The following is a 142,084-nucleotide window of genomic DNA, read 5'->3' as shown; positions in this document are numbered from 1 at the left end:
TATTCAAGGTCTGTTACCCTGACAAGGAGGGTCGCCCCAAAGGAACAGGAACTGATCTAGAAAATGAAGTATATGGATTAGGTAACTTTACACCTAATCTCATGATTCTAAATGTCGAATCCGAAGTTGAATTAGTTTTACCAACCATGACAGTATTCCCAGCGAAGGGTGAATTGTGTGTAAGAAAGGTTGGTTCCATACATATGGGCCATAGTAAATGCACTACTACAGTAGAATTCAGTGATCAAGGCAAATCTTCATTTAGAGCTTATCGCCACTCCTACTTTATATGTGGTCAGACTGCATATATGCGTCTACCTCTAGATTGGGATGGTACCTGCTACATTGCATTTCTTTTGCCACCTGTTTTCCTAGCACCTCCTGATTATTATAGAAATATTCATTTAGTACGCAACAGAGAGCGGAGAGATCTCCCAATTGTCGATTATACTGAGACGGCATGGGACAAGTACGTAGATTTTAATAAAGGCATCTTTCCCTATATAGGTACTGTTACTAATAGTAAGCTGATACGTAGACTAACTAGAACCCTTGAAGCAGTGGTGAATGAAACTATTTCCGCTTTAGGCAATTTAACAGAAGAGCAGTCTGCTATGCGGATTGTTGTGCTTCAAAATCGTCTTGTCCTTGACGTCATCCTGGCTGATAGGGGCGGAGCTTGTAGGGTCATCGGATCAAGCTGCTGCATTTTCATACCAGAAAATTCGCCATCTGTATATAAGGCCATAACTCGCCTTCATAAGATTGTAAGCCAGATACACCAGAACCCAGGCACTTGGACTTGGCCCGGTTGGTTTTGGAGTGTGATATCAGCCTGGGGATGGAGAGTTCTATCCTTCCAAGGTATTGGCCTTCTCATACTATTCAGTTGCTGTCTATGTCTACAATGTGGACCAGCGATCTGTGGCCTGTGTGCCACATCGTGTATTCCACCACCAAGATCTCATTCGTCACGGAAGAAGAAAGAAGAACAAATGATGTTATACGAACAGATCAATGGATTGATGAAGATTGATATCTCTTAACGGGCAAGTAGGGGACAAGGAGGGAATGTGGAAATATGGATTTTTCTGGTCAGTTATGTCCCCTATCTTGGACCCCAACGGTTCTATGTGCATGTTACAAGTACATGTATGTTCCCTCCAGTTCCAGTTATGAAGACGCAAACACATGTGCGTCCACCGTCAACATGTCCTCTGTCAGATCCGCCATGAATAGGCCGGATATTCCATTCCTAAGTATGAAAGGCCACCGGTTTTATATGGTTCACTTATGCCATTTTACAGTCCAGGCAAGTAGGCCCTGATTCTGTCATCAAACTCTTCTTGCCTTCTGCCTCTGAAAACTCCAGTCTGAGCCTGCATCTGTGACCATGAACTTTGTCTCATTCTCTGCGCGGCTCACGAAGCCTGACATCAGCCTATTCTCTGCCAAGAACTGTATTTCACCTTCGAGTTATCTGCTTCGCCCCTCAGCCAATGCATTCCTGTCTAGTAGTTTAAGTAAACATTCTTCCAGCTACCGAGCAAAAGGCCCGGCTTCTCTGTCCTCATGCAAGTAATTCATAGCCCTGTTACCATGGAATATTCCTACCCCCTCGCATTTAGTATAGACACTTAGACGCTTGTACACGCACGCACAGTCAGTATAGAATAGATTCTGTCCGAGAGTCCTTCTTTTGTGGATAACATAGTTCTTTAAACATAGGATGTTAGATATGATTTGGGATTAGGTTGACTTGACCCCCCAGACTTTTCGTCTCCACATGTAGAGCTAAATGTCAAGTCCCCTTCACCCCCTAGTTGCACGTCAATCACACGTCATGCTGCTGCGCGCGCATCTATGCCAAGTATTATCTTATAGATCCACCTATATATGACATCATAACCAATTATGTTCCTTTTTACTCCTTGTTACACCCATTTTCGGTTACGCATATGAATCGTCATTTTCCTTATCAATTGTTACGCCTACTGCATTCGCTTCATTGTAATGTATGTTCTATAAAAATCATTTCTTGTCAATAAAGTATGTACTTCACTTCCTGAACCTCCGTGGTGATGGAACTTGGAGCAACCGATTATAATCGATCATTGGAATAAAGCCCATTCCGAACCTCTAATACCACGGATTCTGCCTCTCATTTTACTGAGCTATTTTATTATGTTTCTGTATCAAATTAAGTCCCGGTAATGAATTTTATTTACCACAACTATTGCCTCTCCACATATTTATTATCGCTACCTCTTTCATGTCTTTGCTACATCTCTTTTCCTACTTTAGCACTAGTGTAAACGCTTCAAATTATTATACCATTGCTCTCTCAATCATACCTGGGCATGCACTTGAAACTTACTTTACCAATAAAAGATGCAAAGAGAGAAATAGAACAAAAGTGCTGGCTGGATTTGGCAAACACACTTCATAAAACTGCATTTTCTTTTTTATTCTCCCCCGTGTTACATGCTTAACCTCTCCCTATGTAATTTCTCTTAATCTGCTGTCCCAGGAAGAGAATTTCATCTACAGGCTCTTTCTGTGTTTTTTTCCTTAGTCTTTCTTTCCCTTTTCTTAGCTGTGTAACTGTTCCTTTACGCTCTCTATTTACGCGCCATTAATCTCATTTGAGCTCCTTGCTCCCGCTCTTGTTTTCTCCAACTCTCATACTGCCAGTTCTCTCTTTCTCTGTGGTTGGTGGCTAAAATCCAGAGCTTTCGAAGCCACGTGGTTTCTGCCTCTTGTTGTCAGACTTGAATTGGAAAAGGAACCATATTAACAGGCCTTTACCACTCACACATGGCGGAAGTTTATACTTTAATTCAGTGAGCTAAGAAAAGCGTGTTGTGGGTCCCCTACGAGCCATGGTGCTTGCTTCATCATGATTTGGAACCAGTCATTAGCCGCAGCTCTGCTAATGAGCCACTATGGTCAGTTTCAATAATTACTCAAAAACATGACCTTGCAGCCCGCCCTCAACTGTGTATTTATATTACTTTACTGCTGTTCGTGTGATTAGCTGGGAGGAGCTCACGGCGGCATCCTCCCTATAAAAGTGTAGATGGATCACTCCTTAACTCTTTCTTGCTTCACATACAAATGGCTTGAAAGGTGCAGGGAAGATGCAGTTCTAATAGACAGAATAGAAGGTCTGTGCCAAGTGGGTTTCTCTGCATTGGTGTCCCATCACAGGCCCGCAAGTGTAATGTGTTATCTTTGACTCCTGGCAGTTCACAAGCAGGCGGCCAGGAAACGGTTTCAGCCTATCAACCACTGAGGAGACGCAGCCTCTGTATGAGGAATGAGGAAGGAATGAATACATCCAGCCTATCACAGGAGCAGCCCTGAGTGTTCCAAATTATAAATTCTCCATGTTAGTGTATGGCATTGACCCCATGTAGCTCGCCGTGATCGTATAGTGGTTACTACTCTGCGTTGTGGCCGCAGCAACCTTGGTTCGAATCCAAGTTACGGCATTGTGGTTGGCAATGTTACGGCAGTTGGGTTCTGCTTTTACAGAATTACCAAATGTACCAGAGGTTTAAATATTTAAACCATCTAACAACAAATTATTTAATTTAACATGATTATAAGCTGTAGCTATAATGTATTTACTTACATAAATTATCGTTCTTGAACCTATTGTGGGTGGAGGGGGAGCGGAGCTCACCCCCCAGGTGCAGTTGAGTAACCTGTGTTGTGGCTCTCTACAGGGAAGGCACAAATGTTGCTGTCACCCAGCCCAATCCAGACGTGTATTGGGGCCTGGTTTCAGGTAAATAGAGCAGTAAGTGCAGAGAAATGTTCACTCTCTAAAAGTGGCATTTCTAAAATAGTAAAGTTAAATCCAACCTCACCAGTAAGTAGGATTTTCAATAAATAAATAAAGCTACTCCTCTCCGATATGGAATTACCAAATAAAAAGTATAGGGGAATACCCAATGCTAACCTATGAGAGAGGTAGACCTCACAGTAGTGAAAAATGAAATAGACTGTTTGGTACTTACAGGACATGCGAACCACCAAAGTACATATCTTATCTTTTACTTGCATAGCATCATGCACCTAGGACTGCCTAGGGCCTACCTTAGGGGTAAATTATATGTAATAAAAGGGGAGTTTAGGGCTTGGCAATTAGACTGGGACTCCCCTGGGAGACCCTTGAGTCTATGCCCAGAACCATAACTATGCCAGTCGAGTACTTACCTAAAAGCCGATAACTCACTTCTCTTCCATAGGCTAACATTGACTGGTTCCACTTGGAAATTCTTCTAAGTGTGGAGTTTTGGAACTTTAAAATATTCATCTAAAATCAGCCGAACAACGAATTCTGATTTACTCACCTGTTATCAGGAGAGACCTCAGTGCTGCATCTTGTAGCTCAGTACTGACCCTGAAAAGTAATTTTAACCGTACTTACCAGTAACTCGAATTTTCTTCCATAGGATATCATTGCTTGCTTTTTGCTGACAAAGTTTCTAAGTGTCGATTTTTGAAACTTACAAATATTCTTTAAAAATCGTACCAATTGTGAAAACGTAATTGCTTACCTGTTTTAGATAGATGTCCCAGTACTGAGCCTAGGAGCCCAGCACTGAATTACCAAAGTAACGAGAATGTACTTTACCCGTAACTTGAATTTTCTTCCATAGGAAACCATTGACTGTTTTTCTGTAAAATTTCTTCTAAGTGTCGATTTTGCAAACTTATAAATATTCCTTAAAAATCTCTTGTATAACTTAAACGCAGTTTCTCAACTGCTTACAGGTGGTACAGTAGTGCTGGATCTAGGATCCAACACTGACATAGAAAAAGTAACCATAACCCCACCTACCTGCTAAGTGAATTTCCTTCCATAGGATAACATTGGTAATTTGATCAGAAAACATTTCTAAGTGTCAACTTTTAAAATAGCAAAATATTGCTTGAAAATCACAACAGTTACTAAAACGAATTTACTCACTTGTTTCCAAGAACTGTCCCAGGACTGAATCTAGGATCCAGTCCTGGATTTAGAAAAGTAATCCTGAAAGTAATTAATTGCATATAACTTAAAATTCCCATTGAGCTCAATGTATTATTGTATTTGAAATTGTGTTTCCTATTGCAATAAACTGTAACTATTACCTGCAAAAGTCAATTGCCTATTGCAAAGTTTTTAACTAAAGCATCTTATTCTGAGAAAGTATATTTTGATACCTATTGTTGGTTCTAAAATAAAACAACGATATATTTTTTATACAAACCATTGGCCTAGAGTTCAGTTCTTGAGTGTGTGAGACCATTTGCTGACTGAGTGTGTACAACAAATGCTTTACACTGTCCTCGGATACTGCCTTACTGCTCGAGCAAGCTACCACTTTAGAGAGTAAGGTTATATTAAACTTTAGCCTCTGTCAAACCTCTGGGCACTGAGGACTCTGTGCACACTGTACCTTTTTGGGAACAGTATATGCAGAGCCACTTTCTCACAGTAGTGATAAAGTGATTAGAGTCCTAAGGCCAACATAAAGATAGAGCAAAACGTGAGGTGAAAAGCAAAAAGGTTGCTGGTAGGCCACCTTAAAGATGCCATGTCTAACAAAAATTAACTGAGGATTACGTGAGTGAAACATCAGGTTTCTCTACGGCATTTGGTGAGACAAGTGGGCCTTCTTTTATCTTCCATTCAAGCAATCTTTGACGGACCCATTTATTATAGAGCTCTTCAAGGATTAAAGATAAGGTACTTACAAAGGAGTCACAAATACTCAGAGATGGTAGACTTCTGTAATATGGGTCGTAGACTAAAAGCAGCGCAAAAACAGAGTGCAACAGGGTCCAAAAAATTGAGTGCCACATGAGAGTTTGCATGCAAGCGTATCCTTTTACAGATCCAGAGATATACTCATGCAATTTTTGTTTTTAGGACAGAACTTGCATGATGAAAAAAACATTGTTTTTAAAAAGCGCATTGCAGAATATCAGTACTTTGATGTGGGACAACTTGAATACTTTCAAACAAAATATTTGCATGCAGCTTACAGTAAGTTGTTGTGGCCGAGTTGTTAAGGCGATGGACTTGAAATCCATTGGGGTCTCCCCGCGCAGGTTCGAATCCTGCCAACAACGAGAATCTTGTTATTATCGGCTACAATTTCAGAAGTTAACCTTTAGTATTTCTTCAATTTCAGTTTTATAAATAGGTGGCTTATTTTTGTGTCACTATTGCCTCTCCACATATTTATTATCGCTACCTCTTTCATGTCTTTGCTACACCTCTCTTCCTACTTTAGCACTGGTGTAAACGCTTCAAATTATTATACCATTTCTCTCTCAATCATACCTGCGCATGCACTTGAAACTTACTTTACCAATAAAAGATGCAAAGAGAGAAATAGAACAAAAGTGCTGGCTGGATTTGGCAAACACACTTCATAAAACTGCATTTTCTTTTTTATTCTCCCCCATGTTACATGCTTAACCTCTCCCTATGTAATTTCACTTAATCTGCTGTCCCAGGAAGAGAATTTCCTCTACAGGCTCTTTCTGTGTTTTTTTCCTTAGTCTTTCTTTCCCTTTTCTTAGCTGTGTAACTGTTCCTTTACGCTCTCTATTTACGCGCCATTAATCTCATTTGAGCTCCTTGCTCCCGCTTCTGTTTTCTCCAACTCTCATACTGCCAGTTCTCTCTTTCTCTGTGGTTGGTGGCTAAAATCCAGAGCTTTTGAAGCCACGTGGTTTCTGCCTCTTGTTGTCAGACTTGAATTGGAAAAGGAACCATATTAACAAGCCTTTACCACTCACACACAGGGGAAGTTTATACTTTAATTCAGTGAGCTAAGAAAAGCGTGTTGTGGGTCCCCTACGAGCCATGGTGCTTGCTTCATCATGATTTGGAACCAGTCATTAGCCGCAGCTCTGCTAATGAGCCACTGAGGTCAGTTTCAATAATTACTCAAAAACATGACCTTGCAGCCCGCCCTCAACTGTGTATTTATATTACTTTACTGCGGTTCGTGTGATTAGCTGGGAGGAGCTCACGGCGGCATCCGCCCTATAAAAGTGTAGATGGATCACTCCTTAACTCTTTCTTGCTTCACATACAAATGGCTTGAAAGGTGCAGGGAAGATGCAGGTCTAATCGACAGAATCGAAGGTCTGTGCCAAGTGGGTTTCTCTGCATTGGTGTCCCATCACAGGCCCGCAAGTGTAATGTGTTATCTTTGACTCCTGGCAGTTCACAAGCAGGCGGCCAGGAAACGGTTTCAGCCTATCAACCACTGAGGCGACGCAGCCTCTGTATGAGGAATGAGGAAGGAATGAATACATCCAGCCTATCACAGGAGCAGCCCTGAGTATTCCAAATTATAAATTCTCCATGTTAGTGTATGGCATTGACCCCATGTAGCTCGCCGTGATCGTATAGTGGTTAGTACTCTGCGTTGTGGCTGCAGCAACCTTGGTTCGAATCCAAGTTACGGCATTGTGGTTGGCAATGTTACGGCAGTTGGGTTCTGCTTTTACAAAATTACCAAATGTACCAGAGGTTTAAATATTTAAACCATCTAACAACAAATTATTTAATTTAACATGATTATAAGCTGTAGCTATAATGTATTTACTTACATAAATTATCGTTCTTGAACCTATTGTGGGTGGAGGGGGAGCGGAGCTCACCCCCCAGGTGCAGTTGAGTAACCTGTGTTATGGCTCTCTACAGGGAAGGCACAAATGTTGCTGTCACCCAGCCCAATCCAGACGTGTATTGGGGCCTGGTTTCAGGTAAATAGAGCAGTAAGTGCAGAGAAATGTTCACTCTCTAAAAGTGGCATTTCTAAAATAGTAAAGTTAAATCCAACCTCACCAGTAAGTAGGATTTTCAATAAATAAATAAAGCTACTCCTCTCCGATATGGAATTACCAAATAAAAAGTATAGGGGAATACCCTATGCTAACCTATGAGAGAGGTAGACCTCACAGTAGTGAAAAATGAAATAGACTGTTTGGTACTTACAGGACATGCAAACCACCAAAGTACATATCTTATCTTTTACTTGCATAGCATCATGCACCTAGGACTACCTAGGGCCTACCTTGGGGGTAAATTATATGTAATAAAAGGGGAGTTTAGGGCTTGGCAAGTAGACTGGGACTCCCCTGGGAGACCCTTGAGTCTATGCCCAGAACCATAACTCTGCCAGTCGAGTACTTACCTAAAAGCCGATAACTCACTTCTCTTCCATAGGCTAACATTGACTGGTTCCACTTGGAATTTCTTCTAAGTGTGGAGTTTTGGAACTTTAAAATATTCATCTAAAATCAGCCGAACAACGAATTCTGATTTACTCACCTGTTATCAGGAGAGACCTCAGTGCTGCATCTTGTAGCTCAGTACTGACCCTGAAAAGTAATTTTAACCGTACTTACCAGTAACTCGAATTTTCTTCCATAGGATATCATTGCTTGCTTTTTGCTGACAAAGTTTCTAAGTGTCGATTTTTGAAACTTACAAATATTCTTTAAAAATCGTACCAATTGTGAAAACGTAATTGCTTACCTGTTTTAGATAGATGTCCCAGTACTGAGCCTAGGAGCCCAGCACTGAATTACCAAAGTAACGAGAATGTACTTTACCCGTAACTTGAATTTTCTTCCATAGGAAACCATTGACTGTGTTTCTGTAAAATTTCTTCTAAGTGTCGATTTTGCAAACTTATAAATATTCCTTAAAAATCGCTTGTATAACTTAAACGCAGTTTCTCAACTGCTTACAGGTGGTACAGTAGTGCTGGATCTAGGATCCAACACTGACATAGAAAAAGTAACCATAACCCCACCTACCTGCTAAGTGAATTTCCTTCCATAGGATAACATTGGTAATTTGATCAGAAAAAATTTCTAAGTGTCAACTTTTAAAATAGCAAAATATTGCTTGAAAATCACAACAGTTACTAAAACGAATTTACACACTTGTTTCCAAGAACTGTCCCAGGACTGAATCTAGGATCCAGTCCTGGATTTAGAAAAGTAATCCTGAAAGTAATTAATTGCATATAACTTAAAATTCCCATTGAGCTCAATGTATTATTGTATTTGAAATTGTGTTTCCTATTGCAATAAACTGTAACTATTACCTGCAAAAGTCAATTGCCTATTGCAAAGTTTTTAACTAAAGCATCTTATTCTGAGAAAGTATATTTTGATACCTATTGTTGGTTCTAAAATAAAACAACGATATATTTTGTATACAAACCATTGGCCTAGAGTTCAGTTCTTGAGTGTGTGAGACCATTTGCTGACTGAGTGTGTACAACAAATGCTTTACACTGTCCTCGGATACTGCCTTACTGCTCGAGCAAGCTACCACTTTAGAGAGTAAGGTTATATCAAACTTTAGCCTCTGTCAAACCTCTGGGCACTGAGGACTCTGTGCACACTGTACCTTTTTGGGAACAGTATATGCAGAGCCACTTTCTCACAGTAGTGATAAAGTGATTAGAGTCCTAAGGCCAACATAAAGATAGAGCAAAACGTGAGGTGAAAAGCAAAAAGGTTGCTGGTAGGCCACCTTAAAGATGCCATGTCTAACAAAAATTAACTGAGGATTACGTGAGTAAAACATCAGGTTTCTCTACGGCATTTGGTGAGACAAGTGGGCCTTCTTTTATCTTCCATTCAAGCAATCTTTGACGGACCCATTTATTATAGAGCTCTTCAAGGATTAAAGATAAGGTACTTACAAAGGAGTCACAAATACTCAGAGATGGTAGACTTCTGTAATATGGGTCGTAGACTAAAAGCAGCGCAAAAACAGAGTGCAACAGGGTCCAAAAAATTGAGTGCCACATGAGAGTTTGCATGCAAGCGTATCCTTTTACAGATCCAGAGATATACTCATGCAATTTTTGTTTTTAGGACAGAACTTGCATGATGAAAAAAACATTGTTTTTAAAAAGCGCATTGCAGAATATCAGTACTTTGATGTGGGACAACTTGAATACTTTCAAACAAAATATTTGCATGCAGCTTACAGTAAGTTGTTGTGGCCGAGTGGTTAAGGCGATGGACTTGAAATCCATTGGGGTCTCCCCGCGCAGGTTCGAATCCTGCCAACAACGAGAATCTTGTTATTATCGGCTACAATTTCAGAAGTTAACCTTTAGTATTTCTTCAATTTCAGTTTTATAAATAGGTGGCTTATTTTTGTGTCACTATTGCCTCTCCACATATTTATTATCGCTACCTCTTTCATGTCTTTGCTACACCTCTCTTCCTACTTTAGCACTGGTGTAAACGCTTCAAATTATTATACCATTGCTCTCTCAATCATACCTGCGCATGCACTTGAAACTTACTTTACCAATAAAAGATGCAAAGACAGAAATAGAACAAAAGTGCTGGCTGGATTTGGCAAACACACTTCATAAAACTGCATTTTCTTTTTTATTCTCCCCCATGTTACATGCTTAACCTCTCCCTATGTAATTTCACTTAATCTGCTGTCCCAGGAAGAGAATTTCCTCTACAGGCTCTTTCTGTGTTTTTTTCCTTAGTCTTTCTTTCCCTTTTCTTAGCTGTGTAACTGTTCCTTTACGCTCTCTATTTACGCGCCATTAATCTCATTTGAGCTCCTTGCTCCCGCTCCTGTTTTCTCCAACTCTCATACTGCCAGTTCTCTCTTTCTCTGTGGTTGGTGGCTAAAATCCAGAGCTTTTGAAGCCACGTGGTTTCTGCCTCTTGTTGTCAGACTTGAATTGGAAAAGGAACCATATTAACAAGCCTTTACCACTCACACACAGGGGAAGTTTATACTTTAATTCAGTGAGCTAAGAAAAGCGTGTTGTGGGTCCCCTACGAGCCATGGTGCTTGCTTCATCATGATTTGGAACCAGTCATTAGCCGCAGCTCTGCTAATGAGCCACTGAGGTCAGTTTCAATAATTACTCAAAAACATGACCTTGCAGCCCGCCCTCAACTGTGTATTTATATTACTTTACTGCGGTTCGTGTGATTAGCTGGGAGGAGCTCACGGCGGCATCCGCCCTATAAAAGTGTAGATGGATCACTCCTTAACTCTTTCTTGCTTCACATACAAATGGCTTGAAAGGTGCAGGGAAGATGCAGGTCTAATAGACAGAATCGAAGGTCTGTGCCAAGTGGGTTTCTCTGCATTGGTGTCCCATCACAGGCCCGCAAGTGTAATGTGTTATCTTTGACTCCTGGCAGTTCACAAGCAGGCGGCCAGGAAACGGTTTCAGCCTATCAACCAGTGAGGAGACGCAGCCTCTGTATGAGGAATGAGGAAGGAATGAATACATCCAGCCTATCACAGGAGCAGCCCTGAGTATTCCAAATTATAAATTCTCCATGTTAGTGTATGGCATTGACCCCATGTAGCTCGCCGTGATCGTATAGTGGTTAGTACTCTGCGTTGTGGCCGCAGCAACCTTGGTTCGAATCCAAGTTACAGCATTGTTGTTGGCAATGTTACGGCAGTTGGGTTCTGCTTTTACAGAATTACCAAATGTACCAGAGGTTTAAATATTTAAACCATCTAACAACAAATTATTTAATTTAACATGATTATAAGCTGTAGCTATAATGTATTTACTTACATAAATTATCGTTCTTGAACCTATTGTGGGTGGAGGGGGAGCGGAGCTCACCCCCCAGGTGCAGTTGAGTAACCTGTGTTATGGCTCTCTACAGAGAAGGCACAAATGTTGCTGTCACCCAGCCCAATCCAGACGTGTATTGGGGCCTGGTTTCAGGTAAATAGAGCAGTAAGTGCAGAGAAATGTTCACTCTCTAAAAGTGGCATTTCTAAAATAGTAAAGTTAAATCCAACCTCACCAGTAAGTAGGATTTTCAATAAATAAATAAAGCTACTCCTCTCCGATATGGAATTACCAAATAAAAAGTATAGGGGAATACCCAATGCTAACCTATGAGAGAGGTAGACCTCACAGTAGTGAAAAATGAAATAGACTGTTTGGTACTTACAGGACATGCAAACCACCAAAGTACATATCTTATCTTTTACTTGCATAGCATCATGCACCTAGGACTACCTAGGGCCTACCTTGGTGGTAAATTATATGTAATAAAAGGGGAGTTTAGGGCTTGGCAAGTAGACTGGGACTCCCCTGGGAGACCCTTGAGTCTATGCCCAGAACCATAACTCTGCCAGTCGAGTACTTACCTAAAAGCCGATAACTCACTTCTCTTCCATAGGCTAACATTGACTGGTTCCACTTGGAATTTCTTCTAAGTGTGGAGTTTTGGAACTTTAAAATATTCATCTAAAATCAGCCGAACAACGAATTCTGATTTACTCACCTGTTATCAGGAGAGACCTCAGTGCTGCATCTTGTAGCTCAGTACTGACCCTGAAAAGTGATTTTAACCGTACTTACCAGTAACTCGAATTTTCTTCCATAGGATATCATTGCTTGCTTTTTGCTGACAAAGTTTCTAAGTGTCGATTTTTGAAACTTACAAATATTCTTTAAAAATCGTACCAATTGTGAAAACGTAATTGCTTACCTGTTTTAGATAGATGTCCCAGTACTGAGCCTAGGAGCCCAGCACTGAATTACCAAAGTAACGAGAATGTACTTTACCCGTAACTTGAATTTTCTTCCATAGGAAACCATTGACTGTGTTTCTGTAAAATTTCTTCTAAGTGTCGATTTTGCAAACTTATAAATATTCCTTAAAAATTGCTTGTATAACTTAAACGCAGTTTCTCAACTGCTTACAGGTGGTACAGTAGTGCTGGATCTAGGATCCAACACTGACATAGAAAAAGTAACCATAACCCCACCTACCTGCTAAGTGAATTTCCTTCCATAGGATAACATTGGTAATTTGATCAGAAAAAATTTCTAAGTGTCAACTTTTAAAATAGCAAAATATGCTTGAAAATCACAACAGTTACTAAAACGAATTTACACACTTGTTTCCAAGAACTGTCCCAGGACTGAATCTAGGATCCAGTCCTGGATTTAGAAAAGTAATCCTGAAAGTAATTAATTGCATATAACTTAAAATTCCCATTGAGCTCAATGTATTATTGTATTTGAAATTGTGTTTCCTATTGCAATAAACTGTAACTATTACCTGCAAAAGTCAATTGCCTATTGCAAAGTTTTTAACTAAAGCATCTTATTCTGAGAAAGTATATTTTGATACCTATTGTTGGTTCTAAAATAAAACAACGATATATTTTTTATACAAACCATTGGCCTAGAGTTCAGTTCTTGAGTGTGTGAGACCATTTGCTGACTGAGTGTGTACAACAAATGCTTTACACTGTCCTCGGATACTGCCTTACTGCTCGAGCAAGCTACCACTTTAGAGAGTAAGGTTATATCAAACTTTAGCCTCTGTCAAACCTCTAGGCACTGAGGACTCTGTGCACACTGTACCTTTTTGGGAACAGTATATACAGAGCCACTTTCTCACAGTAGTGATAAAGTGATTAGAGTCCTAAGGCCAACATAAAGATAGAGCAAAACGTGAGGTGAAAAGCAAAAAGGTTGCTGGTAGGCCACCTTAAGGATGCCATGTCTAACAAAAATTAACTGAGGATTACGTGAGTAAAACATCAGGTTTCTCTACGGCATTTGGTTAAACAAGTGGGCCTTCTTTTATCTTCCATTCAAGCAATCTTTGACGGACCCATTTATTATAGAGCTCTTCAAGGATTAAAGATAAGGTACTTACAAAGGAGTCACAAATACTCAGAGATGGTAGACTTCTGTAATATGGGTCGTAGACTAAAAGCAGCGCAAAAACAGAGTGCAACAGGGTCCAAAAAATTGAGTGCCACATGAGAGTTTGCATGCAAGCGTATCCTTTTACAGATCCAGAGATATACTCATGCAATTTTTGTTTTTAGGACAGAACGTGCATGATGAAAAAAACATTGTTTTTAAAAAGCGCATTGCAGAATATCAGTACTTTGATGTGGGACAACTTGAATACTTTCAAACAAAATATTTGCATGCAGCTTACAGTAAGTTGTTGTGGCCGAGTGGTTAAGGCGATGGACTTGAAATCCATTGGGGTCTCCCCGCGCAGGTTCGAATCCTGCCAACAACGAGAATCTTGTTATTATCGGCTACAATTTCAGAAGTTAACCTTTAGTATTTCTTCAATTTCAGTTTTATAAATAGGTGGCTTATTTTTGTGTCACTATTGCCTCTCCACATATTTATTATCGCTACCTCTTTCATGTCTTTGCTACATCTCTCTTCCTACTTTAGCACTGGTGTAAACGCTTCAAATTATTATACCATTGCTCTCTCAATCATACCTGGGCATGCACTTGAAACTTACTTTACCAATAAAAGATGCAAAGAGAGAAATAGAACAAAAGTGCTGGCTGGATTTGGCAAACACACTTCATAAAACTGCATTTTCTCTTTTATTCTCCCCCGTGTTACATGCTTAACCTCTCCCTATGTAATTTCTCTTAATCTGCTGTCCCAGGAAGAGAATTTCATCTACAGGCTCTTTCTGTGTTTTTTTCCTTAGTCTTTCTTTCCCTTTTCTTAGCTGTGTAACTGTTCCTTTACGCTCTCTATTTACGCGCCATTAATCTCATTTGAGCTCCTTGCTCCCGCTCCTGTTTTCTCCAACTCTCATACTGCCAGTTCTCTCTTTCTCTGTGGTTGGTGGCTAAAATCCAGAGCTTTCGAAGCCACATGGTTTCTGCCTCTTGTTGTCAGACTTGAATTGGAAAAGGAACCATATTAACAAGCCTTTACCACTCACACACGGCGGAAGTTTATACTTTAATTCAGTGAGCTAAGAAAAGCGTGTTGTGGGTCCCCTACGAGCCATTGTGCTTGCTTCATCATGATTTGGAACCAGTCATTAGCCGCAGCTCTGCTAATGAGCCACTGAGGTCAGTTTCAATAATTACTCAAAAACATGACCTTGCAGCCCGCCCTGAACTGTGTATTTATATTACTTTACTGCTGTTCGTGTGATTAGCTGGGAGGAGCTCACGGCGGCATCCTCCCTATAAAAGTGTAGATGGATCACTCCTTAACTCTTTCTTGCTTCACATACAAATGGCTTGAAAGGTGCAGGGAAGATGCAGGTCTAATAGACAGACTAGAAGGTCTGTGCCAAGTGGGTTTCTCTGCATTGGTGTCCCATCACAGGCCCGCAAGTGTAATAAGTTATCTTTGACTCCTGGCAGTTCACAAGCAGGCGGCCAGGAAACGGTTTCAGCCTATCAACCACTGAGGAGACGCAGCCTCTGTATGAGGAATGAGGAAGGAATGAATACATCCAGCCTATCACAGGAGCAGCCCTGAGTGTTCCAAATTATAAATTCTCCATGTTAGTGCATGGCATTGACCCCATGTAGCTCGCCGTGATCGTATAGTAGTACTCTGCGTTGTGGCCGCAGCAACCTTGGTTCGAATCCAAGTCACGGCATTGTGGTTGGCAATGTTACGGCAGTTGGGTTCTGCTTTTACAGAATTACCAAATGTACCAGAGGTTTAAATATTTAAACCATCTAACAACAAATTATTTAATTTAACATGATTATAAGCTGTAGCTATAATGTATTTACTTACATAAATTATCGTTCTTGAACCTATTGTGGGTGGAGGGGGAGCGGAGCTCAACCCCCAGGTGCAGTTGAGTAACCTGTGTTGTGGCTCTCTACAGGGAAGGCACAAATGTTGCTGTCACCCAGCCCAATCCAGACGTGTATTAGGGCCTGGTTTCAGGTAAATAGAGCAGTAAGTGCAGAGAAATGTTCACTCTCTAAAAGTGGCATTCCTAAAATAGTAAAGTTAAATCCAACCTCACCAGTAAGTAGGATTTTCAATAAATAAATAAAGCTACTCCTCTCCGATATGGAATTACCAAATAAAAAGTATAGGGGAATACCCAATGCTAACCTATGAGAGAGGTAGACCTCACAGTAGTGAAAAATGAAATAGACTGTTTGGTACTTACAGGACATGCAAACCACCAAAGTACATATCTTATCTTTTACTTGCATAGCATCATGCACCTAGGACTACCTAGGGCCTACCTTAGGGGTAAATTATATGTAATAAAAGGGGAGTTTAGGGCTTGGCAAGTAGACTGGGACTCCCCTGGGAGACCCTTGAGTCTATGCCCAGAACCATAACTCTGCCAGTCGAGTACTTACCTAAAAGCCGATAACTCACTTCTCTTCCATAGGCTAACATTGACTGGTTCCACTTGGAAATTCTTCTAAGTGTGGAGTTTTGGAACTTTAAAATATTCATCTAAAATCAGCCGAACAACGAATTCTGATTTACTCACCTGTTATCAGGAGAGACCTCAGTGCTGCATCTTGTAGCTCAGTACTGACCCTGAAAAGTAATTTTAACCGTACTTACCAGTAACTTGAATTTTCTTCCATAGGATATCATTGCTTGCTTTTTGCTGACAAAGTTTCTAAGTGTCGATTTTTGAAACTTACAAATATTCTTTAAAAATCGTACCAATTGTGAAAACGTAATTGCTTACCTGTTTTAGATAGATGTCCCAGTACTGAGCCTAGGAGCCCAGCACTGAATTACCAAAGTAACGAGAATGTACTTTACCCGTAACTTGAATTTTCTTCCATAGGAAACCATTGACTGTTTTTCTGTAAAATTTCTTCTAAGTGTCGATTTTGCAAACTTATAAATATTCCTTAAAAATCGCTTGTATAACTTAAACGCAGTTTCTCAACTGCTTACAGGTGGTACAGTAGTGCTGGATCTAGGATCCAACACTGACATAGAAAAAGTAACCATAACCCCACCTACCTGCTAAGTGAATTTCCTTCCATAGGATAACATTGGTAATTTGATCAGAAAAAATTTCTAAGTGTCAACTTTTAAAATAGCAAAATATTGCTTGAAAATCACAACAGTTACTAAAACGAATTTACTCACTTGTTTCCAAGAACTGTCCCAGGACTGAATCTAGGATCCAGTCCTGGATTTAGAAAAGTAATCCTGAAAGTAATTAATTGCATATAACTTAAAATTCCCATTGAGCTCAATGTATTATTGTATTTGAAATTGTGTTTCCTATTGCAATAAACTGTAACTATTACCTGCAAAAGTCAATTGCCTATTGCAAAGTTTTTAACTAAAGCATCTTATTCTGAGAAAGTATATTTTGATACCTATTGTTGGTTCTAAAATAAAACAACGATATATTTTTTATACAAACCATTGGCCTAGAGTTCAGTTCTTGAGTGTGTGAGACCATTTGCTGACTGAGTGTGTACAACAAATGCTTTACACTGTCCTCGGATACTGCCTTACTGCTCGAGCAAGCTACCACTTTAGAGAGTAAGGTTATATCAAACTTTAGCCTCTGTCAAACCTCTGGGCACTGAGGACTCTGTGCACACTGTACCTTTTTGGGAACAGTATATACAGAGCCACTTTCTCACAGTAGTGATAAAGTTATTAGAGTCCTAAGGCCAACATAAAGATAGAGCAAAACGTGAGGTGAAAAGCAAAAAGGTTGCTGGTAGGCCACCTTAAGGATGCCATGTCTAACAAAAATTAACTGAGGATTACGTGAGTAAAACATCAGGTTTCTCTACGGCATTTGGTGAGACAAGTGGGCCTTCTTTTATCTTCCATTCAAGCAATCTTTGACGGACCCATTTATTATAGAACTCTTCAAGGATTAAAGATAAGGTACTTACAAAGGAGTCACAAATACTCAGAGATGGTAGACTTCTGTAATATGGGTCGTAGACTAAAAGCAGCGTAAAAACAGAGTGCAACAGGGTCCAAAAAATTGAGTGCCACATGAGAGTTTGCATGCAAGCGTATCCTTTTACAGATCCAGAGATATACTCATGCAATTTTTGTTTTTAGGACAGAACGTGCATGATGAAAAAAACATTGTTTTTAAAAAGCGCATTGCAGAATATCAGTACTTTGATGTGGGACAACTTGAATACTTTCAAACAAAATATTTGCATGCAGCTTACAGTAAGTTGTTGTGGCCGAGTGGTTAAGGCCATGGACTTGAAATCCATTGGGGTCTCCCTGCGCAGGTTCGAATCCTGCCAACAACGAGAATCTTGTTATTATCGGCTACAATTTCAGAAGTTAACCTTTAGTATTTCTTCAATTTCAGTTTTATAAATAGGTGGCTTATTTTTGAGTCACTATTGCCTCTCCACATATTTATTATCGCTACCTCTTTCATGTCTTTGCTACATCTCTCTTCCTACTTTAGCACTGGTGTAAACGCTTCAAATTATTATACCATTGCTCTCTCAATCATACCTGGGCATGCACTTGAAACTTACTTTACCAATAAAAGATGCAAAGAGAGAAATAGAACAAAAGTGCTGGCTGGATTTGGCAAACACACTTCATAAAACTGCATTTTCTTTTTTATTCTCCCCCGTGTTACATGCTTAACCTCTCCCTATGTAATTTCTCTTAATCTGCTGTCCCAGGAAGAGAATTTCATCTACAGGCTCTTTCTGTGTTTTTTTCCTTAGTCTTTCTTTCCCTTTTCTTAGCTGTGTAACTGTTCCTTTACGCTCTCTATTTACGCGCCATTAATCTCATTTGAGCTCCTTGCTCCCGCTCCTGTTTTCTCCAACTCTCATACTGCCAGTTCTCTCTTTCTCTGTGGTTGGTGGCTAAAATCCAGAGCTTTCGAAGCCACGTGGTTTCTGCCTCTTGTTGTCAGACTTGAATTGGAAAAGGAACCATATTAACAAGCCTTTACCACTCACACACGGCGGAAGTTTATACTTTAATTCAGTGAGCTAAGAAAAGCGTGTTGTGGGTCCCCTACGAGCAATGGTGCTTGCTTCATCATGATTTGGAACCAGTCATTAGCCGCAGCTCTGCTAATGAGCCACTGAGGTCAGTTTCAATAATTACTCAAAAACATGACCTTGCAGCCCGCCCTCAACTGTGTATTTATATTACTTTACTGCTGTTCGTGTGATTAGCTGGGAGGAGCTCACGGCGGCATCCTCCCTATAAAAGTGTAGATGGATCACTCCTTAACTCTTTCTTGCTTCACATACAAATGGCTTGAAAGGTGCAGGGAAGATGCAGGTCTAATAGACAGAATCGAAGGTCTGTGCCAAGTGGGTTTCTCTGCATTGGTGTCCCATCACAGGCCCGCAAGTGTAATGTGTTATCTTTGACTCCTGGCAGTTCACAAGCAGGCGGCCAGGAAACGGTTTCAGCCTATCAACCACTGAGGAGACGCAGCCTCTGTATGAGGAATGAGGAAGGAATGAATACATCCAGCCTATCACAGGAGCAGCCCTGAGTGTTCCAAATTATAAATTCTCCATGTTAGTGTATGGCATTAACCCCATGTAGCTCGCCGTGATCGTATAGTGGTTAGTACTCTGCGTTGTGGCCGCAGCAACCTTGGTTCGAATCCAAGTTACGGCATTGTGGTTGGCAATGTTAAGGCAGTTGGGTTCTGCTTTTACAGAATTACCAAATGTACCAGAGGTTTAAATATTTAAACCATCTAACAACAAATTATTTAATTTAACATGATTATAAGCTGTAGCTATAATGTATTTACTTACATAAATTATCGTTCTTGAACCTATTGTGGGTGGAGGGGGAGCGGAGCTCACCCCCCAGGTGCAGTTGAGTAACCTGTGTTGTGGCTCTCTACAGGGAAGGCACAAATGTTGCTGTCACCCAGCCCAATCCAGACGTGTATTGGGGCCTGGTTTCAGGTAAATAGAGCAGTAAGTGCAGAGAAATGTTCACTCTCTAAAAGTGGCATTTCTAAAATAGTAAAGTTAAATCCAACCTCACCAGTAAGTAGGATTTTCAATAAATAAATAAAGCTACTCCTCTCCGATATGGAATTACCAAATAAAAAGTATAGGGGAATACCCAATGCTAACCTATGAGAGAGGTAGACCTCACAGTAGTGAAAAATGAAATAGACTGTTTGGTTCTTACAGGACATCTGAACCACCAAAGTACATATCTTATCTTTTACTTGCATAGCATCATGCACCTAGGACTACCTAGGGCCTACCTTGGGGGTAAATTATATGTAATAAAAGGGGAGTTTAGGGCTTGGCAAGTAGACTGGGACTCCCCTGGGAGACCCTTGAGTCTATGCCCAGAACCATAACTCTGCCAGTCGAGTACTTACCTAAAAGCCGATAACTCACTTCTCTTCCATAGGCTAACATTGACTGGTTCCACTTGGAATTTCTTCTAAGTGTGGAGTTTTGGAACTTTAAAATATTCATCTAAAATCAGCCGAACAACGAATTCTGATTTACTCACCTGTTATCAGGAGAGACCTCAGTGCTGCATCTTGTAGCTCAGTACTGACCCTGAAAAGTAATTTTAACCGTACTTACCAGTAACTCAAATTTTCTTCCATAGGATATCATTGCTTGCTTTTTGCTGAAAAAGTTTCTAAGTGTCGATTTTTGAAACTTACAAATATTCTTTAAAAATCGTACCAATTGTGAAAACGTAATTGCTTACCTGTTTTAGATAGATGTCCCATTACTGAGCCTAGGAGCCCAGCACTGAATTACCAAAGTAACGAGAACGTACTTTACCCGTAACTTGAATTTTATTCCATAGGAAACCATTGACTGTTTTTCTGTAAAATTTCTTCTAAGTGTCGATTTTGCAAACTTATAAATATTCCTTAAAAATCGCTTGTATAACTTAAACGCAGTTTCTCAACTGCTTACAGGTGGTACAGTAGTGCTGGATCTAGGATCCAACACTGACATAGAAAAAGTAACCATAACCCCACCTACCTGCTAAGTGAATTTCCTTCCATAGGATAACATTGGTAATTTGATCAGAAAAAATTTCTAAGTGTCAACTTTTAAAATAGCAAAATATTGCTTGAAAATCACAACAGTTACTAAAACGAATTTACTCACTTGTTTCCAAGAACTGTCCCAGGACTGAATCAAGGATCCAGTCCTGGATTTAGAAAAGTAATCCTGAAAGTAATTAATTGCATATAACTTAAAATTCCCATTGAGCTCAATGTATTATTGTATTTGAAATTGTGTTTCCTATTGCAATAAACTGTAACTATTACCTGCAAAAGTCAATTGCCTATTGCAAAGTTTTTAACTAATGCATCTTATTCTGAGAAAGTATATTTTGATACCTATTGTTGGTTCTAAAATAAAACAACAATATATTTTTTATACAAACCATTGGCCTAGAGTTCAGTTCTTGAGTGTGTGAGACCATTTGCTGACTGAGTGTGTATAACAAATGCTTTACACTGTCCTCGGATACTGCCTTACTGCTCGAGCAAGCTACCACTTTAGAGAGTAAGGTTATATCAAACTTTAGCCTCTGTCAAACCTCTGGGCACTGAGGACTCTGTGCACACTGTACCTTTTTGGGAACAGTATATACAGAGCCACTTTCTCACAGTAGTGATAAAGTGATTAGAGTCCTAAGGCCAACATAAAGATAGAGCAAAACGTGAGGTGAAAAGCAAAAAGGTTGCTGGTAGGCCACCTTAAGGATGCCATGTCTAACAAAAATTAACTGAGGATTACGTGAGTAAAACATCAGGTTTCTCTACGGCATTTGGTGAGACAAGTGGGCCTTCTTTTATCTTCCATTCAAGCAATCTTTGACGGACCCATTTATTATAGAGCTCTTCAAGGATTAAAGATAAGGTACTTACAAAGGAGTCACAAATACTCAGAGATGGTAGACTTCTGTAATATGGGTCGTAGACTAAAAGCAGCGCAAAAGCAGAGTGCAACAGGGTCCAAAAAATTGAGTGCCACATGAGAGTTTGCATGCAAGCGTATCCTTTTACAGATCCAGAGATATACTCATGCAATTTTTGTTTTTAGGACAGAACGTGCATGATGAAAAAAACATTGTTTTTAAAAAGCGCATTGCAGAATATCAGTACTTTGATGTGGGACAACTTGAATACTTTCAAACAAAATATTTGCATGCAGTTTTCAGTAAGTTGTTGTGGCTGAGTGGTTAAGGCGATGGACTTGAAATCCATTGGGGTCTCCCCGCGCAGGTTTGAATCCTGCCAACAACGAGAATCTTGTTATTATCGGCTACAATTTCAGAAGTTAACCTTTAGTATTTCTTCAATTTCAGTTTTATAAATAGGTGGCTTATTTTTGTGTCACTATTGCCTCTCCACATATTTATTATCGCTACCTCTTTCATGTCTTTGCTACACCTCTCTTCCTACTTTAGCACTGGTGTAAACGCTTCAAATTATTATACCATTGCTCTCTCAATCATACCTGCGCATGCACTTGAAACTTACTTTACCAATAAAAGATGCAAAGAGAGAAATAGAACAAAAGTGCTGGCTGGATTTGGCAAACACACTTCATAAAACTGCATTTTCTTTTTTATTCTGCCCCATGTTACATGCTTAACCTCTCTCTATGTAATTTCTCTTAATCTGCTGTCCCAGGAAGAGAATTTCCTCTACAGGCTCTTTCTGTGTTTTTTTCCTTAGTCTTTCTTTCCCTTTTCTTAGCTGTGTAACTGTTCCTTTACGCTCTCTATTTACGCGCCATTAATCTCATTTGAGCTCCTTGCTCCCGCTCCTGTTTTCTCCAACTCTCATACTGCCAGTTCTCTCTTTCTCTGTGGTTGGTGGCTAAAATCCAGAGCTTTTGAAGCCACGTGGTTTCTGCCTCTTGTTGTCAGACTTGAATTGGAAAAGGAACCATATTAACAAGCCTTTACCACTCACACACGGCGGAAGTTTATACTTTAATTCAGTGAGCTAAGAAAAGCGTGTTGTGGGTCCCCTACGAGCCATGGTGCTTGCTTCATCATGATTTGGAACCAGTCATTAGCCGCAGCTCTGCTAATGAGCCACTGAGGTCAGTTTCAATAATTACTCAAAAACATGACCTTGCAGCCCGCCCTCAACTGTGTATTTATATTACTTTACTGCTGTTCGTGTGATTAGCTGGGAGGAGCTCACGGCCGCATCCTCCCTATAAAAGTGTAGATGGATCACTCCTTAACTCTTTCTTGCTTCACATACAAATGGCTTGAAAGGTGCAGGGAAGATGCAGGTCTAATAGACATAATAGAAGGTCTGTGCCAAGTTGGTTTCTCTGCATTGGTGTCCCATCACAGGCCCGCAAGTGTAATGTGTTATCTTTGACTCCTGGCAGTTCACAAGCAGGCGGCCAGGAAACGGTTTCAGCCTATCAACCACTGAGGAGACGCAGCCTCTGTATGAGGAATGAGGAAGGAATGAATACATCCAGCCTATCACAGGAGCAGCCCTGAGTGTTCCAAATTATAAATTCTCCATGTTAGTGTATGGCATTGACCCCATGTAGCTCGCCGTGATCGTATAGTAGTACTCTGCGTTGTGGCCGCAGCAACCTTGGTTCGAATCCAAGTCACGGCATTGTGGTTGGCAATGTTACGGCAGTTGGGTTCTGCTTTTACCAAATGTACCAGAGGTTTAAATATTTAAACCATCTAACAACAAAATATTTAATTTAACATGATTATAAGCTGTAGCTATAATGTATTTACTTACATAAATTATCGTTCTTGAACCTATTGTGGGTGGAGGGGGAGCGGAGCTCACCCCCCAGGTGCAGTTGAGTAACCTGTGTTGTGGCTCTCTACAGGGAAGGCACAAATGTTGCTGTCACCCAGCCCAATCCAGACGTGTATTGGGGCCTGGTTTCAGGTAAATAGAGCAGTAAGTGCAGAGAAATGTTCACTCTCTAAAAGTGGCATTTCTAAAATAGTAAAGTTAAATCCAACCTCACCAGTAAGTAGGATTTTCAATAAATAAATAAAGCTACTCCTCTCCGATATGGAATTACCAAATAAAAAGTATAGGGGAATACCCAATGCTAACCTATGAGAGAGGTAGACCTCACAGTAGTGAAAAATGAAATAGACTGTTTGGTACTTACAGGACATGCAAACCACCAAAGTACATATCTTATCTTTTACTTGCATAGCATCATGCACCTAGGACTACCTAGGGCCTACCTTAGGGGTAAATTATATGGAATAAAAGGGGAGTTTAGGGCTTGGCAAGTAGACTGGGACTCATCTGGGAGACCCTTGAGTCTATGCCCAGAACCATAACTCTGCCAGTCGAGTACTTACCTAAAAGCCGATAACTCACTTCTCTTCCATAGGCTAACATTGACTGGTTCCACTTGGAAATTCTTCTAAGTGTGGAGTTTTGGAACTTTAAAATATTCATCTAAAATCAGCCGAACAACGAATTCTGATTTACTCACCTGTTATCAGGAGAGACCTCAGTGCTGCATCTTGTAGCTCAGTACTGACCCGGAAAAGTAATTTTAACCGTACTTACCAGTAACTCGAATTTTCTTCCATAGGATATCATTGCTTGCTTTTTGCTGACAAAGTTTCTAAGTGTCGATTTTTGAAACTTACAAATATTCTTTAAAAATCGTACCAATTGTGAAAACGTAATTGCTTACCTGTTTTAGATAGATGTCCCAGTACTGAGCCTAGGAGCCCAGCACTGAATTACCAAAGTAACGAGAATGTACTTTACCCGTAACTTGAATTTTCTTCCATAGGAAACCATTGACTGTTTTTCTGTAAAATTTCTTCTAAGTGTCGATTTTGCAAACTTATAAATATTCCTTAAAAATCGCTTGTATAACTTAAACGCAGTTTCTCAACTGCTTACAGGTGGTACAGTAGTGCTGGATCTAGGATCCAACACTGACATAGAAAAAGTAACCATAACCCCACCTACCTGCTAAGTGAATTTCCTTCCATAGGATAACATTGGTAATTTGATCAGAAAAAATTTCTAAGTGTCAACTTTTAAAATAGCAAAATATTGCTTGAAAATCACAACAGTTACTAAAACGAATTTACTCACTTGTTTCCAAGAACTGTCCCAGGACTGAATCTAGGATCCAGTCCTGGATTTAGAAAAGTAATCCTGAAAGTAATTAATTGCATATAACTTAAAATTCCCATTGAGCTCAATGTATTATTGTATTTGAAATTGTGTTTCCTATTGCAATAAACTGTAAATATTACCTGCAAAAGTCAATTGCCTATTGCAAAGTTTTTAACTAAAGCATCTTATTCTGAGAAAGTATATTTTGATACCTATTGTTGGTTCTAAAATAAAACAACGATATATTTTTTATACAAACCATTGGCCTAGAGTTCATTTCTTGAGTGTGTGAGACCATTTGCTGACTGAGTGTGTACAACAAAGGCTTTACACTGTCCTCGGATACTGCCTTACTGCTCGAGCAAGCTACCACTTTAGCGAGTAAGGTTATATCAAACTTTAGCCTCTGTCAAACCTCTGGGCACTGAGGACTCTGTGCACACTGTACCTTTTTGGGAACAGTATATACAGAGCCACTTTCTCACAGTAGTGATAAAGTGATTAGAGTCCTAAGGCCAACATAAAGATAGAGCAAAACGTGAGGTGAAAAGCAAAAAGGTTGCTGGTAGGCCACCTTAAGGATGCCATGTCTAACAAAAATTAACTGAGGATTACGTGAGTAAAACATCAGGTTTCTCTACGGCATTTGGTGAGACAAGTGGGCCTTCTTTTATCTTCCATTCAAGCAATCTTTGACGGACCCATTTATTATAGAGCTCTTCAAGGATTAAAGATAAGGTACTTACAAAGGAGTCACAAATACTCAGAAAAGGTAGACTTCTGTAAAATGGGTCGTAGACTAAAAGCAGCGCAAAAACAGAGTGCAACAGGGTCCAAAAAATTGAGTGCCACATGAGAGTTTGCATGCAAGCGTATCCTTTTACAGATCCAGAGATATACTCATGCAATTTTTGTTTTTAGGACAGAACGTGCATGATGAAAAAAACATTGTTTTTAAAAAGCGCATTGCAGAATATCAGTACTTTGATGTGGGACAACTTGAATACTTTCAAACAATATATTTGCATGCAGCTTACAGTAAGTTGTTGTGGCCGAGTGGTTAAGGCGATGGACTTGAAATCCATTGGGGTCTCCCCGCGCAAGTTCGAATCCTGCCAACAACGAGAATCTTGTTATTATCGGCTACAATTTCAGAAGTTAACCTTAAGTATTTCTTCAATTTCAGTTTTATAAATAGGTGGCTTATTTTTGTGTCACAATTGCCTCTCCACATATTTATTATCGCTACCTCTTTCATGTCTTTGCTACACCTCTCTTCCTACTTTAGCACTGGTGTAAACGCTTCAAATTATTATACCATTGCTCTCTCAATCATACCTGCGCATGTACTTGAAACTTACTTTACCAATAAAAGATGCAAAGAGAGAAATAGAACAAAAGTGCTGGCTGGATTTGGCAAACACACTTCATAAAACTGCATTTTCTTTGTTATTCTCCCCCATGTTACATGCTTAACCTCTCCCTATGTAATTTCTCTTAATCTGCTGTCCCAGGAAGAGAATTTCCTCTACAGGCTCTTTCTGTGTTTTTTTCCTTAGTCTTTCTTTCCCTTTTCTTAGCTGTGTAACTGTTCCTTTACGCTCTCTATTTACGCGCCATTAATCTCATTTGAGCTCCTTGCTCCCGCTCCTGTTTTCTCCAACTCTCATACTGCCAGTTCTCTCTTTCTCTGTGGTTGGTGGCTAAAATCCAGAGCTTTCAAAGCCACGTGGTTTCTGCCTCTTGTTGTCAGACTTGAATTGGAAAAGGAACCATATTAACAAGCCTTTACCACTCACACACAGGGGAAGTTTATACTTTAATTCAGTGAGCTAAGAAAAGCGTGTTGTGGGTCCCCTATGAGCCATGGTGCTTGCTTCATCATGATTTGGAACCAGTCATTAGCCGCAGCTCTGCTAATGAGCCACTGAGGTCAGTTTCAATAATTACTCAAAAACATGACCTTGCAGCCCGCCCTCAACTGTGTATTTATATTACTTTACTGCTGTTCGTGTGATTAGCTGGGAGGAGCTCACGGCCGCATCCTCCCTATAAAAGTGTAGATGGATCACTCCTTAACTCTTTCTTGCTTCACATACAAATGGCTTGAAAGGTGCAGGGAAGATGCAGGTCTAATAGACATAATAGAAGGTCTGTGCCAAGTTGGTTTCTCTGCATTGGTGTCCCATCACAGGCCCGCAAGTGTAATGTGTTATCTTTGACTCCTGGCAGTTCACAAGCAGGCGGCCAGGAAACGGTTTCAGCCTATCAACCACTGAGGAGACGCAGCCTCTGTATGAGGAATGAGGAAGGAATGAATACATCCAGCCTATCACAGGAGCAGCCCTGAGTGTTCCAAATTATAAATTCTCCATGTTAGTGTATGGCATTGAGCCCGTGTAGCTCGCTGTGATCGTATAGTGGTTAGTACTCTGCGTTGTGGCCGCAGCAACCTTGGTTCGAATCCAAGTCACGGCATTGTGGTTGGCAATGTTACGGCAGTTGGGTTCTGCTTTTACAGAATTACCAAATGTACCAGAGGTTTAAATATTTAAACCATCTAACAACAAATTATTTAATTTAACATGATTATAAGCTGTAGCTATAATGTATTTACTTACATAAATTATCGTTCTTGAACCTATTGGGGGTGGAGGGGGAGCGGAGCTCACCCCCCAGGTGCAGTTGAGTAACCTGTGTTGTGGCTCTCTACAGGGAAGGCACAAATGTTGCTGTCACCCAGCCCAATCCAGACGTGTATTGGGGCCAGGTTTCAGGTAAATAGAGCAGTAAGTGCAGAGAAATGTTCACTGTCTAAAAGTGGCATTTCTAAAATAGTAAAGTTAAATCCAACCTCACCAGTAAGTAGGATTTTCAATAAATAAATAAAGCTACTCCTCTCCGATATTGAATTCTCAAATAAAAAGTATAGGGGAATACCCAATGCTAACCTATGAGAGAGGTAGACCTCACAGTAGTGAAAAATGAAATAGACTGTTTGGTACTTACAGGACATGCGAACCACCAAAGTACATATCTTATCTTTTACTTGCATGGCATCATGCACCCAGGACTACCTAGGGCCTACCTTAGGGGTAAATTATATGTAATAAAAAGGGAGTTTAGGGCTTGGCAAGTAGACTGGGACTCCCCTGGGAGACCCCTGAGTCTATGCCCAGAACCATAACTCTGCCAGTCGAGTACTTACCTAAAAGTCGATAACTCACTTCTCTTCCATAGGCTAACATTGACTGGTTTCACTTGGAAATTCTTCTAAGTGTGGAGTTTTGGAACTTTAAAATATTCATCTAAAATCAGCCGAACAACGAATTCTGATTTACTCCCCTGTTATCAGGAGAGACCTCAGTGCTGCATCTTGTAGCTCAGTACTGACCCTGAAAAGTAATTTTAACCGTACTTACCAGTAACTCAAATTTTCTTCCATAGGATATCATTGCTTGCTTTTTGCTGACAAAGTTTCTAAGTGTCGATTTTTGAAACTTACAAATATTCTTTAAAAATCGTACCAATTGTGAAAACGAAATTGCTCACCTGTTTTAGATAGATGTCCCAGCACTGAGCCTAGGAGCCCAGCACTGAATTATCAAAGTAACGAGAACGTACTTTACCCGTAACTTGAATTTACTTCCATAGGAAACCATTGACTGTTTTTCTGTAAAATTTCTTCTACGTGTCGATTTTGCAAACTTATAAATATTCCTTAAAAATCGCTTGTATAACTTAAACGCAGTTTCTCAACTGCTTACAGGTGGTACAGTAGTGCTGGATCTAGGATCCAACACTGACATAGAAAAAGTAACCATAACCCCACCTACCTGCTAAGTGAATTTCCTTCCATAGGATAACATTGGTAATTTGATCAGAAAAAATTTCTAAGTGTCAATTTTAAAATAGCAAAATATTGCTTGAAAATCACAACAGTTACTAAAACGAATTTACTCACTTGTTTCCAAGAACTGTCCCAGGACTGAATCTAGGATCCAGTCCTGGATTTAGAAAAGTAATCCTGAAAGTAATTAATTGCATATAACTTAAAATTCCCATTGAGCTCAATGTATTATTGTATTTGAAATTGTGTTTCCTATTGCAATAAACTGTAACTATTACCTGCAAAAGTCAATTGCCTATTGCAAAGTTTTTAACTAAAGCATCTTATTCTGAGAAAGTATATTTTGATACCTATTGTTGGTTCTAAAATAAAACAACAATATATTTTTTATACAAACCATTGGCCTAGAGTTCAGTTCTTGAGTGTGTGAGACCATTTGCTGACTGAGTGTGTACAACAAATGCTTTACACTGTCCTCGGATACTGCCTTACTGCTCGAGCAAGCTACCACTTTAGAGAGTAAGGTTATATCAAACTTTAGCCTCTGTCAAACCTCTGGGCACTGAGGACTCTGTGCACACTGTACCTATTTGGGAACAGTATATACAGAGCCACTTTCTCACAGTAGTGATAAAGTGATTAGAGTCCTAAGGCCAACATAAAGATAGAGCAAAACGTGAGGTGAAAAGCAAAAAGGTTGCTGGTAGGCCACCTTAAGGATGCCATGTCTAACAAAAATTAACTGAGGATTACGTGAGTAAAACATCAGGTTTCTCTACGGCATTTGGTGAGACAAGTGGGCCTTCTTTTATCTTCCATTCAAGCAATCTTTGACGGACCCATTTATTATAGAGCTCTTCAAGGATTAAAGATAAGGTACTTACAAAGGAGTCACAAATACTCAGAGATGGTAGACTTCTGTAATATGGGTCGTAGACTAAAAGCAGCGCAAAAACAGAGTGCAACAGGGTCCAAAAAATTGAGTGCCACATGAGAGTTTGCATGCAAGCGTATCCTTTTACAGATCAGAGATATACTCATGCAATTTTTGTTTTTAGGACAGAACGTGCATGATGAAAAAAACATTGTTTTTAAAAAGCGCATTGCAGAATATCAGTACTTTGATGTGGGACAACTTGAATACTTTCAAACAAAATATTTGCATGCAGCTTACAGTAAGTTGTTGTGGCCGAGTGGTTAAGGCGATGGACTTGAAATCCATTGGGGTCTCCCCGCGCAGGTTCGAATCCTGCCAACAACGAGAATCTTGTTATTATCGGCTACAATTTCAGAAGTTAACCTTTAGTATTTCTTCAATTTCAGTTTTATAAATAGGTGGCTTATTTTTGTGTCACTATTGCCTCTCCACATATTTATTATCGCTACCTCTTTCATGTCTTTGCTACATCTCTCTTCCTACTTTAGCACTGGTGTAAACGCTTCAAATTATTATACCATTGCTCTCTCAATCATACCTGGGCATGCACTTGAAACTTACTTTACCAATAAAAGATGCAAAGAGAGAAATAGAACAAAAGTGCTGGCTGGATTTGGCAAACACACTTCATAAAACTGCATTTTCTTTTTTATTCTACCCGTGTTACATGCTTAACCTCTCCCTATGTAATTTCTCTTAATCTGCTGTCCCAGGAAGAGAATTTCATCTACAGGCTCTTTCTGTGTTTTTTTCCTTAGTCTTTCTTTCCCTTTTCTTAGCTGTGTAACTGTTCCTTTACGCTCTCTATTTACGCGCCATTAATCTCATTTGAGCTCCTTGCTCCTGCTCCTGTTTTCTCCAACTCTCATACTGCCAGTTCTCTCTTTCTCTGTGGTTGGTGGCTAAAATCCAGAGCTTTCGAAGCCACGTGGTTTCTGCCTCTTGTTGTCAGACTTGAATTGGAAAAGGAACCATATTAACAAGCCTTTACCACTCACACACGGCGGAAGTTTATACTTTAATTCAGTGAGCTAAGAAAAGCGTGTTGTGGGTCCCCTACGAGCCATGGTGCTTGCTTCATCATGATTTGGAACCAGTCATTAGCCGCAGCTCTGCTAATGAGCCACTGAGGTCAGTTTCAATAATTACTCAAAAACATGACCTTGCAGCCCGCCCTCAACTGTGTATTTATATTACTTTACTGCTGTTCGTGTGATTAGCTGGGAGGAGCTCACGGCGGCATCCTCCCTATAAAAGTGTAGATGGATCACTCCTTAACTCTTTCTTGCTTCACATACAAATGGCTTGAAAGGTGCAGGGAAGATGCAGGTCTAATAGACAGAATCGAAGGTCTGTGCCAAGTGGGTTTCTCTGCATTGGTGTCCCATCACAGGCCCGCAAGTGTAATGTGTTATCTTTGACTCCTGGCAGTTCACAAGAAGGGGGCCAGGAAACGGTTTCAGCCTATCAACCACTGAGGAGACGCAGCCTCTGTATGAGGAATGAGGAAGGAATGAATACATCCAGCCTATCACAGGAGCAGACCTGAGTGTTCCAAATTATAAATTCTCCATGTTAGTTTATGGCATTGACCCCATGTAGCTCGCCGTGATCGTATAGTGGTTAGTACTCTGCGTTGTGGCCGCAGCAACCTTGGTTCGAATCCAAGTTACGGCATTGTGGTTGGCAATGTTACGGCAGTTGGGTTCTGCTTTTACAGAATTACCAAATGTACCAGAGGTTTAAATATTTAAACCATCTAACAACAAATTATTTAATTTAACATGATTATAAGCTGTAGCTATAATGTATTTACTTACATAAATTATCGTTCTTGAACCTATTGTGGGTGGAGGGGGAGCGGAGCTCACCCCCCAGGTGCAGTTGAGTAACCTGTGTTGTGGCTCTCTACAGGGAAGGCACAAATGTTGTTGTCACCCAGCCCAATCCAGACGTGTATTGGGGCCTGGTTTCAGGTAAATAGAGCAGTAAGTGCAGAGAAATGTTCACTCTCTAAAAGTGGCATTTCTAAAATAGTAAAGTTAAATCCAACCTCACCAGTAAGTAGGATTTTCAATAAATAAATAAAGCTAGTCCTCTCCGATATGGAATTACCAAATAAAAAGTATAGGGGAATACCCAATGCTAACCTATGAGAGAGGTAGACCTCACAGTAGTGAAAAATGAAATAGACTGTTTGGTACTTACAGGACATGCAAACCACCAAAGTACATATCTTATCTTTTACTTGCATAGCATCATGCACCTAGGACTACCTAGGGCCTACCTTAGGGGTAAATTATATGTAATAAAAGGGGAGTTTAGGGCTTGGCAAGTAGACTGGGACTCCCCTGGGAGACCCTTGAGTCTATGCCCAGAACCATAACTCTGCCAGTCGAGTACTTACCTAAAAGCCGATAACTCACTTCTCTTCCATAGGCTAACATTGACTGGTTCCACTTGGAAATTCTTCTAAGTGTGGAGTTTTGGAACTTTAAAATATTCATCTAAAATCAGCCGAACAACGAATTCTGATTTACTCACCTGTTATCAGGAGAGACCTCAGTGCTGCATCTTGTAGCTCAGTACTGACCCTGAAAAGTAATTTTAACCGTACTTACCAGTAACTCGAATTTTCTTCTATAGGATATCATTGCTTGCTTTTTGCTGACAAAGTTTCTAAGTGTCGATTTTTGAAACTTACAAATATTCTTTAAAAATCGTACCAATTGTGAAAACGTAATTGCTTACCTGTTTTAGATAGATGTCCCAGTACTGAGCCTAGGAGCCCAGCACTGAATTACCAAAGTAACGAGAATGTACTTTACCCGTAACTTGAATTTCCTTCCATAGGAAACCATTGACTGTTTTTCTGTCAAATTTCTTCTAAGTGTCGATTTTGCAAACTTATAAATATTCCTTAAAAATCGCTTGTATAACTTAAACGCAGTTTCTCAACTGCTTACAGGTGGTACAGTAGTGCTGGATCTAGGATCCAACACTGACATAGAAAAAGTAACCATAACCCCACCTACCTGCTAAGTGAATTTCCTTCCATAGGATAACATTGGTAATTTGATCAGAAAAAATTTCTAAGTGTCAACTTTTAAAATAGCAAAATATTGCTTGAAAATCACAACAGTTACTAAAACGAATTTACTCACTTGTTTCCAAGAACTGTCCCAGGACTGAATCTAGGATCCAGTCCTGGATTTAGAAAAGTAATCCTGAAAGTAATTAATTGCATATAACTTAAAATTCCCATTGAGCTCAATGTATTATTGTATTTGAAATTGTGTTTCCTATTGCAATAAACTGTAACTATTACCTGCAAAAGTCAATTGCCTATTGCAAAGTTTTTAACTAAAGCATCTTATTCTGAGAAAGTATATTTTGATACCTATTGTTGGTTCTAAAATAAAACAACAATATATTTTTTATACAAACCATTGGCCTAGAGTTCAGTTCTTGAGTGTGTGAGACCATTTGCTGACTGAGTGTGTACAACAAATGCTTTACACTGTCCTCGGATACTGCCTTACTGCTCGAGCAAGCTACCACTTTAGAGAGTAAGGTTATATCAAACTTTAGCCTCTGTCAAACCTCTGGGCACTGAGGACTCTGTGCACACTGTACCTTTTTGGGAACAGTATATACAGAGCCACTTTCTCACAGTAGTGATAAAGTGATTAGAGTCCTAAGGCCAACATAAAGATAGAGCAAAACGTGAGGTGAAAAGCACAAAGGTTGCTGGTAGGCCACCTTAAGGATGCCATGTCTAACAAAAATTAACTGAGGATTACGTGAGTAAAACATCAGGTTTCTCTACGGCATTTGGTGAGACAAGTGGGCCTTCTTTTATCTTCCATTCAAGCAATCTTTGACGGACCCATTTATTATAGAGCTCTTCAAGGATTAAAGATAAGGTACTTACAAAGGAGTCACAAATACTCAGAGATGGTAGACTTCTGTAATATGGGTCGTAGACTAAAAGCAGCGCAAAAACAGAGTGCAACAGGGTCCAAAAAATTGAGTGCCACATGAGAGTTTGCATGCAAGCGTATCCTTTTACAGATCCAGAGATATACTCATGCAATTTTTGTTTTTAGGACAGAACGTGCATGATGAAAAAAACATTGTTTTTAAAAAGCGCATTGCAGAATATCAGTACTTTGATGTGGGACAACTTGAATACTTTCAAACAAAATATTTGCATGCAGCTTACAGTAAGTTGTTGTGGCCGAGTGGTTAAGGCGATGGACTTGAAATCCATTGGGGTCTCCCCGCGCAGGTTCGAATCCTGCCAACAACGAGAATCTTGTTATTATCGGCTACAATTTCAGAAGTTAACCTTTAGTATTTCTTCAATTTCAGTTTTATAAATAGGTGGCTTATTTTTGTGTCACTACTGCCTCTCCACATATTTATTATCGCTACCTCATTCATGTCTTTGCTACACCTCTCTTCCTACTTTAGCACTGGTGTAAACGCTTCAAATTATTATACCATTGCTCTCTCAATCATACCTGCGCATGCACTTGAAACTTACTTTACCAATAAAAGATGCAAAGAGAGAAATAGAACAAAAGTGCTGGCTGGATTTGGCAAACACACTTCATAAAACTGCATTTTCTTTTTTATTCTACCCCATGTTACATGCTTAACCTCTCCCTATGTAATTTCTCTTAATCTGCTGTCCCAGGAAGAGAATTTCCTCTACAGGCTCTTTCTGTGTTTTTTTCCTTAGTCTTTCTTTCCCTTTTCTTAGCTGTGTAACTGTTCCTTTACGCTCTCTATTTACGCGCCATTAATCTCATTTGAGCTCCTTGCTCCCGCTCCTGTTTTCTCCAACTCTCATACTGCCAGTTCTCTCTTTCTCTGTGGTTGGTGGCTAAAATCCAGAGCTTTCGAAGCCACGTGGTTTCTGCCTCTTGTTGTCAGACTTGAATTGGAAAAGGAACCATATTAACAAGCCTTTACCACTCACACACGGCGGAAGTTTATACTTTAATTCAGTGAGCTAAGAAAAGCGTGTTGTGGGTCCCCTACGAGCCATGGTGCTTGCTTCATCATGATTTGGAACCAGTCATTAGCCGCAGCTCTGCTAATGAGCCACTGAGGTCAGTTTCAATAATTACTCAAAAACATGACCTTGCAGCCCGCCCTCAACTGTGTATTTATATTACTTTACTGCCGTTCATGTGATTAGCTGGGAGGAGCTCACGGCGGCATCCTCCCTATAAAAGTGTAGATGGATCACTCCTTAACTCTTTCTTGCTTCACATACAAATGGCTTGAAAGGTGCAGGGAAGATGCAGGTCTAATAGACAGAATCGAAGGTCTGTGCCAAGTGGGTTTCTCTGCATTGGTGTCCCATCACAGGCCCGCAAGTGTAATGTGTTATCTTTGACTCCTGGCAGTTCACAAGCAGGCGGCCAGGAAACGGTTTCAGCCTATCAACCACTGAGGAGACGCAGCCTCTGTATGAGGAATGAGGGAGGAATGAATACATCCAGCCTATCACAGGAGCAGCCCTGAGTGTTCCAAATTATAAATTCTCCATGTTAGTTTATGGCATTGACCCCATGTAGCTCGCCGTGATCGTATAGTGGTTAGTAATCTGCGTTGTGGCCGCAGCAACCTTGGTTCGAATCCAAGTTACGGCATTGTGGTTGGCAATGTTACGGCAGTTGGGTTCTGCTTTTACAGAATTACCAAATGTACCAGAGGTTTAAATATTTAAACCATCTAACAACAAATTATTTAATTTAACATGATTATAAGCTGTAGCTATAATGTATTTACTTACATAAATTATCGTTCTTGAACCTATTGTGGGTGGAGGGGGAGCGGAGCTCACCCCCCAGGTGCAGTTGAGTAACCTGTGTTGTGGCTCTCTACAGGGAAGGCACAAATGTTGCTGTCACCCAGCCCAATCCAGACGTGTATTGGGGCCTGGTTTCAGGTAAATAGAGCAGTAAGTGCAGAGAAATGTTCACTCTCTAAAAGTGGCATTTCTAAAATAGTAAAGTTAAATCCAACCTCACCAGTAAGTAGGATTTTCAATAAATAAATAAAGCTAGTCCTCTCCGATATGGAATTACCAAATAAAAAGTATAGGGGAATACCCAATGCTAACCTATGAGAGAGGTAGACCTCACAGTAGTGAAAAATGAAATAGACTGTTTGGTACTTACAGGACATGCAAACCACCAAAGTACATATCTTATCTTTTACTTGCATAGCATCATGCACCTAGGACTACCTAGGGCCTACCTTAGGGGTAAATTATATGTAATAAAAGGGGAGTTTAGGGCTTGGCAAGTAGACTGGGACTCCCCTGGGAGACCCTTGAGTCTATGCCCAGAACCATAACTCTGCCAGTCGAGTACTTACCTAAAAGCCGATAACTCACTTCTCTTCCATAGGCTAACATTGACTGGTTCCACTTGGAAATTCTTCTAAGTGTGGAGTTTTGGAACTTTAAAATATTCATCTAAAATCAGCCGAACAACGAATTCTGATTTACTCACCTGTTATCAGGAGAGACCTCAGTGCTGCATCTTGTAGCTCAGTACTGACCCTGAAAAGTAATTTTAAACATACTTACCAGTAACTCGAATTTTCTTCCATAGGATATCATTGCTTGCTTTTTGCTGACAAAGTTTCTAAGTGTCGATTTTTGAAACTTACAAATATTCTTTAAAAATCGTACCAATTGTGAAAACGTAATTGCTTACCTGTTTTAGATAGATGTCCCAGTACTGAGCCTAGGAGCCCAGCACTGAATTACCAAAGTAACGAGAATGTACTTTACCCATAACTTGAATTTTCTTCCATAGGAAACCATTGACTGTTTTTCTGTAAAATTTCTTCTAAGTGTCGATTTTGCAAACTTATAAATATTCCTTAAAAATCGCTTGTATAACTTAAACGCAGTTTCTCAACTGCTTACAGGTGGTACAGTAGTGCTGGATCTAGGATCCAACACTGACATAGAAAAAGTAACCATAACCCCACCTACCTGCTAAGTGAATTTCCTTCCATAGGATAACATTGGTAATTTGATCAGAAAAAATTTCTAAGTGTCAACTTTTAAAATAGCAAAATATTGCTTGAAAATCACAACAGTTACTAAAACGAATTTACTCACTTGTTTCCAAGAACTGTCCCAGTACTGAATCTAGGATCCAGTCCTGGATTTAGAAAAGTAATCCTGAAAGTAATTAATTGCATATAACTTAAAATTCCCATTGAGCTCAATGTATTATTGTATTTGAAATTGTGTTTCCTATGGCAATAAACTGTAACTATTACCTGCAAAAGTCAATTGCCTATTGCAAAGTTTTTAACTAAAGCATCTTATTCTGAGAAAGTATATTTTGATACCTATTGTTGGTTCTAAAATAAAACAACGATATATTTTTTATACAAACCATTGGCCTAGAGTTCAGTTCTTGAGTGTGTGAGACCATTTGCTGACTGAGTGTGTACAACAAATGCTTTACACTGTCCTCGGATACTGCCTTACTGCTCGAGCAAGCTACCACTTTAGAGAGTAAGGTTATATCAAACTTTAGCCTCTGTCAAACCTCTGGGCACTGAGGACTCTGTGCACACTGTACCTTTTTGGGAACAGTATATACAGAGCCACTTTCTCACAGTAGTGATAAAGTGATTAGAGTCCTAAGGCCAACATAAAGATAGAGCAAAACGTGAGGTGAAAAGCAAAAAGGTTGCTGGTAGGCCACCTTAAGGATGCCATGTCTAACAAAAATTAACTGAGGATTACGTGAGTAAAACATCAGGTTTCTCTACGGCATTTGGTGAGACAAGTGGGCCTTCTTTTATCTTCCATTCAAGCAATCTTTGAAGGACCCATTTATTATAGAGCTCTTCAAGGATTAAAGATAAGGTACTTACAAAGGAGTCACAAATACTCAGAGATGCTAGACTTCTGTAATATGGGTCGTAGACTAAAAGCAGCGCAAAAACAGAGTGCAACAGGGTCCAAAAAATTGAGTGCCACATGAGAGTTTGCATGCAAGCGTATCCTTTTACAGATCCAGAGATATACTCATGCAATTTTTGTTTTTAGGACAGAACGTGCATGATGAAAAAAACATTGTTTTTAAAAAGCGCATTGCAGAATATCAGTACTTTGATGTGGGACAACTTGAATACTTTCAAACAAAATATTTGCATGCAGCTTACAGTAAGTTGTTGTGGCCGAGTGGTTAAGGCGATGGACTTGAAATCCATTGGGGTCTCCCCGCGCAGGTTCGAATCCTGCCAACAACGAGAATCTTGTTATTATCGGCTACAATTTCAGAAGTTAACCTTTAGTATTTCTTCAATTTCAGTTTTATAAATAGGTGGCTTATTTTTGTGTCACTATTGCCTCTCCACATATTTATTATCGCTACCTCTTTCATGTCTTTGCTACACCTCTCTTCCTACTTTAGCACTGGTGTAAAATCTTCAAATTATTATACCATTGCTCTCTCAATCATACCTGCACATGCACTTGAAACTTACTTTACCAATAAAAGATGCAAAGAGAGAAATAGAACAAAAGTGCTGGCTGGATTTGGCAAACACACTTCATAAAACTGCATTTTCTTTTTTATTCTCCCCCATGTTACATGCTTAACCTCTCCCTATGTAATTTCTCTTAATCTGCTGTCCCAGGAAGAGAATTTCCTCTACAGGCTCTTTCTGTGTTTTTTTCCTTAGTCTTTCTTTCCCTTTTCTTAGCTGTGTAACTGTTCCTTTACGCTCTCTATTTACGCGCCATTAATCTCATTTGAGCTCCTTGCTCCCGCTCCTGTTTTCTCCAACTCTCATACTGCCAGTTCTCTCTTTCTCTGTGGTTGGTTGCTAAAATCCAGAGCTTTCGAAGCCACGTGGTTTCTGCCTCTTGTTGTCAGACTTGAATTGGAAAAGGAACCATATTAACAAGCCTTTACCACTCACACACGGCAGAAGTTTATACTTTAATTCAGTGAGCTAAGAAAAGCGTGTTGTGGGTCCCCTACGAGCCATGGTGCTTGCTTCATCATGATTTGGAACCAGTCATTAGCCGCAGCTCTGCTAATGAGCCACTGAGGTCAGTTTCAATAATTACTCAAAAACATGACCTTGCAGCCCGCCCTCAACTGTGTATTTATATTACTTTACTGCTGTTCGTGTGATTAGCTGGGAGGAGCTCACGGCGGCATCCTCCCTATAAAAGTGTAGATGGATCACTCCTTAACTCTTTCTTGCTTCACATACAAATGGCTTGAAAGGTGCAGGGAAGATGCAGGTCTAATAGACAGAATAGAAGGTCTGTGCCAAGTGGGTTTCTCTGCATTGGTGTCCCATCACAGGCCCGCAAGTGTAATGTGTTATCTTTGACTCCTGGCAGTTCACAAGCAGGCGGCCAGAAAACGGTTTCAGCCTATCAACCACTGAGGAGACGCAGCCTCTGTATGAGGAATGAGGAAGGAATGAATACATCCAGCCTATCACAGGAGCAGCCCTGAGTGTTCCAAATTATAAATTCTCCATGTTAGTGTATGGCATTGACCCCATGTAGCTCGCCATGATCGTATAGTGGTTAGTACTCTGCGTTGTGGCCGCAGCAACCTTGGTTCGAATCCAAGTTACGGCTTTGTGGTTGGCAATGTTACGGCAGTTGGGTTCTGCTTTTACAGAATTACCAAATGTACCAGAGGTTTAAATATTTAAACCATCTAACAACAAATTATTTAATTTAACATGATTATAAGCTGTAGCTATAATGTATTTACTTACATAAATTATCGTTCTTGAACCTATTGTGGGTGGAGGGGGAGCGGAGCTCACCCCCCAGGTGCAGTTGAGTAACCTGTGTTGTGGCTCTCTACAGGGAAGGCACAAATGTTGCTGTCACCCAGCCCAATCCAGACGTGTATTGGGGCCTGGTTTCAGGTAAATAGAGCAGTAAGTGCAGAGAAATGTTCACTCTCTAAAAGTGGCATTTCTAAAATAGTAAAGTTAAATCCAACCTCACCAGTAAGTAGGATTTTCAATAAATAAATAAAGCTACTCCTCTCCGATATGGAATTACCAAATAAAAAGTATAGGGGAATACCCAATGCTAACCTATGAGAGAGGTAGACCTCACAGTAGTGAAAAATGAAATAGACTGTTTGGTACTTACAGGACATGCGAACCACCAAAGTACATATCTTATCTTTTACTTGCATAGCATCATGCACCTAGGACTACCTAGGGCCTACCTTAGGGGTAAATTATATGTAATAAAAGGGGAGTTTAGGGCTTGGCAAGTAGACTGGGACTCCCCTGGGAGACCCTTGAGTCTATGCCCAGAACCATAACTCTGCCAGTCGAGTACTTACCTAAAAGCCGATAACTCACTTCTCTTCCATAGGCTAACATTGACTGGTTCCACTTGGAAATTCTTCTAAGTGTGGAGTTTTGGAACTTTAAAATATTCATCTAAAATCAGCCGAACAACGAATTCTGATTTACTCACCTGTTATCAGGAGAGACCTCAGTGCTGCATCTTGTAGCTCAGTACTGACCCTGAAAAGTAATTTTAACCGTACTTACCAGTAACTCGAATTTTCTTCCATAGGATATCATTGCTTGCTTTTTGCTGACAAAGTTTCTAAGTGTCGATTTTTGAAACTTACAAATATTCTTTAAAAATCGTACCAATTGTGAAAACGTAATTGCTTACCTGTTTTAGATAGATGTCCCAGTACTGAGCCTAGGAGCCCAGCACTGAATTACCAAAGTAACGAGAATGTACTTTACCCATAACTTGAATTTTCTTCCATAGGAAACCATTGACTGTTTTTCTGTAAAATTTCTTCTAAGTGTCGATTTTGCAAACTTATAAATATTCCTTAAAAATCGCTTGTATAACTTAAACGCAGTTTCTCAACTGCTTACAGGTGGTACAGTAGTGCTGGATCTAGGATCCAACACTGACATAGAAAAAGTAACCATAACCCCACCTACCTGCTAAGTGAATTTCCTTCCATAGGATAACATTGGTAATTTGATCAGAAAAAATTTCTAAGTGTCAACTTTTAAAATAGCAAAATATTGCTTGAAAATCACAACAGTTACTAAAACGAATTTACTCACTTGTTTCCAAGAACTGTCCCAGGACTGAATCTAGGATCCAGTCCTGGATTTAGAAAAGTCATCCTGAAAGTAATTAATTGCATATAACTTAAAATTCCCATTGAGCTCAATGTATTATTGTATTTGAAATTGTGTTTCCTATTGCAATAAACTGTAACTATTACCTGCAAAAGTCAATTGCCTATTGCAAAGTTTTTAACTAAAGCATCTTATTCTGAGAAAGTATATTTTGATACCTATTGTTGGTTCTAAAATAAAACAACGATATATTTTTTATACAAACCATTGGCCTAGAGTTCAGTTCTTGAGTGTGTGAGACCATTTGCTGACTGAGTGTGTACAACAAATGCTTTACACTGTCCTCGGATACTGCCTTACTGCTCGAGCAAGCTACCACTTTAGAGAGTAAGGTTATATCAAACTTTAGCCTCTGTCAAACCTCTGGGCACTGAGGACTCTGTGCACACTGTACCTTTTTGGGAACAGTATATACAGAGCCACTTTCTCACAGTAGTGATAAAGTGATTAGAGTCCTAAGGCCAACATAAAGATAGAGCAAAACGTGAGGTGAAAAGCAAAAAGGTTGCTGGTAGGCCACCTTAAGGATGCCATGTCTAACAAAAATGAACTGAGGATTACGTGAGTAAAACATCAGGTTTCTCTACGGCATTTGGTGAGACAAGTGGGCCTTCTTTTATCTTCCATTCAAGCAATCTTTGAAGGACCCATTTATTATAGAGCTCTTCAAGGATTAAAGATAAGGTACTTACAAAGGAGTCACAAATACTCAGAGATGCTAGACTTCTGTAATATGGGTCGTAGACTAAAAGCAGCGCAAAAACAGAGTGCAACAGGGTCCAAAAAATTGAGTGCCACATGAGAGTTTGCATGCAAGCGTATCCTTTTACAGATCCAGAGATATACTCATGCAATTTTTGTTTTTAGGACAGAACGTGCATGATGAAAAAAACATTGTTTTTAAAAAGCGCATTGCAGAATATCAGTACTTTGATGTGGGACAACTTGAATACTTTCAAACAAAATATTTGCATGCAGCTTACAGTAAGTTGTTGTGGCCGAGTGGTTAAGGCGATGGACTTGAAATCCATTGGGGTCTCCCCGCGCAGGTTCGAATCCTGCCAACAACGAGAGTCTTGTTATTATCGGCTACAATTTCAGAAGTTAACCTTTAGTATTTCTTCAATTTCAGTTTTATAAATAGGTGGCTTATTTTTGTGTCACTATTGCCTCTCCACATATTTATTATCGCTACCTCTTTCATGTCTTTGCTACACCTCTCTTCCTACTTTAGCACTGGTGTAAAATCTTCAAATTATTATACCATTGCTCTCTCAATCATACCTGCACATGCACTTGAAACTTACTTTACCAATAAAAGATGCAAAGAGAGAAATAGAACAAAAGTGCTGGCTGGATTTGGCAAACACACTTCATAAAACTGCATTTTCTTTTTTATTCTCCCCCATGTTACATCCTTAACCTCTCCCTATGTAATTTCTCTTAATCTGCTGTCCCAGGAAGAGAATTTCCTCTACAGGCTCTTTCTGTGTTTTTTTCCTTAGTCTTTCTTTCCCTTTTCTTAGCTGTGTAACTGTTCCTTTACGCTCTCTATTTACGCGCCATTAATCTCATTTGAGCTCCTTGCTCCCGCTCCTGTTTTCTCCAACTCTCATACTGCCAGTTCTCTCTTTCTCTGTGGTTGGTTGCTAAAATCCAGAGCTTTCGAAGCCACGTGGTCTCTGCCTCTTGTTGTCAGACTTGAATTGGAAAAGGAACCATATTAACAAGCCTTTACCACTCACACACGGCAGAAGTTTATACTTTAATTCAGTGAGCTAAGAAAAGCGTGTTGTGGGTCCCCTACGAGCCATGGTGCTTGCTTCATCATGATTTGGAACCAGTCATTAGCCGCAGCTCTGCTAATGAGCCACTGAGGTCAGTTTCAATAATTACTCAAAAACATGACCTTGCAGCCCGCCCTCAACTGTGTATTTATATTACTTTACTGCTGTTCGTGTGATTAGCTGGGAGGAGCTCACGGCGGCATCCTCCCTATAAAAGTGTAGATGGATCACTCCTTAACTCTTTCTTGCTTCACAAACAAATGGCTTGAAAGGTGCAGGGAAGATGCAGGTCTAATAGACAGAATAGAAGGTCTGTGCCAAGTGGGTTTCTCTGCATTGGTGTCCCATCACAGGCCCGCAAGTGTAATGTGTTATCTTTGACTCCTGGCAGTTCACAAGCAGGCGGCCAGAAAACGGTTTCAGCCTATCAACCACTGAGGAGACGCAGCCTCTGTATGAGGAATGAGGAAGGAATGAATACATCCAGCCTATCACAGGAGCAGCCCTGAGTGTTCCAAATTATAAATTCTCCATGTTAGTGTATGGCATTGACCCCATGTAGCTCGCCATGATCGTATAGTGGTTAGTACTCTGCGTTGTGGCCGCAGCAACCTTGGTTCGAATCTAAGTTACGGCATTGTGGTTGGCAATGTTACGGCAGTTGGGTTCTGCTTTTACAGAATTACCAAATGTACCAGAGGTTTAAATATTTAAACCATCTAACAACAAATTATTTAATTTAACATGATTATAAGCTGTAGCTATAATGTATTTACTTACATAAATTATCGTTCTTGAACCTATTGTGGGTGGAGGGGGAGCGGAGCTCACCCCCCAGGTGCAGTTGAGTAACCTGTGTTGTGGCTCTCTACAGGGAAGGCACAAATGTTGCTGTCACCCAGCCCAATCCAGACGTGTATTGGGGCCTGGTTTCAGGTAAATAGAGCAGTAAGTGCAGAGAAATGTTCACTCTCTAAAAGTGGCATTTCTAAAATAGTAAAGTTAAATCCAACCTCACCAGTAAGTAGGATTTTCAATAAATAAATAAAGCTACTCCTCTCCGATATGGAATTACCAAATAAAAAGTATAGGGGAATACCCAATGCTAACCTATGAGAGAGGTAGACCTCACAGTAGTGAAAAATGAAATAGACTGTTTGGTACTTACAGGACATGCGAACCACCAAAGTACATATCTTATCTTTTACTTGCATAGCATCATGCACCTAGGACTACCTAGGGCCTACCTTAGGGGTAAATTATATGTAATAAAAGGGGAGTTTAGGGCTTGGCAAGTAGACTGGGACTCCCCTGGGAGACCCTTGAGTCTATGCCCAGAACCATAACTCTGCCAGTCGAGTACTTACCTAAAAGCCGATAACTCACTTCTCTTCCATAGGCTAACATTGACTGGTTCCACTTGGAAATTCTTCTAAGTGTGGAGTTTTGGAACTTTAAAATATTCATCTAAAATCAGCCGAACAACGAATTCTGATTTACTCACCTGTTATCAGGAGAGACCTCAGTGCTGCATCTTGTAGCTCAGTACTGACCCTGAAAAGTAATTTTAACCGTACTTACCAGTAACTCGAATTTTCTTCCATAGGATATCATTGCTTGCTTTTTGCTGACAAAGTTTCTAAGTGTCGATTTTTGAAACTTACAAATATTCTTTAAAAATCGTACCAATTGTGAAAACGTAATTGCTTACCTGTTTTAGATAGATGTCCCAGTACTGAGCCTAGGAGCCCAGCACTGAATTACCAAAGTAACGAGAATGTACTTTACCCATAACTTGAATTTTCTTCCATAGGAAACCATTGACTGTTTTTCTGTAAAATTTCTTCTAAGTGTCGATTTTGCAAACTTATAAATATTCCTTAAAAATCGCTTGTATAACTTAAACGCAGTTTCTCAACTGCTTACAGGTGGTACAGTAGTGCTGGATCTAGGATCCAACACTGACATAGAAAAAGTAACCATAACCCCACCTACCTGCTAAGTGAATTTCCTTCCATAGGATAACATTGGTAATTTGATCAGAAAAAATTTCTAAGTGTCAACTTTTAAAATAGCAAAATATTGCTTGAAAATCACAACAGTTACTAAAACGAATTTACTCACTTGTTTCCAAGAACTGTCCCAGGACTGAATCTAGGATCCAGTCCTGGATTTAGAAAAGTAATCCTGAAAGTAATTAATTGCATATAACTTAAAATTCCCATTGAGCTCAATGTATTATTGTATTTGAAATTGTGTTTCCTATTGCAATAAACTGTAACTATTACCTGCAAAAGTCAATTGCCTATTGCAAAGTTTTTAACTAAAGCATCTTATTCTGAGAAAGTATATTTTGATACCTATTGTTGGTTCTAAAATAAAACAACGATATATTTTTTATACAAACCATTGGCCTAGAGTTCAGTTCTTGAGTGTGTGAGACCATTTGCTGACTGAGTGTGTACAACAAATGCTTTACACTGTCCTCGGATACTGCCTTACTGCTCGAGCAAGCTACCACTTTAGAGAGTAAGGTTATATCAAACTTTAGCCTCTGTCAAACCTCTGGGCACTGAGGACTCTGTGCACACTGTACCTTTTTGGGAACAGTATATACAGAGCCACTTTCTCACAGTAGTGATAAAGTGATTAGAGTCCTAAGGCCAACATAAAGATAGAGCAAAACGTGAGGTGAAAAGCAAAAAGGTTGCTGGTAGGCCACCTTAAGGATGCCATGTCTAACAAAAATGAACTGAGGATTACGTGAGTAAAACATCAGGTTTCTCTACGGCATTTGGTGAGACAAGTGGGCCTTCTTTTATCTTCCATTCAAGCAATCTTTGAAGGACCCATTTATTACAGAGCTCTTCAAGGATTAAAGATAAGGTACTTACAAAGGAGTCACAAATACTCAGAGATGCTAGACTTCTGTAATATGGGTCGTAGACTAAAAGCAGCGCAAAAACAGAGTGCAACAGGGTCCAAAAAATTGAGTGCCACATGAGAGTTTGCATGCAAGCGTATCCTTTTACAGATCCAGAGATATACTCATGCAGTTTTTGTTTTTAGGACAGAACGTGCATGATGAAAAAAACATTGTTTTTAAAAAGCGCATTGCAGAATATCAGTACTTTGATGTGGGACAACTTGAATACTTTCAAACAAAATATTTGCATGCAGCTTACAGTAAGTTGTTGTGGCCGAGTGGTTAAGGCGATGGACTTGAAATCCATTGGGGTCTCCTCGCGCAGGTTCGAATCCGGCCAACAACGAGAGTCTTGTTATTATCGGCTACAATTTCAGAAGTTAACCTTTAGTATTTCTTCAATTTCAGTTTTATAAATAGGTGGCTTATTTTTGTGTCACTATTGCCTCTCCACATATTTATTATCGCTACCTCTTTCATGTCTTTGCTACACCTCTCTTCCTACTTTAGCACTGGTGTAAAATCTTCAAATTATTATACCATTGCTCTCTCAATCATACCTGCACATGCACTTGAAACTTACTTTACCAATAAAAGATGCAAAGAGAGAAATAGAACAAAAGTGCTGGCTGGATTTGGCAAACACACTTCATAAAACTGCATTTTCTTTTTTATTCTCCCCCATGTTACATCCTTAACCTCTCCCTATGTAATTTCTCTTAATCTGCTGTCCCAGGAAGAGAATTTCCTCTACAGGCTCTTTCTGTGTTTTTTTCCTTAGTCTTTCTTTCCCTTTTCTTAGCTGTGTAACTGTTCCTTTACGCTCTCTATTTACGCGCCATTAATCTCATTTGAGCTCCTTGCTCCCGCTCCTGTTTTCTCCAACTCTCATACTGCCAGTTCTCTCTTTCTCTGTGGTTGGTTGCTAAAATCCAGAGCTTTCGAAGCCACGTGGTTTCTGCCTCTTGTTGTCAGACTTGAATTGGAAAAGGAACCATATTAACAAGCCTTTACCACTCACACACGGCAGAAGTTTATACTTTAATTCAGTGAGCTAAGAAAAGCGTGTTGTGGGTCCCCTACGAGCAATGGTGCTTGCTTCATCATGATTTGGAACCAGTCATTAGACGCAGCTCTGCTAATGAGCCACTGAGGTCAGTTTCAATAATTACTCAAAAACATGACCTTGCAGCCCGCCCTCAACTGTGTATTTATATTACTTTACTGCTGTTCGTGTGATTAGCTGGGAGGAGCTCACGGCGGCATCCTCCCTATAAAAGTGTAGATGGATCACTCCTTAACTCTTTCTTGCTTCACAAACAAATGGCTTGAAAGGTGCAGGGAAGATGCAGGTCTAATAGACAGAATAGAAGGTCTGTGCCAAGTGGGTTTCTCTGCATTGGTGTCCCATCACAGGCCCGCAAGTGTAATGTGTTATCTTTGACTCCTGGCAGTTCACAAGCAGGCGGCCAGAAAACGGTTTCAGCCTATCAACCACTGAGGAGACGCAGCCTCTGTATGAGGAATGAGGAAGGAATGAATACATCCAGCCTATCACAGGAGCAGCCCTGAGTGTTCCAAATTATAAATTCTCCATGTTAGTGTATGGCATTGACCCCATGTAGCTCGCCATGATCGTATAGTGGTTAGTACTCTGCGTTGTGGCCGCAGCAACCTTGGTTCGAATCCAAGTTACGGCATTGTGGTTGGCAATGTTACGGCAGTTGGGTTCTGCTTTTACAGAATTACCAAATGTACCAGAGGTTTAAATATTTAAACCATCTAACAACAAATTATTTAATTTAACATGATTATAAGCTGTAGCTATAATGTATTTATTTACATAAATTATCGTTCTTGAACCTATTGTGGGTGGAGGGGGAGCGGAGCTCACCCCCCCCAGGTGCAGTTGAGTAACCTGTGTTGTGGCTCTCTACAGGGAAGGCACAAATGTTGCTGTCACCCAGCCCAATCCAGACGTGTATTGGGGCCTGGTTTCAGGTAAATAGAGCAGTAAGTGCAGAGAAATGTTCACTCTCTAAAAGTGGCATTTCTAAAATAGTAAAGTTTAATCCAACCTCACCAGTAAGTAGGATTTTCAATAAATAAATAAAGCTACTCCTCTCCGATATGGAATTACCAAATAAAAAGTATAGGGGAATACCCAATGCTAACCTATGAGAGAGGTAGACCTCACAGTAGTGAAAAATGAAATAGACTGTTTGGTACTTACAGGACATGCGAACCACCAAAGTACATATCTTATCTTTTACTTGCATAGCATCATGCACCTAGGACTACCTAGGGCCTACCTTAGGGGTAAATTATATGTAATAAAAGGGGAGTTTAGGGCTTGGCAAGTAGACTGGGACTCCCCTGGGAGACCCTTGAGTCTATGCCCAGAACCATAACTCTGCCAGTCGAGTACTTACCTAAAAGCCGATAACTCACTTCTCTTCCATAGGCTAACATTGACTGGTTCCACTTGGAAATTCTTCTAAGTGTGGAGTTTTGGAACTTTAAAATATTCATCTAAAATCAGCCGAACAACGAATTCTGATTTACTCACCTGTTATCAGGAGAGACCTCAGTGCTGCATCTTGTAGCTCAGTACTGACCCTGAAAAGTAATTTTAACCGTACTTACCAGTAACTCGAATTTTCTTCCATAGGATATCATTGCTTGCTTTTTGCTGACAAAGTTTCTAAGTGTCGATTTTTGAAACTTACAAATATTCTTTAAAAATCGTACCAATTGTGAAAACGTAATTGCTTACCTGTTTTAGATAGATGTCCCAGTACTGAGCCTAGGAGCCCAGCACTGAATTACCAAAGTAACGAGAATGTACTTTACCCGTAACTTGAATTTTCTTCCATAGGAAACCATTGACTGTTTTTCTGTAAAATTTCTTCTAAGTGTCGATTTTGCAAACTTATAAATATTCCTTAAAAATCGCTTGTATAACTTAAACGCAGTTTCTCAACTGCTTACAGGTGGTACAGTAGTGCTGGATCTAGGATCCAACACTGACATAGAAAAAGTAACCATAACCCCACCTACCTGCTAAGTGAATTTCCTTCCATAGGATAACATTGGTAATTTGATCAGAAAAAATTTCTAAGTGTCAACTTTTAAAATAGCAAAATATTGCTTGAAAATCACAACAGTTACTAAAACGAATTTACTCACTTGTTTCCAAGAACTGTCCCAGGACTGAATCTAGGATCCAGTCCTGGATTTAGAAAAGTAATCCTGAAAGTAATGAATTGCATATAACTTAAAATTCCCATTGAGCTCAATGTATTATTGTATTTGAAATTGTGTTTCCTATTGCAATAAACTGTAACTATTACCTGCAAAAGTCAATTGCCTATTGCAAAGTATTTAACTAAAGCATCTTATTCTGAGAAAGTATATTTTGATACCTATTGTTGGTTCTAAAATAAAACAACAATATATTTTTTATACAAACCATTGGCCTAGAGTTCAGTTCTTGAGTGTGTGAGACCATTTGCTGACTGAGTGTGTACAACAAATGCTTTACACTGTCCTCGGATACTGCCTTACTGCTCGAGCAAGCTACCACTTTAGAGAGTAAGGTTATATCAAACTTTAGCCTCTGTTAAACCTCTGGGCACTGAGGACTCTGTGCACACTGTACCTATTTGGGAACAGTATATACAGAGCCACTTTCTCACAGTAGTGATAAAGTGATTAGAGTCCTAAGGCCAACATAAAGATAGAGCAAAACGTGAGGTGAAAAGCAAAAAGGCTGCTGGTAGGCCACCTTAAGGATGCCATGTCTAACAAAAATGAACTGAGGATTACGCGAGTAAAACATCAGGTTTCTCTACGGCATTTGGTGAGACAAGTGGGCCTTCTTTTATCTTCCATTCAAGCAATCTTTGACGGACCCATTTATTATAGAGCTCTTCAAGGATTAAAGATAAGGTACTTACAAAGGAGTCACAAATACTCAGAGATGGTAGACTTCTGTAATATGGGTCGTAGACTAAAAGCAGCGCAAAAACAGAGTGCAACAGGGTCCAAAAAATTTAGTGCCACATGAGAGTTTGCATGCAAGCGTATCCTTTTACAGATCCAGAGATATACTCATGCAATTTTTGTTTTTAGGACAGAACGTGCATGATGAAAAAAACATTGTTTTTAAAAAGCGCATTGCAGAATATCAGTACTTTGATGTGGGACACCTTGAATACTTTCAAACAAAATATTTGCATGCAGCTTACAGTAAGTTGTTGTGGCCGAGTGGTTAAGGCGATGGACTTCAAATCCATTGGGGTCTCCCCGCGCAGGTTCGAATCCTGCCAACAACGATAATCTTGTTATTATCGGCTACAGTTTCAGAAGTTAACCTTTAGTATTTCTTCAATTTCAGTTTTATAAATAGGTGGCTTATTTTTGTGTCACTATTGCCTCTCCACATATTTATTATCGCTACCTCTTTCATGTCTTTGCTACACCTCTCTTCCTACTTTAGCACTGGTGTAAACGCTTCAAATTATTATACCATTGCTCTCTCAATCATACCTGAGCATGCACTTGAAACTTACTTTACCAATAAAAGATGCAAAGAGAGAAATAGAACAAAAGTGCTGGCTGGATTTGGCAAACACACTTCATAAAACTGCATTTTCTTTTTTATTCTCCCCGTGTTACATGCTGAACCTCTCCCTATGTAATTTCTCTTAATCTGCTGTCCCAGGAAGAGAATTTCCTCTACAGGCTCTTTCTGTGTTTTTTTCCTTAGTCTTTCTTTCCCTTTTCTTAGCTGTGTAACTGTTCCTTTACGCTCTCTATTTACGTGCCATTAATCTCATTTGAGCTCCTTGCTCCCGCTCCTGTTTTCTCCAACTCTCATACTGCCAGTTCTCTCTTTCTCTGTGGTTGGTGGCTAAAATCCAGAGCTTTCGAAGCCACGTGGTTTCTGCCTCTTGTTGTCAGACTTGAATTGGAAAAGGAACCATATTAACAAGCCTTTACCACTCACACACGGTGGAAGTTTATACTTTAATTCAGTGAGCTAAGAAAAGCGTGTTGTGGGTCCCCTACGAGCCATGGTGCTTGCTTCATCATGATTTGGAACCAGTCATTAGCCGCAGCTCTGCTAATGAGCCACTGAGGTCAGTTTCAATAATTACTCAAAAACATGACCTTGCAGCCCGCCCTCAACTGTATATTTATATTACTTTACTGCTGTTCGTGTGATTAGCTGGGAGGAGCTCACGGTGGCATCCTCCCTATAAAAGTGTAGATGGATCACTCCTTAACTCTTTCTTGCTTCACATACAAATGGCTTGAAAGGTGCAGGGAAGATGCAGGTCTAATAGACAGAATAGAAGGTCTGTGCCAAGTTGGTTTCTCTGCATTGGTGTCCCATCACAGGCCCGCAAGTGTAATGTGTTATCTTTGACTCCTGGCAGTTCACAAGCAGGCGGCCAGGAAACGGTTTCAGCCTATCAACCACTGAGGAGACGCAGCCTCTGTATGAGGAATGAGGAAGGAATGAATACATCCAGCCTATCACAGGAGCAGCCCTGAGTGTTCCAAATTATAAATTCTCCATGTTAGTGTATGGCATTGACCCCATGTAGCTCGCCGTGATCGTATGGTGGTTAGTACTCTGCGTTGTGGCCGCAGCAACCTTGGTTCAAATCCAAGTTACGGCATTGTGGTTGGCAATGTTACGGCAGTTGGGTTCTGCTTTTACAGAATTACCAAATGTACCAGAGGTTTAAATATTTAAACCATCTAACAACAAATTATTTATTTTAACATGATTATAAGCTGTAGCTATAATGTATTTACTTACATAAGTTATCGTTCTTGAACCTATTGTTGGTGGAGGGGGAGCGGAGCTCACCCCCCAGGTGCAGTTGAGTAACCTGTGTTGTGGCTCTCTACAGGGAAGGCACAAATGTTGCTGTCACCCAGCCCAATCCAGACGTGTATTGGGGCCTGGTTTCAGGTAAATAGAGCAGTAAGTGCAGAGAAATGTTCATTCTCTAAAAGTGGCATTTCTAAAATAGTAAAGTTAAATCCAACCTCACCAGTAAGTAGGATTTTCAATAAATAAATAAAGCTACTCCTCTCCGATATGGAATTACCAAATAAAAAGTATAGGGGAATACCCAATGCTAACCTATGAGAGAGGTAGACCTCACAGTAGTGAAAAATGAAATAGACTGTTTGGTACTTACAGGACATGCGAACCACCAAAGTACATATCTTATCTTTTACTTGCATAGCATCATGCACCTAGGACTACCTAGGGCCTACCTTAGGGGTAAATTATATGTAATAAAAGGGGAGTTTAGGGCTTGGCAAGTAGACTGGGACTCCCCTGGGAGACCCTTGAGTCTATGCCCAGAACCATAACTCTGCCAGTCGAGTACTTACCTAAAAGCCGATAACTCACTTCTCTTCCATAGGCTAACATTGACTGGTTCCACTTGGAAATTCTTCTAAGTGTGGAGTTTTGGAACTTTAAAATATTCATCTAAAATCAGCCGAACAACGAATTCTGATTTACTCACCTGTTATCAGGAGAGACCTCAGTGCTGCATCTTGTAGCTCAGTACTGACCCTGAAAAGTAATTTTAACCGTACTTACCAGTAACTCGAATTTTCTTCCATAGGATATCATTGCTTGCTTTTTGCTGACAAAGTTTCTAAGTGTCGATTTTTGAAACTTACAAATATTCTTTAAAAATCGTACCAATTGTGAAAATGTAATTGCTTACCTGTTTTAGATAGATGTCCCAGTACTGAGCCTAGGAGCCCAGCCCTGAATTACCAAAGTAACGAGAATGTACTTTACCCGTAACTTGAATTTTCTTCCATAGGAAACCATTGACTGTTTTTCTGTAAAATTTCTTCTAAGTGTCGATTTTGCAAACTTATAAATATTCCTTAAAAATTGCTTGTATAACTTAAACGCAGTTTCTCAACTGCTTACAGGTGGTACAGTAGTGCTGGATCTAGGATCCAACACTGACATAGAAAAAGTAACCATAACCCCACCTACCTGCTAAGTGAATTTCCTTCCATAGGATAACATTGGTAATTTGATCAGAAAAAATTTCTAAGTGTCAACTTTTAAAATAGCAAAATATTGCTTGAAAATCACAACAGTTACTAAAACGAATTTACTCACTTGTTTCCAAGAACTGTCCCAGGACTGAATCTAGGATCCAGTCCTGGATTTAGAAAAGTAATCCTGAAAGTAATTAATTGCATATAACTTAAAATTCCCATTGAGCTCAATGTATTATTGTATTTGAAATTGTGTTTCCTATTGCAATAAACTGTAACTATTACCTGCAAAAGTCAATTGCCTATTGCAAAGTTTTTAACTAAAGCATCTTATTCTGAGAAAGTATATTTTGATACCTATTGTTGGTTCTAAAATAAAACAACGATATATTTTTTATACAAACCATTGGCCTAGAGTTCAGTTCTTGAGTGTGTGAGACCATTTGCTGACTGAGTGTGTACAACAAATGCTTTACACTGTCCTCGGATACTGCATTACTGCTCGAGCAAGCTACCACTTTAGAGAGTAAGGTTATATCAAACTTTAGCCTCTGTCAAACCTCTGGGCACTGAGGACTCTGTGCACACTGTACCTTTTTGGGAACAGTATATACAGAGCCACTTTCTCACAGTAGTGATAAAGTGATTAGAGTCCTAAGGCCAACATAAAGATAGAGCAAAACGTGAGGTGAAAAGCAAAAAGGTTGCTGGTAGGCCACCTTAAGGATGCCATGTCTAACAAAAATTAACTAAGGATTACGTGAGTAAAACATCAGGTTTCTCTACGGCATTTGGTGAGACAAGTGGGCCTTCTTTTATCTTCCATTCAAGCAATCTTTGACGGACCCATTTATTATAGAGCTCTTCAAGGATTAAAGATAAGGTACTTACAAAGGAGTCACAAATACTCAGAGATGGTAGACTTCTGTAATATGGGTCGTAGACTAAAAGCAGCGTAAAAACAGAGTGCAACAGGGTCCAAAAAATTGAGTGCCATATGAGAGTTTGCATGCAAGCGTATCCTTTTACAGATCCAGAGATATACTCATGCAATTTTTGTTTTTAGGACAGAACGTGCATGATGAAAAAAACATTGTTTTTAAAAAGCGCATTGCAGAATATCAGTACTTTGATGTGGGACAACTTGAATACTTTCAAACAAAATATTTGCATGCAGCTTACAGTAAGTTGTTGTGGCCGAGTGGTTAAGGCGATGGACTAGAAATCCATTGGGGTCTCCCCGCGCAGGTTCGAATCCTGCCAACAACGAGAATCTTGTTATTATCGGCTACAATTTCAGAAGTTAACCTTTAGTATTTCTTCAATTTCAGTTTTATAAATAGGTGGCTTATTTTTGTGTCACTATTGCCTCTCCACATATTTATTATCGCTACCTCTTTCATGTCTTTGCTACACCTCTCTTCCTACTTTAGCACTGGTGTAAACGCTTGAAATTATTATACCATTGCTCTCTCAATCATACCTGCGCATGCACTTGAAACTTACTTTACCAATAAAAGATGCAAAGAGAGAAATAGAACAAAAGTGCTGGCTGGATTTGGCAAACACACTTCATAAAACTGCATTTTCTTTTTTATTCTCCCCCATGTTACCTGCTTAACCTCTCCCTATGTAATTTCTCTTAATCTGCTGTCCCAGGAAGAGACTTTCCTCTACAGGCTCTTTCTGTGTTTTTTCCCTTAGTCTTTCTTTCCCTTTTCTTAGCTGTGTAACTGTTCCTTTACACTCTCTATTTACGCGCCATTAATCTCAATTGAGCTCCTTGCTCCCGCTCCTGTTTTCTCCAACTCTCATACTGCCAGTTCTCTCTTTCTTCGTGGTTGGTTGCTAAAATCCAGAGCTTTCGAAGCCACGTGGTTTCTGCCTCTTGTTGTCAGACTTGAATTGGAAAAGGAACCATATTAACAAGCCTTTACCACTCACACACGGCGGAAGTTTATACTTTAATTCAGTGAGCTAAGAAAAGCGTGTTGTGGGTCCCCTACGAGCCATGGTGCTTGCTTCATCATGATTTGGAACCAGTCATTAGCCGCAGCTCTGCTAATGAGCCACTGAGGTCAGTTTCAATAATTACTCAAAAACATGACCTTGCAGCCTGCCCTCAACTGTGTATTTATATTACTTTACTGCTGTTCGTGTGATTAGCTGGGAGGAGCTCACGGCTGCATCCTCCCTATAAAAGTGTAGATGGATCACTCCTTAACTCTTTATTGCTTCACATACAAATGGCTTGAAAGGTGCAGGGAAGATGCAGGTCTAATAGACAGAATAGAAGGTCTGTGCCAAGTGGGTTTCTCTGCATTGGTGTCCCATCACAGGCCCGCAAGTGTAATGTGTTATCTTTGACTCCTGGCAGATCACAAGCAGGCGGCCAGGAAACGGTTTCAGCCTATCAACCACTGAGGAGACGCAGCCTCTGTATGAGGAATGAGGAAGCAATGAATACATCCAGCCTATCACAGGAGCAGCCCTGAGTGTTCCAAATTATAAATTCTCCATGTTAGTGTATGTCATTGAGCCCATGAAGCTCGCTGTGATCGTATAGTGGTTAGTACTCTGCGTTGTGGCCGCAGCAACCTTGGTTCGAATCCAAGTCACGGCATTGTGGTTGGCAATGTTACGGCAGTTGGGTTCTGCTTTTACAGAATTACCAAATGTACCAGAGGTTTAAATATTTAAACCATCTAACAACAAATTATTTAATTTAACATGATTATAAGCTGTAGCTATAATGTATTTACTTACATAAATTATCGTTCTTGAACCTATTGGGGGTGGAGGGGGAGCGGAGCTCACCCCCCAGGTGCAGTTGAGTAACCTGTGTTGTGGCTCTCTACAGGGAAGGCACAAATGTTGCTGTCACCCAGCCCAATCCAGACGTGTATTGGGGCCAGGTTTCAGGTAAATAGAGCAGTAAGTGCAGAGAAATGTTCACTCTCTAAAAGTGGCCTTTCTAAAATAGTAAAGTTAAATCCAACCTCACCAGTAAGTAGGATTTTCAATAAATAAATAAAGCTACTCCTCTCCGATATGGAATTACCAAATAAAAAGTATAGGGGAATACCCAATGCTAACCTATGAGAGAGGTAGACCTCACAGTAGTGAAAAATGAAATAGACTGTTTGGTACTTACAGGACATGCGAACCACCAAAGTACATATCTTATCTTTTACTTGCATAGCATCATGCACCCAGGACTACCTAGGGCCTACCTTAGGGGTAAATTATATGTAATAAAAGGGGAGTTTAGGGCTTGGCAAGTAGACTGGGACTCCCCTGGGAGACCCCTGAGTCTATGCCCAGAACCATAACTCTGCCAGTCGAGTACTTACCTAAAAGCCGATAACTCACTTCTCTTCCATAGGCTAACATTGACTGGTTTCACTTGGAAATTCTTCTAAGTGTGTAGTTTTGGAACTTTAAAATATTCATCTAAAATCAGCCGAACAACGAATTCTGATTTACTCCCCTGTTATCAGGAGAGACCTCAGTGCTGCATCTTGTAGCTCAGTACTGACCCTGAAAAGTAATTTTAACCGTACTTACCAGTAACTCGAATTTTCTTCCATAGGATATCATTGCTTGCTTTTTGCTGAAAAAGTTTCTAAGTGTCGATTTTTGAAACTTACAAATATTCTTTAAAAATCGTACCAATTGTGAAAACGTAATTGCTTACCTGTTTTAGATAGATGTCCCATTACTGAGCCTAGGAGCCCAGCACTGAATTACCAAAGTAACGAGAACGTACTTTACCCGTAACTTGAATTTTATTCCATAGGAAACCATTGACTGTTTTTCTGTAAAATTTCTTCTAAGTGTCGATTTTGCAAACTTATAAATATTCCTTAAAAATCGCTTGTATAACTTAAACGCAGTTTCTCAACTGCTTACAGGTGGTACAGTAGTGCTGGATCTAGGATCCAACACTGACATAGAAAAAGTAACCATAACCCCACCTACCTGCTAAGTGAATTTCCTTCCATAGGATAACATTGGTCATTTGATCAGAAAAAATTTCTAAGTGTCAACTTTTAAAATAGCAAAATATTGCTTGAAAATCACAACAGTTACTAAAACGAATTTACTCACTTGTTTCCAAGAACTGTCCCAGGACTGAATCTAGGATCCAGTCCTGGATTTAAAAAAGTAATCCTGAAAGTAATGAATTGCATATAACTTAAAATTCCCATTGAGCTCAATGTATTATTGTATTTGAAATTGTGTTTCCTATTGCAATAAACTGTAACTATTACCTGCAAAAGTCAATTGCCTATTGCAAAGTATTTAACTAAAGCATCTTATTCTGAGAAAGTATATTTTGATACCTATTGTTGGTTCTAAAATAAAACAACAATATATTTTTTATACAAACCATTGGCCTAGAGTTCAGTTCTTGAGTGTGTGAGACCATTTGCTGACTGAGTGTGTACAACAAATGCTTTACACTGTCCTCGGATACTGCCTTACTGCTCGAGCAAGCTACCACTTTAGAGAGTAAGGTTATATCAAACTTTAGCCTCTGTTAAACCTCTGGGCAATGAGGACTCTGTGCACACTGTACCTATTTGGGAACAGTATATACAGAGCCACTTTCTCACAGTAGTGATAAAGTGATTAGAGTCCTAAGGCCAACATAAAGATAGAGCAAAACGTGAGGTGAAAAGCAAAAAGGTTGCTGGTAGGCCACCTTAAGGATGCCATGTCTAACAAAAATGAACTGAGGATTACGTGAGTAAAACATCATGTTTCTCTACGGCATTTGGTGAGACAAGTGGGCCTTCTTTTATCTTCCATTCAAGCAATCTTTGATGGACCCATTTATTATAGAGCTCTTCAAGGATTAAAGATAAGGGGGCAGATTTATGAGCCCCTTGCGCCACTTTTGCGTCACTTTTCCCATGTTAAAAGTGACGCAAAAGTGGCGCAAGGGGCTCATAAATCTGCCCCAAGGTACTTACAAAGGAGTCACAAATACTCAGAGATGGTCGACTTCTGTAATATGGGTCGTAGACTAAAAGCAGCGCAAAAACAGAGTGCAACAGGGTCCAAAAAATTGAGTGCCACATGAGAGTTTGCATGCAAGCGTATCCTTTTACAGATCCAGAGATATACTCATGCAATTTTTGTTTTTAGGACAGAACGTGCATGATGAAAAAAACCTTGTTTTTAAAAAGCGCATTGCAGAATATCAGTACTTTGATGTGGGACAACTTGAATACTTTCAAACAAAATATTTGCATGTAGCTTACAGTAAGTTGTTGTGGCCGAGTGGTTAAGGCGATGGACTTGAAATCCATTGGGGTCTCCCCGCGCAGGTTCGTATCCGACCAACAACGAGAATCTTGTTATTATCGGCTACAATTTCAGAAGTTAACCTTTAGTATTTCTTCAATTTCAGTTTTATAAATAGGTGGCTTATTTTTGTGTCACTATTGCCTCTCCACATATTTATTATCGCTACCTCTTTCATGTCTTTGCTACACCTCTCTTCCTACTTTAGCACTGGTGGAAACGCTTGAAATTATTACACCATTGCTCTCTCAATCATACCTGGGCATGCACTTGAAACTTACTTTACCAATAAAAGATGCAAAGAGAGAAATAGAACAAAAGTGCTGGCTGGATTTGGCAAACACACTTCATAAAACTGCATTTTCTTTTTTATTCTCCCCCGTGTTACATGCTTAACCTCTCCCTATGTAATTTCTCTTAATCTGCTGTCCCAGGAAGAGAATTTCCTCTACAGGCTCTTTCTGTGTTTTTTTCCTTAGTCTTTCTTTCCCTTTTCTTAGCTGTGTAACTGTTCCTTTACGCTCTCTATTTACGCGCCATTAATCTCATTTGAGCTCCTTGCTCCCGCTCCTGTTTTCTCCAACTCTCATACTGCCAGTTCTCTCTTTCTCTGTGGTTGGTTGCTAAAATCCAGAGCTTTCGAAGCCACATGGTTTCTGCCTCTTGTTGTCAGACTTGAATTGGAAAAGGAACCATATTAACAAGCCTTTACCACTCACACACGGCGGAAGTTTATACTTTAATTCAGTGAGCTAAGAAAAGCGTGTTGTGGGTCCCCTACGAGCCATGGTGCTTGCTTCATCATGATTTGGAACCAGTCATTAGCCGCAGCTCTGCTAATGAGCCACTGAGGTCAGTTTCAATAATTACTCAAAAAGATGACCTTGCAACCCGCCCTCAACTGTGTATTTATATTACTTTACTGCTGTTCGTGTGATTAGCTGGGAGGAGCTCACGGCGGCATCCTCCCTATAAAAGTGTAGATGGATCACTCCTTAACTCTTTCTTGCTTCACATACAAATGGCTTGAAAGGTGCAGGGAAGATGCAGGTCTAATAGACAGAATAGAAAGTCTGTGCCAAGTGGGTTTCTCTGCATTGGTGTCCCATCACAGGCCCGCAAGTGTAATGTGTTATCTTTGACTCCTGGCAGTTCACAAGCAGGCGGCCAGGAAACGGTTTCAGCCTATCAACCACTGAGGAGACGCAGCCTCTGTATGAGGAATGAGGAAGCAATGAATACATCCAGCCTATCACAGGAGCAGCCCTGAGTGTTCCAAATTATAAATTCTCCATGATAGTGTATGTCATTGAGTCCATGTAGCTTGCAGTCATAGTATAGTGGTTAGTAGTCTGCGTTGTGGCCGCAGCAACCTTGGTTCGAATCCAAGTTACTGCATTGTGGTTGGCAATGTTGCGGCAGTTGGGTTCTGCTTTTACAGAATTACCAAATGTACCAGAGGTTTAAATATTTAAACCATCTAACAACAAATTATTTAATTTAACATGATTATAAGCTGTAGCTATAATGTATTTACTTACATAAATTATCGTTCTTAAACCTATTGGGGGTGGAGGGGGAGCGGAGCTCACCCCCCAGGTGCAGTTGAGTAACCTGTGTTGTGGCTCTCTACAGGGAAGGCACAAATGTTGCTGTCACCCAGCCCAATCCAGACGTGTATTGGGGCCAGGTTTCAGGTAAATAGAGCAGTAAGTGCAGAGAAATGTTCACTCTCTAAAAGTGGCATTTCTAAAATAGTAAAGTTAAATCCAACCTCACCAGTAAGTAGGATTTTCAATAAATAAATAAAGCTACTCCTCCCCGATATGGAATTACCAAATAAAAAGTATAGGGGAATACCCAATGCTAACCTATGAGAGAGGTAGACCTCACAGTAGTGAAAAATGAAATAGACTGTTTGGTACTTACAGGACATGCGAACCACCAAAGTACATATCTTATCTTTTACTTGCATAGCATCATGCACCTAGGACTACCTAGGGCCTACCTTAGGGGTAAATTATATGTAATAAAAGGGGAGTTTGGGCTTGGCAAGTAGACTGGGACTCCCCTGGGAGACCCCTGAGTCTATGCCCAGAACCATAACTCTGCCAGTCGAGTACTTACCTAAAAGCCGATAACTCACTTCTCTTCCATAGGCTAACATTGACTGGTTTCACTTGGAAATTCTTCTAAGTGTGGAGTTTTGGAACTTTAAAATATTCATCTAAAATCAGCCGAACAACGAATTCTGATTTACTCACCTGTTATCAGGAGAGACCTCAGTGCTGCATCTTGTAGCTCAGTACTGACCCTGAAAAGTAATTTTAACCGTACTTACCAGTAACTCGAATTTTCTTCCATAGGATATCATTGCTTGCTTTTTGCTGACAAAGTTTCTAAGTGTCGATTTTTGAAAATTACAAATATTCTTTAAAAATCGTACCAACTGTGAAAACGTAATTGCTTACCTGTTTCAGATAGATGTCCCAGTACTGAGCCTAGGAGCCCAGCACTGAATTACCAAAGTAACGAGAATGTACTTTACCCGTAACTTGAATTTTCTTCCATAGGAAACCATCGACTGTTTTTCTGTAAAATTTCTTCTAAGTGTCGATTTTGCAAACTTATAAATATTCCTTAAAAATCGCTTGTATAACTTAAACGCAGTTTCTCAACTGCTTACAGGTGGTACAGTAGTGTTGGATCTAGGATCCAACACTGACATAGAAAAAGTAACCATAACCCCACCTACCTGCTAAGTGAATTTCCTTCCATAGGATAACATTGGAAATTTGATCAGAAAAAATTTCTAAGTGTCAACTTTTAAAATAGCAAAATATTGCTTGAAAATCACAACAGTTACTAAAACGAATTTACTCACTTGTTTCCAAGAACTGTCCCAGGACTGAATCTAGGATCCAGTCCTGGATTTAGAAAAGTAATCCTGAAAGTAATTAATTGCATATAACTTAAAATTCCCATTGAGCTCAATGTATTATTGTATTTGAAATTGTGTTTCCTATTGCAATAAACTGTAACTATTACTGCAAAAGTCAATTGCCTATTGCAAAGTATTTAACTAAAGCATCTTATTCTGAGAAAGTATATTTTGATACCTATTGTTGGTTCTAAAATAAAACAACAATATATTTTTTATACAAACCATTGGCCTAGAGTTCAGTTCTTGAGTGTGTGAGACCATTTGCTGACTGAGTGTGTACCACAAATGCTTTACACTGTCCTCGGATACTGCCTTACTGCTCGAGCAAGCTACCACTTTAGAGAGTAAGGTTATATCAAACTTTAGCCTCTGTTAAACCTCTGGGCACTGAGGACTCTGTGCACACTGTACCTATTTGGGAACAGTATATACAGAGCCACTTTCTCACAGTAGTGATAAAGTGATTAGAGTCCTAAGGCCAACATAAAGATAGAGCAAAACGTGAGGTGAAAAGCAAAAAGGCTGCTGGTAGGCCACCTTAAGGATGCCATGTCTAACAAAAATGAACTGAGGATTACGTGAGTAAAACATCAGGTTTCTCTACGGCATTTGGTGAGACAAGTGGGCCTTCTTTTATCTTCCATTCAAGCAATCTTTGACAGACCCATTTATTATAGAGCTCTTCAAGGATTAAAGATAAGGTACTTACAAAGGAGTCACAAATACTCAGAGATGGTAGACTTCTGTAATATGGGTCGTAGACTAAAAGCAGCGCAAAAACAGAGTGCAACAGGGTCCAAAAAATTGAGTGCCACATGAGAGTTTGCATGCAAGCGTATCCTTTTACAGATCCAGAGATATACTCATGCAATTTTTGTTTTTAGGACAGAACGTGCGTGATGAAAAAAACATTGTTTTTAAAAAGTGCATTGCAGAATATCAGTACTTTGATGTGGGACAACTTGAATACTTTCAAACAAAGTATTTGCATGCAGCTTACAGTAAGTTGTTGTGGCCGAGTGGTTAAGGTGATGGACTTGAAATCCATTGGGGTCTCCCCGCGCAGGTTCGAATCCTGCCAACAACGAGAATCTTGTTATTATCGGCTACAATTTCAGAAGTTAACCTTTAGTATTTCTTCAATTTCAGTTTTATAAATAGGTGGCTTATTTTTGTGTCACTATTGCCTCTCCACATATTTATTATCGCTACCTCTTTCATGTCTTTGCTACACCTCTCTTCCTACTTTAGCACTGGTGTAAACGCTTCAAATTATTATACCATTGCTCTCTCAATCATACCTGGCCATGCACTTGAAACTTACTTTACCAATAAAAGTTGCAAAGAGAGAAATAGAACAAAAGTGCTGGCTGGATTTGGCAAACACACTTCATAAAACTGCATTTTCTTTTTTATTCTCCCCGTGTTACATGCTGAACCTCTCCCTATGTAATTTCTCTTAATCTGCTGTCCCAGGAAGAGAATTTCCTCTACAGGCTCTTTCTGTGTTTTTTTCCTTAGTCTTTCTTTCCCGTTTCTTAGCTGTGTAACTGTTCCTTTACGCTCTCTATTTACGCGCCATTAATCTCATTTGAGCTCCTTGCTCCCGCTCCTGTTTTCTCCAACTCTCATACTGCCAGTTCTCTCTTTCTCTGTGGTTGGTGGCTAACATCCAGAGCTTTCGAAGCCACGTGGTTTCTGCCTCTTGTTGTCAGACTTGAATTGGAAAAGGAACCATATTAACAAGCCTTTACCACTCACACACGGCGGAAGATTATACTTTAATTCAGTGAGCTAAGAAAAGCGTGTTGTGGGTCCCCTACGAGCCATGGTGCTTGCTTCATCATGATTTGGAACCAGTCATTAGCCACAGCTCTGCTAATGAGCCACTGAGGTCAGTTTCAATAATTACTCAAAAACATGACCTTGCAGCCCGCCCTCAACTGTGTATTTATATTACTTTACTGCTGTTCGTGTGATTAGCTGGGAGGAGCTCACGGCGGCATCCTCCCTATAAAAGTGTAGATGGATCACTCCTTAACTCTTTCTTGCTTCACATACAAATGGCTTGAAAGGTGCAGGGAAGATGCAGGTCTAATAGACAGAATTGAAGGTCTGTGCCAAGTGGGTTTCTCTGCATTGGTGTCCCATCACAGGCCCGCAAGTGTAATGTGTTATCTTTGACTCCTGGCAGTTCACAAGCAGGCGGCCAGGAAACGGTTTCAGCCTATCAACCACTGAGGAGACGCAGCCTCTGTATGAGGAATGAGGAAGGAATGAATACATCCAGCCTATCACAGGAGCAGCCCTGAGTGTTCCAAATTATAAATTTTCCATGTTAGTGTATGGCATTGACCCCATGTAGCTCGCCGTGATCGCATAGTGGTTAGTACTCTGCGTTGTGGCCGCAGCAACCTTGGTTCGAATCCAAGTTACGGCATTGTGGTTGGCAATGTTACGGCAGTTGGGTTCTGCTTTTACAGAATTACCAAATGTACCAGAGGTTTAAATATTTAAACCATCTAACAACAAATTATTTAATTTAACATGATTATAAGCTGTAGCTATAATGTATTTACTTACATAAATTATCGTTCTTGAACCTATTGTTGGTGGAGGGGGAGCGGAGCTCACCCCCCAGGTACAGTTGAGTAACCTGTGTTGTGGCTCTCTACAGGGAAGGCACAAATGTTGCTGTCACCCAGCCCAATCCAGACGTGTATTGGGGCCTGGTTTCAGATAAATAGAGCAGTAAGTGCAGAGAAATGTTCACTCTCTAAAAGTGGCATTTCTAAAATAGTAAAGTTAAATTCAACCTCACCAGTAAGTAGGATTTTCAATAAATAAATAAAGCTACTCCTCTCCGATATGGAATTACCAAATAAAAAGTATAGGGGAATACCCAATGCTAACCTATGAGAGAGGTAGACCTCACAGTAGTGAAAAATGAAATAGACTGTTTGGTACTTACAGGACATGCGAACCACCAAAGTACATATCTTATCTTTTACTTGCATAGCATCATGCACCTAGGACTACCTAGGGCCTAACTTAGGGGTAAATTATATGTAATAAAAGGGGAGTTTAGGGCTTGGCAAGTAGACTGGGACTCCCCTGGGAGACCCTTGAGTCTATGCCCAGAACCATAACTCTGCCAGTCGAGTACTTACCTAAAAGCCGATAACTCACTTCTCTTCCATAGGCTAACATTGACTGGTTCCACTTGGAAATTCTTCTAAGTGTGGAGTTTTGGAACTTTAAAATATTCATCTAAAATCAGCCGAACAACGAATTCCGATTTACTCACCTGTTATCAGGAGAGACCTCAGTGCTGCATCTTGTAGCTCAGTACTGACCCTGAAAAGTAATTTTAACCGTACTTACCAGTAACTCGAATTTTCTTCCATAGGATATCATTGCTTGCTTTTTGCTGACAAAGTTTCTAAGTGTCGATTTTTGAAACTTACAAATATTCTTTAAAAATCGTACCAATTGTGAAAACGTAATTGCTTACCTGTTTTAGATAGATGTCCCAGTACTGAGCCTAGGAGCCCAGCACTGAATTACCAAAGTAACGAGAATGTACTTTACCCGTAACTTGAATTTTCTTCCATAGGAAACCATTGACTGTTTTTCTGTAAAATGTCTTCTAAGTGTCGATTTTGCAAACTTATAAATATTCCTTAAAAATTGCTTGTATAACTTAAACGCAGTTTCTCAACTGCTTACAGGTGGTACAGTAGTGCTGGATCTAGGATCCAACACTGACATAGAAAAAGTAACCATAACCCCACCTACCTGCTAACTGAATTTCCTTCCATAGGATAACATTGGTAATTTGATCAGAAAAAATTTCTAAGTGTCAACTTTTAAAATAGCAAAATATTGCTTGAAAATCACAACAGTTACTAAAACGAATTTACTCACTTGTTTCCAAGAACTGTCCCAGGACTGAATCTAGGATCCAGTCCTGGATTTAGAAAAGTAATCCTGAAAGTAATTAATTGCATATAACTTAAAATTCCCATTGAGCTCAATGTATTATTGTATTTGAAATTGTGTTTCCTATTGCAATAAACTGTAACTATTACCTGCAAAAGTCAATTGCCTATTGCAAAGTTTTTAACTAAAGCATCTTATTCTGAGAAAGTATATTTTGATACCTATTGTTGGTTCTAAAATAAAACAACGATATATTTTTTATACAAACCATTGGCCTAGAGTTCAGTTCTTGAGAGTGTGAGACCATTTGCTGACTGAGTGTGTACAACAAATGCTTTACACTGTCCTCGGATACTGCCTTACTGCTCGAGCAAGCTACCACTTTAGAGAGTAAGGTTATATCAAACTTTAGCCTCTGTCAAACCTCTGGGCACTGAGGACTCTGTGCACACTGTACCTTTTTGGGAACAGTATATACAGAGCCACTTTCTCACAGTAGTGATAAAGTGATTAGAGTCCTAAGGTCAACATAAAGATAGAGCAAAACGTGAGGTGAAAAGCAAAAAGGTTGCTGGTAGGCCACCTTAAGGATGCCATGTCTAACAAAAATTAACTAAGGATTACTTGAGTAAAACATCAGGTTTCTCTACGGCATTTGGTGAGACAAGTGGGCCTTCTTTTATCTTCCATTCAAGCAATCTTTGACGGACCCATTTATTATAGAGCTCTTCAAGGATTAAAGATAAGGTACTTACAAAGGAGTCACAAATACTCAGAGATGGTAGACTTCTGTAATATGGGTCGTAGACTAAAAGCAGCGTAAAAACAGAGTGCAACAGGGTCCAAAAAATTGAGTGCCACATGAGAGTTTGCATGCAAGCGTATCCTTTTACAGATCCAGAGATATACTCATGCAATTTTTGTTTTTAGGACAGAACGTGCATGATGAAAAAAACATTGTTTTTAAAAAGCGCATTGCAGAATATCAGTACTTTGATGTGGGACAACTTGAATACTTTCAAACAAAATATTTGCATGCAGCTTACAGTAAGTTGTTGTGGCCGAGTGGTTAAGGCGATGGATTTGAAATCCATTGGGGTCTCCCCGCGCAGGTTCGAATCCTGCCAACAATGAGAATCTTGTTATTATCGGCTACAATTTCAGAAGTTAACCTTTAGTATTTCTTCAATTTCAGTTTTATAAATAGGTGGCTTATTTTTGTGTCACTATTGCCTCTCCACATATTTATTATCGCTACCTCTTTCATGTCTTTGCTACACCTCTCTTCCTACTTTAGCACTGGTGTAAACGCTTGAAATTATTATACCATTGCTCTCTCAATCATACCTGCGCATGCACTTGAAACTTACTTTACCAATAAAAGATGCAAAGAGAGAAATAGAACAAAAGTGCTGGCTGGATTTGGCAAACACACTTCATAAAACTGCATTTTCTTTTTTATTCTCCCCGTGTTACATGCTGAACCTCTCCCTATGTAATTTCTCTTAATCTGCTGTCCCAGGAAGAGAATTTCCTCTACAGGCTCTTTCTGTGTTTTTTTCCTTAGTCTTTCTTTCCCTTTTCTTAGCTGTGTAACTGTTCCTTTACACTCTCTATTTACGCGCCATTAATCTCATTTGAGCTCCTTGCTCCCGCTCCTGTTTTCTCCAACTCTCATACTGCCAGTTCTCTCTTTCTCTGTGGTTGGTGGCTAACATCCAGAGCTTTCGAAGCCACGTGGTTTCTGCCTCTTGTTGTCAGACTTGAATTGGAAAAGGAACCATATTAACAAGCCTTTACCACTCACACACGGCGGAAGTTTATACTTTAATTCAGTGAGCTAAGAAAAGCGTGTTGTGGGTCCCCTACGAGCCATGGTGCTTGCTTCATCATGATTTGGAACCAGTCATTAGCCGCAGCTCTGCTAATGAGCCACTGAGGTCAGTTTCAATAATTACTCAAAAACATGACCTTGCAGCCCGCCCTCAACTGTGTATTTATATTACTTTACTGCTGTTCGTGTGATTAGCTGGGAGGAGCTCACGGCGGCATCCTCCCTATAAAAGTGTAGATGGATCACTCCTTAACTCTTTCTTGCTTCACATACAAATGGCTTGAAAGGTGCAGGGAAGATGCAGGTCTAATAGACAGAATAGAAGGTCTGTGCCAAGTGGGTTTCTCTGCATTGGTGTCCCATCACAGGCCCGCAAGTGTAATGTGTTATCTTTGACTCCTGGCAGTTCACAAGCAGGCGGCCAGGAAACGGTTTCAGCCTATCAACCACTGAGGAGACGCAGCCTCTGTATGAGGAATGAGGAAGGAATGAATACATCCAGCCTATCACAGGAGCAGGCCTGAGTGTTCCAAATTATAAATTCTCCATGTTAGTGTATGGCATTGACCCCATGTAGCTTGCCGTGATCTTATAGTGGTTAGTACTCTGCGTTGTGGCCGCAGCAACCTTGGTTCGAATCCAAGTTACGGCATTGTGGTTGGCAATGTTACGGCAGTTGGGTTCTGCTTTTACAGAATTACCAAATGTACCAGAGGTTTAAATATTTAAACCATCTAACAACAAATTATTTAATTTAACATGATTATAAGCTGTAGCTATAATGTATTTACTTACATAAATTATCGTTCTTGAACCTATTGTTGGTGGAGGGGGAGCGGAGCTCACCCCCCAGGTGCAGTTGAGTAACCTGTGTTGTGGCTCTCTACAGGGAAGGCACAAATGTTGCTGTCACCCAGCCCAATCCAGACGTGTATTGGGGCCTGGTTTCAGATAAATAGAGCAGTAAGTGCAGAGAAATGTTCACTCTCTAAAAGTGGCATTTCTAAAATAGTAAAGTTAAATTCAACCTCACCAGTAAGTAGGATTTTCAATAAATAAATAAAGCTACTCCTCTCCGATATGGAATTACCAAATAAAAAGTATAGGGGAATACCCAATGCTAACCTATGAGAGAGGTAGACCTCACAGTAGTGAAAAATGAAATAGACTGTTTGGTACTTACAGGACATGCGAACCACCAAAGTACATATCTTATCTTTTACTTGCATAGCATCATGGACCTAGGACTACCTAGGGCCTACCTTAGGGGTAAATTATATGTAATAAAAGGGGAGTTTAGGGCTTGGCAAGTAGACTGGGACTCCCCTGGGAGACCCTTGAGTCTATGCCCAGAACCATAACTCTGCCAGTCGAGTACTTACCTAAAAGCCGATAACTCACTTCTCTTCCATAGGCTAACATTGACTGGTTCCACTTGGAAATTCTTCTAAGTGTGGAGTTTTGGAACTTTAAAATATTCATCTAAAATCAGCCGAACAACGAATTCCGATTTACTCACCTGTTATCAGGAGAGACCTCAGTGCTGCATCTTGTAGCTCCGTACTGACCCTGAAAAGTAATTTTAACCGTACTTACCAGTAACTCGAATTTTCTTCCATAGGATATCATTGCTTGCTTTTTGCTGACAAAGTTTCTAAGTGTCGATTTTTGAAACTTACAAATATTCTTTAAAAATCGTACCAATTGTGAAAACGTAATTGCTTACCTGTTTTAGATAGATGTCCCAGTACTGAGCCTAGGAGCCCAGCACTGAATTACCAAAGTAACGAGAATGTACTTTACCCGTAACTTGAATTTTCTTCCATAGGAAACCATTGACTGTTTTTCTGTAAAATTTCTTCTAAGTGTCGATTTTGCAAACTTATAAATATTCCTTAAAAATTGCTTGTTTAACTTAAACGCAGTTTCTCAACTGCTTACAGGTGGTACAGTAGTGCTGGATCTAGGATCCAACACTGACATAGAAAAAGTAACCATAACCCCACCTACCTGCTAACTGAATTTCCTTCCATAGGATAACATTGGTAATTTGATCAGAAAAAATTTCTAAGTGTCAACTTTTAAAATAGCAAAATATTGCTTGAAAATCACAACAGTTACTAAAACGAATTTACTCACTTGTTTCCAAGAACTGTCCCAGGACTGAATCTAGGATCCAGTCCTGGATTTAGAAAAGTAATCCTGAAAGTAATTAATTGCATATAACTTAAAATTCCCATTGAGCTCAATGTATTATTGTATTTGAAATTGTGTTTCCTATTGCAATAAACTGTAACTATTACCTGCAAAAGTCAATTGCCTATTGCAAAGTTTTTAACTAAAGCATCTTATTCTGAGAAAGTATATTTTGATACCTATTGTTGGTTCTAAAATAAAACAACGATATATTTTTTATACAAACCATTGGCCTAGAGTTCAGTTCTTGAGTGTGTGAGACCATTTGCTGACTGAGTGTGTACAACAAATGCTTTACACTGTCCTCGGATACTGCCTTACTGCTCGAGCAAGCTACCACTTTAGAGAGTAAGGTTATATCAAACTTTAGCCTCTGTCAAACCTCTGGGCACTGAGGACTCTGTGCACACTGTACCTTTTTGGGAACAGTATATACAGAGCCACTTTCTCACAGTAGTGATAAAGTGATTAGAGTCCTAAGGTCAACATAAAGATAGAGCAAAACGTGAGGTGAAAAGCAAAAAGGTTGCTGGTAGGCCACCTTAAGGATGCCATGTCTAACAAAAATTAACTAAGGATTACTTGAGTAAAACATCAGGTTTCTCTACGGCATTTGGTGAGACAAGTGGGCCTTCTTTTATCTTCCATTCAAGCAATCTTTGACGGACCCATTTATTATAGAGCTCTTCAAGGATTAAAGATAAGGTACTTACAAAGGAGTCACAAATACTCAGAGATGGTAGACTTCTGTAATATGGGTCGTAGACTAAAAGCAGCGTAAAAACAGAGTGCAACAGGGTCCAAAAAATTGAGTGCCACATGAGAGTTTGCATGCAAGCGTATCCTTTTACAGATCCAGAGATATACTCATGCAATTTTTGTTTTTAGGACAGAACGTGCATGATGAAAAAAACATTGTTTTTAAAAAGCGCATTGCAGAATATCAGTACTTTGATGTGGGACAACTTGAATACTTTCAAACAAAATATTTGCATGCAGCTTACAGTAAGTTGTTGTGGCCGAGTGGTTAAGGCGATGGATTTGAAATCCATTGGGGTCTCCCCGCGCAGGTTCGAATCCTGCCAACAATGAGAATCTTGTTATTATCGGCTACAATTTCAGAAGTTAACCTTTAGTATTTCTTCAATTTCAGTTTTATAAATAGGTGGCTTATTTTTGTGTCACTATTGCCTCTCCACATATTTATTATCGCTACCTCTTTCATGTCTTTGCTACACCTCTCTTCCTACTTTAGCACTGGTGTAAAATCTTCAAATTATTATACCATTGCTCTCTCAATCATACCTGCACATGCACTTGAAACTTACTTTACCAATAAAAGATGCAAAGAGAGAAATAGAACAAAAGTGCTGGCTGGATTTGGCAAACACACTTCATAAAACTGCATTTTCTTTTTTATTCTCCCCCATGTTACATCCTTAACCTCTCCCTATGTAATTTCTCTTAATCTGCTGTCCCAGGAAGAGAATTTCCTCTACAGGCTCTTTCTGTGTTTTTTTCCTTAGTCTTTCTTTTCCTTTTCTTAGCTGTGTAACTGTTCCTTTACGCTCTCTATTTACGCGCCATTAATCTCATTTGAGCTCCTTGCTCCCGCTCCTGTTTTCTCCAACTCTCATACTGCCAGTTCTCTCTTTCTCTGTGGTTGGTTGCTAAAATCCAGAGCTTTCGAAGCCACGTGGTTTCTGCCTCTTGTTGTCAGACTTGAATTGGAAAAGGAACCATATTAACAAGCCTTTACCACTCACACACGGCAGAAGTTTATACTTTAATTCAGTGAGCTAAGAAAAGCGTGTTGTGGGTCCCCTACGAGCCATGGTGCTTGCTTCATCATGATTTGGAACCAGTCATTAGCCGCAGCTCTGCTAATGAGCCACTGAGGTCAGTTTCAATAATTACTCAAAAACATGACCTTGCAGCCCGCCCTCAACTGTGTATTTATATTACTTTACTGCTGTTCGTGTGATTAGCTGGGAGGAGCTCACGGCGGCATCCTCCCTATAAAAGTGTAGATGGATCACTCCTTAACTCTTTCTTGCTTCACAAACAAATGGCTTGAAAGGTGCAGGGAAGATGCAGGTCTAATAGACAGAATAGAAGGTCTGTGCCAAGTGGGTTTCTCTGCATTGGTGTCCCATCACAGGCCCGCAAGTGTAATGTGTTATCTTTGACTCCTGGCAGTTCACAAGCAGGCGGCCAGAAAACGGTTTCAGCCTATCAACCACTGAGGAGACGCAGCCTCTGTATGAGGAATGAGGAAGGAATGAATACATCCAGCCTATCACAGGAGCAGCCCTGAGTGTTCCAAATTATAAATTCTCCATGTTAGTGTATGGCATTGACCCCATGTAGCTCGCCATGATCGTATAGTGGTTAGTACTCTGCGTTGTGGCCGCAGCAACCTTGGTTCGAATCCAAGTTACGGCATTGTGGTTGGCAATGTTACGGCAGTTGGGTTCTGCTTTTACAGAATTACCAAATGTACCAGAGGTTTAAATATTTAAACCATCTAACAACAAATTATTTAATTTAACATGATTATAAGCTGTAGCTATAATGTATTTATTTACATAAATTATCGTTCTTGAACCTATTGTGGGTGGAGGGGGAGCGGAGCTCACACCCCCCAGGTGCAGTTGAGTAACCTGTGTTGTGGCTCTCTACAGGGAAGGCACAAATGTTGCTGTCACCCAGCCCAATCCAGACGTGTATTGGGGCCTGGTTTCAGGTAAATAGAGCAGTAAGTGCAGAGAAATGTTCACTCTCTAAAAGTGGCATTTCTAAAATAGTAAAGTTTAATCCAACCTCACCAGTAAGTAGGATTTTCAATAAATAAATAAAGCTACTCCTCTCCGATATGGAATTACCAAATAAAAAGTATAGGGGAATACCCAATGCTAACCTATGAGAGAGGTAGACCTCACAGTAGTGAAAAATGAAATAGACTGTTTGGTACTTACAGGACATGCGAACCACCAAAGTACATATCTTATCTTTTACTTGCATAGCATCATGCACCTAGGACTACCTAGGGCCTACCTTAGGGGTAAATTATATGTAATAAAAGGGGAGTTTAGGGCTTGGCAAGTAGACTGGGACTCCCCTGGGAGACCCTTGAGTCTATGCCCAGAACCATAACTCTGCCAGTCGAGTACTTACCTAAAAGCCGATAACTCACTTCTCTTCCATAGGCTAACATTGACTGGTTCCACTTGGAAATTCTTCTAAGTGTGGAGTTTTGGAACTTTAAAATATTCATCTAAAATCAGCCGAACAACGAATTCTGATTTACTCACCTGTTATCAGGAGAGACCTCAGTGCTGCATCTTGTAGCTCAGTACTGACCCTGAAAAGTAATTTTAACCGTACTTACCAGTAACTCGAATTTTCTTCCATAGGATATCATTGCTTGCTTTTTGCTGACAAAGTTTCTAAGTGTCGATTTTTGAAACTTACAAATATTCTTTAAAAATCGTACCAATTGTGAAAACGTAATTGCTTACCTGTTTTAGATAGATGTCCCAGTACTGAGCCTAGGAGCCCAGCACTGAATTACCAAAGTAACGAGAATGTACTTTACCCGTAACTTGAATTTTCTTCCATAGGAAACCATTGACTGTTTTTCTGTAAAATTTCTTCTAAGTGTCGATTTTGCAAACTTATAAATATTCCTTAAAAATCGCTTGTATAACTTAAACGCAGTTTCTCAACTGCTTACAGGTGGTACAGTAGTGCTGGATCTAGGATCCAACACTGACATAGAAAAAGTAACCATAACCCCACCTACCTGCTAAGTGAATTTCCTTCCATAGGATAACATTGGTAATTTGATCAGAAAAAATTTCTAAGTGTCAACTTTTAAAATAGCAAAATATTGCTTGAAAATCACAACAGTTACTAAAACGAATTTACTCACTTGTTTCCAAGAACTGTCCCAGGACTGAATCTAGGATCCAGTCCTGGATTTAGAAAAGTAATCCTGAAAGTAATTAATTGCATATAACTTAAAATTCCCATTGAGCTCAATGTATTATTGTATTTGAAATTGTGTTTCCTATTGCAATAAACTGTAACTATTACCTGCAAAAGTCAATTGCCTATTGCAAAGTTTTTAACTAAAGCATCTTATTCTGAGAAAGTATATTTTGATACCTATTGTTGGTTCTAAAATAAAACAACGATATATTTTTTATACAAACCATTGGCCTAGAGTTCAGTTCTTGAGTGTGTGAGACCATTTGCTGACTGAGTGTGTACAACAAATGCTTTACACTGTCCTCGGATACTGCCTTACTGCTCGAGCAAGCTACCACTTTAGAGAGTAAGGTTATATCAAACTTTAGCCTCTGTCAAACCTCTGGGCACTGAGGACTCTGTGCACACTGTACCTTTTTGGGAACAGTATATACAGAGCCACTTTCTCACAGTAGTGATAAAGTGATTAGAGTCCTAAGGTCAACATAAAGATAGAGCAAAACGTGAGGTGAAAAGCAAAAAGGTTGCTGGTAGGCCACCTTAAGGATGCCATGTCTAACAAAAATTAACTAAGGATTACTTGAGTAAAACATCAGGTTTCTCTACGGCATTTGGTGAGACAAGTGGGCCTTCTTTTATCTTCCATTCAAGCAATCTTTGACGGACCCATTTATTATAGAGCTCTTCAAGGATTAAAGATAAGGTACTTACAAAGGAGTCACAAATACTCAGAGATGGTAGACTTCTGTAATATGGGTCGTAGACTAAAAGCAGCGTAAAAACAGAGTGCAACAGGGTCCAAAAAATTGAGTGCCACATGAGAGTTTGCATGCAAGCGTATCCTTTTACAGATCCAGAGATATACTCATGCAATTTTTGTTTTTAGGACAGAACGTGCATGATGAAAAAAACATTGTTTTTAAAAAGCGCATTGCAGAATATCAGTACTTTGATGTGGGACAACTTGAATACTTTCAAACAAAATATTTGCATGCAGCTTACAGTAAGTTGTTGTGGCCGAGTGGTTAAGGCGATGGATTTGAAATCCATTGGGGTCTCCCCGCGCAGGTTCGAATCCTGCCAACAATGAGAATCTTGTTATTATCGGCTACAATTTCAGAAGTTAACCTTTAGTATTTCTTCAATTTCAGTTTTATAAATAGGTGGCTTATTTTTGTGTCACTATTGCCTCTCCACATATTTATTATCGCTACCTCTTTCATGTCTTTGCTACACCTCTCTTCCTACTTTAGCACTGGTGTAAAATCTTCAAATTATTATACCATTGCTCTCTCAATCATACCTGCACATGCACTTGAAACTTACTTTACCAATAAAAGATGCAAAGAGAGAAATAGAACAAAAGTGCTGGCTGGATTTGGCAAACACACTTCATAAAACTGCATTTTCTTTTTTATTCTCCCCCATGTTACATCCTTAACCTCTCCCTATGTAATTTCTCTTAATCTGCTGTCCCAGGAAGAGAATTTCCTCTACAGGCTCTTTCTGTGTTTTTTTCCTTAGTCTTTCTTTCCCTTTTCTTAGCTGTGTAACTGTTCCTTTACGCTCTCTATTTACGCGCCATTAATCTCATTTGAGCTCCTTGCTCCCGCTCCTGTTTTCTCCAACTCTCATACTGCCAGTTCTCTCTTTCTCTGTGGTTGGTTGCTAAAATCCAGAGCTTTCGAAGCCACGTGGTTTCTGCCTCTTGTTGTCAGACTTGAATTGGAAAAGGAACCATATTAACAAGCCTTTACCACTCACACACGGCAGAAGTTTATACTTTAATTCAGTGAGCTAAGAAAAGCGTGTTGTGGGTCCCCTACGAGCCATGGTGCTTGCTTCATCATGATTTGGAACCAGTCATTAGCCGCAGCTCTGCTAATGAGCCACTGAGGTCAGTTTCAATAATTACTCAAAAACATGACCTTGCAGCCCGCCCTCAACTGTGTATTTATATTACTTTACTGCTGTTCGTGTGATTAGCTGGGAGGAGCTCACGGCGGCATCCTCCCTATAAAAGTGTAGATGGATCACTCCTTAACTCTTTCTTGCTTCACAAACAAATGGCTTGAAAGGTGCAGGGAAGATGCAGGTCTAATAGACAGAATAGAAGGTCTGTGCCAAGTGGGTTTCTCTGCATTGGTGTCCCATCACAGGCCCGCAAGTGTAATGTGTTATCTTTGACTCCTGGCAGTTCACAAGCAGGCGGCCAGAAAACGGTTTCAGCCTATCAACCACTGAGGAGACGCAGCCTCTGTATGAGGAATGAGGAAGGAATGAATACATCCAGCCTATCACAGGAGCAGCCCTGAGTGTTCCAAATTATAAATTCTCCATGTTAGTGTATGGCATTGACCCCATGTAGCTCGCCATGATCGTATAGTGGTTAGTACTCTGCGTTGTGGCCGCAGCAACCTTGGTTCGAATCCAAGTTACGGCATTGTGGTTGGCAATGTTACGGCAGTTGGGTTCTGCTTTTACAGAATTACCAAATGTACCAGAGGTTTAAATATTTGAACCATCTAACAACAAATTATTTAATTTAACATGATTATAAGCTGTAGCTATAATGTATTTATTTACATAAATTATCGTTCTTGAACCTATTGTGGGTGGAGGGGGAGCGGAGCTCACCCCCCCCAGGTGCAGTTGAGTAACCTGTGTTGTGGCTCTCTACAGGGAAGGCACAAATGTTGCTGTCACCCAGCCCAATCCAGACGTGTATTGGGGCCTGGTTTCAGGTAAATAGAGCAGTAAGTGCAGAGAAATGTTCACTCTCTAAAAGTGGCATTTCTAAAATAGTAAAGTTTAATCCAACCTCACCAGTAAGTAGGATTTTCAATAAATAAATAAAGCTACTCCTCTCCGATATGGAATTACCAAATAAAAAGTATAGGGGAATACCCAATGCTAACCTATGAGAGAGGTAGACCTCACAGTAGTGAAAAATGAAATAGACTGTTTGGTACTTACAGGACATGCGAACCACCAAAGTACATATCTTATCTTTTACTTGCATAGCATCATGCACCTAGGACTACCTAGGGCCTACCTTAGGGGTAAATTATATGTAATAAAAGGGGAGTTTAGGGCTTGGCAAGTAGACTGGGACTCCCCTGGGAGACCCTTGAGTCTATGCCCAGAACCATAACTCTGCCAGTCGAGTACTTACCTAAAAGCCGATAACTCACTTCTCTTCCATAGGCTAACATTGACTGGTTCCACTTGGAAATTCTTCTAAGTGTGGAGTTTTGGAACTTTAAAATATTCATCTAAAATCAGCCGAACAACGAATTCTGATTTACTCACCTGTTATCAGGAGAGACCTCAGTGCTGCATCTTGTAGCTCAGTACTGACCCTGAAAAGTAATTTTAACCGTACTTACCAGTAACTCGAATTTTCTTCCATAGGATATCATTGCTTGCTTTTTGCTGACAAAGTTTCTAAGTGTCGATTTTTGAAACTTACAAATATTCTTTAAAAATCGTACCAATTGTGAAAACGTAATTGCTTACCTGTTTTAGATAGATGTCCCAGTACTGAGCCTAGGAGCCCAGCACTGAATTACCAAAGTAACGAGAATGTACTTTACCCGTAACTTGAATTTTCTTCCATAGGAAACCATTGACTGTTTTTCTGTAAAATTTCTTCTAAGTGTCGATTTTGCAAACTTATAAATATTCCTTAAAAATCGCTTGTATAACTTAAACACAGTTTCTCAACTGCTTACAGGTGGTACAGTAGTGCTGGATCTAGGATCCAACACTGACATAGAAAAAGTAACCATAACCCCACCTACCTGCTAAGTGAATTTCCTTCCATAGGATAACATTGGTAATTTGATCAGAAAAAATTTCTAAGTGTCAACTTTTAAAATAGCAAAATATTGCTTGAAAATCACAACAGTTACTAAAACGAATTTACTCACTTGTTTCCAAGAACTGTCCCAGGACTGAATCTAGGATCCAGTCCTGGATTTAGAAAAGTAATCCTGAAAGTAATGAATTGCATATAACTTAAAATTCCCATTGAGCTCAATGTATTATTGTATTTGAAATTGTGTTTCCTATTGCAATAAACTGTAACTATTACCTGCAAAAGTCAATTGCCTATTGCAAAGTATTTAACTAAAGCATCTTATTCTGAGAAAGTATATTTTGATACCTATTGTTGGTTCTAAAATAAAACAACAATATATTTTTTATACAAACCATTGGCCTAGAGTTCAGTTCTTGAGTGTGTGAGACCATTTGCTGACTGAGTGTGTACAACAAATGCTTTACACTGTCCTCGGATACTGCCTTACTGCTCGAGCAAGCTACCACTTTAGAGAGTAAGGTTATATCAAACTTTAGCCTCTGTTAAACCTCTGGGCACTGAGGACTCTGTGCACACTGTACCTATTTGGGAACAGTATATACAGAGCCACTTTCTCAAAGTAGTGATAAAGTGATTAGAGTCCTAAGGCCAACATAAAGATAGAGCAAAATTTGAGGTGAAAAGCAAAAAGGCTGCTGGTAGGCCACCTTAAGGATGCCATGTCTAACAAAAATGAACTGAGGATTACGCGAGTAAAACATCAGGTTTCTCTACGGCATTTGGTGAGACAAGTGGGCCTTCTTTTATCTTCCATTCAAGCAATCTTTGACGGACCCATTTATTATAGAGCTCTTCAAGGATTAAAGATAAGGTACTTACAAAGGAGTCACAAATACTCAGAGATGGTAGACTTCTGTAATATGGGTCGTAGACTAAAAGCAGCGCAAAAACAGAGTGCAACAGGGTCCAAAAAATTTAGTGCCACATGAGAGTTTGCATGCAAGCGTATCCTTTTACAGATCCAGAGATATACTCATGCAATTTTTGTTTTTAGGACAGAACGTGCATGATGAAAAAAACATTGTTTTTAAAAAGCGCATTGCAGAATATCAGTACTTTGATGTGGGACACCTTGAATACTTTCAAACAAAATATTTGCATGCAGCTTACAGTAAGTTGTTGTGGCCGAGTGGTTAAGGCGATGGACTTCAAATCCATTGGGTTCTCCCCGCGCAGGTTCGAATCCTGCCAACAACGATAATCTTGTTATTATCGGCTACAGTTTCAGAAGTTAACCTTTAGTATTTCTTCAATTTCAGTTTTATAAATAGGTGGCTTATTTTTGTGTCACTATTGCCTCTCCACATATTTATTATCGCTACCTCTTTCATGTCTTTGCTACACCTCTCTTCCTACTTTAGCACTGGTGTAAACGCTTCAAATTATTATACCATTGCTCTCTCAATCATACCTGAGCATGCACTTGAAACTTACTTTACCAATAAAAGATGCAAAGAGAGAAATAGAACAAAAGTGCTGGCTGGATTTGGCAAACACACTTCATAAAACTGCATTTTCTTTTTTATTCTCCCCGTGTTACATGCTGAACCTCTCCCTATGTAATTTCTCTTAATCTGCTGTCCCAGGAAGAGAATTTCCTCTACAGGCTCTTTCTGTGTTTTTTTCCTTAGTCTTTCTTTCCCTTTTCTTAGCTGTGTAACTGTTCCTTTACGCTCTCTATTTACGCGCCATTAATCTCATTTGAGCTCCTTGCTCCCGCTCCTGTTTTCTCCAACTCTCATACTGCCAGTTCTCTCTTTCTCTGTGGTTGGTGGCTAAAATCCAGAGCTTTCGAAGCCACGTGGTTTCTGCCTCTTGTTGTCAGACTTGAATTGGAAAAGGAACCATATTAACAAGCCTTTACCACTCACACACGGTGGAAGTTTATACTTTAATTCAGTGAGCTAAGAAAAGCGTGTTGTGGGTCCCCTACGAGCCATGGTGCTTGCTTCATCATGATTTGGAACCAGTCATTAGCCGCAGCTCTGCTAATGAGCCACTGAGGTCAGTTTCAATAATTACTCAAAAACATGACCTTGCAGCCCGCCCTCAACTGTGTATTTATATTACTTTACTGCTGTTCGTGTGATTAGCTGGGAGGAGCTCACGGTGGCATCCTCCCTATAAAAGTGTAGATGGATCACTCCTTAACTCTTTCTTGCTTCACATACAAATGGCTTGAAAGGTGCAGGGAAGATGCAGGTCTAATAGACAGAATAGAAGGTCTGTGCCAAGTTGGTTTCTCTGCATTGGTGTCCCATCACAGGCCCGCAAGTGTAATGTGTTATCTTTGACTCCTGGCAGTTCACAAGCAGGCGGCCAGGAAACGGTTTCAGCCTATCAACCACTGAGGAGACGCAGCCTCTGTATGAGGAATGAGGAAGGAATGAATACATCCAGCCTATCACAGGAGCAGCCCTGAGTGTTCCAAATTATAAATTCTCCATGTTAGTGTATGGCATTGACCCCATGTAGCTCGCCGTGATCGTATGGTGGTTAGTACTCTGCGTTGTGGCCGCAGCAACCTTGGTTCAAATCCAAGTTACGGCATTGTGGTTGGCAATGTTACGGCAGTTGGGTTCTGCTTTTACAGAATTACCAAATGTACCAGAGGTTTAAATATTTAAACCATCTAACAACAAATTATTTATTTTAACATGATTATAAGCTGTAGCTATAATGTATTTACTTACATAAGTTATCGTTCTTGAACCTATTGTTGGTGGAGGGGGAGCGGAGCTCACCCCCCAGGTGCAGTTGAGTAACCTGTGTTGTGGCTCTCTACAGGGAAGGCACAAATGTTGCTGTCACCCAGCCCAATCCAGACGTGTATTGGGGCCTGGTTTCAGGTAAATAGAGCAGTAAGTGCAGAGAAATGTTCATTCTCTAAAAGTGGCATTTCTAAAATAGTAAAGTTAAATCCAACCTCACCAGTAAGTAGGATTTTCAATAAATAAATAAAGCTACTCCTCTCCGATATGGAATTACCAAATAAAAAGTATAGGGGAATACCCAATGCTAACCTATGAGAGAGGTAGACCTCACAGTAGTGAAAAATGAAATAGACTGTTTGGTACTTACAGGACATGCGAACCACCAAAGTACATATCTTATCTTTTACTTGCATAGCATCATGCACCTAGGACTACCTAGGGCCTACCTTAGGGGTAAATTATATGTAATAAAAGGGGAGTTTAGGGCTTGGCAAGTAGACTGGGACTCCCCTGGGAGACCCTTGAGTCTATGCCCAGAACCATAACTCTGCCAGTCGAGTACTTACCTAAAAGCCGATAACTCACTTCTCTTCCATAGGCTAACATTGACTGGTTCCACTTGGAAATTCTTCTAAGTGTGGAGTTTTGGAACTTTAAAATATTCATCTAAAATCAGCCGAACAACGAATTCTGATTTACTCACCTGTTATCAGGAGAGACCTCAGTGCTGCATCTTGTAGCTCAGTACTGACCCTGAAAAGTAATTTTAACCGTACTTACCAGTAACTCGAATTTTCTTATATAGGATATCATTGCTTGCTTTTTGCTGACAAAGTTTCTAAGTGTCGATTTTTGAAACTTACAAATATTCTTTAAAAATCGTACCAATTGTGAAAATGTAATTGCTTACCTGTTTTAGATAGATGTCCCAGTACTGAGCCTAGGAGCCCAGCCCTGAATTACCAAAGTAACGAGAATGTACTTTACCCGTAACTTGAATTTTCTTCCATAGGAAACCATTGACTGTTTTTCTGTAAAATTTCTTCTAAGTGTCGATTTTGCAAACTTATAAATATTCCTTAAAAATTGCTTGTATAACTTAAACGCAGTTTCTCAACTGCTTACAGGTGGTACAGTAGTGCTGGATCTAGGATCCAACACTGACATAGAAAAAGTAACCATAACCCCACCTACCTGCTAAGTGAATTTCCTTCCATAGGATAACATTGGTAATTTGATCAGAAAAAATGTCTAAGTGTCAACTTTTAAAATAGCAAAATATTGCTTGAAAATCACAACAGTTACTAAAACGAATTTACTCACTTGTTTCCAAGAACTGTCCCAGGACTGAATCTAGGATCCAGTCCTGGATTTAGAAAAGTAATCCTGAAAGTAATTAATTGCATATAACTTAAAATTCCCATTGAGCTCAATGTATTATTGTATTTGAAATTGTGTTTCCTATTGCAATAAACTGTAACTATTACCTGCAAAAGTCAATTGCCTATTGCAAAGTTTTTAACTAAAGCATCTTATTCTGAGAAAGTATATTTTGATACCTATTGTTGGTTCTAAAATAAAACAACGATATATTTTTTATACAAACCATTGGCCTAGAGTTCAGTTCTTGAGTGTGTGAGACCATTTGCTGACTGAGTGTGTACAACAAATGCTTTACACTGTCCTCGGATACTGCATTACTGCTCGAGCAAGCTACCACTTTAGAGAGTAAGGTTATATCAAACTTTAGCCTCTGTCAAACCTCTGGGCACTGAGGACTCTGTGCACACTGTACCTTTTTGGGAACAGTATATACAGAGCCACTTTCTCACAGTAGTGATAAAGTGATTAGAGTCCTAAGGCCAACATAAAGATAGAGCAAAACGTGAGGTGAAAAGCAAAAAGGTTGCTGGTAGGCCACCTTAAGGATGCCATGTCTAACAAAAATTAACTAAGGATTACGTGAGTAAAACATCAGGTTTCTCTACGGCATTTGGTGAGACAAGTGGGCCTTCTTTTATCTTCCATTCAAGCAATCTTTGACGGACCCATTTATTATAGAGCTCTTCAAGGATTAAAGATAAGGTACTTACAAAGGAGTCACAAATACTCAGAGATGGTAGACTTCTGTAATATGGGTCGTAGACTAAAAGCAGCGTAAAAACAGAGTGCAACAGGGTCCAAAAAATTGAGTGCCATATGAGAGTTTGCATGCAAGCGTATCCTTTTACAGATCCAGAGATATACTCATGCAATTTTTGTTTTTAGGACAGAACGTGCATGATGAAAAAAACATTGTTTTTAAAAAGCGCATTGCAGAATATCAGTACTTTGATGTGGGACAACTTGAATACTTTCAAACAAAATATTTGCATGCAGCTTACAGTAAGTTGTTGTGGCCGAGTGGTTAAGGCGATGGACTAGAAATCCATTGGGGTCTCCCCGCGCAGGTTCGAATCCTGCCAACAACGAGAATCTTGTTATTATCGGCTACAATTTCAGAAGTTAACCTTTAGTATTTCTTCAATTTCAGTTTTATAAATAGGTGGCTTATTTTTGTGTCACTATTGCCTCTCCACATATTTATTATCGCTACCTCTTTCATGTCTTTGCTACACCTCTCTTCCTACTTTAGCACTGGTGTAAACGCTTGAAATTATTATACCATTGCTCTCTCAATCATACCTGCGCATGCACTTGAAACTTACTTTACCAATAAAAGATGCAAAGAGAGAAATAGAACAAAAGTGCTGGCTGGATTTGGCAAACACACTTCATAAAACTGCATTTTCTTTTTTATTCTCCCCCATGTTACCTGCTTAACCTCTCCCTATGTAATTTCTCTTAATCTGCTGTCCCAGGAAGAGACTTTCCTCTACAGGCTCTTTCTGTGTTTTTTCCCTTAGTCTTTCTTTCCCTTTTCTTAGCTGTGTAACTGTTCCTTTACGCTCTCTATTTACGCGCCATTAATCTCAATTGAGCTCCTTGCTCCCGCTCCTGTTTTCTCCAACTCTCATACTGCCAGTTCTCTCTTTCTTCGTGGTTGGTTGCTAAAATCCAGAGCTTTCGAAGCCACGTGGTTTCTGCCTCTTGTTGTCAGACTTGAATTGGAAAAGGAACCATATTAACAAGCCTTTACCACTCACACACGGCGGAAGTTTATACTTTAATTCAGTGAGCTAAGAAAAGCGTGTTGTGGGTCCCCTACGAGCCATGGTGCTTGCTTCATCATGATTTGGAACCAGTCATTAGCCGCAGCTCTGCTAATGAGCCACTGAGGTCAGTTTCAATAATTACTCAAAAACATGACCTTGCAGCCTGCCCTCAACTGTGTATTTATATTACTTTACTGCTGTTCGTGTGATTAGCTGGGAGGAGCTCACGGCTGCATCCTCCCTATAAAAGTGTAGATGGATCACTCCTTAACTCTTTATTGCTTCACATACAAATGGCTTGAAAGGTGCAGGGAAGATGCAGGTCTAATAGACAGAATAGAAGGTCTGTGCCAAGTGGGTTTCTCTGCATTGGTGTCCCATCACAGGCCCGCAAGTGTAATGTGTTATCTTTGACTCCTGGCAGATCACAAGCAGGCGGCCAGGAAACGGTTTCAGCCTATCAACCACTGAGGAGACGCAGCCTCTGTATGAGGAATGAGGAAGCAATGAATACATCCAGCCTATCACAGGAGCAGCCCTGAGTGTTCCAAATTATAAATTCTCCATGTTAGTGTATGTCATTGAGCCCATGAAGCTCGCTGTGATCGTATAGTGGTTAGTACTCTGCGTTGTGGCCGCAGCAACCTTGGTTCGAATCCAAGTCACGGCATTGTGGTTGGCAATGTTACGGCAGTTGGGTTCTGCTTTTACAGAATTACCAAATGTACCAGAGGTTTAAATATTTAAACCATCTAACAACAAATTATTTAATTTAACATGATTATAAGCTGTAGCTATAATGTATTTACTTACATAAATTATCGTTCTTGAACCTATTGGGGGTGGAGGGGGAGCGGAGCTCACCCCCCAGGTGCAGTTGAGTAACCTGTGTTGTGGCTCTCTACAGGGAAGGCACAAATGTTGCTGTCACCCAGCCCAATCCAGACGTGTATTGGGGCCAGGTTTCAGGTAAATAGAGCAGTAAGTGCAGAGAAATGTTCACTCTCTAAAAGTGGCCTTTCTAAAATAGTAAAGTTAAATCCAACCTCACCAGTAAGTAGGATTTTCAATAAATAAATAAAGCTACTCCTCTCCGATATGGAATTACCAAATAAAAAGTATAGGGGAATACCCAATGCTAACCTATGAGAGAGGTAGACCTCACAGTAGTGAAAAATGAAATAGACTGTTTGGTACTTACAGGACATGCGAACCACCAAAGTACATATCTTATCTTTTACTTGCATAGCATCATGCACCCAGGACTACCTAGGGCCTACCTTAGGGGTAAATTATATGTAATAAAAGGGGAGTTTAGGGCTTGGCAAGTAGACTGGGACTCCCCTGGGAGACCCCTGAGTCTATGCCCAGAACCATAACTCTGCCAGTCGAGTACTTACCTAAAAGCCGATAACTCACTTCTCTTCCATAGGCTAACATTGACTGGTTTCACTTGGAAATTCTTCTAAGTGTGTAGTTTTGGAACTTTAAAATATTCATCTAAAATCAGCCGAACAACGAATTCTGATTTACTCCCCTGTTATCAGGAGAGACCTCAGTGCTGCATCTTGTAGCTCAGTACTGACCCTGAAAAGTAATTTTAACCGTACTTACCAGTAACTCGAATTTTCTTCCATAGGATATCATTGCTTGCTTTTTGCTGAAAAAGTTTCTAAGTGTCGATTTTTGAAACTTACAAATATTCTTTAAAAATCGTACCAATTGTGAAAACGTAATTGCTTACCTGTTTTAGATAGATGTCCCATTACTGAGCCTAGGAGCCCAGCACTGAATTACCAAAGTAACGAGAACGTACTTTACCCGTAACTTGAATTTTATTCCATAGGAAACCATTGACTGTTTTTCTGTAAAATTTCTTCTAAGTGTCGATTTTGCAAACTTATAAATATTCCTTAAAAATCGCTTGTATAACTTAAACGCAGTTTCTCAACTGCTTACAGGTGGTACAGTAGTGCTGGATCTAGGATCCAACACTGACATAGAAAAAGTAACCATAACCCCACCTACCTGCTAAGTGAATTTCCTTCCATAGGATAACATTGGTCATTTGATCAGAAAAAATTTCTAAGTGTCAACTTTTAAAATAGCAAAATATTGCTTGAAAATCACAACAGTTACTAAAACGAATTTACTCACTTGTTTCCAAGAACTGTCCCAGGACTGAATCTAGGATCCAGTCCTGGATTTAAAAAAGTAATCCTGAAAGTAATGAATTGCATATAACTTAAAATTCCCATTGAGCTCAATGTATTATTGTATTTGAAATTGTGTTTCCTATTGCAATAAACTGTAACTATTACCTGCAAAAGTCAATTGCCTATTGCAAAGTATTTAACTAAAGCATCTTATTCTGAGAAAGTATATTTTGATACCTATTGTTGGTTCTAAAATAAAACAACAATATATTTTTTATACAAACCATTGGCCTAGAGTTCAGTTCTTGAGTGTGTGAGACCATTTGCTGACTGAGTGTGTACAACAAATGCTTTACACTGTCCTCGGATACTGCCTTACTGCTCGAGCAAGCTACCACTTTAGAGAGTAAGGTTATATCAAACTTTAGCCTCTGTTAAACCTCTGGGCAATGAGGACTCTGTGCACACTGTACCTATTTGGGAACAGTATATACAGAGCCACTTTCTCACAGTAGTGATAAAGTGATTAGAGTCCTAAGGCCAACATAAAGATAGAGCAAAACGTGAGGTGAAAAGCAAAAAGGTTGCTGGTAGGCCACCTTAAGGATGCCATGTCTAACAAAAATGAACTGAGGATTACGTGAGTAAAACATCATGTTTCTCTACGGCATTTGGTGAGACAAGTGGGCCTTCTTTTATCTTCCATTCAAGCAATCTTTGATGGACCCATTTATTATAGAGCTCTTCAAGGATTAAAGATAAGGGGGCAGATTTATGAGCCCCTTGCGCCACTTTTGCGTCACTTTTCCCATGTTAAAAGTGACGCAAAAGTGGCGCAAGGGGCTCATAAATCTGCCCCAAGGTACTTACAAAGGAGTCACAAATACTCAGAGATGGTCGACTTCTGTAATATGGGTCGTAGACTAAAAGCAGCGCAAAAACAGAGTGCAACAGGGTCCAAAAAATTGAGTGCCACATGAGAGTTTGCATGCAAGCGTATCCTTTTACAGATCCAGAGATATACTCATGCAATTTTTGTTTTTAGGACAGAACGTGCATGATGAAAAAAACCTTGTTTTTAAAAAGCGCATTGCAGAATATCAGTACTTTGATGTGGGACAACTTGAATACTTTCAAACAAAATATTTGCATGTAGCTTACAGTAAGTTGTTGTGGCCGAGTGGTTAAGGCGATGGACTTGAAATCCATTGGGGTCTCCCCGCGCAGGTTCGTATCCGGCCAACAACGAGAATCTTGTTATTATCGGCTACAATTTCAGAAGTTAACCTTTAGTATTTCTTCAATTTCAGTTTTATAAATAGGTGGCTTATTTTTGTGTCACTATTGCCTCTCCACATATTTATTATCGCTACCTCTTTCATGTCTTTGCTACACCTCTCTTCCTACTTTAGCACTGGTGGAAACGCTTGAAATTATTACACCATTGCTCTCTCAATCATACCTGGGCATGCACTTGAAACTTACTTTACCAATAAAAGATGCAAAGAGAGAAATAGAACAAAAGTGCTGGCTGGATTTGGCAAACACACTTCATAAAACTGCATTTTCTTTTTTATTCTCCCCCGTGTTACATGCTTAACCTCTCCCTATGTAATTTCTCTTAATCTGCTGTCCCAGGAAGAGAATTTCCTCTACAGGCTCTTTCTGTGTTTTTTTCCTTAGTCTTTCTTTCCCTTTTCTTAGCTGTGTAACTGTTCCTTTACGCTCTCTATTTACGCGCCATTAATCTCATTTGAGCTCCTTGCTCCCGCTCCTGTTTTCTCCAACTCTCATACTGCCAGTTCTCTCTTTCTCTGTGGTTGGTTGCTAAAATCCAGAGCTTTCGAAGCCACATGGTTTCTGCCTCTTGTTGTCAGACTTGAATTGGAAAAGGAACCATATTAACAAGCCTTTACCACTCACACACGGCGGAAGTTTATACTTTAATTCAGTGAGCTAAGAAAAGCGTGTTGTGGGTCCCCTACGAGCCATGGTGCTTGCTTCATCATGATTTGGAACCAGTCATTAGCCGCAGCTCTGCTAATGAGCCACTGAGGTCAGTTTCAATAATTACTCAAAAAGATGACCTTGCAACCCGCCCTCAACTGTGTATTTATATTACTTTACTGCTGTTCGTGTGATTAGCTGGGAGGAGCTCACGGCGGCATCCTCCCTATAAAAGTGTAGATGGATCACTCCTTAACTCTTTCTTGCTTCACATACAAATGGCTTGAAAGGTGCAGGGAAGATGCAGGTCTAATAGACAGAATAGAAAGTCTGTGCCAAGTGGGTTTCTCTGCATTGGTGTCCCATCACAGGCCCGCAAGTGTAATGTGTTATCTTTGACTCCTGGCAGTTCACAAGCAGGCGGCCAGGAAACGGTTTCAGCCTATCAACCACTGAGGAGACGCAGCCTCTGTATGAGGAATGAGGAAGCAATGAATACATCCAGCCTATCACAGGAGCAGCCCTGAGTGTTCCAAATTATAAATTCTCCATGATAGTGTATGTCATTGAGTCCATGTAGCTTGCAGTCATAGTATAGTGGTTAGTAGTCTGCGTTGTGGCCGCAGCAACCTTGGTTCGAATCCAAGTTACTGCATTGTGGTTGGCAATGTTGCGGCAGTTGGGTTCTGCTTTTACAGAATTACCAAATGTACCAGAGGTTTAAATATTTAAACCATCTAACAACAAATTATTTAATTTAACATGATTATAAGCTGTAGCTATAATGTATTTACTTACATAAATTATCGTTCTTAAACCTATTGGGGGTGGAGGGGGAGCGGAGCTCACCCCCCAGGTGCAGTTGAGTAACCTGTGTTGTGGCTCTCTACAGGGAAGGCACAAATGTTGCTGTCACCCAGCCCAATCCAGACGTGTATTGGGGCCAGGTTTCAGGTAAATAGAGCAGTAAGTGCAGAGAAATGTTCACTCTCTAAAAGTGGCATTTCTAAAATAGTAAAGTTAAATCCAACCTCACCAGTAAGTAGGATTTTCAATAAATAAATAAAGCTACTCCTCCCCGATATGGAATTACCAAATAAAAAGTATAGGGGAATACCCAATGCTAACCTATGAGAGAGGTAGACCTCACAGTAGTGAAAAATGAAATAGACTGTTTGGTACTTACAGGACATGCGAACCACCAAAGTACATATCTTATCTTTTACTTGCATAGCATCATGCACCTAGGACTACCTAGGGCCTACCTTAGAGTAAATTATATGTAATAAAAGGGGAGTTTGGGCTTGGCAAGTAGACTGGGACTCCCCTGGGAGACCCCTGAGTCTATGCCCAGAACCATAACTCTGCCAGTCGAGTACTTACCTAAAAGCCGATAACTCACTTCTCTTCCATAGGCTAACATTGACTGGTTTCACTTGGAAATTCTTCTAAGTGTGGAGTTTTGGAACTTTAAAATATTCATCTAAAATCAGCCGAACAACGAATTCTGATTTACTCACCTGTTATCAGGAGAGACCTCAGTGCTGCATCTTGTAGCTCAGTACTGACCCTGAAAAGTAATTTTAACCGTACTTACCAGTAACTCGAATTTTCTTCCATAGGATATCATTGCTTGCTTTTTGCTGACAAAGTTTCTAAGTGTCGATTTTTGAAAATTACAAATATTCTTTAAAAATCGTACCAACTGTGAAAACGTAATTGCTTACCTGTTTCAGATAGATGTCCCAGTACTGAGCCTAGGAGCCCAGCACTGAATTACCAAAGTAACGAGAATGTACTTTACCCGTAACTTGAATTTTCTTCCATAGGAAACCATCGACTGTTTTTCTGTAAAATTTCTTCTAAGTGTCGATTTTGCAAACTTATAAATATTCCTTAAAAATCGCTTGTATAACTTAAACGCAGTTTCTCAACTGCTTACAGGTGGTACAGTAGTGTTGGATCTAGGATCCAACACTGACATAGAAAAAGTAACCATAACCCCACCTACCTGCTAAGTGAATTTCCTTCCATAGGATAACATTGGAAATTTGATCAGAAAAAATTTCTAAGTGTCAACTTTTAAAATAGCAAAATATTGCTTGAAAATCACAACAGTTACTAAAACGAATTTACTCACTTGTTTCCAAGAACTGTCCCAGGACTGAATCTAGGATCCAGTCCTGGATTTAGAAAAGTAATCCTGAAAGTAATTAATTGCATATAACTTAAAATTCCCATTGAGCTCAATGTATTATTGTATTTGAAATTGTGTTTCCTATTGCAATAAACTGTAACTATTACTGCAAAAGTCAATTGCCTATTGCAAAGTATTTAACTAAAGCATCTTATTCTGAGAAAGTATATTTTGATACCTATTGTTGGTTCTAAAATAAAACAACAATATATTTTTTATACAAACCATTGGCCTAGAGTTCAGTTCTTGAGTGTGTGAGACCATTTGCTGACTGAGTGTGTACCACAAATGCTTTACACTGTCCTCGGATACTGCCTTACTGCTCGAGCAAGCTACCACTTTAGAGAGTAAGGTTATATCAAACTTTAGCCTCTGTTAAACCTCTGGGCACTGAGGACTCTGTGCACACTGTACCTATTTGGGAACAGTATATACAGAGCCACTTTCTCACAGTAGTGATAAAGTGATTAGAGTCCTAAGGCCAACATAAAGATAGAGCAAAACGTGAGGTGAAAAGCAAAAAGGCTGCTGGTAGGCCACCTTAAGGATGCCATGTCTAACAAAAATGAACTGAGGATTACGTGAGTAAAACATCAGGTTTCTCTACGGCATTTGGTGAGACAAGTGGGCCTTCTTTTATCTTCCATTCAAGCAATCTTTGACAGACCCATTTATTATAGAGCTCTTCAAGGATTAAAGATAAGGTACTTACAAAGGAGTCACAAATACTCAGAGATGGTAGACTTCTGTAATATGGGTCGTAGACTAAAAGCAGCGCAAAAACAGAGTGCAACAGGGTCCAAAAAATTGAGTGCCACATGAGAGTTTGCATGCAAGCGTATCCTTTTACAGATCCAGAGATATACTCATGCAATTTTTGTTTTTAGGACAGAACGTGCATGATGAAAAAAACATTGTTTTTAAAAAGTGCATTGCAGAATATCAGTACTTTGATGTGGGACAACTTGAATACTTTCAAACAAAATATTTGCATGCAGCTTACAGTAAGTTGTTGTGGCCGAGTGGTTAAGGTGATGGACTTGAAATCCATTGGGGTCTCCCCGCGCAGGTTCGAATCCTGCCAACAACGAGAATCTTGTTATTATCGGCTACAATTTCAGAAGTTAACCTTTAGTATTTCTTCAATTTCAGTTTTATAAATAGGTGGCTTATTTTTGTGTCACTATTGCCTCTCAACATATTTATTATCGCTACCTCTTTCATGTCTTTGCTACACCTCTCTTCCTACTTTAGCACTGGTGTAAACGCTTCAAATTATTATACCATTGCTCTCTCAATCATACCTGGCCATGCACTTGAAACTTACTTTACCAATAAAATATGCAAAGAGAGAAATAGAACAAAAGTGCTGGCTGGATTTTGCAAACACACTTCATAAAACTGCATTTTCTTTTTTATTCTCCCCGTGTTACATGCTGAACCTCTCCCTATGTAATTTCTCTTAATCTGCTGTCCCAGGAAGAGAATTTCCTCTACAGGCTCTTTCTGTGTTTTTTTCCTTAGTCTTTCTTTCCCGTTTCTTAGCTGTGTAACTGTTCCTTTACGCTCTCTATTTACGCGCCATTAATCTCATTTGAGCTCCTTGCTCCCGCTCCTGTTTTCTCCAACTCTCATACTGCCAGTTCTCTCTTTCTCTGTGGTTGGTGGCTAACATCCAGAGCTTTCGAAGCCACGTGGTTTCTGCCTCTTGTTGTCAGACTTGAATTGGAAAAGGAACCATATTAACAAGCCTTTACCACTCACACACGGCGGAAGATTATACTTTAATTCAGTGAGCTAAGAAAAGCGTGTTGTGGGTCCCCTACGAGCCATGGTGCTTGCTTCATCATGATTTGGAACCAGTCATTAGCCACAGCTCTGCTAATGAGCCACTGAGGTCAGTTTCAATAATTACTCAAAAACATGACCTTGCAGCCCGCCCTCAACTGTGTATTTATATTACTTTACTGCTGTTCGTGTGATTAGCTGGGAGGAGCTCACGGCGGCATCCTCCCTATAAAAGTGTAGATGGATCACTCCTTAACTCTTTCTTGCTTCACATACAAATGGCTTGAAAGGTGCAGGGAAGATGCAGGTCTAATAGACAGAATTGAAGGTCTGTGCCAAGTGGGTTTCTCTGCATTGGTGTCCCATCACAGGCCCGCAAGTGTAATGTGTTATCTTTGACTCCTGGCAGTTCACAAGCAGGCGGCCAGGAAACGGTTTCAGCCTATCAACCACTGAGGAGACGCAGCCTCTGTATGAGGAATGAGGAAGGAATGAATACATCCAGCCTATCACAGGAGCAGCCCTGAGTGTTCCAAATTATAAATTTTCCATGTTAGTGTATGGCATTGACCCCATGTAGCTCGCCGTGATCGTATAGTGGTTAGTACTCTGCGTTGTGGCCGCAGCAACCTTGGTTCGAATCCAAGTTACGGCATTGTGGTTGGCAATGTTACGGCAGTTGGGTTCTGCTTTTACAGAATTACCAAATGTTCCAGAGGTTTAAATATTTAAACCATCTAACAACAAATTATTTAATTTAACATGATTATAAGCTGTAGCTATAATGTATTTACTTACATAAATTATCGTTCTTGAACCTATTGTTGGTGGAGGGGGAGCGGAGCTCACCCCCCAGGTACAGTTGAGTAACCTGTGTTGTGGCTCTCTACAGGGAAGGCACAAATGTTGCTGTCACCCAGCCCAATCCAGACGTGTATTGGGGCCTGGTTTCAGATAAATAGAGCAGTAAGTGCAGAGAAATGTTCACTCTCTAAAAGTGGCATTTCTAAAATAGTAAAGTTAAATTCAACCTCACCAGTAAGTAGGATTTTCAATAAATAAATAAAGCTACTCCTCTCCGATATGGAATTACCAAATAAAAAGTATAGGGGAATACCCAATGCTAACCTATGAGAGAGGTAGACCTCACAGTAGTGAAAAATGAAATAGACTGTTTGGTACTTACAGGACATGCGAACCACCAAAGTACATATCTTATCTTTTACTTGCATAGCATCATGCACCTAGGACTACCTAGGGCCTAACTTAGGGGTAAATTATATGTAATAAAAGGGGAGTTTAGGGCTTGGCAAGTAGACTGGGACTCCCCTGGGAGACCCTTGAGTCTATGCCCAGAACCATAACTCTGCCAGTCGAGTACTTACCTAAAAGCCGATAACTCACTTCTCTTCCATAGGCTAACATTGACTGGTTCCACTTGGAAATTCTTCTAAGTGTGGAGTTTTGGAACTTTAAAATATTCATCTAAAATCAGCCGAACAACGAATTCCGATTTACTCACCTGTTATCAGGAGAGACCTCAGTGCTGCATCTTGTAGCTCAGTACTGACCCTGAAAAGTAATTTTAACCGTACTTACCAGTAACTCGAATTTTCTTCCATAGGATATCATTGCTTGCTTTTTGCTGACAAAGTTTCTAAGTGTCGATTTTTGAAACTTACAAATATTCTTTAAAAATCGTACCAATTGTGAAAACGTAATTGCTTACCTGTTTTAGATAGATGTCCCAGTACTGAGCCTAGGAGCCCAGCACTGAATTACCAAAGTAACGAGAATGTACTTTACCCGTAACTTGAATTTTCTTCCATAGGAAACCATTGACTGTTTTTCTGTAAAATTTCTTCTAAGTGTCGATTTTGCAAACTTATAAATATTCCTTAAAAATTGCTTGTATAACTTAAACGCAGTTTCTCAACTGCTTACAGGTGGTACAGTAGTGCTGGATCTAGGATCCAACACTGACATAGAAAAAGTAACCATAACCCCACCTACCTGCTAACTGAATTTCCTTCCATAGGATAACATTGGTAATTTGATCAGAAAAAATTTCTAAGTGTCAACTTTTAAAATAGCAAAATATTGCTTGAAAATCACAACAGTTACTAAAACGAATTTACTCACTTGTTTCCAAGAACTGTCCCAGGACTGAATCTAGGATCCAGTCCTGGATTTAGAAAAGTAATCCTGAAAGTAATTAATTGCATATAACTTAAAATTCCCATTGAGCTCAATGTATTATTGTATTTGAAATTGTGTTTCCTATTGCAATAAACTGTAACTATTACCTGCAAAAGTCAATTGCCTATTGCAAAGTTTTTAACTAAAGCATCTTATTCTGAGAAAGTATATTTTGATACCTATTGTTGGTTCTAAAATAAAACAACGATATATTTTTTATACAAACCATTGGCCTAGAGTTCAGTTCTTGAGTGTGTGAGACCATTTGCTGACTGAGTGTGTACAACAAATGCTTTACACTGTCCTCGGATACTGCCTTACTGCTCGAGCAAGCTACCACTTTAGAGAGTAAGGTTATATCAAACTTTAGCCTCTGTCAAACCTCTGGGCACTGAGGACTCTGTGCACACTGTACCTTTTTGGGAACAGTATATACAGAGCCACTTTCTCACAGTAGTGATAAAGTGATTAGAGTCCTAAGGTCAACATAAAGATAGAGCAAAACGTGAGGTGAAAAGCAAAAAGGTTGCTGGTAGGCCACCTTAAGGATGCCATGTCTAACAAAAATTAACTAAGGATTACTTGAGTAAAACATCAGGTTTCTCTACGGCATTTGGTGAGACAAGTGGGCCTTCTTTTATCTTCCATTCAAGCAATCTTTGACGGACCCATTTATTATAGAGCTCTTCAAGGATTAAAGATAAGGTACTTACAAAGGAGTCACAAATACTCAGAGATGGTAGACTTCTGTAATATGGGTCGTAGACTAAAAGCAGCGTAAAAACAGAGTGCAACAGGGTCCAAAAAATTGAGTGCCACATGAGAGTTTGCATGCAAGCGTATCCTTTTACAGATCCAGAGATATACTCATGCAATTTTTGTTTTTAGGACAGAACGTGCATGATGAAAAAAACATTGTTTTTAAAAAGCGCATTGCAGAATATCAGTACTTTGATGTGGGACAACTTGAATACTTTCAAACAAAATATTTGCATGCAGCTTACAGTAAGTTGTTGTGGCCGAGTGGTTAAGGCGATGGATTTGAAATCCATTGGGGTCTCCCCGCGCAGGTTCGAATCCTGCCAACAATGAGAATCTTGTTATTATCGGCTACAATTTCAGAAGTTAACCTTTAGTATTTCTTCAATTTCAGTTTTATAAATAGGTGGCTTATTTTTGTGTCACTATTGCCTCTCCACATATTTATTATCGCTACCTCTTTCATGTCTTTGCTACACCTCTCTTCCTACTTTAGCACTGGTGTAAACGCTTGAAATTATTATACCATTGCTCTCTCAATCATACCTGCGCATGCACTTGAAACTTACTTTACCAATAAAAGATGCAAAGAGAGAAATAGAACAAAAGTGCTGGCTGGATTTGGCAAACACACTTCATAAAACTGCATTTTCTTTTTTATTCTCCCCGTGTTACATGCTGAACCTCTCCCTATGTAATTTCTCTTAATCTGCTGTCCCAGGAAGAGAATTTCCTCTACAGTCTCTTTCTGTGTTTTTTTCCTTAGTCTTTCTTTCCCTTTTCTTAGCTGTGTAACTGTTCCTTTACACTCTCTATTTACGCGCCATTAATCTCATTTGAGCTCCTTGCTCCCGCTCCTGTTTTCTCCAACTCTCATACTGCCAGTTCTCTCTTTCTCTGTGGTTGGTGGCTAACATCCAGAGCTTTCGAAGCCACGTGGTTTCTGCCTCTTGTTGTCAGACTTGAATTGGAAAAGGAACCATATTAACAAGCCTTTACCACTCACACACGGCGGAAGTTTATACTTTAATTCAGTGAGCTAAGAAAAGCGTGTTGTGGGTCCCCTACGAGCCATGGTGCTTGCTTCATCATGATTTGGAACCAGTCATTAGCCGCAGCTCTGCTAATGAGCCACTGAGGTCAGTTTCAATAATTACTCAAAAACATGACCTTGCAGCCCGCCCTCAACTGTGTATTTATATTACTTTACTGCTGTTCGTGTGATTAGCTGGGAGGAGCTCACGGCGGCATCCTCCCTATAAAAGTGTAGATGGATCACTCCTTAACTCTTTCTTGCTTCACATACAAATGGCTTGAAAGGTGCAGGGAAGATGCAGGTCTAATAGACAGAATAGAAGGTCTGTGCCAAGTGGGTTTCTCTGCATTGGTGTCCCATCACAGGCCCGCAAGTGTAATGTGTTATCTTTGACTCCTGGCAGTTCACAAGCAGGCGGCCAGGAAACGGTTTCAGCCTATCAACCACTGAGGAGACGCAGCCTCTGTATGAGGAATGAGGAAGGAATAAATACATCCAGCCTATCACAGGAGCAGGCCTGAGTGTTCCAAATTATAAATTCTCCATGTTAGTGTATGGCATTGACCCCATGTAGCTTGCCGTGATCTTATAGTGGTTAGTACTCTGCGTTGTGGCCGCAGCAACCTTGGTTCGAATCCAAGTTACGGCATTGTGGTTGGCAATGTTACGGCAGTTGGGTTCTGCTTTTACAGAATTACCAAATGTACCAGAGGTTTAAATATTTAAACCATCTAACAACAAATTATTTAATTTAACATGATTATAAGCTGTAGCTATAATGTATTTACTTACATAAATTATCGTTCTTGAACCTATTGTTGGTGGAGGGGGAGCGGAGCTCACCCCCCAGGTGCAGTTGAGTAACCTGTGTTGTGGCTCTCTACAGGGAAGGCACAAATGTTGCTGTCACCCAGCCCAATCCAGACGTGTATTGGGGCCTGGTTTCAGATAAATAGAGCAGTAAGTGCAGAGAAATGTTCACTCTCTAAAAGTGGCATTTCTAAAATAGTAAAGTTAAATTCAACCTCACCAGTAAGTAGGATTTTCAATAAATAAATAAAGCTACTCCTCTCCGATATGGAATTACCAAATAAAAAGTATAGGGGAATACCCAATGCTAACCTATGAGAGAGGTAGACCTCACAGTAGTGAAAAATGAAATAGACTGTTTGGTACTTACAGGACATGCGAACCACCAAAGTACATATCTTATCTTTTACTTGCATAGCATCATGCACCTAGGACTACCTAGGGCCTACCTTAGGGGTAAATTATATGTAATAAAAGGGGAGTTTAGGGCTTGGCAAGTAGACTGGGACTCCCCTGGGAGACCCTTGAGTCTATGCCCAGAACCATAACTCTGCCAGTCGAGTACTTACCTAAAAGCCGATAACTCACTTCTCTTCCATAGGCTAACATTGACTGGTTCCACTTGGAAATTCTTCTAAGTGTGGAGTTTTGGAACTTTAAAATATTCATCTAAAATCAGCCGAACAACGAATTCCGATTTACTCACCTGTTATCAGGAGAGACCTCAGTGCTGCATCTTGTAGCTCCGTACTGACCCTGAAAAGTAATTTTAACCGTACTTACCAGTAACTCGAATTTTCTTCCATAGGATATCATTGCTTGCTTTTTGCTGACAAAGTTTCTAAGTGTCGATTTTTGAAACTTACAAATATTCTTTAAAAATCGTACCAATTGTGAAAACGTAATTGCTTACCTGTTTTAGATAGATGTCCCAGTACTGAGCCTAGGAGCCCAGCACTGAATTACCAAAGTAACGAGAATGTACTTTACCCGTAACTTGAATTTTCTTCCATAGGAAACCATTGACTGTTTTTCTGTAAAATTTCTTCTAAGTGTCGATTTTGTAAACTTATAAATATTCCTTAAAAATTGCTTGTATAACTTAAACGCAGTTTCTCAACTGCTTACAGGTGGTACAGTAGTGCTGGATCTAGGATCCAACACTGACATAGAAAAAGTAACCATAACCCCACCTACCTGCTAACTGAATTTCCTTCCATAGGATAACATTGGTAATTTGATCAGAAAAAATTTCTAAGTGTCAACTTTTAAAATAGCAAAATATTGCTTGAAAATCACAACAGTTACTAAAACGAATTTACTCACTTGTTTCCAAGAACTGTCCCAGGACTGAATCTAGGATCCAGTCCTGGATTTAGAAAAGTAATCCTGAAAGTAATTAATTGCATATAACTTAAAATTCCCATTGAGCTCAATGTATTATTGTATTTGAAATTGTGTTTCCTATTGCAATAAACTGTAACTATTACCTGCAAAAGTCAATTGCCTATTGCAAAGTTTTTAACTAAAGCATCTTATTCTGAGAAAGTATATTTTGATACCTATTGTTGGTTCTAAAATAAAACAACGATATATTTTTTATACAAACCATTGGCCTAGAGTTCAGTTCTTGAGTGTGTGAGACCATTTGCTGACTGAGTGTGTACAACAAATGCTTTACACTGTCCTCGGATACTGCCTTACTGCTCGAGCAAGCTACCACTTTAGAGAGTAAGGTTATATCAAACTTTAGCCTCTGTCAAACCTCTGGGCACTGAGGACTCTGTGCACACTGTACCTTTTTGGGAACAGTATATACAGAGCCACTTTCTCACAGTAGTGATAAAGTGATTAGAGTCCTAAGGTCAACATAAAGATAGAGCAAAACGTGAGGTGAAAAGCAAAAAGGTTGCTGGTAGGCCACCTTAAGGATGCCATGTCTAACAAAAATTAACTAAGGATTACGTGAGTAAAACATCAGGTTTCTCTACGGCATTTGGTGAGACAAGTGGGCCTTCTTTTATCTTCCATTCAAGCAATCTTTGACGGACCCATTTATTATAGAGCTCTTCAAGGATTAAAGATAAGGGGGCAGATTTATGAGCCCCTTGCGCCACTTTTGCGTCACTTTTCCCATGTTAAAAGTGACGCAAAAGTGGCGCAAGGGGCTCATAAATCTGCCCCAAGGTACTTACAAAGGAGTCACAAATACTCAGAGATGGTAGACTTCTGTAATATGGGTCGTAGACTAAAAGCAGCGCAAAAACAGAGTGCAACAGGGTCCAAAAAATTGAGTGCCACATGAGAGTTTGCATGCAAGCGTATCCTTTTACAGATCCAGAGATATACTCATGCAATTTTAGTTTTTAGGACAGAACGTGCATGATGAAAAAAACCTTGTTTTTAAAAAGCGCATTGCAGAATATCAGTACTTTGATGTGGGACAACTTGAATACTTTCAAACAAAATATTTGCATGTAGCTTACAGTAAGTTGTTGTGGCCGAGTGGTTAAGGCGATGGACTTGAAATCCATTGGGGTCTCCCTGCGCAGGTTCGAATCCTGCCAACAACGAGAATCTTGTTATTATCGGCTACAATTTCAGAAGTTAACCTTTAGTATTTCTTCAATTTCAGTTTTATAAATAGGTGGCTTATTTTTGTGTCACTATTGCCTCTCCACATATTTATTATCGCTACCTCTTTCATGTCTTTGCTACACCTCTCTTCCTACTTTAGCACTGGTGGAAACGCTTGAAATTATTACACCATTGCTCTCTCAATCATACCTGCGCATGCACTTGAAACTTACTTTACCAATAAAAGATGCAAAGAGAGAAATAGAACAAAAGTGCTGGCTGGATTTGGCAAACACACTTCATAAAACTGCATTTTCTTTTTTATTCTCCCCCATGTTACATGCTTAACCTCTCCCTATGTAATTTCTCTTAATCTGCTGTCGCAGGAAGAGAATTTCATCTACAGGCTCTTTCTGTGTTTTTTTCCTTAGTCTTTCTTTCCCTTTTCTTAGCTGTGTAACTGTTCCTTTACGCTCTCTATTTACGCGCCATTAATCTCATTTGAGCTCCTTGCTCCCGCTCCTGTTTTCTCCAACTCTCATACTGCCAGTTCTCTCTTTCTCTGTGGTTGGTTGCTAAAATCCAGAGCTTTCGAAGCCACGTGGTTTCTGCCTCTTGTTGTCAGACTTGAATTGGAAAAGGAACCATATTAACAAGCCTTTACCACTCACACACGGCGGAAGTTTATACTTTAATTCAGTGAGCTAAGAAAAGCGTGTTGTGGGTCCCCTACGAGCCATGGTGCTTGCTTCATCATGATTTGGAACCAGTCATTAGCCGCAGCTCTGCTAATGAGCCACTGAGGTCAGTTTCAATAATTACTCAAAAACATGACCTTGCAGCCTGCCCTCAACTGTGTATTTATATTACTTTACAGCTGTTTGTGTGATTAGCTGGGAGGAGCTCACGGCTGCATCCTCCCTATAAAAGTGTAGATGGATCACTCCTTAACTCTTTCTTGCTTCACATACAAATGGCTTGAAAGGTGCAGGGAAGATGCAGGTCTAATAGACAGAATAGAAGGTCTGTGCCAAGTGGGTTTCTCTGCATTGGTGTCCCATCACAGGCCCGCAAGTGTAATGTGTTATCTTTGACTCCTGGCAGATCACAAGCAGGCGGCCAGGAAACGGTTTCAGCCTATCAACCACTGAGGAGACGCAGCCTCTGTATGAGGAATGAGGAAGCAATGAATACATCCTGCCTATCACAGGAGCAGCCCTGAATGTTCCAAATTATAAATTCTCCATGTTAGTGTATGTCATTGAGCCCATGTAGCTCGCTGTGATCGTATAGTGGTTAGTACTCTGCGTTGTGGCCGCAGCAACCTTGGTTCGAATCCAAGTCACGGCATTGTGGTTGGCAATGTTACGGCAGTTGGGTTCTGCTTTTACAGAATTACCAAATGTACCAGAGGTTTAAATATTTAAACCATCTAACAACAAATTATTTAATTTAACATGATTATAAGCTGTAGCTATAATGTATTTACTTACATAAATTATCGTTCTTGAACCTATTGGGGGTGGAGGGGGAGCGGAGCTCACCCCCCAGGTGCAGTTGAGTAACCTGTGTTGTGGCTCTCTACAGGGAAGGCACAAATGTTGCTGTCACCCAGCCCAATCCAGACGTGTATTGGGGCCAGGTTTCAGGTAAATAGAGCAGTAAGTGCAGAGAAATGTTCACTCTCTAAAAGTGGCCTTTCTAAAATAGTAAAGTTAAATCCAACCTCACCAGTAAGTAGGATTTTCAATAAATAAATAAAGCTACTCCTCTCCGATATGGAATTACCAAATAAAAAGTATAGGGGAATACCCAATGCTAACCTATGAGAGAGGTAGACCTCACAGTAGTGAAAAATGAAATAGACTGTTTGGTACTTACAGGACATGCGAACCACCAAAGTACATATCTTATCTTTTACTTGCATAGCATCATGCACCCAGGACTACCTAGGGCCTACCTTAGGGGTAAATTACATGTAATAAAAGGGGAGTTTAGGGCTTGGCAAGTAGACTGGGACTCCCCTGGGAGACCCCTGAGTCTATGCCCAGAACCATAACTCTGCCAGTCGAGTACTTACCTAAAAGCCGATAACTCACTTCTCTTCCATAGGCTAACATTGACTGGTTTCACTTGGAAATTCTTCTAAGTGTGGAGTTTTGGAACTTTAAAATATTCATCTAAAATCAGCCGAACAACGAATTCTGATTTACTCCCCTATTATCAGGAGAGACCTCAGTGCTGCATCTTGTAGCTCAGTACTGACCCTGAAAAGTAATTTTAACCGTACTTACCAGTAACTCGAATTTTCTTCCATAGGATATCATTGCTTGCTTTTTGCTGAAAAAGTTTCTAAGTGTCGATTTTTGAAACTTACAAATATTCTTTAAAAATCGTACCAATTGTGAAAACGTAATTGCTTACCTGTTTTAGATAGATGTCCCATTACTGAGCCTAGGAGCCCAGCACTGAATTACCAAAGTAACGAGAACGTACTTTACCCGTAACTTGAATTTTATTCCATAGGAAACCATTGACTGTTTTTCTGTAAAATTTCTTCTAAGTGTCGATTTTGCAAACTTATAAATATTCCTTAAAAATCGCTTGTATAACTTAAACGCAGTTTCTCAACTGCTTACAGGTGGTACAGTAGTGCTGGATCTAGGATCCAACACTGACATAGAAAAAGTAACCATAACCCCACCTACCTGCTAAGTGAATTTCCTTCCATAGGATAACATTGGTCATTTGATCAGAAAAAATTTCTAAGTGTCAACTTTTAAAATAGCAAAATATTGCTTGAAAATCACAACAGTTACTAAAACGAATTTACTCACTAGTTTCCAAGAACTGTCCCAGGACTGAATCTAGGATCCAGTCCTGGATTTAGAAAAGTAATCCTGAAAGTAATGAATTGCATATAACTTAAAATTCCCATTGAGCTCAATGTATTATTGTATTTGAAATTGTGTTTCCTATTGCAATAAACTGTAACTATTACCTGCAAAAGTCAATTGCCTATTGCAAAGTATTTAACTAAAGCATCTTATTCTGAGAAAGTATATTTTGATACCTATTGTTGGTTCTAAAATAAAACAACAATATATTTTTTATACAAACCATTGGCCTAGAGTTCAGTTCTTGAGTGTGTGAGACCATTTGCTGACTGAGTGTGTACAACAAATGCTTTACACTGTCCTCGGATACTGCCTTACTGCTCGAGCAAGCTACCACTTTAGAGAGTAAGGTTATATCAAACTTTAGCCTCTGTTAAACCTCTGGGCAATGAGGACTCTGTGCACACTGTACCTATTTGGGAACAGTATATACAGAGCCACTTTCTCACAGTAGTGATAAAGTGATTAGAGTCCTAAGGCCAACATAAAGATAGAGCAAAACGTGAGGTGAAAAGCAAAAAGGTTGCTGGTAGGCCACCTTAAGGATGCCATGTCTAACAAAAATGAACTGAGGATTACGTGAGTAAAACATCAGGTTTCTCTACGGCATTTGGTGAGACAAGTGGGCCTTCTTTTATCTTCCATTCAAGCAATCTTTGACGGACCCATTTATTATAGAGCTCTTCAAGGATTAAAGATAAGGGGGCAGATTTATGAGCCCCTTGCGCCACTTTTGCGTCACTTTTCCCATGTTAAAAGTGACGCAAAAGTGGCGCAAGGGGCTCATAAATCTGCCCCAAGGTACTTACAAAGAAGTCACAAATACTCAGAGATGGTAGACTTCTGTAATATGGGTCGTAGACTAAAAGCAGCGCAAAAACAGAGTGCAACAGGGTCCAAAAAATTGAGTGCCACATGAGAGTTTGCATGCAAGCGTATCCTTTTACAGATCCAGAGATATACTCATGCAATTTTTGTTTTTAGGACAGAACGTGCATGATGAAAAAAACCTTGTTTTTAAAAAGCGCATTGCAGAATATCAGTACTTTGATGTGGGACAACTTGAATACTTTCAAACAAAATATTTGCACGTAGCTTAGAGTAAGTTGTTGTGGCCGAGTGGTTAAGGCGATGGACTTGAAATCCATTGGGGTCTCCCCGCACAGGTTCGAATCCTGCCAACAACGAGAATCTTGTTATTATCGGCTACAATTTCAGAAGTTAACCTTTAGTATTTCTTCAATTTCAGTTTTATAAATAGGTGGCTTATTTTTGTGTCACTATTGCCTCTCCACATATTTATTATCGCTACCTCTTTCATGTCTTTGCTACACCTCTCTTCCTACTTTAGCACTGGTGGAAACGCTTGAAATTATTACACCATTGCTCTCTCAATCATACCTGCGCATGCACTTGAAACTTACTTTACCAATAAAAGATGCAAAGAGAGAAATAGAACAAAAGTGCTGGCTGGATTTGGCAAACACACTTCATAAAACTGCATTTTCTTTTTTATTCTCCCCCATGTTACATGCTTAACCTCTCCCTATGTAATTTCTCTTAATCTGCTGTCCCAGGAAGAGAATTTCCTCTACAGGCTCTTTCTGTGTTTTTTTCCTTAGTCTTTCTTTCCCTTTTCTTAGCTGTGTAACTGTTCCTTTACGCTCTCTATTTACGCACCATTAATCTCATTTGAGCTCCTTGCTCCCGCTCCTGTTTTCTCCAACTCTCATACTGCCAGTTCTCTCTTTCTCTGTGGTTGGTTGCTAAAATCCAGAGCTTTCGAAGCCACGTGGTTTCTGCCTCTTGTTGTCAGACTTGAATTGGAAAAGGAACCATATTAACAAGCCTTTACCACTCACACACGGCGGAAGTTTATACTTTAATTCAGTGAGCTAAGAAAAGCGTGTTGTGGGTCCCCTACGAGCCATGGTGCTTGCTTCATCATGATTTGGAACCAGTCATTAGCCGCAGCTCTGCTAATGAGCCACTGAGGTCAGTTTCAATAATTACTCAAAAACATGACCTTGCAACCCGCCCTCAACTGTGTATTTATATTACTTTACTGCTGTTCGTGTGATTAGCTGGGAGGAGCTCACGGCGGCATATTCCCTATAAAAGTGTAGATGGATCACTCCTTAACTCTTTCTTGCTTCACATACAAATGGCTTGAAAGGTGCAGGGAAGATGCAGGTCTAATAGACAGAATAGAAGGTCTGTGCCAAGTGGGTTTCTCTGCATTGGTGTCCCATCACAGGCCCACAAGTGTAATGTGTTATCTTTGACTCCTGGCAGTTCACAAGCAGGCGGCCAGGAAACGGTTTCAGCCTATCAACCACTGAGGAGACGCAGCCTCTGTATGAGGAATGAGGAAGCAATGAATACATCCAGCCTATCACAGGAGCAGCCCTGAGTGTTCCAAATTATAAATTCTCCATGTTAGTGTATGGCATTGACCCCATGTAGCTTGCCGTGATCTTATAGTGGTTAGTACTCTGCGTTGTGGCCGCAGCAACCTTGGTTCGAATCCAAGTTACGGCATTGTGGTTGGCAATGTTACGGCAGTTGGGTTCTGCTTTTACAGAATTACCAAATGTACCAGAGGTTTAAATATTTAAACCATCTAACAACAAATTATTTAATTTAACATGATTATAAGCTGTAGCTATAATGTATTTACTTACATAAATTATCGTTCTTGAACCTATTGTTGGTGGAGGGGGAGCGGAGCTCACCCCCCAGGTGCAGTTGAGTAACCTGTGTTGTGGCTCTCTACAGGGAAGGCACAAATGTTGCTGTCACCCAGCCCAATCCAGACGTGTATTGGGGCCTGGTTTCAGATAAATAGAGCAGTAAGTGCAGAGAAATGTTCACTCTCTAAAAGTGGCATTTCTAAAATAGTAAAGTTAAATTCAACCTCACCAGTAAGTAGGATTTTCAATAAATAAATAAAGCTACTCCTCTCCGATATGGAATTACCAAATAAAAAGTATAGGGGAATACCCAATGCTAACCTATGAGAGAGGTAGACCTCACAGTAGTGAAAAATGAAATAGACTGTTTGGTACTTACAGGACATGCGAACCACCAAAGTACATATCTTATCTTTTACTTGCATAGCATCATGCACCTAGGACTACCTAGGGCCTACCTTAGGGGTAAATTATATGTAATAAAAGGGGAGTTTAGGGCTTGGCAAGTAGACTGGGACTCCCCTGGGAGACCCTTGAGTCTATGCCCAGAACCATAACTCTGCCAGTCGAGTACTTACCTAAAAGCCGATAACTCACTTCTCTTCCATAGGCTAACATTGACTGGTTCCACTTGGAAATTCTTCTAAGTGTGGAGTTTTGGAACTTTAAAATATTCATCTAAAATCAGCCGAACAACGAACTCCGATTTACTCACCTGTTATCAGGAGAGACCTCAGTGCTGCATCTTGTAGCTCAGTACTGACCCTGAAAAGTAATTTTAACCGTACTTACCAGTAACTCGAATTTTCTTCCATAGGATATCATTGCTTGCTTTTTGCTGACAAAGTTTCTAAGTGTCGATTTTTGAAACTTACAAATATTCTTTAAAAATCGTACCAATTGTGAAAACGTAATTGCTTACCTGTTTTAGATAGATGTCCCAGTACTGAGCCTAGGAGCCCAGCACTGAATTACCAAAGTAACGAGAATGTACTTTACCCGTAACTTGAATTTTCTTCCATAGGAAACCATTGACTGTTTTTCTGTAAAATTTCTTCTAAGTGTCGATTTTGCAAACTTATAAATATTCCTTAAAAATTGCTTGTATAACTTAAACGCAGTTTCTCAACTGCTTACAGGTGGTACAGTAGTGCTGGATCTAGGATCCAACACTGACATAGAAAAAGTAACCATAACCCCACCTACCTGCTAACTGAATTTCCTTCCATAGGATAACATTGGTAATTTGATCAGAAAAAATGTCTAAGTGTCAACTTTTAAAATAGCAAAATATTGCTTGAAAATCACAACAGTTACTAAAACGAATTTACTCACTTGTTTCCAAGAACTGTCCCAGGACTGAATCTAGGATCCAGTCCTGGATTTAGAAAAGTAATCCTGAAAGTAATTAATTGCATATAACTTAAAATTCCCATTGAGCTCAATGTATTATTGTATTTGAAATTGTGTTTCCTATTGCAATAAACTGTAACTATTACCTGCAAAAGTCAATTGCCTATTGCAAAGTTTTTAACTAAAGCATCTTATTCTGAGAAAGTATATTTTGATACCTATTGTTGGTTCTAAAATAAAACAACGATATATTTTTTATACAAACCATTGGCCTAGAGTTCAGTTCTTGAGTGTGTGAGACCATTTGCTGACTGAGTGTGTACAACAAATGCTTTACACTGTCCTCGGATACTGCCTTACTGCTCGAGCAAGCTACCACTTTAGAGAGTAAGGTTATATCAAACTTTAGCCTCTGTCAAACCTCTGGGCACTGAGGACTCTGTGCACACTGTACCTTTTTGGGAACAGTATATACAGAGCCACTTTCTCACAGTAGTGATAAAGTGATTAGAGTCCTAAGGTCAACATAAAGATAGAGCAAAACGTGAGGTGAAAAGCAAAAAGGTTGCTGGTAGGCCACCTTAAGGATGCCATGTCTAACAAAAATTAACTAAGGATTACGTGAGTAAAACATCAGGTTTCTCTACGGCATTTGGTGAGACAAGTGGGCCTTCTTTTATCTTCCATTCAAGCAATCTTTGACGGACCCATTTATTATAGAGCTCTTCAAGGATTAAAGATAAGGGGGCAGATTTATGAGCCCCTTGCGCCACTTTTGCGTCACTTTTCCCATGTTAAAAGTGACGCAAAAGTGGCGCAAGGGGCTCATAAATCTGCCCCAAGGTACTTACAAAGGAGTCACAAATACTCAGAGATGGTAGACTTCTGTAATATGGGTCGTAGACTAAAAGCAGCGCAAAAACAGAGTGCAACAGGGTCCAAAAAATTGAGTGCCACATGAGAGTTTGCATGCAAGCGTATCCTTTTACAGATCCAGAGATATACTCATGCAATTTTTGTTTTTAGGACAGAACGTGCATGATGAAAAAAACCTTGTTTTTAAAAAGCGCATTGCAGAATATCAGTACTTTGATGTGGGACAACTTGAATACTTTCAAACAAAATATTTGCATGTAGCGTACAGTAAGTTGTTGTGGCCGAGTGGTTAAGGCGATGGACTTGAAATCCATTGGGGTCTCCCCGCGCAGGTTTGAATCCTGCCAACAATGAGAATCTTGTTATTATCGGCTACAATTTCAGAAGTTAACCTTTAGTATTTCTTCAATTTCAGTTTTATAAATAGGTGGCTTATTTTTGTGTCACTATTGCCTCTCCACATATTTATTATCGCTACCTCTTTCATGTCTTTGCTACACCTCTCTTCCTACTTTAGCACTGGTGGAAACGCTTGAAATTATTACACCATTGCTCTCTCAATCATACCTGCGCATGCACTTGAAACTTACTTTACCAATAAAAGATGCAAAGAGAGAAATAGAACAAAAGTGCTGGCTGGATTTGGCAAACACACTTCATAAAACTGCATTTTCTTTTTTATTCTCCCCCATGTTACATGCTTAACCTCTCCCTATGTAATTTCTCTTAATCTGCTGTCGCAGGAAGAGAATTTCATCTACAGGCTCTTTCTGTGTTTTTTTCCTTAGTCTTTCTTTCCCTTTTCTTAGCTGTGTAACTGTTCCTTTACGCTCTCTATTTACGCGCCATTAATCTCATTTGAGCTCCTTGCTCCCGCTCCTGTTTTCTCCAACTCTCATACTGCCAGTTCTCTCTTTCTCTGTGGTTGGTTGCTAAAATCCAGAGCTTTCGAAGCCACGTGGTTTCTGCCTCTTGTTGTCAGACTTGAATTGGAAAAGGAACCATATTAACAAGCCTTTACCACTCACACACGGCGGAAGTTTATACTTTAATTCAGTGAGCTAAGAAAAGCGTGTTGTGGGTCCCCTACGAGCCATGGTGCTTGCTTCATCATGATTTGGAACCAGTCATTAGCCGCAGCTCTGCTAATGAGCCACTGAGGTCAGTTTCAATAATTACTCAAAAACATGACCTTGCAGCCTGCCCTCAACTGTGTATTTATATTACTTTACAGCTGTTTGTGTGATTAGCTGGGAGGAGCTCACGGCTGCATCCTCCCTATAAAAGTGTAGATGGATCACTCCTTAACTCTTTCTTGCTTCACATACAAATGGCTTGAAAGGTGCAGGGAAGATGCAGGTCTAATAGACAGAATAGAAGGTCTGTGCCAAGTGGGTTTCTCTGCATTGGTGTCCCATCACAGGCCCGCAAGTGTAATGTGTTATCTTTGACTCCTGGCAGATCACAAGCAGGCGGCCAGGAAACGGTTTCAGCCTATCAACCACTGAGGAGACGCAGCCTCTGTATGAGGAATGAGGAAGCAATGAATACATCCAGCCTATCACAGGAGCAGCCCTGAGTGTTCCAAATTATAAATTCTCCATGTTAGTGTATGTCATTGAGTCCATGTAGCTCGCCGTCATAGTATAGTGGTTAGTAGTCTGCGTTGTGGCCGCAGCAACCTTGGTTCGAATCCAAGTTACGGCATTGTGGTTGGCAATGTTGCGGCAGTTGGGTTCTGCTTTTACAGAATTACCAAATGTACCAGAGGTTTAAATATTTAAACCATCTAACAACAAATTATTTAATTTAACATGATAATAAGCTGTAGCTATAATGTATTTACTTACATAAATTATCGTTCTTGAACCTATTGGGGGTGGAGGGGGAGCGGAGCTCACCCCCCAGGTGCAGTTGAGTAACCTGTGTTGTGGCTCTCTACAGGGAAGGCACAAATGTTGCTGTCACCCAGCCCTATCCAGACGTGTATTGGGGCCTGGTTTCAGGTAAATAGAGCAGTAAGTGCAGAGAAATGTTCACTCTCTAAAAGTGGCATTTCTAAAATAGTAAAGTTAAATCCAACCTCACCAGTAAGTAGGATTTTCAATAAATAAATAAAGCTACTCCTCTCCGATATGGAATTACCAAATAAAAAGTATAGGGGAATACCCAATGCTAACCTATGAGAGAGGTAGACCTCACAGTAGTGTAAAATGAAATAGACTGTTTGGTACTTACAGGACATGCGAACCACCAAAGTACATATCTTATCTTTTACTTGCATAGCATCATGCACCTAGGACTACCTAGGGCCTACCTTAGGGGTAAATTATATGTAATAAAAGGGGAGTTTGGGCTTGGCAAGTAGACTGGGACTCCCCTGGGAGACCCCTGAGTCTATGCCCAGAACCATAACTCTGCCAGTCGAGTACTTACCTAAAAGCCGATAACTCACTTCTCTTCCATAGGCTAACATTGACTGGTTTCACTTGGAAATTCTTCTAAGTGTGGAGTTTTGGAACTTTAAAATATTCATCTAAAATCAGCCGAACAACGAATTCTGATTTACTCACCTGTTATCAGGAGAGACCTCAGTGCTGCATCTTGTAGCTCAGTACTGACCCTGAAAAGTAATTTTAACCGTACTTACCAGTAACTCGAATTTTCTTCCATAGGATATCATTGCTTCCTTTTTGCTGACAAAGTTTCTAAGTGTCGATTTTTGAAAATTACAAATATTCTTTAAAAATCGTACCAATTGTGAAAACGTAATTGCTTACCTGTTTCAATAGATGTCCCAGTACTGAGCCTAGGAGCCCAGCACTGAATTACCAAAGTAACGAGAATGTACTTTACCCGTAACTTGAATTTTCTTCCATAGGAAACCATTGACTGTTTTTCTGTAAAATTTCTTCTAAGTGTCGATTTTGCAAACTTATAAATATTCCTTAAAAATCGCTTGTATAACTTAAACGCAGTTTCTCAACTGCTTACAGGTGGTACAGTAGTGCTGGATCTAGGATCCAACACTGACATAGAAAAAGTAACCATAACCCCACCTACCTGCTAAGTGAATTTCCTTCCATAGGATAACATTGGTAATTTGATCAGAAAAAATTTCTAAGTGTCAACTTTTAAAATAGCAAAATATTGCTTGAAAATCACAACAGTTACTAAAACGAATTTACTCACTTGTTTCCAAGAACTGTCCCAGGACTGAATCTAGGATCCAGTCCTGGATTTAGAAAAGTAATCCTGAAAGTAATTAATTGCATATAACTTAAAATTCCCATTGAGCTCAATGTATTATTGTATTTGAAATTGTGTTTCCTATTGCAATAAACTGTAACTATTACCTGCAAAAGTCAATTGCCTATTGCAAAGTTTTTAACTAAAGTATCTTATTCTGAGGAAGTATATTTTGATACCTATTGTTGGTTCTAAAATAAAACAACGATATATTTTTTATACAAACCATTGGCCTAGAGTTCAGTTCTTGAGTGTGTGAGACCATTTGCTGACTGAGTGTGTACAACAAATGCTTTACACTGTTCTCGGATACTGCTTTACTGCTCGAGCAAGCTACCACTTTAGAGAGTAAGGTTATATCAAACTTTAGCCTCTGTCAAACCTCTGGGCACTGAGGACTCTGTGCACACTGTACCTATTTGGGAACAGTATATACAGAGCCACTTTCTCACAGTAGTGATAAAGTGATTAGAGTCCTAAGGCCAACATAAAGATAGAGCAAAACGTGAGGTGAAAAGCAAAAAGGTTGCTGGTAGGCCACCTTAAGGATGCCATGTCTAACAAAAATGAACTGAGGATTACGTGAGTAAAACATCAGGTTTCTCTACGACATTTAGTGAGACAAGTGGGCCTTCTTTTATCTTCCATTCAAGCAATCTTTGACGGACCCATTTATTATAGAGCTCTTCAAGGATTAAAGATAAGGTACTTACAAAGGAGTCACAAATACTCAGAGATGGTAGACTTCTGTAATATGGGTCGTAGACTAAAAGCAGAGCAAAAACAGAGTGCAACAGGGTCCAAACAATTGAGTGCCACATGAGAGTTTGCATGCAAGCGTATCCTTTTACAGATTCAGAGATATACTCATGCAATTTTTGTTTTTAGGACAGAACGTGCATGATGAAAAAAACATTGTTTTTAAAAAGCGCATTGCAGAATATCAGTACTTTGATGTGGGACAACTTGAATACTTTCAAACAAAATATTTGCATGCAGCTTACAGTAAGTTGTTGTGGCCGAGTGGTTAAGGCGATGGACTTGAAATCCATTGGGGTCTCCCTGCGCAGGTTTGAATCCTGCCAACAACGAGAATCTTGTTATTATCGGCTACAAATTCAGAAGTTAACCTTTAGTATTTCTTCAATTTCAGTTTTATAAATAGGTGGCTTATTTTTGTGTCACTATTGCCTCTCCACATATTTATTATCGCTACCTCTTTCATGTCTTTGCTACACCTCTCTTCCTACTTTAGCACTGGTGTAAACGCTTCAAATTATTATACCATTGCTCTCTCAATCATACCTGGGCATGCACTTGAAACTTACTTTACCAATAAAAGATGCAAAGAGAGAAATAGAACAAAAGTGCTGGCTGGACTTGGCAAACACACTTCATAAAACTGCATTTTCTTTTTTATTCTCCCCCGTGTTACATGCTTAACCTCTCCCTATGTAATTTCTCTTAATCTGCTGTCGCAGGAAGAGAATTTCATCTACAGGCTCTTTCTGTGTTTTTTTCCTTAGTCTTTCTTTCCCTTTTCTTAGCTGTGTAACTGTTCCTTTACGCTCTCTATTTACGCGCCATTAATCTCATTTGAGCTCCTTGCTCCCGCTCCTGTTTTCTCCAACTCTCATACTGCCAGTTCTCTCTTTCTCTGTGGTTGGTTGCTAAAATCCAGAGCTTTCGAAGCCACGTGGTTTCTGCCTCTTGTTGTCAGACTTGAATTGGAAAAGGAACCATATTAACAAGCCTTTACCACTCACACACGGCGGAAGTTTATACTTTAATTCAGTGAGCTAAGAAAAGCGTGTTGTGGGTCCCCTACGAGCCATGGTGCTTGCTTCATCATGATTTGGAACCAGTCATTAGCCGCAGCTCTGCTAATGAGCCACTGAGGTCAGTTTCAATAATTACTCAAAAACATGACCTTGCATCCCGCCCTCAACTGTGTATTTATATTACTTTACTGCTGTTCGTGTGATTAGCTGGGAGGAGCTCACGGCGGCATCCTCCCTATAAAAGTGTAGATGGATCACTCCTTAACTCTTTATTGCTTCACATACAAATGGCTTGAAAGGTGCAGGGAAGATGCAGGTCTAATAGACAGAATAGAAGGTCTGTGCCAAGTGGGTTTCTCTGCATTGGTGTCCCATCACAGGCCCGCAAGTGTAATGTGTTATCTTTGACTCCTGGCAGTTCACAAGCAGGCGGCCAGGAAACGGTTTCAGCCTATCAACCACTGAGGAGACGCAGCCTCTGTATGAGGAATGAGGAAGGAATGAATACATCCAGCCTATCACAGGAGCAGCCCTGAGTGTTCCAAATTATAAATTCTCCATGTTAGTGTATGGCATTGACCCCATGTAGCTCGCCGTGATCGTATAGTGGTTAGTACTCTGCGTTGTGGCCGCAGCAACCTTGGTTCGAATCCAAGTCACGGAATTGTGGTTGGCAATGTTACGGCAGTTGGGTTCTGCTTTTACAGAATTACCAAATGTACCAGATGTTTAAATATTTAAACCATCTAACAACAAATTATTTAATTTAACATGATTATAAGCTGTAGCTATAATGTATTTACTTACATAAATTATCGTTCTTGAACCTATTGTTGGTGGAGGGGGAGCGGAGCTCACCCCCCAGGCGCAGTTGAGTAACCTGTGTTGTGGCTCTCTACAGGGAAGGCACAAATGTTGCTGTCACCCAGCCCAATCCAGACGTGTATTGGGGCCTGGTTTCAGGTAAATAGAGCAGTAAGTGCAGAGAAATGTTCACTCTCTAAAAGTGGCATTTCTAAAATAGTAAAGTTAAATCCAACCTCACCAGTAAGTAGGATTTTCAATAAAAAAATAAAGCTACTACTCTCCGATATGGAATTACCATATAAAAAGTATAGGGGAATACCCAATGCTAACCTATGAGAGAGGTAGACCTCACAGTAGTGAAAAATGAAATAGACTGTTTGGTACTTACAGGACATGCGAACCACCAAAGTACATATCTTATCTTTTACTTGCATAGCATCATGCACCTAGGACTACCTAGGGCCTACCTTAGGGGTAAATTATATGTAATAAAAGGGGAGTTTAGGGCTTGGCAAGTAGACTGGGACTCCCCTGGGAGACCCTTGAGTCTATGCCCAGAACCATAACTCTGCCAGTCGAGTACTTACCTAAAAGCCGATAACTCACTTCTCTTCCATAGGCTAACATTGACTTGTTCCACTTGGAAATTCTTCTAAGTGTGGAGTTTTGGAACTTTAAAATATTCATCTAAAATCAGCCGAACAACGAATTCTGATTTACTCACCTGTTATCAGGAGAGACCTCAGTGCTGCATCTTGTAGCTCAGTACTGACCCTGAAAAGTAATTTTAACCGTACTTACCAGTAACTCGAATTTTCTTCCATAGGATATCATTGCTTGCTTTTTGCTGACAAAGTTTCTAAGTGTCGATTTTTGAAACTTACAAATATTCTTTAAAAATCGTACCAATTGTGAAAACGTAATTGCTTACCTGTTTTAGATAGATGTCCCAGTACTGAGCCTAGGAGCCCAGCACTGAATTACCAAAGTAACGAGAATGTACTTTACCCGTAACTTGAATTTTCTTCCATAGGAAACCATTGACTGTTTTACTGTAAAATTTCTTCTAAGTGTCGATTTTGCAAACTTATAAATATTCCTTAAAAATTGCTTGTATAACTTAAACGCAGTTTCTCAACTGCTTACAGGTGGTACAGTAGTGCTGGATCTAGGATCCAACACTGACATAGAAAAAGTAACCATAACCCCACCTACCTGCTGAGTGAATTTCCTTCCATAGGATAACATTGGTAATTTGATCAGAAAAAATTTCTAAGTGTCAACTTTTAAAATAGCAAAATATTGCTTGAAAATCACAACAGTTACTAAAACGAATTTACTCACTTGTTTCCAAGAACTGTCCCAGGACTGAATCTAGGATCCAGTCCTGGATTTAGAAAAGTAATCCTGAAAGTAATGAATTGCATATAACTTAAAATTCCCATTGAGCTCAATGTATTATTGTATTTGAAATTGTGTTTCCTATTGCAATAAACTGTAACTATTACCTGCAAAAGTCAATTGCCTATTGCAAAGTATTTAACTAAAGCATCTTATTCTGAGAAAGTATATTTTGATACCTATTGTTGGTTCTAAAATAAAACAACGATATATTTTTTATACAAACCATTGGCCTAGAGTTCAGTTCTTGAGTGTGTGAGACCATTTGCTGACTGAGTGTGTACAACAAATGCTTTACACTGTCCTCGGATACTGCCTTACTGCTCGAGCAAGCTACCACTTTAGAGAGTAAGGTTATATCAAACTTTAGCCTCTGTTAAACCTCTGGGCAATGAGGACTCTGTGCACACTGTACCTATTTGGGAACAGTATATACAGAGCCACTTTCTCACAGTAGTGATAAAGTGATTAGAGTCCTAAGGCCAACATAAAGATAGAGCAAAACGTGAGGTGAAAAGCAAAAAGGTTGCTGGTAGGCCACCTTAAGGATGCCATGTCTAACAAAAATGAACTGAGGATTACGTGAGTAAAACATCAGGTTTCTCTACGGCATTTGGTGAGACAAGTGGGCCTTCTTTTATCTTCCATTCAAGCAATCTTTGACGGACCCATTTATTATAGAGCTCTTCAAGGATTAAAGATAAGGGGGCAGATTTATGAGCCCCTTGCGCCACTTTTGCGTCACTTTTCCCATGTTAAAAGTGACGCAAAAGTGGCGCAAGGGGCTCATAAATCTGCCCCAAGGTACTTACAAAGGAGTCACAAATACTCAGAGATGGTAGACTTCTGTAATATGGGTCGTAGACTAAAAGCAGCGCAAAAACAGAGTGCAACAGGGTCCAAAAAATTGAGTGCCACATGAGAGTTTGCATGCAAGCGTATCCTTTTACAAATCCAGAGATATACTCATGCAATTTTTGTTTTTAGGACAGAACGTGCATGATGAAAAAAACCTTGTTTTTAAAAAGAGCATTGCAGAATATCAGTACTTTGATGTGGGACAACTTGAATACTTTCAAACAAAATATTTGCATGTAGCTTACAGTAAGTTGTTGTGGCCGAGTGGTTAAGGCGATGGACTTGAAATCCTTTGGGGTCTCCCCGCGCAGGTTCGAATCCTGCCAACAACGAGAATCTTGTTATTATCGGCTACAATTTCAGAAGTTAACCTTTAGTATTTCTTCAATTTCAGTTTTATAAATAGGTGGCTTATTTTTGTGTTACTATTGCCTCTCCACATATTTATTATCGCTACCTCTTTCATGTCTTTGCTACACCTCTCTTCCTACTTTAGCACTGGTGGAAACGCTTGAAATTATTACACCATTGCTCTCTCAATCATACCTGCGCATGCACTTGAAACTTACTTTACCAATAAAAGATGCAAAGAGAGAAATTGAACAAAAGTGCTGGCTGGACTTGGCAAACACACTTCATAAAACTGCATTTTCTTTTTTATACTCCCCCGTGTTACATGCTTAACCTCTCCCTATGTAATTTCTCTTAATCTGCTGTCCCAGGAAGAGAATTTCCTCTACAGGCTCTTTCTGTGTTTTTTTCCTTAGTCTTTCTTTCCCTTTTCTTAGCTGTGTAACTGTTCCTTTACGCTCTCTATTTACGCGCCATTAATCTCATTTGAGCTCCTTGCTCCCGCTCCTGTTTTCTCCAACTCTCATACTGCCAGTTCTCTCTTTCTCTGTGGTTGGTTGCTAAAATCCAGAGCTTTCGAAGCCACGTGGTTTCTGCCTCTTGTTGTCAGACTTGAATTGGAAAAGGAACCATATTAACAAGCCTTTACCACTCACACACGGCGGAAGTTTATACTTTAATTCAGTGAGCTAAGAAAAGCGTGTTGTGGGTCCCCTACGAGCCATGGTGCTTGCTTCATCATGATTTGGAACCAGTCATTAGCCGCAGCTCTGCTAATGAGCCACTGAGGTCAGTTTCAATAATTACTCAAAAACATGACCTTGCAGCCTGCCCTCAACTGTGTATTTATATTACTTTACTGCTGTTCGTGTGATTAGCTGGGAGGAGCTCACGGCTGCATCCTCCCGATAAAAGTGTAGATGGATCACTCCTTAACTCTTTCTTGCTTCACATACAAATGGCTTGAAAGGTGCAGGGAAGATGCAGGTCTAATAGACAGAATAGAAGGTCTGTGCCAAGTGGGTTTCTCTGCATTGGTGTCCCATCACAGGCCCGCAAGTGTAATGTGTTATCTTTGACTCCTGGCAGATCACAAGCAGGCGGCCAGGAAACGGTTTCAGCCTATCAACCACTGAGGAGACGCAGCCTCTGTATGAGGAATGAGGAAGCAATGAATACATCCAGCCTATCACAGGAGCAGCCCTGAGTGTTCCAAATTATAAATTCTCCATGTTTGTGTATGTCATTGAGCCCATGTAGCTCGCTGTGATCGTATAGTGGTTAGTACTTTGCGTTGTGGCCGCAGCAACCTTGGTTCGAATCCAAGTCACGGCATTGTGGTTGGTAATGTTACGGCAGTTGGGTTCTGCTTTTACAGAATTACCAAATGTACCAGAGGTTTAAATATTTAAACCATCTAACAACAAATTATTTAATTTAACATGATTATAAGCTGTAGCTATAATGTATTTACTTACATAAATTATCGTTCTTGAACCTACTGGGGGTGGAGGGGGAGCGGAGCTCACCCCCCAGGTGCAGTTGAGTAACCTGTGTTGTGGCTCTCTACAGGGAAGGCACAAATGTTGCTGTCACCCAGCCCAATCCAGACGTGTATTGGGGCCAGGTTTCAGGTAAATAGAGCAGTAAGTGCAGAGAAATGTTCACTCTCTAAAAGTGGCCTTTCTAAAATAGTAAAGTTAAATCCAACCTCACCAGTAAGTAGGATTTTCAATAAATAAATAAAGCTACTCCTCTCCGATATGGAATTACCAAATATAAAGTATAGGGGAATACCCAATGCTAACCTATGAGGGAGGTAGACCTCACAGTAGTGAAAAATGAAATAGACTGTTTGGTACTTACAGGACATGCGAACCACCAAAGTACATATCTTATCTTTTACTTGCATAGCATCATGCACCCAGGACTACCTAGGGCCTACCTTAGGGGTAAATTATATGTAATAAAAGGGGAGTTTAGGGCTTGGCAAGTAGACTGGGACTCCCCTGGGAGACCCCTGAGTCTATGCCCAGAACCATAACTCTGCAAGTCGAGTACTTACCTAAAAGCCGATAACTCACTTCTCTTCCATAGGCTAACATTGACTGGTTTCACTTGGAAATTCTTCTAAGTGTGGAGTTTTGGAACTTTAAAATATTCATCTAAAATCAGCCGAACAACGAATTCTGATTTACTCCCCTGTTATCAGGAGAGACCTCAGTGCTGCATCTTGTAGCTCAGTACTGACCCTGAAAAGTAATTTTAACCGTACTTACCAGTAACTCGAATTTTCTTCCATAGGATATCATTGCTTGCTTTTTGCTGAAAAAGTTTCTAAGTGTCGATTTTTGAAACTTACAAATATTCTTTAAAAATCGTACCAATTGTGAAAACGTAATTGCTTACCTGTTTTAGATAGATGTCCCATTACTGAGCCTAGGAGCCCAGCACTGAATTACCAAAGTAACGAGAACGTACTTTACCCGTAACTTGAATTTTATTCCATAGGAAACCATTGACTGTTTTTCTGTAAAATTTCTTCTAAGTGTCGATTTTGCAAACTTATAAATATTCCTTAAAAATCGCTTGTATAACTTAAACGCAGTTTCTCAACTGCTTACAGGTGGTACAGTAGTGCTGGATCTAGGATCCAACACTGACATAGAAAAAGTAACCATAACCCCACCTACCTGCTAAGTGAATTTCCTTCCATAGGATAACATTGGTCATTTGATCAGAAAAAATTTCTAAGTGTCAACTTTTAAAATAGCAAAATATTGCTTGAAAATCACAACAGTTACTAAAACGAATTTACTCACTTGTTTCCAAGAACTGTCCCAGGACTGAATCTAGGATCCAGTCCTGGATTTAGAAAAGTAATCCTGAAAGTAATTAATTGCATATAACTTAAAATTCCCATTGAGCTCAATGTATTATTGTATTTGAAATTGTGTTTCCTATTGCAATAAACTGTAACTATTACCTGCAAAAGTCAATTGCCTATTGCAAAGTATTTAACTAAAGCATCTTATTCTGAGAAAGTATATTTTGATACCTATTGTTGGTTCTAAAATAAAACAACGATATATTTTTTATACAAACCATTGGCCTAGAGTTCAGTTCTTGAGTGTGTGAGACCATTTGCTGACTGAGTGTGTACAACAAATGCTTTACACTGTCCTCGGATACTGCCTTACTGCTCGAGCAAGCTACCACTTTAGAGAGTAAGGTTATATCAAACTTTAGCCTCTGTCAAACCTCTGGGCACTGAGGACTCTGTGCACACTGTACCTTTTTGGGAACAGTATATACAGAGCCACTTTCTCACAGTAGTGATAAAGTGATTAGAGTCCTAAGGCCAACATAAAGATAGAGCAAAACGTGAGGTGAAAAGCAAAAAGGTTGCTGGTAGGCCACCTTAAGGATGCCATGTCTAACAAAAATGAACTGAGGATTACGTGAGTAAAACATCAGGTTTCTCTACGGCATTTGGTGAGACAAGTGGGCCTTCTTTTATCTTCCATTCAAGCAATCTTTGACGGACCCATTTATTATAGAGCTCTTCAAGGATTAAAGATAAGGGGGCAGATTTATGAGCCCCTTGCGCCACTTTTGCGTCACTTTTCCCATGTTAAAAGTGACGCAAAAGTGGCGCAAGGGGCTCATAAATCTGCCCCAAGGTACTTACAAAGGAGTCACAAATACTCAGAGATGGTAGACTTCTGTAATATGGGTCGTAGACTAAAAGCAGCGCAAAAACAGAGTGCAACAGGGTCCAAAAAATTGAGTGCCACATGAGAGTTTGCATGCAAGCGTATCCTTTTACAAATCCAGAGATATACTCATGCAATTTTTGTTTTTAGGACAGAACGTGCATGATGAAAAAAACATTGTTTTTAAAAAGGGCATTGCAGAATATCAGTACTTTGATGTGGGACAACTTGAATACTTTCAAACAAAATATTTGCATGTAGCTTACAGTAAGTTGTTGTGGCCGAGTGGTTAAGGCGATGGACTTGAAATCCATTGGGGTCTCCCCGTGCAGGTTTGAATCCTGCCAACAACGAGAATCTTGTTATTATCGGCTACAATTTCAGAAGTTAACCTTTAGTATTTCTTCAATTTCAGTTTTATAAATAGGTGGCTTATTTTTGTGTTACTATTGCCTCTCCACATATTTATTATCGCTACCTCTTTCATGTCTTTGCTACACCTCTCTTCCTACTTTAGCACTGGTGGAAACGCTTGAAATTATTACACCATTGCTCTCTCAATCATACCTGCGCATGCACTTGAAACTTACTTTACCAATAAAAGATGCAAAGAGAGAAATAGAACAAAAGTGCTGGCTGGATTTGGCAAACACACTTCATAAAACTGCATTTTCTTTTTTATTCTCCCCCATGTTACATGCTTAACCTCTCCCTATGTAATTTCTCTTAATCTGCTGTCCCAGGAAGAGAATTTCCTCTACAGGCTCTTTCTGTGTTTTTTTCCTTAGTCTTTCTTTCCCTTTTCTTAGCTGTGTAACTGTTCCTTTACGCTCTCTATTTACGCGCCATTAATCTCATTTGAGCTCCTTGCTCCCGCTCCTGTTTTCTCCAACTCTCATACTGCCAGTTCTCTCTTTCTCTGTGGTTGGTTGCTAAAATCCAGAGCTTTCGGAGCCACGTGGTTTCTGCCTCTTGTTGTCAGACTTGAATTGGAAAAGGAACCATATTAACAAGCCTTTACCACTCACACATGGCGGAAGTTTATACTTTAATTCAGTGAGCTAAGAAAAGCGTGTTGTGGGTCCCCTACGAGCCATGGTGCTTGCTTGATCATGATTTGGAACCAGTCATTAGCCGCAGCTCTGCTAATGAGCCACTGAGGTCAGTTTCAATAATTACTCAAAAACATGACCTTGCAGCCCGCCCTCAACTGTGTATTTATATTACTTTACTGCTGTTCGTGTGATTAGCTGGGAGGAGCTCACGGCGGCATCCTCCCTATAAAAGTGTAGATGGATCACTCCTTAACTCTTTATTGCTTCACATACAAATGGCTTGAAAGGTGCAGGGAAGATGCAGGTCTAATAGACAGAATAGAAGGTCTGTGCCAAGTGGGTTTCTCTGCATTGGTGTCCCATCACAGGCCCGCAAGTGTAATATGTTATCTTTGACTCCTGGCAGTTCACAAGCAGGCGGCCAGGAAACGGTTTCAGCCTATCAACCACTGAGGAGACGCAGCCTCTGTATGAGGAATGAGGAAGGAATGAATACATCCAGCCTATCACAGGAGCAGCCCTGAGTGTTCCAAATTATAAATTCTCCATGTTAGTGTATGGCATTGACCCCATGTAGCTCGCCGTGATCGTATAGTGGTTAGTACTCTGCGTTGTGGCTGCAGCAACCTTGGTTCGAATCCAAGTCACGGCATTGTGGTTGGCAATGTTACGGCAGTTGGGTTCTGCTTTTACAGAATTACCAAATGTACCAGATGTTTAAATATTTAAACCATCTAACAACAAATTATTTAATTTAACATGATTATAAGGTGTAGCTATAATGTATTTACTTACATAAATTATCGTTCTTGAACCTATTGTTGGTGGAGGGGGAGCGGAGCTCACCCCCCAGGTGCAGTTGAGTAACCTGTGTTGTGGCTCTCTACAGGGAAGGCACAAATGTTGCTGTCACCCAGCCCAATCCAGACGTGTATTGGAGCCTGGTTTCAGGTAAATAGAGCAGTAAGTGCAGAGAAATGTTCACTCTCTAAAAGTGGCATTTCTAAAATAGTAAAGTTAAATCCAACCTCACCAGTAAGTAGGATTTTCAATAAATAAATAAAGCTACTCCTCTCCGATATGGAATTACCAAATAAAAAGTATAGGGGAATACCCAATGCTAACCTATGAGAGAGGTAGACCTCACAGTAGTGAAAAATGAAATAGACTGTTTGGTACTTACAGGACATGCGAACCACCAAAGTACATATCTTATCTTTTACTTGCATAGCATCATGCACCTAGGACTACCTAGGGCCTACCTTAGGGGTAAATTATATGTAATAAAAGGGGAGTTTAGGGCTTGGCAAGTAGACTGGGACTCCCCTGGGAGACCCTTGAGTCTATGCCCAGAACCATAACTCTGCCAGTCGAGTACTTACCTAAAAGCCGATAACTCACTTCTCTTCCATAGGCTAACATTGACTGGTTCCACTTGGAAATTCTTCTAAGTGTGGAGTTTTGGAACTTTAAAATATTCATCTAAAATCAGCCGAACAACGAATTCTGATTTACTCACCTGTTATCAGGAGAGACCTCAGTGCTGCATCTTGTAGCTCAGTACTGACCCTGAAAAGTAATTTTAACCGTACTTACCAGTAACTCGAATTTTCTTCCATAGGATATCATTGCTTGCTTTTTGCTGACAAAGTTTCCAAGTGTCGATTTTTGAAACTTACAAATATTCTTTAAAAATCGTACCAATTTTGAAAACGTAATTGCTTACCTGTTTTAGATAGATGTCCCAGTACTGAGCCTAGGAGCCCAGCACTGAATTACCAAAGTAACGAGAATGTACTTTACCCGTAACTTGAATTTTCTTCCATAGGAAACCATTGACTGTTTTTCTGTAAAATTTCTTCTAAGTGTCGATTTTGCAAACTTATAAATATTCCTTAAAAATTGCTTGTATAACTTAAACGCAGTTTCTCAACTGCTTACAGGTGGTACAGTAGTGCTGGATCTAGGATCCAACACTGACATAGAAAAAGTAACCATAACCCCACCTACCTGCTAAGTGAATTTCCTTCCATAGGATAACATTGGTAATTTGATCAGAAAAAATTTCTAAGTGTCAACTTTTAAAATAGCAAAATATTGCTTGAAAATCACAACAGTTACTAAAACGAATTTACTCACTTGTTTCCAAGAACTGTCCCAGGACTGAATCTAGGATCCAGTCCTGGATTTAGAAAAGTAATCCTGAAAGTAATGAATTGCATATAACGTAAAATTCCCACTGAGCTCAATGTATTATTGTATTTGAAATTGTGTTTCCTATTGCAATAAACTGTAACTATTACCTGCAAAAGTCAATTGCCTATTGCAAAGTATTTAACTAAAGCATCTTATTCTGAGGAAGTATATTTTGATACCTATTGTTGGTTCTAAAATAAAACAACGATATATTTTTTATACAAACCATTGGCCTAGAGTTCAGTTCTTGAGTGTGTGAGACCATTTGCTGACTGAGTGCGTACAACAAATGCTTTACACTGTTCTCGGATACTGCTTTACTGCTCGAGCAAGCTACCACTTTAGAGAGTAAGGTTATATCAAACTTTAGCCTCTGTCAAACCTCTGGGCACTGAGGACTCTGTGCACACTGTACCTATTTGGGAACAGTATATACAGAGCCACTTTCTCACAGTAGTGATAAAGTGATTAGAGTCCTAAGGCCAACATAAAGATAGAGCAAAACGTGAGGTGAAAAGCAAAAAGGTTGCTGGTAGGCCACCTTAAGGATGCCATGTCTAACAAAAATGAACTGAGGATTACGTGAGTAAAACATCAGGTTTCTCTACGGCATTTAGTGAGACAAGTGGGCCTTCTTTTATCTTCCATTCAAGAAATCTTTGACGGACCCATTTATTATAGAGCTCTTCAAGGATTAAAGATAAGGTACTTACAAAGGAGTCACAAATACTCAGAGATGGTAGACTTCTGTAATATGGGTCGTAGACTAAAAGCAGCGCAAAAACAGAGTGCAACAGGGTCCAAAAAATTGAGTGCCACATGAGAGTTTGCATGCAAGCGTATCCTTTTACAGATCCAGAGATATACTCATGCAATTTTTGTTTTTAGGACAGAAGGTGCATGATGAAAAAAACATTGTTTTTAAAAAGCGCATTGCAGAATATCAGTACTTTGATGTGGGACAACTTGAATACTTTCAAACAAAATATTTGCATGCAGCTTACAGTAAGTTGTTGTGGCCGAGTGGTTAAGGCGATGGACTTGAAATCCATTGGGGTCTCCCTGCGCAGGTTTGAATCCTGCCAACAACGAGAATCTTGTTATTATCGGCTACAATTTCAGAAGTTAACCTTTAGTATTTCTTCAATTTCAGTTTTATAAATAGGTGGCTTATTTTTGTGTCACTATTGCCTCTCCACATATTTATTATCACTACCTCTTTCATGTCTTTGCTACACCTCTCTTCCTACTTTAGCACTGGTGTAAACGCTTCAAATTATTATACCATTGCTCTCTCAATCATACCTGGGCATGCACTTGAAACTTACTTTACCAATAAAAGATGCAAAGAGAGAAATAGAACAAAAGTGCTGGCTGGACTTGGCAAACACACTTCATAAAACTGCATTTTCTTTTTTATTCTCCCCCGTGTTACATGCTTAACCTCTCCCTATGTAATTTCTCTTAATCTGCTGTCCCAGGAAGAGAATTTCCTCTACAGGCTCTTTCTGTGTTTTTTTCCTTAGTCTTTCTTTCCCTTTTCTTAGCTGTGTAACTGTTCCTTTACGCTCTCTATTTACGCGCCATTAATCTCATTTGAGCTCCTTGCTCCCGCTCCTGTTTTCTCCAACTCTCATACTGCCAGTTCTCTCTTTCTCTGTGGTTGGTTGCTAAAATCCAGAGCTTTCGAAGCCACGTGGTTTCTGCCTCTTGTTGTCAGACTTGAATTGGAAAAGGAACCATATTAACAAGCCTTTACCACTCACACACGGCGGAAGTTTATACTTTAATTCAGTGAGCTAAGAAAAGCGTGTTGTGGGTCCCCTACGAGCCATGGTGCTTGCTTCATCATGATTTGGAACCAGTCATTAGCCGCAGCTCTGCTAATGAGCCACTGAGGTCAGTTTCAATAATTACTCAAAAACATGACCTTGCATCCTGCCCTCAACTGTGTATTTATATTCCTTTACTGCTGTTCGTGTGATTAGCTGGGAGGAGCTCACGGCGGCATCCTCCCTATAAAAGTGTAGATGGATCACTCCTTAACTCTTTCTTGCTTCACATACAAATGGCTTGAAAGGTGCAGGGAAGATGCAGGTCTAATAGACAGAATAGAAGGTCTGTGCCAATTGGGTTTCTCTGCATTGGTGTCCCATCACAGGCCCGCAAGTGTAATGTGTTATCTTTGACTCCTGGCAGTTCACAAGCAGGCGGCCAGGAAACGGTTTCAGCCTATCAACCACTGAGGAGACGCAGCCTCTGTATGAGGAATGAGGAAGCAATGAATACATCCAGCCTATCACAGGAGCAGCCCTGAGTGTTCCAAATTATAAATTCTCCATGTTAGTGTATGTCATTGAGCCCATGTAGCTCGCCGTGATCGTATAGTGGTTAGTAGTCTGCGTTGTGGCCGCAGCAACCTTGGTTCGAATCCAAGTTACGGCATTGTGGTTGGCAATGTTGCGGCAGTTGGGTTCTGCTTTTACAGAATTACCAAATGTACCAGAGGTTTAAATATTTAAACCATCTAACAACAAATTATTTAATTTAACATGATTATAAGCTGTAGCTATAATGTATTTACTTACATAAATTATCGTTCTTGAACCTATTGGGGGTGGAGGGGGAGCGGAGCTCACCCCCCAGGTGCAGTTGAGTAACCTGTGTTGTGGCTCTCTACAGGGAAGGCACAAATGTTGCTGTCACCCAGTCAATCCAGACGTGTATTGGGGCCAGGTTTCAGGTAAATAGAGCAGTAAGTGCAGAGAAATGTTCACTCTCTAAAAGTGGCATTTCTAAAATAGTAAAGTTAAATCCAACCTCACCAGTAAGTAGGATTTTCAATAAATAAATAAAGCTACTCCTCTCCGATATGGCATTACCAAATAAAAAGTATAGGGGAATACCCAATGCTAACCTATGAGAGAGGTAGACCTCACAGTAGTGAAAAATGAAATAGACTGTTTGGTACTTACAGGACATGCGAACCACCAAAGTACATATCTTATCTTTTACTTGCATAGCATCATGCACCTAGGACTACCTAGGGCCTACCTTAGGGGTAAATTATATGTAATAAAAGGGGAGTTTGGGCTTGGCAAGTAGACTGGGACTCCCCTGGGAGACCCCTGAGTCTATGTCCAGAACCATAACTCTGCCAGTCGAGTACTTACCTAAAAGCCGATAACTCACTTCTCTTCCATAGGCTAAGATTGACTGGTTTCACTTGGAAATTCTTCTAAGTGTGGAGTTTTGGAACTTTAAAATATTCATCTAAAATCAGCCGAACAACGAATTCTGATTTACTCCCCTGTTATCAGGAGAGACCTCAGTGCTGCATCTTGTAGCTCAGTACTGGCCCTGAAAAGTAATTTTAACCGTACTTACCAGTAACTCGAATTTTCTTCCATAGGATATCATTGCTTGCTTTTTGCTGAAAAAGTTTCTAAGTGTCGATTTTTGAAACTTACAAATATTCTTTAAAAATCGTACCAATTGTGAAAACTTAATTGCTTACCTGTTTTAGATAGATGTCCCATTACTGAGCCTAGGAGCCCAGCACTGAATTACCAAAGTAACGAGAACGTACTTTACCCGTAACTTGAATTTTCTTCCATAGGAAACCATTGACTGTTTTTCTGTAAAATTTCTTCTAAGTGTCGATTTTGCAAACTTATAAATATTCCTTAAAAATCGCTTGTATAACTTAAACGCAGTTTCTCAACTGCTTACAGGTGGTACAGTAGTGCTGGATCTAGGATCCAACACTGACATAGAAAAAGTAACCATAACCCCACCTACCTGCTAAGTGAATTTCCTTCCATAGGATAACATTGGTCATTTGATCAGAAAAAATTTCTAAGTGTCAACTTTTAAAATAGCAAAATATTGCTTGAAAATCACAACAGTTACTAAAACGAATTTACTCACTTGTTTCCAAGAACTGTCCCAGGACTGAATCTAGGATCCAGTCCTGGATTTAGAAAAGTAATCCTGAAAGTAATTAATTGCATATAACTTAAAATTCCCATTGAGCTCAATGTATTATTGTATTTGAAATTGTGTTTCCTATTGCAATAAACTGTAACTATTACCTGCAAAAGTCAATTGCCTATTGCAAAGTATTTAACTAAAGCATCTTATTCTGAGAAAGTATATTTTGATACCTATTGTTGGTTCTAAAATAAAACAACAATATATTTTTTATACAAACCATTGGCCTAGAGTTCAGTTCTTGAGTGTGTGAGACCATTTGCTGACTGAGTGTGTACAACAAATGCTTTACACTGTCCTCGGATACTGCCTTACTGCTCGAGCAAGCTACCACTTTAGAGAGTAAGGTTATATCAAACTTTAGCCTCTGTTAAACCTCCGGGCAATGAGGACTCTGTGCACACTGTACCTATTTGGGAACAGTATATACAGAGCCACTTTCTCACAGTAGTGATAAAGTGATTAGAGTCCTAAGGCCAACATAAAGATAGAGCAAAACGTGAGGTGAAAAGCAAAAAGGTTGCTGGTAGGCCACCTTAAGGATGCCATGTCTAACAAAAATGAACTGAGGATTACATGAGTAAAACATCACGTTTCTCTACGGCATTTGGTGAGACAAGTGGGCCTTCTTTTATCTTCCATTCAAGCAATCTTTGACGGACCCATTTATTATAGAGCTCTTCAAGGATTAAAGATAAGGGGGCAGATTTATGAGCTCCTTGCGCCACTTTTGCGTCACTTTTCCCATGTTAAAAGTGACGCAAAAGTGGCGCAAGGGGCTCATAAATCTGCCCCAAGGTACGTACAAAGGAGTCACAAATACTCAGAGATGGTAGACTTCTGTAATATGGGTCGTAGACTAAAAGCAGCGCAAAAACAGAGTGCAACAGGGTCCAAACAATTGAGTGCCACATGAGAGTTTGCATGCAAGCGTATCCTTTTACAGATCCAGAGATATACTCATGCAATTTTTGTTTTTAGGACAGAACGTGCATGATGAAAAAAACATTGTTTTTAAAAAGCGCATTGCAGAATATCAGTACTTTGATGTGGGACAACTTGAATACTTTCAAACAAAATATTTGCATGCAGCTTACAGTAAGTTGTTGTGGCCGAGTGGTTAAGGCGATGGACTTGAAATCCATAGGGGTCTCCCTGCGCAGGTTTGAATCCTGCCAACAACGAGAATCTTGTTATTATCGGCTACAATTTCAGAAGTTAACCTTTAGTATTTCTTCAATTTCAGTTTTATAAATAGGTGGCTTATTTTTGTGTCACTATTGCCTCTCCACATATTTATTATCGCTACCTCTTTCATGTCTTTGCTACACCTCTCTTCCTACTTTAGCACTGGTGTAAACGCTTCAAATTATTATACCATTGCTCTCTCAATCATACCTGGGCATGCACTTGAAACTTACTTTACCAATAAAAGATGCAAAGAGAGAAATAGAACAAAAGTGCTGGCTGGACTTGGCAAACACACTTCATAAAACTGCATTTTCTTTTTTATTCTCCCCCGTGTTACATGCTTAACCTCTCCCTATGTAATTTCTCTTAATCTGCTGTCGCAGGAAGAGAATTTCATCTACAGGCTCTTTCTGTGTTTTTTTCCTTAGTCTTTCTTTCCCTTTTCTTAGCTGTGTAACTGTTCCTTTACGCTCTCTATTTACGCGCCATTAATCTCATTTGAGCTCCTTGCTCCCGCTCCTGTTTTCTCCAACTCTCATACTGCCAGTTCTCTCTTTCTCTGTGGTTGGTTGCTAAAATCCAGAGCTTTCGAAGCCACGTGGTTTCTGCCTCTTGTTGTCAGACTTGAATTGGAAAAGGAACCATATTAACAAGCCTTTACCACTCACACACGGCGGAAGTTTATACTTTAATTTAGTGAGCTAAGAAAAGCGTGTTGTGGGTCCCCTACGACCCATGGTGCTTGCTTCATCATGATTTGGAACCAGTCATTAGCCGCAGCTCTGCTAATGAGCCACTGAAGTCAGTTTCAATAATTACTCAAAAACATGACCTTGCAGCCCGCCCTCAACTGTGTATTTATATTACTTTACTGCTGTTCGTGTGATTAGCTGGGAGGAGCTCACGGCAGCATCCTCCCTATAAAAGTGTAGATGGATAACTCCTTAACTCTTTCTTGCTTCACATACAAATGGCTTCAAAGGTGCAGGGAAGATGCAGGTCTAGTAGACAGAATAGAAGGTCTGTGCCAAGTGGGTTTCTCTGCATTGGTGTCCCATCACAGGCGCGCAAGTGTAATGTGTTATCTTTGACTCCTGGCAGTTCACAAGCAGGTGGCCAGGAAACGGTTTCAGCCTATCAACCACTGAGGAGACGCAGCCTCTGTATGAGGAATGAGGAAGCAATGAATACATCCAGCCTATCACCGGAGCAGCCCTGAGTGTTCCAAATTATAAATTCTCCATGTTAGTGTATGTCATTGAACCCATGTAGCTCGCCGTGATTGTATAGTGGTTAGTAGTCTGCGTTGTGGCCGCAGCAACCTTGGTTCGAATCCAAGTTACGGCATTGTGGTTGGCAATGTTGCGGCAGTTGGGTTCTGCTTTTACAGAATTACGAAATGTACCAGAGGTTTAAATATTTAAACCATCTAACAACAAATTATTTAATTTAACATGATTATAAGCTGTAGCTATAATGTATTTACTTACATAAATTATCGTTCTTGAACCTATTGGGGGTGGAGGGGGAGCGGAGCTCACCCCCCAGGTGCAGTTGAGTAACCTGTGTTGTGGCTCTCTACAGGGAAGGCACAAATGTTGCTGTCACCCAGCCCAATCCAGACGTGTATTGGGGCCAGGTTTCAGGTAAATAGAGCATTAAGTGCAGAGAAATGTTCACTCTCTAAAAGTGGCATTTCTAAAATAGTAAAGTTAAATCCAACCTCACCAGTAAGTAGGATTTTCAATCAATAAATAAAGCTACTCCTCTCCGATATGGAATTACCAAATAAAAAGTATAGGGGAATACCCAATGCTAACCTATGAGAGAGGTAGACCGCACAGTAGTGAAAAATTAAATAGACTGTTTGGTACTTACAGGATATGCGAACCACCAAAGTACATATCTTATCTTTTACTTGCATAGCATCATGCACCTAGGACTACCTAGGGCCTTCCTTAGGGGTACATTATATGTAATAAAAGGGGAGTTTAGGGCTTGGCAAGTAGACTGGGACTCCCCTGGGAGACCCCTGAGTCTATGCCCAGAACCATAACTCTGCCAGTCGAGTACTTACCTAAAAGCCGATAACTCACTTCTCTTCCATAGGCTAACATTGACTGGTTTCACTTGGAAATTCTTCTAAGTGTGGAGTTTTGGAACTTTAAAATATTCATCTAAAATCAGCCGAACAACGAATTCTGATTTACTCACCTGTTATCAGGAGAGACCTCAGTGCTGCATCTTGTAGCTCAGTACTGACCCTGAAAAGTAATTTTAACCGTACTTACCAGTAACTCGAATTTTCTTCCATAGGATATCATTGCTTGCTTTTTGCTGACAAAGTTTCTAAGTGTCGATTTTTGAAACTTACAAATATTCTTTAAAAATCGTACCAATTGTGAAAACGTAATTGCTTACCTGTTTTAGATAGATGTCCCAGTACTGAGCCTAGGAGCCCAGCACTAAATTACCAAAGTAACGAGAATGTACTTTACCCGTAACTTGAATTTTCTTCCATAGGAAACCATTGACTGTTTTTCTGTAAAATTTCTTCTAAGTGTCGATTTTGCAAACTTATAAATATTCCTTAAAAATCGCTTGTATAACTTAAACGCAGTTTCTCAACTGCTTACAGGTGGTACTGTAGTGCTGGATCTAGGATCCAACACTGACATAGAAAAAGTAACCATAACCCCACCTACCTGCTAAGTGAATTTCCTTCCATAGGATAACATTGGTAATTTGATCAGAAAAAATTTCTAAGTGTCAACTTTTAAAATAGCAAAATATTGCTTGAAAATCACAACAGTTACTAAAACGAATTTACTCACTTGTTTCCAAGAACTGTCCCAGGACTGAATCTAGGATCCAGTCCTGGATTTAGAAAAGTAATCCTGAAAGTAATTAATTGCATATAACTTAAAATTCCCATTGAGCTCAATGTATTATTGTATTTGAAATTGTGTTTCCTATTGCAATAAACTGTAACTATTACCTGCAAAAGTCAATTGCTAATTGCAAAGTATTTAACTAAAGCATCTTATTCTGAGAAAGTATATTTTGATACCTATTGTTGGTTCTAAAATAAAACAACGATATATTTTTTATACAAACCATTGGCCTAGAGTTCAGTTCTTGAGTGTGTGAGACCATTTATTATAGAGCTCTTCAAGGATTAAAGATAAGGTACTTACAAAGGAGTCACAAATACTCAGAGATGGTAGACTTCTGTAATATGGGTCGTAGACTAAAAGCAGCGCAAAAACAGAGTGCAACAGGGTCCCAAAAATTGAGTGCCACATGATAGTTTGCATGCAAGCGTATCCTTTTACAGATCCAGAGATATACTCATGCAATTTTTGTTTTTAGGACAGAACGTGCATGATGAAAAAAACATTGTTTTTAAAAAGCGCATTGCAGAATATCAGTACTTTGATGTGGGACAACTTGAATACTTTCAAACAAAATATTTGCTTGAAGCTTACAGTAAGTTGTTGTGGCCGAGTGGTTAAGGCGATGGACTTGAAATCCATTGGGGTCTCCCCGTGCAGGTTCGAATCCTGCCAACAATGAGAATCTTGTTATTATCGGCTACAATTTCAGAAGTTAACCTTTAGTATTTCTTCAATTTCAGTTTTATAAATAGGTGGCTTATTTTTGTGTCACTATTGCCTCTCCACATATTTATTATCGCTTCCTCTTTCATGTCTTTGCTACACCTCTCTTCCTACTTTAGCACTGGTGTAAACACTTCAAATTATTATACCATTGCTCTCTCAATCATACTTGTGCATGCACTTGAAACTTACTTTACCAATAAAAGATGCAAAGAGAGAAATAGAACAAAAGTGCTAACAAAAGTGCTGGCTGGATTTGGCAAACACACTTCATAAAACTGCATTTTCTTTTTTATTCTCCCCGTGTTACATGCTTAACCTCTCCCTATGTAATTTCTCTTAATCTGCTGTCCCAGGAAGAGAATTTCATCTACAGGCTCTTTCTGTGTTTTTTTCCTTAGTCTTTCTTTCCCTTTTCTTAGCTGTGTAACTGTTCCTTTACGCTCTCTATTTACGCGCCTTTAATCTCATTTGAGCTCCTTGCTCCTGCTCCTGTTTTCTCCAACTCTCATACTGCCAGTTCTCTCTTTCATTGTGGTTGGTGGCTAAAATCCAGAGCATTCGAAGCCACGTGGTTTCTGCCTCTTGTTGTCAGACTTGAATTGGAAAAGGAACCATATTAACAAGCCTTTACCACTCACACACGGCGGAAGTTTATACTTTAATTCAGTGAGCTAAGAAAAGCGTGTTGTGGGTCCCCTACGAGCCATGGTGCTTGCTTCATCATGATTTGGAACCAGTCATTAGCCGCAGCTCTGCTAATGAGCCACTGAGGTCAGTTTCAATAATTACTCAAAAACATCACCTTGCAGCCCGCCCTCAACTGTGTATTTATATTACTTTACTGCTGTTCGTGTGATTAGCTGGGAGGAGCTCACGGCGGCATCCTCCCTATAAAAGTGTAGATGGATCACTCCTTAACTCTTTCTTGCTTCACATACAAATGGCTTGAAAGGTGCAGGGAAGATGCAGGTCTAATAGACAGAATAGAAGGTCTGTGCCAAGTGGGTTTCTCTGCATTGGTGTCCCATCACAGGCCCGCAAGTGTAATGTGTTATCTTTGACTCCTGGCAGTTTACAAGCAGGCGGCCAGGAAACGGTTTCAGCCTATCAACCACTGAGGAGACGCAGCCTCTGTATGAGGAATGAGGAAGCAATAAATACATCCAGCCTATCACAGGAGCAGCCCTGAGTGTTCCAAATTATAAATTCTCCATGTTAGTGTATGTCATTGAGCCCATGTAGCTCGCTGTGATCGTATAGTGGTTAGTACTCTGCGTTGTGGCCGCAGCAACCTTGGTTCGAATCCAAGTCACGGCATTGTGGTTGGCAATGTTACGGCAGTTGGGTTCTGCTTTTACAGAATTACCAAATGTACCAGAGGTTTAAATATTTAAACCATCTAACAACAAATTATTTAATTTAACATGATTATAAGCTGTAGCTATAATGTATTTACTTACATAAATTATCGTTCTTGAACCTTTTGGGGGTGGAGGGGGAGCGGAGCTCACCCCCCAGGTGCAGTTGAGTAACCTGTGTTGTGGCTCTCTACAGGGAAGGCACAAATGTTGCTGTCACCCAGCCCAATCCAGACGTGTATTGGGGTTTCAGGTAAATAGAGCAGTAAGTGCAGAGAAATGTTCACTCTCTAAAAGTGGCATTTCTAAAATAGTAAAGTTAAATCCAACCTCACCAGTAAGTAGGATTTTCAATAAATAAATAAAGCTACTCCTCTCCGATATGGAATTACCAAATAAAAAGTATAGGGGAATACCCAATGCTAACCTATGAGAGAGGTAAACCTCACAGTAGTGAAAAATGAAATAGACTGTTTGGTACTTACAGGACATGCGAACCACCAAAGTACATATCTTATCTTTTACTTGCATAGCATCATGCACCTAGGACTTCCTAGGGCCTACCTTAGGGGTAAATTATATGTAATAAAAGGGGAGTTTAGGGCTTGGCAAGTAGACTGGGACTCCCCTGGGAGACCCCTGAGTCTATGCCCATAACCATAACTCTGCCAGTCGAGTACTTACCTAAAAGCCGATAACTCACTTCTCTTCCATAGGCTAACATTGACTGGTTTCACTTGGAAATTCTTCTAAGTGTGGAGTTTTGGAACTTTAAAATATTCATCTAAAATCAGCCGAACAACGAATTCTGATTTACTCACCTGTTATCAGGAGAGACCTCAGTGCTGCATCTTGTAGCTCAGTACTGACCCTGAAAAGTAATTTTAACCGTACTTACCAGTAACTCGAATTTTCTTCCATAGGATATCATTGCTTGCTTTTTGCTGACAAAGTTTCTAAGTGTCGATTTTTGAAACTTACAAATATTCTTTAAAAATCGTACCAATTGTGAAAACGTAATTGCTTACCTGTTTTAGATAGATGTCCCAGTACTGAGCCTAGGAGCCCAGCACTAAATTACCAAAGTAACGAGAATGTACTTTACCCGTAACTTGAATTTTCTTCCATAGGAAACCATTGACTGTTTTTCTGTAAAATTTCTTCTAAGTGTCGATTTTGCAAACTTATAAATATTCCTTAAAAATCGCTTGTATAACTTAAACGCAGTTTCTCAACTGCTTACAGGTGGTACTGTAGTGCTGGATCTAGGATCCAACACTGACATAGAAAAAGTAACCATAACCCCACCTACCTGCTAAGTGAATTTCCTTCCATAGGATAACATTGGTAATTTGATCAGAAAAAATTTCTAAGTGTCAACTTTTAAAATAGCAAAATATTGCTTGAAAATCACAACAGTTACTAAAACGAATTTACTCACTTGTTTCCAAGAACTGTCCCAGGACTGAATCTAGGATCCAGTCCTGGATTTAGAAAAGTAATCCTGAAAGTAATTAATTGCATATAACTTAAAATTCCCATTGAGCTCAATGTATTATTGTATTTGAAATTGTGTTTCCTATTGCAATAAACTGTAACTATTACCTGCAAAAGTCAATTGCCTATTGCAAAGTATTTAACTAAAGCATCTTATTCTGAGAAAGTATATTTTGATACCTATTGTTGGTTCTAAAATAAAACAACGATATATTTTTTATACAAACCATTGGCCTAGAGTTCAGTTCTTGAGTGTGTGAGACCATTTATTATAGAGCTCTTCAAGGATTAAAGATAAGGTACTTACAAAGGAGTCACAAATACTCAGAGATGGTAGACTTCTGTAATATGGGTCGTAGACTAAAAGCAGCGCAAAAACAGAGTGCAACAGGGTCCCAAAAATTGAGTGCCACATGATAGTTTGCATGCAAGCGTATCCTTTTACAGATCCAGAGATATACTCATGCAATTTTTGTTTTTAGGACAGAACGTGCATGATGAAAAAAACATTGTTTTTAAAAAGCGCATTGCAGAATATCAGTACTTTGATGTGGGACAACTTGAATACTTTCAAACAAAATATTTGCTTGCAGCTTACTGTAAGTTGTTGTGGCCGAGTGGTAAAGGCGATGGACTTGAAATCCATTGGGGTCTCCCCGTGCAGGTTCGAATCCTGCCAACAATGAGAATCTTGTTATTATCGGCTACAATTTCAGAAGTTAACCTTTAGTATTTCTTCAATTTCAGTTTTATAAATAGGTGGCTTATTTTTGTGTCACTATTGCCTCTCCACATATTTATTATCGCTACCTCTTTCATGTCTTTGCTACACCTCTCTTCCTACTTTAGCACTGGTGTAAACACTTCAAATTATTATACCATTGCTCTCTCAATCATACTTGTGCATGCACTTGAAACTTACTTTACCAATAAAAGATGCAAAGAGAGAAATAGAACAAAAGTGCTAACAAAAGTGCTGGCTGGATTTGGCAAACACACTTCATAAAACTGCATTTTCTTTTTTATTCTCCCCGTGTTACATGCTTAACCTCTCCCTATGTAATTTCTCTTAATCTGCTGTCCCAGGAAGAGAATTTCATCTACAGGCTCTTTCTGTGTTTTTTTCCTTAGTCTTTCTTTCCCTTTTCTTAGCTGTGTAACTGTTCCTTTACGCTCTCTATTTACGCGCCATTAATCTCATTTGAGCTCCTTGCTCCCGCTCCTGTTTTCTCCAACTCTCATACTGCCAGTTCTCTCTTTCATTGTGGTTGGTGGCTAAAATCCAGAGCATTCGAAGCCACGTGGTTTCTGCCTCTTGTTGTCAGACTTGAATTGGAAAAGGAACCATATTAACAAGCCTTTACCACTCACACACGGCGGAAGTTTATACTTTAATTCAGTGAGCTAAGAAAAGCGTGTTGTGGGTCCCCTACGAGCCATGGTGCTTGCTTCATCATGATTTGGAACCAGTCATTAGCCGCAGCTCTGCTAATGAGCCACTGAGGTCAGTTTCAATAATTACTCAAAAACATCACCTTGCAGCCCGCCCTCAACTGTGTATTTATATTACTTTACTGCTGTTCGTGTGATTAGCTGGGAGGAGCTCACGGCGGCATCCTCCCTATAAAAGTGTAGATGGATCACTCCTTAACTCTTTCTTGCTTCACATACAAATGGCTTGAAAGGTGCAGGGAAGATGCAGGTCTAATAGACAGAATAGAAGGTCTGTGCCAAGTGGGTTTCTCTGCATTGGTGTCCCATCACAGGCCCGCAAGTGTAATGTGTTATCTTTGACTCCTGGCAGTTTACAAGCAGGCGGCCAGGAAACGGTTTCAGCCTATCAACCACTGAGGAGACGCAGCCTCTGTATGAGGAATGAGGAAGCAATAAATACATCCAGCCTATCACCGGAGCAGCCCTGAGTGTTCCAAATTATAAATTCTCCATGTTAGTGTATGTCATTGAGCCCATGTAGCTCGCTGTGATCGTATAGTGGTTAGTACTCTGCGTTGTGGCCGCAGCAACCTTGGTTCGAATCCAAGTCACGGCATTGTGGTTGGCAATGTTACGGCAGTTGGGTTCTGCTTTTACAGAATTACCAAATGTACCAGAGGTTTAAATATTTAAACCATCTAACAACAAATTATTTAATTTAACATGATTATAAGCTGTAGCTATAATGTATTTACTTACATAAATTATCGTTCTTGAACCTTTTGGGGGTGGAGGGGGAGCGGAGCTCACCCCCCAGGTGCAGTTGAGTAACCTGTGTTGTGGCTCTCTACAGGGAAGGCACAAATGTTGCTGTCACCCAGCCCAATCCAGACGTGTATTGGGGTTTCAGGTAAATAGAGCAGTAAGTGCAGAGAAATGTTCACTCTCTAAAAGTGGCATTTCTAAAATAGTAAAGTTAAATCCAACCTCACCAGTAAGTAGGATTTTCAATAAATAAATAAAGCTACTCCTCTCCGATATGGAATTACCAAATAAAAAGTATAGGGGAATACCCAATGCTAACCTATGAGAGAGGTAGACCTCACAGTAGTGAAAAATGAAATAGACTGTTTGGTACTTACAGGACATGCGAACCACCAAAGTACATATCTTATCTTTTACTTGCATAGCATCATGCACCTAGGACTACCTAGGGCCTACCTTAGGGGTAAATTATATGTAATAAAAGGGGAGTTTAGGGCTTGGCAAGTAGACTGGGACTCCCCTGGGAGACCACTGAGTCTATGCCCATAACCATAACTCTACCAGTCGAGTACTTACCTAAAAGCCGATAACTCACTTCTCTTCCATAGGCTAACATTGACTGGTTTCACTTGGAAATTCTTCTAAGTGTGGAGTTTTGGAACTTTAAAATATTCATCTAAAATCAGCCGAACAACGAATTCTGATTTACTCACCTGTTATCAGGAGAGACCTCAGTGCTGCATCTTGTAGCTCAGTACTGACCCTGAAAAGTAATTTTAACCGTACTTACCAGTAACTCGAATTTTCTTCCATAGGATATCATTGCTTGATTTTTGCTGACAAAGTTTCTAAGTGTCGATTTTTGAAACTTACAAATATTCTTTAAAAATCGTACCAATTGTGAAAACGTAATTGCTTACCTGTTTTAGATAGATGTCTCAGTACTGAGCCTAGGAGCCCAGCACTGAATTACCAAAGTAACGAGAATGTACTTTACCCGTAACTTGAATTTTCTTCCATAGGAAACCATTGACGGTTTTTCTGTAAAATTTCTTCTAAGTGTCGATTTTGCAAACTTATAAATATTCCTTAAAATCGCTTGTATAACTTAAATGCAGTTTCTCAACTGCTTACAGGTGGTACTGTAGTGCTGGATCTAGGATACAACACTGACATAGAAAAAGTAACCATAACCCCACCTACCTGCTAAGTGAATTTCCTTCCATAGGATAACATTGGTAATTTGATCAGAAAAAATTTCTAAGTGTCAACTTTTAAAATAGCAAAATATTGCTTGAAAATCACAACAGTTACTAAAACGAATTTACTCACTTGTTTCCAAGAACTGTCCCAGGACTGAATCTAGGATCCAGTCCTGGATTTAGAAAAGTAATCCTGAAAGTAATTAATTGCATATAACTTAAAATTCCCATTGAGCTCAATGTATTATTGTATTTGAAATTGTGTTTCCTATTGCAATAAACTGTAACTATTACCTGCAAAAGTCAATTGCCTATTGCAAAGTATTTAACTAAAGCATCTTATTCTGAGAAAGTATATTTTGATACCTATTGTTGGTTCTAAAATAAAACAACGATATATTTTTTATACAAACCATTGGCCTAGAGTTCAGTTCTTGAGTGTGTGAGACCATTTATTATAGAGCTCTTCAAGGATTAAAGATAAGGTACTTACAAAGGAGTCACAAATACTCAGAGATGGTAGACTTCTGTAATATGGGTCGTAGACTAAAAGCAGCGCAAAAACAGAGTGCAACACGGTCCCAAAAATTGAGTGCCACATGATAGTTTGCATGCAAGCGTATCCTTTTACAGATCCAGAGATATACTCATGCAATTTTTGTTTTTAGGACAGAACGTGCATGATGAAAAAAACATTGTTTTTAAAAGGCGCATTGCAGAATATCAGTACTTTGATGTGGGACAACTTGAATACTTTCAAACAAAATATTTGCATGCAGCTTACAGTAAGTTGTTGTGGACGAGTGGTTAAGGCGATGGACTTGAAATCCATTGGGGTCTCCCCGTGCAGGTTCGAATCCTGCCAACAACGAGAATCTTGTTATTATCGGCTACAATTTCAGAAGTTAACCTTTAGTATTTCTTCAATTTCAGTTTTATAAATAGGTGGCTTATTTTTGTGTCACTATTGCCTCTCCACATATTTATTATCGCTACCTCTTTCATGTCTTTGCTACACCTCTCTTCCTACTTTAGCACTGGTGTAAACACTTCAAATTATTATACCATTGCTCTCTCAATCATACTTGTGCATGCACTTGAAACTTACTTTACCAATAAAAGATGCAAAGAGAGAAATAGAACAAAAGTGCTGGCTGGATTTGGCAAACACACTTCATAAAACTGCATTTTCTTTTTTATTCTCCCCGTGTTACATGCTTAACCTCTCCCTATGTAATTTCTCTTAATCTGCTGTCCCAGGAAGAGAATTTCATCTACAGGCTCTTTCTGTGTTTTTTTCCTTAGTCTTTTTTTCCCTTTTCTTAGCTGTGTAACTGTTCCTTTACGCTCTCTATTTACGCGCCATTAATCTCATTTGAGCTCCTTGCTCCCGCTCCTGTTTTCTCCAACTCTCATACTGCCAGTTCTCTCTTTCATTGTGGTTGGTGGCTAAAATCCAGAGCATTCGAAGCCACGTGGTTTCTGCCTCTTGTTGTCAGACTTGAATTGGAAAAGGAACCCTATTAACAAGCCTTTACCACTCACACACGGCGGAAGTTTATACTTTAATTCAGTGAGCTAAGAAAAGCGTGTTGTGGGTCCCCTACGAGCCATGGTGCTTGCTTCATCATGATTTGGAACCAGTCATTAGCCGCAGCTCTGCTAATGAGCCACTGAGGTCAGTTTCAATAATTACTCAAAAACATCACCTTGCAGCCTGCCCTCAACTGTGTATTTATATTACTTTACTGCTGTTCGTGTGATTAGCTGGGAGGAGCTCACGGCGGCATCCTCCCTATAAAAGTGTAGATGGATCACTCCTTAACTCTTTCTTGCTTCACATACAAATGGCTTGAAAGGTGCAGGGAAGATGCAGGTCTAATAGACAGAATAGAAGGTCTGTGCCAAGTGGGTTTCTCTGCATTGGTGTCCCATCACAGGCCCGCAAGTGTAATGTGTTATCTTTGACTCCTGGCAGTTTACAAGCAGGCGGCCAGGAAACGGTTTCAGCCTATCAACCACTGAGGAGACGCAGCCTCTGTATGAGGAATGAGGAAGCAATAAATACATCCAGCCTATCACAGGAGCAGCCCTGAGTGTTCCAAATTATAAATTCTCCATGTTAGTGTATGTCATTGAGCCCATGTAGCTCCCTGTGATCGTATAGTGGTTAGTACTCTGCGTTGTGGCCGCAGCAACCTTGGTTCGAATCCAAGTCACGGCATTGTGGTTGGCAATGTTACGGCATTTGGGTTCTGCTTTTACAGAATTACCAAATGTACCAGAGGTTTAAATATTTAAACCATCTAACAACAAATTATTTAATTTAACATGATTATAAGCTGTAGCTATAATGTATTTACTTACATAAATTATCGTTCTTGAACCTTTTGGGGGTGGAGGGGGAGCGGAGCTCACCCCCCAGGTGCAGTTGAGTAACCTGTGTTGTGGCTCTCTACAGGGAAGGCACAAATGTTGCTGTCACCCAGCCCAATCCATACGTGTATTGGGGTTTCAGGTAAATAGAGCAGTAAGTGCAGAGAAATGTTCACTCTCTAAAAGTGGCATTTCTAAAATAGTCAAGTTAAATCCAACCTCACCAGTAAGTAGGATTTTCAATAAATAAATAAAGCTACTCCTCTCCGATATGGAATTACCAAATAAAAAGTATAGGGGAATACCCAATGCTAACCTATGAGAGAGGTAGACCTCACAGTAGTGAAAAATGAAATAGACTGTTTGGTACTTACAGGACATGCGAACCACCAAAGTACATATCTTATCTTTTACTTGCATAGCATCATGCACCTAGGACTACCTAGGGCCTACCTTAGGGGTAAATTATATGTAATAAAAGGGGAGTTTAGGGCTTGGCAAGTAGACTGGGACTCCCCTGGGAGACCCCTGAGTCTATGCCCATAACCATAACTCTACCAGTCGAGTACTTACCTAAAAGCCGATAACTCACTTCTATTCCATAGGCTAACATTGACTGGTTTCACTTGGAAATTCTTCTAAGTGTGGAGTTTTGGAACTTTAAAATATTCATCAAAATCAGCCGAACAACGAATTCTGATTTACTCACCTGTTATCAGGAGAGACCTCAGTGCTGCATCTTGTAGCTCAGTACTGACCCTGAAAAGTAATTTTAACCGTACTTACCAGTAACTCGAATTTTCTTCCATAGGATATCATTGCTTGATTTTTGCTGACAAAGTTTCTAAGTGTCGATTTTTGAAACTTACAAATATTCTTTAAAAATCGTACCAATTGTGAAAACGTAATTGCTTACCTGTTTTAGATAGATGTCTCAGTACTGAGCCTAGGAGCCCAGCACTGAATTACCAAAGTAACGAGAATGTACTTTACCCGTAACTTGAATTTTCTTCCATAGGAAACCATTGACGGTTTTTCTGTAAAATTTCTTCTAAGTGTCGATTTTGCAAACTTATAAATATTCCTTAAAATCGCTTGTATAACTTAAATGCAGTTTCTCAACTGCTTACAGGTGGTACTGTAGTGCTGGATCTAGGATACAACACTGACATAGAAAAAGTAACCATAACCCCACCTACCTGCTAAGTGAATTTCCTTCCATAGGATAACATTGGTAATTTGATCAGAAAAAATTTCTAAGTGTCAACTTTTAAAATAGCAAAATATTGCTTGAAAATCACAACAGTTACTAAAACGAATTTACTCACTTGTTTCCAAGAACTGTCCCAGGACTGAATCTAGGATCCAGTCCTGGATTTAGAAAAGTAATCCTGAAAGTAATTAATTGCATATAACTTAAAATTCCCATTGAGCTCAATGTATTATTGTATTTGAAATTGTGTTTCCTATTGCAATAAACTGTAACTATTACCTGCAAAAGTCAATTGCCTATTGCAAAGTATTTAACTAAAGCATCTTATTCTGAGAAAGTATATTTTGATACCTATTGTTGGTTCTAAAATAAAACAACGATATATTTTTTATACAAACCATTGGCCTAGAGTTCAGTTCTTGAGTGTGTGAGACCATTTATTATAGAGCTCTTCAAGGATTAAAGATAAGGTACTTACAAAGGAGTCACAAATACTCAGAGATGGTAGACTTCTGTAATATGGGTCGTAGACTAAAAGCAGCGCAAAAACAGAGTGCAACACGGTCCCAAAAATTGAGTGCCACATGATAGTTTGCATGCAAGAGTATCCTTTTACAGATCCAGAGATATACTCATGCAATTTTTGTTTTTAGGACAGAACGTGCATGATGAAAAAAACATTGTTTTTAAAAGGCACATTGCAGAATATCAGTACTTTGATGTGGGACAACTTGAATACTTTCAAACAAAATATTTGCATGCAGCTTACAGTAAGTTGTTGTGGCCGAGTGGTTAAGGCGATGGACTTGAAATCCATTGGGGTCTCCCCGTGCAGGTTCGAATCCTGCCAACAACGAGAATCTTGTTATTATCGGCTACAATTTCAGAAGTTAACCTTTAGTATTTCTTCAATTTCAGTTTTATAAATAGGTGGCTTATTTTTGTGTCACTATTGCCTCTCCACATATTTATTATCGCTACCTCTTTCATGTCTTTGCTACACCTCTCTTCCTACTTTAGCACTGGTGTAAACACTTCAAATTATTATACCATTGCTCTCTCAATCATACTTGTGCATGCACTTGAAACTTACTTTACCAATAAAAGATGCAAAGAGAGAAATAGAACAAAAGTGCTGGCTGGATTTGGCAAACACACTTCATAAAACTGCATTTTCTTTTTTATTCTCCCCGTGTTACATGCTTAACCTCTCCCTATGTAATTTCTCTTAATCTGCTGTCCCAGGAAGAGAATTTCATCTACAGGCTCTTTCTGTGTTTTTTTCCTTAGTCTTTCTTTCCCTTTTCTTAGCTGTGTAACTGTTCCTTTACGCTCTCTATTTACGCGCCATTAATCTCATTTGAGCTCCTTGCTCCCGCTCCTGTTTTCTCCAACTCTCATACTGCCAGTTCTCTCTTTCATTGTGGTTGGTGGCTAAAATCCAGAGCATTCGAAGCCACGTGGTTTCTGCCTCTTGTTGTCAGACTTGAATTGGAAAAGGAACCCTATTAACAAGCCTTTACCACTCACACACGGCGGAAGTTTATACTTTAATTCAGTGAGCTAAGAAAAGCGTGTTGTGGGTCCCCTACGAGCCATGGTGCTTGCTTCATCATGATTTGGAACCAGTCATTAGCCGCAGCTCTGCTAATGAGCCACTGAGGTCAGTTTCAATAATTACTCAAAAACATCACATTGCAGCCCGCCCTCAACTGTGTATTTATATTACTTTACTGCTGTTCGTGTGATTAGCTGGGAGGAGCTCACGGCGGCATCCTCCCTATAAAAGTGTAGATGGATCACTCCTTAACTCTTTCTTGCTTCACATACAAATGGCTTGAAAGGTGCAGGGAAGATGCAGGTCTAATAGACAGAATAGAAGGTCTGTGCCAAGTGGGTTTCTCTGCATTGGTGTCCCATCACAGGCCCGCAAGTGTAATGTGTTATCTTTGACTCCTGGCAGTTTACAAGCAGGCGGCCAGGAAACGGTTTCAGCCTATCAACCACTGAGGAGACGCAGCCTCTGTATGAGGAATGAGGAAGCAAT

General features: G+C 39.8%; 46 non-coding genes across 46 annotated transcripts; all 46 read left to right on the top strand.

The window, feature by feature from the left end:
• The first annotated feature begins 6,047 nt into the window (after positions 1-6,047).
• On the top strand, positions 6,048-6,129 carry TRNAS-UGA (transfer RNA serine (anticodon UGA)). Its single transcript has one exon. It is a non-coding gene; the product is annotated as a tRNA-Ser (tRNA).
• Positions 6,130-10,036: 3,907 nt separating this feature from the next.
• On the top strand, positions 10,037-10,118 carry TRNAS-UGA (transfer RNA serine (anticodon UGA)). Its single transcript has one exon. It is a non-coding gene; the product is annotated as a tRNA-Ser (tRNA).
• A 3,906-nt stretch (positions 10,119-14,024) lies between these two features.
• Positions 14,025-14,106, top strand: TRNAS-UGA (transfer RNA serine (anticodon UGA)). Its single transcript has one exon. It is a non-coding gene; the product is annotated as a tRNA-Ser (tRNA).
• Positions 14,107-18,009: 3,903 nt separating this feature from the next.
• Positions 18,010-18,091, top strand: TRNAS-UGA (transfer RNA serine (anticodon UGA)). Its single transcript has one exon. It is a non-coding gene; the product is annotated as a tRNA-Ser (tRNA).
• Positions 18,092-19,373: 1,282 nt separating this feature from the next.
• Positions 19,374-19,445, top strand: TRNAH-GUG (transfer RNA histidin (anticodon GUG)). Its single transcript has one exon. It is a non-coding gene; the product is annotated as a tRNA-His (tRNA).
• Positions 19,446-21,998: 2,553 nt separating this feature from the next.
• Positions 21,999-22,080, top strand: TRNAS-UGA (transfer RNA serine (anticodon UGA)). Its single transcript has one exon. It is a non-coding gene; the product is annotated as a tRNA-Ser (tRNA).
• A 3,895-nt stretch (positions 22,081-25,975) lies between these two features.
• Positions 25,976-26,057, top strand: TRNAS-UGA (transfer RNA serine (anticodon UGA)). Its single transcript has one exon. It is a non-coding gene; the product is annotated as a tRNA-Ser (tRNA).
• A 1,282-nt stretch (positions 26,058-27,339) lies between these two features.
• Positions 27,340-27,411, top strand: TRNAH-GUG (transfer RNA histidin (anticodon GUG)). Its single transcript has one exon. It is a non-coding gene; the product is annotated as a tRNA-His (tRNA).
• A 2,551-nt stretch (positions 27,412-29,962) lies between these two features.
• On the top strand, positions 29,963-30,044 carry TRNAS-UGA (transfer RNA serine (anticodon UGA)). Its single transcript has one exon. It is a non-coding gene; the product is annotated as a tRNA-Ser (tRNA).
• A 1,281-nt stretch (positions 30,045-31,325) lies between these two features.
• TRNAH-GUG (transfer RNA histidin (anticodon GUG)) lies at positions 31,326-31,397 on the top strand. Its single transcript has one exon. It is a non-coding gene; the product is annotated as a tRNA-His (tRNA).
• Positions 31,398-33,950: 2,553 nt separating this feature from the next.
• On the top strand, positions 33,951-34,032 carry TRNAS-UGA (transfer RNA serine (anticodon UGA)). The gene has a single exon. It is a non-coding gene; the product is annotated as a tRNA-Ser (tRNA).
• Positions 34,033-37,939: 3,907 nt separating this feature from the next.
• TRNAS-UGA (transfer RNA serine (anticodon UGA)) lies at positions 37,940-38,021 on the top strand. The gene has a single exon. It is a non-coding gene; the product is annotated as a tRNA-Ser (tRNA).
• A 3,907-nt stretch (positions 38,022-41,928) lies between these two features.
• TRNAS-UGA (transfer RNA serine (anticodon UGA)) lies at positions 41,929-42,010 on the top strand. Its single transcript has one exon. It is a non-coding gene; the product is annotated as a tRNA-Ser (tRNA).
• Positions 42,011-45,917: 3,907 nt separating this feature from the next.
• Positions 45,918-45,999, top strand: TRNAS-UGA (transfer RNA serine (anticodon UGA)). Its single transcript has one exon. It is a non-coding gene; the product is annotated as a tRNA-Ser (tRNA).
• Positions 46,000-47,281: 1,282 nt separating this feature from the next.
• TRNAH-GUG (transfer RNA histidin (anticodon GUG)) lies at positions 47,282-47,353 on the top strand. Its single transcript has one exon. It is a non-coding gene; the product is annotated as a tRNA-His (tRNA).
• Positions 47,354-53,896: 6,543 nt separating this feature from the next.
• TRNAS-AGA (transfer RNA serine (anticodon AGA)) lies at positions 53,897-53,978 on the top strand. The gene has a single exon. It is a non-coding gene; the product is annotated as a tRNA-Ser (tRNA).
• Positions 53,979-55,260: 1,282 nt separating this feature from the next.
• TRNAH-GUG (transfer RNA histidin (anticodon GUG)) lies at positions 55,261-55,332 on the top strand. The gene has a single exon. It is a non-coding gene; the product is annotated as a tRNA-His (tRNA).
• Positions 55,333-57,984: 2,652 nt separating this feature from the next.
• Positions 57,985-58,066, top strand: TRNAS-UGA (transfer RNA serine (anticodon UGA)). The gene has a single exon. It is a non-coding gene; the product is annotated as a tRNA-Ser (tRNA).
• Positions 58,067-61,971: 3,905 nt separating this feature from the next.
• Positions 61,972-62,053, top strand: TRNAS-UGA (transfer RNA serine (anticodon UGA)). Its single transcript has one exon. It is a non-coding gene; the product is annotated as a tRNA-Ser (tRNA).
• A 3,906-nt stretch (positions 62,054-65,959) lies between these two features.
• On the top strand, positions 65,960-66,041 carry TRNAS-UGA (transfer RNA serine (anticodon UGA)). Its single transcript has one exon. It is a non-coding gene; the product is annotated as a tRNA-Ser (tRNA).
• A 3,906-nt stretch (positions 66,042-69,947) lies between these two features.
• Positions 69,948-70,029, top strand: TRNAS-UGA (transfer RNA serine (anticodon UGA)). Its single transcript has one exon. It is a non-coding gene; the product is annotated as a tRNA-Ser (tRNA).
• A 1,282-nt stretch (positions 70,030-71,311) lies between these two features.
• Positions 71,312-71,383, top strand: TRNAH-GUG (transfer RNA histidin (anticodon GUG)). Its single transcript has one exon. It is a non-coding gene; the product is annotated as a tRNA-His (tRNA).
• A 2,555-nt stretch (positions 71,384-73,938) lies between these two features.
• On the top strand, positions 73,939-74,020 carry TRNAS-UGA (transfer RNA serine (anticodon UGA)). Its single transcript has one exon. It is a non-coding gene; the product is annotated as a tRNA-Ser (tRNA).
• A 1,282-nt stretch (positions 74,021-75,302) lies between these two features.
• TRNAH-GUG (transfer RNA histidin (anticodon GUG)) lies at positions 75,303-75,374 on the top strand. Its single transcript has one exon. It is a non-coding gene; the product is annotated as a tRNA-His (tRNA).
• A 6,543-nt stretch (positions 75,375-81,917) lies between these two features.
• Positions 81,918-81,999, top strand: TRNAS-AGA (transfer RNA serine (anticodon AGA)). The gene has a single exon. It is a non-coding gene; the product is annotated as a tRNA-Ser (tRNA).
• Positions 82,000-83,281: 1,282 nt separating this feature from the next.
• Positions 83,282-83,353, top strand: TRNAH-GUG (transfer RNA histidin (anticodon GUG)). Its single transcript has one exon. It is a non-coding gene; the product is annotated as a tRNA-His (tRNA).
• Positions 83,354-86,005: 2,652 nt separating this feature from the next.
• On the top strand, positions 86,006-86,087 carry TRNAS-UGA (transfer RNA serine (anticodon UGA)). The gene has a single exon. It is a non-coding gene; the product is annotated as a tRNA-Ser (tRNA).
• A 3,904-nt stretch (positions 86,088-89,991) lies between these two features.
• TRNAS-UGA (transfer RNA serine (anticodon UGA)) lies at positions 89,992-90,073 on the top strand. Its single transcript has one exon. It is a non-coding gene; the product is annotated as a tRNA-Ser (tRNA).
• A 1,281-nt stretch (positions 90,074-91,354) lies between these two features.
• On the top strand, positions 91,355-91,426 carry TRNAH-GUG (transfer RNA histidin (anticodon GUG)). Its single transcript has one exon. It is a non-coding gene; the product is annotated as a tRNA-His (tRNA).
• Positions 91,427-93,979: 2,553 nt separating this feature from the next.
• Positions 93,980-94,061, top strand: TRNAS-UGA (transfer RNA serine (anticodon UGA)). Its single transcript has one exon. It is a non-coding gene; the product is annotated as a tRNA-Ser (tRNA).
• Positions 94,062-98,066: 4,005 nt separating this feature from the next.
• On the top strand, positions 98,067-98,148 carry TRNAS-UGA (transfer RNA serine (anticodon UGA)). Its single transcript has one exon. It is a non-coding gene; the product is annotated as a tRNA-Ser (tRNA).
• A 1,282-nt stretch (positions 98,149-99,430) lies between these two features.
• On the top strand, positions 99,431-99,502 carry TRNAH-GUG (transfer RNA histidin (anticodon GUG)). The gene has a single exon. It is a non-coding gene; the product is annotated as a tRNA-His (tRNA).
• A 2,652-nt stretch (positions 99,503-102,154) lies between these two features.
• TRNAS-UGA (transfer RNA serine (anticodon UGA)) lies at positions 102,155-102,236 on the top strand. Its single transcript has one exon. It is a non-coding gene; the product is annotated as a tRNA-Ser (tRNA).
• Positions 102,237-106,242: 4,006 nt separating this feature from the next.
• Positions 106,243-106,324, top strand: TRNAS-UGA (transfer RNA serine (anticodon UGA)). Its single transcript has one exon. It is a non-coding gene; the product is annotated as a tRNA-Ser (tRNA).
• A 3,905-nt stretch (positions 106,325-110,229) lies between these two features.
• On the top strand, positions 110,230-110,311 carry TRNAS-UGA (transfer RNA serine (anticodon UGA)). Its single transcript has one exon. It is a non-coding gene; the product is annotated as a tRNA-Ser (tRNA).
• Positions 110,312-114,317: 4,006 nt separating this feature from the next.
• On the top strand, positions 114,318-114,399 carry TRNAS-UGA (transfer RNA serine (anticodon UGA)). Its single transcript has one exon. It is a non-coding gene; the product is annotated as a tRNA-Ser (tRNA).
• Positions 114,400-118,405: 4,006 nt separating this feature from the next.
• TRNAS-UGA (transfer RNA serine (anticodon UGA)) lies at positions 118,406-118,487 on the top strand. Its single transcript has one exon. It is a non-coding gene; the product is annotated as a tRNA-Ser (tRNA).
• A 1,282-nt stretch (positions 118,488-119,769) lies between these two features.
• TRNAH-GUG (transfer RNA histidin (anticodon GUG)) lies at positions 119,770-119,841 on the top strand. Its single transcript has one exon. It is a non-coding gene; the product is annotated as a tRNA-His (tRNA).
• Positions 119,842-122,394: 2,553 nt separating this feature from the next.
• Positions 122,395-122,476, top strand: TRNAS-UGA (transfer RNA serine (anticodon UGA)). Its single transcript has one exon. It is a non-coding gene; the product is annotated as a tRNA-Ser (tRNA).
• Positions 122,477-126,480: 4,004 nt separating this feature from the next.
• On the top strand, positions 126,481-126,562 carry TRNAS-UGA (transfer RNA serine (anticodon UGA)). The gene has a single exon. It is a non-coding gene; the product is annotated as a tRNA-Ser (tRNA).
• Positions 126,563-130,062: 3,500 nt separating this feature from the next.
• TRNAS-UGA (transfer RNA serine (anticodon UGA)) lies at positions 130,063-130,144 on the top strand. Its single transcript has one exon. It is a non-coding gene; the product is annotated as a tRNA-Ser (tRNA).
• A 1,293-nt stretch (positions 130,145-131,437) lies between these two features.
• TRNAH-GUG (transfer RNA histidin (anticodon GUG)) lies at positions 131,438-131,509 on the top strand. Its single transcript has one exon. It is a non-coding gene; the product is annotated as a tRNA-His (tRNA).
• Positions 131,510-133,650: 2,141 nt separating this feature from the next.
• TRNAS-UGA (transfer RNA serine (anticodon UGA)) lies at positions 133,651-133,732 on the top strand. The gene has a single exon. It is a non-coding gene; the product is annotated as a tRNA-Ser (tRNA).
• A 1,293-nt stretch (positions 133,733-135,025) lies between these two features.
• TRNAH-GUG (transfer RNA histidin (anticodon GUG)) lies at positions 135,026-135,097 on the top strand. Its single transcript has one exon. It is a non-coding gene; the product is annotated as a tRNA-His (tRNA).
• Positions 135,098-137,237: 2,140 nt separating this feature from the next.
• TRNAS-UGA (transfer RNA serine (anticodon UGA)) lies at positions 137,238-137,319 on the top strand. The gene has a single exon. It is a non-coding gene; the product is annotated as a tRNA-Ser (tRNA).
• Positions 137,320-140,811: 3,492 nt separating this feature from the next.
• On the top strand, positions 140,812-140,893 carry TRNAS-UGA (transfer RNA serine (anticodon UGA)). The gene has a single exon. It is a non-coding gene; the product is annotated as a tRNA-Ser (tRNA).
• Positions 140,894-142,084: the final 1,191 nt, after the last annotated feature.

Source organism: Triturus cristatus, chromosome 12, assembly GCF_964204655.1.
Source record: "Triturus cristatus chromosome 12, aTriCri1.1, whole genome shotgun sequence".
Taxonomy (NCBI): domain Eukaryota; kingdom Metazoa; phylum Chordata; class Amphibia; order Caudata; family Salamandridae; genus Triturus; species Triturus cristatus.
This window is presented reverse-complemented; position numbering and strand designations above follow the sequence as displayed.